We start from the raw sequence: 138,211 nt of genomic DNA, 5'->3' as shown, positions 1-138,211 counted from the left end.
AGCAAGCATTGCTCAACTTCAGCACGTCATGCCTGGAAATCTTTAGAATTAAATACTAAAATTTCCCATATGAGTTGAATGGTTCACCTTTAACATTCCATGAGCACTGATGCCCTCCAAGTCTTGTACAAGCAAAATACATTCGTTTGGCACACGGATCAAAGGAGAACGTTGTCACCAACATAGATTTAACAAAAGACAAAGGTGTGTATTTGTAATAAAATCTCTCATCCTATCCAGACCACCAGCTCATAAGAACTGCATGTGACCATATTGTCCCTTTAGACCACCAACTTAAAAACTTTAGAAAATGTGTCCATCCCAACTGGCAGCAGTGAAACAAATACATCAGCACAGCACAGTCATCAATATTCGCTTGTGTCATATGCCTGTTGGAGCCTTATTTATTGAAAAGACGTATAACCTTCATATATTGCTTGCAAGAGTTGTGACGTGGATCAGCGGGCCCGGTTTGGAGCACGCTAATCCTGGACCCTTGATTGGCCACTCCGACAGCCACTCCGGGAGCTGCAGAGATTATTAATGCGCCAGAAAATTGGCCAGGGAATTCAAAGGCAAAAGAGTGGGAAAGAAAGGACGGAAGAAAGAGATGGCGGTTAGCGGTGAAGGTTGTGTAGAGAGGATTATTGAATGAGGAAACTTGGCTCGAAGTTCGAGGAGATTCAAGAAGGGTGTGTGACGTGAGCACGGGCCTCTTGCCGAGATAATGAAAGAATAGACCTGTGGTGGAACGGAGCGGGATGAAGAGTGCACGTGAAGTGTCAAAGACTGTTGGACAATAAAGTATCTCCATTGGAACCTCATTTGCCAGTAAAAAATATGATAATTGTTTTTTTACCCTTTTATCTGGCAACAAAACTGACACCTTTTTTACAAGGAGTCATGTTTGCATAGACCACAATACCTGCAGTCATAATGCAAACAAAAAACATAACTCTGATAATATATGCACTGTCCTTGAAGTTGATTGGTCCACACCCGAGACAGCTTTCCTTAGAGCCTAGTCTCACATGGGTTGGACCAGATGACGCCAAAAGGCACACAACTCAAAGACAATGCACCATCAGAGTATGAGTGCTCGGGGTAAGCATTTACACCATTGGAACCTCATTTGCCATCTGGTCCAACCCATGTGAGACTAGGCTCTAAGGAAAGCTGTCTCGGGTGTGGACCAATCAACTTCAAGGACAGTGCATATATTATCAGAGTTATGTTTTTTTGTTTGCATTATGGCTCCAGGTATTGTGGTCTATGCAAACATGACTCCTTGTAAAAAAGGTGTAAGTTTTGTTGCCAGATAGAAGGGTAAAAAAACAATTATAATAAAGTATCTCTCGAAGAAAAAACGTGTGGACCTCATTTACACAATATTTAATCTAGCGTTGACCTAGATGTAATGTTTAACCTTGTATTCATTTCGTGGCGCAATATCTGGCCTAGCGTTTACAGACATGTCTCACCTAACGAGCGAGATATGTTCCGTAAAAATTGTTCAGTAAGCGAAAACTAATTAAATAATCATCCTTTTCCCATTGAATCCCATGTTAAAAACTGAGATACGTTTCAGTCCCAAAACTTTTTTAGTTGAGAAATACATATCATTTTTAAATAAAGCAATAAAATGTAATACTTACCATACATAGAGAACCATAGTGATTTCAGGTGCCTGGCATTTATATTATTTTAAGGATAGATGTTAGTGGGTGGAGGGAGCAGCAGAGGCCATGCAGGACCGCGGGTTCAAATATCACTCGCGCACTGATGTTAGCCATGGCTGGGAATCGGCCCAGGGTCGCTGGGTTCATAGTAACGTTCTCAGCGTCCGTAATTAGTGTCGCCACCCACCATTTCCCTCAACCCACCCATTATAGTGCTACCATGAGGCACCTTCCCCCACACGACGAAACACGCGGGCACACAGCACAGGATAGTTGTTAAACAAACAGTTGTGGGCCACAGCGCGCACCCTAACACCACGGGACACATTTATCAATCGGTCTCCACTCGATAAACTAACTTTTGCTCATTTTGCAAACAAATGTGTCTAAATCCACATTGCTTGTTATCGTGAACTATCACAGGAAGAACGCTCGTTCAGCGAGACACGACTGTAATTAGTGATACTGTGTTTTGGTTAAGCGTTTATTAGTACAGGGACAGGAAATGTGAATCAATAACACGTTCCTTCGGAGGGGGCAGATAGGAACTTGGTTGGACAGCGCATTCGTGCACGACAGCCAGACAACTCATAGCTGGTGGGCAGTGTGGAACCTGTTGTTCCTACCTGTATAAAAAAGATGACTTGAGGTAGCCAGGCAGCCAGCCAGGTAGCCAGCCCCCTTAACTATCGGCCCCTCCCCCTCGCTTAGGCCCCTCCCATTACCCCCCTCCCTTAGGCCCCTCCCCTGACCAACCCCCCATATCCTTAGGCCCCTCCCCTGACCCGCCTCCCTTAGGCCCCTCCTCTGAACCCCCCCCCCCTCAGGCCCCTTTCATGACTCCCCCCTTCCTTAGGCCCCTCCCCTGACCCTCCTCCCTTAGGCACCTCCCCTCTCAGTACCCGGCAGTAGGTCTCCACCAATCAAAGAGCGGTTTGTAAGGTCTCCACCAATCAAAGAGCTGTGTGTATTATATATTTATTTATGTACGACAGACAGTCAGACAGACAGACAATAAATCCCTGGTGGGCAGCGTGGAACATTGTTCCTACCTGTATCAGTACATGTGTAGGACTTGAGATAACACGCGTCACACGTTTGGTTGTGATACGGATGTGCGGCCGATAGTGAGGCAACCGGGGACACAGGGGGCGGGGCGTCATACAGTTGTTGTTGCGCCAATTAAGGGGGTGAGGTAATTAAGGGACGCCGCAGGTGTTAGGGGTAACTGAGGACGCAGGCCGGTGATTGGTCGAGAAGGTAAGTGTCTGGGACCGGCGTCGGGGTGTCTACAACAACAACATCACGTGAGGCTGGGGGCCTTGGGACGAAGGGAAGAGCGGGGGATGACATAATTAATTGGGGCTAATTGGTTCGGGGATAAAGGCAAAGAGTGTGGCGGAGAAACGGGAGTTGGTGTTGGAGTCGGAGTTGGTGCCTGGGACGGAGACGGAGCAGCAGAGTATAGATACGATAGCAGCAGACAAGAGAGTATAGATACGATAGCAGCAGACAAGAGAGTATAGATACGATAGCAGCATACAAGAGAATACAGTATCGGATAGCAGCGGAGTAACGGACCTTGATAGAGAATCTACGACGGAGTGAGACGGCAGGGGGATAAAGAGTGATCGAGCTGGAGAGAGAGAGAGCAGAGAGGGGGGTCGCTGGAGGAGAGGAACAGAGGGAGAGCGAGCGGGGCCAGCGGAGCGAGCGAACAGAGATACATGGAGTGATGTTGATGGGGAGTTGTGCATTGAGGATAACGGAGAAACATGGAGTGGTGATGACGGAGGAGATGTGAACTATATGCGTTAATAAAAGAGACTAAAAAGACAAAGAAGCTGTCGCGTCAGTAGAAGTTCTACACATGTGTAGTGACTGACTCAGAGACACTAAGAGTAGGAGGCACTGTTTATTAACACGGCCTAACAGTTAACACTTGGTAACTACGGTTCCCAGTCAAGCCAGCTGCATGGTAGACTGCCTGACTGGCGACGCCGAGATGGTGAAGACGGCGACAACAGTGAAGACTCCAGCAGCACGACGGGATCCCACTCCAAACGACAGCCTCGTGGTCCCCTCCCAGGGCCCCTCTTACACCGTCAGCGTGGCCTGGCTCCACCCCCGGCCACGTCCCCTTCTGGAACCTACTAGCGGGTTCTCGATGTGCCCTTTCCGTAACCTTTCCCCTAGATCCCTCTCTGGTAGATCACGTGGCCTGCTGTCAGTCAGGGCTGTTGTATTCTGCAGATCCCCTTCCCTGCCAGCAGCAAGCGCTATGCTGCTACGTGACCGATTCTATGTCACGACACGTGTTATAGTGCCAGTGGCTGGAAGTACCTGAGAATTAGTCTCAGTACAGTGTTACAGTGTCAGTGGCATAAGGTGACTGACAATAGATAGGCGCCAGTGTAATCAGACCCCGCAATGTGTATTCACAAACAATTGCCGGATCCCCCGCGGTGAGAATTGTACACTTCCAGAAATAGCGCTGTGGCGGGGGACGGAGCGGGAGGGCGTGGGCAGACACAATGATTAACAGATGCAGGTAAGCGCACGATTGGCTGCGCCGAAATCACTGGTTCAAGCCTTTGATGTTCGGGGATAAGAATCATGAGACAGAGGGAGGTGACGACGTGGAGGAGAGGGAAGAGGGGAGGATGGTGGCTCGCCCTCCCCGTGAGGGTGACGAGAACGACGTCGAGACTCGCAATAGATCACCTGGGAGCCTATCTTCAATGCAACTGTGCTGCCATGACCGCGGAGCAACTCTGCAAAAGGTAGGCTCACTATTGGCTGCGGAAGATGATGTAATGTAACCCTGGATTTTCGAAATCCCAGGGCCTAAAAAGGGGGAACCCGAAACGGTTCAGGACTCTTCTGATCTCCAGCCGCTCGGTGACCCAGACTGACTCCCTGCCTCTTCGAGCTGCTCACAGCGTCCGTGAGACGCCAGCGAATGCTGCCACGAGACAAGCGTGAGGCAAGGTTCTCTCCCATCTTCATCCCTCCGCCTCTCCTCGCGTCCATGCGACGCCGTGAGAACGGTTGCGAGGTACGTAACAGGGTGCAGTATGCCTTTTGGCGTCCTCTGGTCTAACACCGTTTGAGACGAGGCTCAAAAGAAAGCTGTCTCTGATGTGGAACAATCAGTTTCAAAGACAATGCATATATTATCAGAGTATGTTTTTTGTTTGCATTTTGACCACAAGTATTGTGATTAATGCAGACATGATTCCTTGTTAAAGGTTTCAGTTTGGTGATTGAACAACTTAACACCTGTTTTGTTGCCAGATAAAAGGGGAAAACCCTATTCTCAGCATAGAGTATCGGTGCGGTGTGATTTTTGTGTGTGTGGAGCAGCTGCGTGGGTGGACGAGCGGCGAGGGTAGAGCCGCAGCACGAGGGCTCATTAAATGAATCTCCTGCAGGTGCACGCGTGTTTGCGCTGCTGCTGTAGTGTTAACCGTGGGGCATGCGCGTATTAGAATACAAACGCCAGCAGGGGCGCGCGTGTTCACGCTACCGCTGTAGCATTAGTCATATAATAGTGCGTGCACGGGTTAGGAGATAAACCGGCCGCAGAAGCGCACGCGTTCGCGCTGCCACTTTAGAGCGCGTCTTAGCGCGGGTGCGGGGCAGCGATTAACCACCCGCCAACGCGCATATTCGCTCGGCCGTTTAACGCCAGTCTTTATGTGGAAGCGGATTAGCATATCACCACCCGAAGACGATTGTGTGCATTCACGCCGCCGTGTAGCATCAGGCTTAGTGCGGGTGCCTATTAATATTTGATCACTGGCAAGGGCGTATTAACGTTGGTGTACGGGCGCGTGTGGAGTAACCTCGTGTGGCGGTGAACCAGCGCTATAGCCACGTCTCTCCAAGAGGGCGCTAGCGCGAGAGAACCGATCACCCGATCAGCGGGGATCTGGTGGCAGCTGAGCAAAGCGGTGGAGGAGGGAGTGGAGGGGGCAAACGTAGCGCCCCACCTGCCCAGCGAGGGTGATGGAGCGGACGTCGGCCCCCACACAACTCAGCTTAGCAACCTCGAAACGTCTGCAACTCTGCTCAATCCGTGCAAAATACCTTCGAACCCTGAGAGCTGTCCAACGTTTTAGGTAAGTGCCCAAAACCTTAGTGCTCTATGAGCTTGCAAACCTCTATAGTTTGCTCTGCTTGTGTCGAGACCTGTAAGCTCATGACCCGTGCAGCCCTGCTCAGCCTGTCTGCGACCTCCGAGGTTATGACCTCCGCACTTGCTCGACTTGTGCTGACTGAAACCAGCGAATCTGCTCAACTCGTGTCTGAAACCTGAGCTTGCAACCTCAGCCGCCATGTGTTTAGGCCTGTGTCCAAGACTTGCTTCCTTGACAGGACACTCGAGTCTGGAGTTTCATCACGAGCTATTCGGACTGTGTTGACAAAGTACTGTCTTATGCCATCAACAGTGATCTCGTTCACATGACTTGCGTTAATTCATTGCCCTGTAACCTGTGAAACCTGTGGAAATCCTCGTGTTGTTCTTTGTAGAGGTCGTGCAGGGACATGCCAAGATTGAATGCAGGGGTCAAGAAAGGGACCACACCCAGAGAAAAAATGTAAGGCATGGATAGGGAATTGGGGGAAAACCCCACAAAACAAATATTGGCATAAAGAGGAGAGGAAGAGAGGCTATATAAATAGATATCAAAGGCTTAGAGGCTCCAGGAAGAAAAGGATGTAGTCAACAACAGTTTTATTAACTGCAAGGATCAGTGATGTCTGCCCTGCCCGACAAGTGTTTGTCTTGGTGTTGAAATGGAGGAAAACTCCCTTACCAGGTCGACTCGTTTCGATGCCATTTAATTTGCAAACGCCAGTTGTTTTATCTTTGCTTTGAATCATGCCTTGGAATTTGGCTAGCTAGATAGGTCCATGGATTGAGACAAAAACTTGTGTGGTTTATTTTACATTGGATCATGACAAATTCAGATGAGGCCTAGAATATATTTTGAGAACACCAAGTTGTGACTGGACTCCATTTCGTGTTCATAGATGCCTATTTAGGTTGTCTGGGCTCATGGTTTCGGCATGATCGGAGTTTATCCTTTTTCACTTTTGGGAGGCAATAATTCCCAACCCGATCGTCACAGTGTATACCTGAGTATATGTGTAGTGGCATCGGTGGGTGTCACTGTGTAATACTCCTTCTTGAGACGGCTTCGGAATCAGACCTTTTCATTTCCACTTCCACAAATACACTTTACTCACACACTCTCCGTTGCTGGCAGACAACGGAGAGAGGGCAGACTTCACACCAAGTCCCCACTGCGCACGTGGCACCCAGAGCCCCCGTACGCGCGTGACCCTGCTCTTGTCGTTCCCAAGTCTGCTCTCGATCATTCCCTCTCTCTCTCTCTCAATCCCTTCGTCACGTGGTACCCCCCAGCCAATCCTCCATGGACAGCCTTGACCGTTCTCGATGGTTCCCTGTCAATCCCGGGACCACACATCTGATCCGGCTCCCCATTAGCTGGGGCCCCGAATGGCCAGGCCAATCACCCCTGCTGACATGCCGTGATCACGCCGGGGCCATGCTCCCTGTCTCAACCCTTATTGGCTACAAAGCAGGACCGGCAAGCCAATCCCCACGTGAACCCTCTATGGCTGTTATTACACCCCCCCCCCCCCCCCCCCCGGTGAAAAATTTTTAGCCGTCTCGGCTGGGAAAAGGGTGATGAACCAATTCCGTAAAACATCTTATTAGGGCACCAAGGTGCGTTTAACAGTTGAGGGTGAAACGGCGTCCCCGCGCCTAACAACACTTAAAAACAGTCACCCATGAAAACCCCGACATACATTAGGGCGCCCCTGCAGCGCAGTAACGACAGGGAAAATAGCTAAACGATCAAACGTTGACGAAACGGAAGAGATTTCGACCGCGTATGCGACGCGGGATCCTTTCCGCTTCCAGCGCATGGTCGCTTTGCTTCCGGATGGACAGGAGGTAGTAGGCTCGAAGAAGAAGTAGGTTGTTGGTGCTTGGTCACGTCCAGGGCAGGCCCCGTTGGAGGGGGGGCAGCGGGGGCTTCCTCAGCCCTCAGAACCTGTTCATCTGTAGGAGGCACAACACAGTCCCCCTTGGGATCAACGGGTGTGGCAATCGGCGTAGTCGGCTCGGCAGAACCCGGCAGGTCAGCTAGTGGGGATGAAGGACCGACACGCGCGTCAACATAGGGTTTAAGTCGCGAGGAATGAACATACCACCGACGTTTTCCGTACTGAACACGGATACTTTGCGAGTTCCGAACATCTACCAACGTCACAGGCCCCCGCCACGGCATGTGCAGTTTGGGGGACGTGCCCGCCGGTACCTGGGGTCAGTGGAGCCACGCCAGGTCTCCCACAGACCAAGGCATGCGAGTATGCGATCGACGCGCATACCGTTCGTTCCTTGCCTGGGCACGGGCCGTCGCACACCGGGCAGCTTCTCTCGTGGTCAGGCAAGGTGCGGGACGGTCGTTCACTCGGCTTACCCAGTTGCACATCGATGGGTGGAACATTTTCACGGCCATACATCAAAAAGAATGGTGAGTATCCCGTGGACGTGTGCGGAACCATGCGGTATGCCGCTAAGACGCCTGGTATGTGCAGGTCCCAATCGGTTTGCTTTTCACTGACCGTGTGACAAAGCATAGCCGAGAGGGTACGGTTGAATCGTTCCACCATACCATCTGTTTGTGGATGGTATGGGGAGGTGCGAACTTTCTTCGTACCCAGCGCGTCACAAACGTCCCTAAGCAATTTAGAGGAGAAATTCCGCCCTTGATCTGTGAGCAGCCTCTCAGATGCCCCCTTGTCCATGACATACCCGTTCAAGAAAGCGTCGATGATGGATGCTGCCGTTTGGTCGGGCAGAGGCCAGGCCATCGGCCATCGAGAAAAATATTCCACCCCGACCAGAAGGTATTTATTGCCCCTAGCCGACGGGGGAAACGGCCCCAGAATGTCGAGAGCAACTAATTCGTTGATACGGGACACCTTAATGGAACGCAATGGTGGTACATAGTGGTTCCGAGGCGGCTTCCTCTTCGCACAATCATGGCATGAGCGGACAAAGTCATTGACGTCTGCCGTCATACCGGCCCAGAAAAAATCCTTTTGCATCGCGGCCAAAGTCTTTTGGACGCCGAGGTGCATCAACTTATCAGCGTGCAGAGCACGGAGCAGGTCGTAGCGAAGCGAAGAAGGCACTACCAAGCGTGGTCGGTCAGACAACCCGTCGGTACACATTAACAATCCCGACTTGCCTCGGAACATCTGCCACTTCCAGCCCGCCAATTGAGATTTTTGTTTCCCTACCAATTTCCGTAGCGGAGACAGCGAGGCATCGGCCTCCTGCTCACGTAACCAGACCGCGTGCGGCAGCCGTAAGGTATCATCGGTGTCCACCGACACCTGTTGGTCATCTTCCTTCGCTTTCGCCCCTGCGTCGTCCTCATTTGCTATCGCCCCCATAACCGGGCAGGGCGACGTGGGCGGTGCCGCACAGCGGTGCGTGCCCGTCAGGCAAGTGCACGGAGGAACGGGCGGCAGCCTTGAGAGCGCATCAGCGTTCACGTAACGGGCCCCCTTTCGGTATGTAATATCGAAGGAAAATTTCTGTAACGATTCCAACCACGGGGCCAATTGGCCTGATGGCTGATCCAATTTCAGGGAGTATTGCAAGGCCGCATGATCAGTGCGAACCAGGAATTTCCGTCCATACAGGTACGGCCGGTACAATCGAACAAAATGGACAATTGCCAAGAGTTCCCACCTTGTCACGCAATATCGCGTTTCCGCAGGGGATAGAACCCTGCTGCCGTACGCCACCATTCGCTCAACCCCGTCCTTACGTTGCGACAAAACGGCCCCAATGCCGATATCACTAGCATCCGTATCAAGGATGAACGGCTGCGAGAAGTCTGGGTAATCTAGCGTAGGCGCCGTGGCGAGGTGGTCCCGAAGTGCCCTAAAAGAACTTTCTTCCTCCGCTCCCCATTTAAACCTTTGATTTTTGCCAGTTAGAACATGTAATGGTTTTGCCAACGTCGCAAAGTTCTTAACGAAGCGGCGATAATAGGAAGCGAATCCAATAAACCGCCGAACATCACCCACTGAAGTGGGTGTGGGCCACTCACGTACACATTTGGTTTTCAGAGGGTCAGTGGATACACCGTCCGAACTGACAATATGACCCAAGTAACGGACGGAGTGTTGCAGAAGGTGGCATTTCTTAGGTTTAAACTTAAGGTCAGCCGCGCGCATTCTTTTAAAAACCGTCTCTAGGCGTTGGAGGTGTTCCTCGAACGTGCGGCTGAAGACAATTATATCGTCTAGATATATGAGGCACGTTTCCCACTGTAGTCCCGCCAACACCAATTCCATGAGCCGCTGAAACGTCGCCGGAGCCGCATTCAGGCCCATAGGCAACCGATTAAATTCAAAGAGACCTTGCGGCGTGCGGAATGCCGTTTTGGCTTTCGACTCATCATCGAGGGGAAGCTGCCAGAAGCCCGAGGACAGGTCGAGGGTGGAAAAGATTTTAGCACCCGATAAAGCATCCAATGAGTCATCCATCCTCGGTAAGGGGTACGCGTCCGCTACCGAAATTTTGTTCAACCGGCAGAAATCAACGCAAAACCTCGTACCACCATCTTTTTTCTTAACCAGAACGACGGGCGTGCCCCAAGGGCTGTTGGACGGCAAAATAATATCCGCCGCCAGCAATTCATCTACTGCCCCGCGCATGTGTTCCCTTTCCGCCGGGCTCATGCGGTGAGGGTGCATACAGATGGGAGGTGCCGCACCGGTGTCAATATGGTGTGACAAAAGCAACGTGCGGCCGAGGTCCAAATCATTTCTGCTGAAAACATCAGCGTATCGTAGCAATAGTGAACGCAGGGCGTTCCTATGTTCATTTGACAAGGAAGAATTCTCTCCGCATAAATCTGCGATCCAGTGTTCCTGTGAACGATCGTGCGGAGGTCCACCCGCGGGCATCCGAGCGCGCGGCGTTTGGTCACAAGAGGCAAAATCAGTAGTGGCGTGAGCCAGCACCGATCCCTCCGGAACAACAACGTGGTCAGGTCCCCCATTCAACACCTGTATGAAAGGTGCCTGACCTGGTCGCACGATCGTTTGTGCCGCCGCCAAAGAAAAAGATTTAGATACCGAATTCGATGGGGATAATAGCACGCCCTTCGCATCCCTTCCCATTTGAAGGGGTTTTCGGTAACGCAGCGGAATGAGCATTTGCGCTCCCGACGGAACCTCCACCGTAGCGCATTGGCCAGCAGGGAAGGCAGGAACGCCATCCTACGACCCCCCGGCATTTCCAAACAGTCCTGGTCGACCCGTATTCTCAGCGGCATCCGGCGCAGGAAATCAGTACCAAGCAAGCATGGAACAGCTAGCGAGCGAGAGATTAACACAGGTCCTGCGGCGGTAATATTTCCGATAGCGATGCTCACATCTACCTGACCACAGATACCCATGCTTCCCCCATTTGCGGCAACACACGCATCATTAACCCTGCGTATCCGCGACGTAGGAATGGACAACAAATTAAAAATAACATCTGAAATGATGGTAGCAGACGCGCCCGTGTCTACCAAGATACGGACGTCAACGCCGTCGATGGTACCCCGTACCGTCGACGAGCCCGACGCCGCAGCCACAACCCTGCGAGCCAATTTCTTCCACTGTGTAGCAGAACGTGTAAATGGAGCAGAAGTAAAATTATCCTTAGGAGTGTAAGAATGAGTGCGAGTCGATGAGTGATGTGACAAGACCTGCCGGGTGTCCGATTTGTGCCGACTCGCCCGAGGTTGTTGCAGCTCCGCAGCAGGTGGAGGAGATGGAGGTCCCCTTGGCGGAAGAGGCGACGGCAGAGGTCGGCAGCAGCAGTCACGGGCGAAATGGCCCCGTCTTCCGCACTTGAAACACGCGGCCGACGTCGGCCGGCGGTCGGACGACCCGGCCCTTGCGCGTGGACGGCCCGTGTAGTCGCCACGCTGGTCGCGCAGCCGCCGTCCCGGAATCCTATGCGGAACAGCAGCAGCCAGCATGTCGTCGTCGCCGGAGTCATCGGAGCAGTGTTCCTGCGGTGGTCGCATCTTCCCCCGGTCGACGCTGAGAGGCGTCGAGGACAGTATTATCAGCAGGCGGCATCGGGGCTGTAGCTCCCAACAGCTCATCTTCATCCGTCTCGACCTCTTCCTCCGATAGAGGCACAGGCAGGTTCTTTTTTCTGGGGTGTTTAGACATCTTGACGATCGTCCAAACAGTCGCAGAAGCACTTCTGACACCAGTGTAATAATCCTTCTTGAGACGGCTTCGGAATCAGTCCTTTTTATTTCCACTTCCACAAATACACTTTACTCACACACTCTCCGTTGCTGGCAGACAATGGAGAGAGGGCAGACTTCACACCAAGTCCCCACCGCGCACGTGGCACCCAGAGCCCCCGTACGCGCGTGACCCTGCTCTTGTCGTTCCCAAGTCTGCTCTCGATCATTCCCACTCTCTCTCTCTTAATCCCTTCGTCACGTGGTACTCCCCAGCCAATCCTCCATGGACAGCCTTGACCGTTCTCGATGGTTCCCTGTCAATCCCGGGACCACACCTCTGATCCGGCTCCCCATTAGCTGGGGCCCCGAATGGCCAGGCCAATCACGCCGGGGCCATGCTCCCGTGGCATGGCCCTTATTGGCTACAAAGCAGGACCGGCAAGCCAATCCCCACGTGAACCCTCTATGGCTGTTATTACAACTGCATGTCATGTGAAGCCGGCCTGTGTGAGGCACGACACACACCGCTCACACCATCTACAGCAGTGCAGTGGGAATGCAGTACCGGCCCTAGCAGTGGGCTGGCTAGGATTGCCAATCGAGTATGGATGGCACTGCACTCCACGTGCAGTGCCAGCCTTTGGAGGTTAGGGGGCGAGAGTGCCAGGAACAGTGCAAGGGTTCACAGGGGGCAATGGCACTCCGTATGAACCCGGAGGCCTAGTGACCGGAGGTACCGGCCGCGGGGCCCAAAAGAGGGGACTGGAGTACCACGGGACCAGGACCAGGTCCCTCTTGAAGGCTCTAGAACACTGTGGTGACAGAACAGATTCAGCAAAACGTGACGACCGTTCGCACCCAGCCTTACGAACACACCATTCTTAGGTGAAGAAACAACGTGGCAGAAGCCCAGGGTACGTAACGGCAGTCTCAGGACTTGGTTGGCGCTTTCAACAGGGCTCTGAACAACTCAATGCAGCTGCACTATCGGGACTTGGTTTTGGAGCTTCCAGCAGTGCTCTGAGCGACTCAACACTTCGGCAGGCCCGGGTCCCGGCTCGCACCCAAAACAGCGCTCACAGCGACTCGGTGCAACAGCTGTCCCAGCCACCGACGCGTCCACCCCGCAGCACTGCACAAAGCGACTCCGCGCACCAGCAGCACCGTGCACCGGCCAGTCCACACAACTGCAGCAGCACCGACAACAGTCTCAGCCACCGAGCCCCCCATACAACATCAGCGTGCTGCAGCAACTAAGTAATGCCGGCCCGGACAAATATACAAATTTAGTCCCGCCCTCACAGCCTCTGTCAATCAACTTGGTACGTGCAGTGCGGAACCACACAAGCCCTTCAACCAATCACGCACAATTCCAGATTTGAAGCTTTCGTGACTGCAAGGATTCATACCGAACACTCACGCACAGCCCCGTCGACTGCCCCTCGCCCCACACCAATTGGCCTGCCCTGACTGGCCAATTCGTGTCCCGCCCCCAGTCAAGGTCAGACTTTGTGGCGCCTTGGCTTCCGGAGACGGTGGGCTTAGGAGGATTTTCCCCTCCACAATAGCCCCCCCCCCACCCCGAGGCGACAGGATCCGTCCACACCGTTACACCTTGTCTATTTACATATGAAGTATTCGGAATGACGGCGGGAAACCACTTGACGGGTAGCACACTTTATTAAAACTTGTCTTTCCACAATAACACATGTGGTCACTATTTCTCACACTACACACTCCACTTGACACGTGTGGTCACTACAACTCACGCTGCACATTCCACTTGACACGTGTGGTTACTACGGCTCACGCTACACGCTCACAGTACACGCTCACGGGCACTCCAGCCCCGTAGCGTCCGTGGAGCCTACAGACCCACCCCAGCTTGGGCGTGGGTCACGACCTCTGGGTCCCGCGGGCCGGCCCTCACATGGACGTTCGGCCCCGGGTCCCAAGGTCCCGCCTCTGAGCCACACAGGGCCCCGGTCCCCACAAGGACAGCGGGACTAGGTGCCTCAGGGCCCTATCTCTTCCTCCTCCGTCTTCTGTCTTCACTGGTCACCAACTCCCCGTGCGCCTGTGCGCACCGCCTCATATAGCCTCCGCTCCCGGGAGATGGAGCGTATGCGGACCGCGACGTGAGCACCCCCTTAGTTGACCAATCCCCACGCGCTGCCACACGATCTCCTCGCTGTCAGCGCGTGTCACCGATACCCAGCCAATCACCGCCTCATAACCCATGACCCCGCGCTGACCCATGATCCTTCACCGTCAGCGCGCGTCACCAACACACACAGCCAATCACTACGCGCTGGCACACGATCCTTACCCCAGCGCGTATCACCACTACATCACCCCCTCCCACATAGCTCGCAGCCGGCCCGGCTGCTAAACAACACAACAACAACAATAATAGTAACAACAACAAAATCCCCACCCCCCAGTGTGCCCGTAACACAACAACAACAACACAACGACACAACACCAGACAAGAACCTATGTACAAACCGACGAACAACACAATAAAAAGTCAACAACAACATACAACACCAGACAACAAGCTATGTACAAACCGACGAACAACACAATAAAGTAATTCCAAGAAAAAAACGTGTCCAGTGTCTCTGTAACTATCGATCCCCCCCTCCGCTCGCTCCTCAACCGGGGTGATAGAGCGGTCGAGCGGATGGGGAACGCAGTGACGAGACGCTCCGACCGCATCGGCCCCTCATTCAGTTGGTCTGGAAAAGTTGCGCGACTTAGCGCGAGTCCGCCTGGCCGGTCCATCGTACGGGACGGGACGCTGACGACCTTCTGGTGGCTCCGGCAGCCCCGGAAGGCACGGATCGGGCCTGGAAGGACCGGCCGTGTCGCGGGGATCCGGCCGCCGGTGGTCGGCAGCTGTCAGTTCCGAGCCACCTGGGAGCGGATCAGGCGGAGACATGTGAGGATCAGGCGGAGACATTTCCCTCCTCGGGTCGTCGGTCACTTCACATGCTCGGTCCTCACGACACAAAGGGAGGCCATACGGAGGCGAGAACGGTTTCAGCCGGGAGGGGTGGACGTACCAACGGCGCTTTCCCCATTTTATCTGAACACACTGGGGGCGTGCAACCCGCACGACCTCCACGGGTCCCCGCCATGGCCTCAACAATTTAGGCGACGTAGCCAAAGGTGCCTGAGGGCAGTTCAGCCAGGCCCTATCGCCCGGTTTCCAGTCGTGCATGGACACCTTCCGTGCACGCAAGCGCTCGTTGGCGATTTGGCGAGACCTCGAATTAAGCCGTGCGGCCTCCCGTGCCTCGGTCAGCTTAGCAATGTTAAATTTAATTTGTTCGGCCAATTTTGAATTCGTTCGTGGCGCGGAAAGACCCAGCTGAGTTTCCATGGGTGGGTCGGCCTCCCGACCATACATCAGATAAAATGGGGAAAATCCCGTTGCTGCATGGGGGGCCATTCTATACGCGGCGAGGACCCCCGGGACCTGCAGGTCCCAGTCAACATGTGCCTCGCACACCTGCTGGCACAGCATAGAAGTCAAAGTCCTGTGGAGTCGCTCCACCATCCCGTCCGTCTGTGGGTGGTACGGGGAGGTACGCACCTTCTTAGTACCCAAAAGGTCGCACACCTCCTGCAGCAATTTACTCAAAATTATTTCCCTGGTCGGTCAGCAAGCGTTCGGGAGCCCCCTTGTCCAGAACGTAGCCCTGGACAAAGGCGTCCGTCACAGCCGCCGCCGACTGGTTGGCGAGTGGCCACGCCATAGGCCACCGGGTAAAGTATTCCACACCAACCAACAGGTACTTGTTACCCCTAGGCGTGACTGGAAAAGGCCCCAAAATATCGAGCGCAACGAGCTCGTTAGTGCGCGAGACCTGAATAGATTGCAGCGGTGGATTTGACGCCACGGGCGGTGGTTTCCGCCTGGCGCAGTCTACACACCCCTTTAGTATATTTACCACATCGCTCCCCATCCCCGGCCAATAATAGTCACGCTGAAGCAGAGCAAGCGTTTTGTTTACCCCCAAATGCAAGAGGCGTTCGTGTGCGGCCAGGACAACTTTTCCCCGCATAGCGGAAGGCACCACGAGTGCGTGCCGCCGGGACAAATTGTCCCATCTCATTAGCAGGCCCTGCTTGAGCAGCCAGGAGCCAGTTCGCATCCGGCCCTTCTCGGGACCCCCCGCCCTGCGACGCAACGCTAGCAGGGAGCTGTCAGCCATTTGGAGACGGCCCCACTCAATCAGAGACAGTGAGAACAGCGAGTCCCCTCCCTCAGGGGTAGCGGGAACGTCACCAATTGGCGCATTCGCGGTCGCAGCCAACGCACCCATGCTTACAGCAGCTGGCGGTTTACAGCGCGCCGACCCCATTAAGCACGCACATTTGGGACAAGGCGACAATCGCGACAGGGCATCCGCGTTAGTGTGGCGCAACCCCTTACGGTAAGTGGTCGTAAACTGATAGTTCTGGAGGACTTCCAACCACCGTGACAATTGGCCCGAGGGTTGGGCGACTCTCAATGAATACTGAAGCGCCGCGTGGTCCGTCCGGACCGTAAAATGATGGCCATAGAGATACGGTCTAAATTGCTGTACAAAAAAAACAATAGCCAGCAACTCGCGACAGGTGACGCAGTAGCGCTGTTCCGCCGGCGACAAAACCCTGCTACCATAGGCGACCACCTGTTCGACTCCCCCAACGACCTGTGAGAGCACCCCCCCAATGCCCGTGTTGCTAGCATCCGTATCTAGCAAGAAGGGACTTGTAAAGTCAGGATAACGTAAGGGTGGGGCACCCACCAAGGCGTCCCGGAGGGAGCAGAACGCGGCCTCCTCCTCCGGTCCCCATCGGAACTTGACTCCTTTTGCCGTTAGAGCGTGCAAGGGTTTTGCAATGGTGGCGAAATGCTCAACGAATCGGCGGTAGTAGGAAGCAAAACCAATGAAACTGCGTACGTCAGAAACCGACGTGGGCGTTGGCCATGAACTGACACAGTTCGTCTTCGCGGGATCGGTAGAGATCCCCGAAGAATCGACAATGTGGCCCAAGTATCTCACGGACTTTCGAAGGTGGCATTTGGCCAGTTTAAACTTTATTTTAGCCGATCGCATCCGCAAGAACACCCCTCTCAACCGCTGGAGGTGTTCCTCAAACGTTTTACTGAAAACAATGACATCGTCTAGGTAAATCAAGCAAGTATCCCATTGCAGACCCGACAAAACCAACTCCATAAGGCGCTGAAACGTTGCGGGAGCGGAGTGAAGTCCCATGGGTAACCGGTTAAACTGGAACAGGCCCCCTGGAGTCCGAAATGCTGTCTTAGGTTTAGACTCGTCGTCGAGTGGCAGCTGCCAGAATCCCGATAATAAATCAAGAGTAGAAAAATATCGCGCACCAGACAATGCATCGAGGGACTTGTCCATTCTGGGGAGCGGATACGCGTCAGCCACGGAGATTTTATTCAGGCGACGGAAATCTACACAAAATCGCAAGGACCCGTCTTGCTTTTTAACCAGCACGATAGGTGCTCCCCAAGGACTGGAAGAAGGCGAAATGATGTCGGCCGCCAGCATATCGTTGACGGCCGACTGAACGTGTTCCTTCTCAGCAGGACTCAGCCGGAAGGGATTCTGCCTGACCGGTGCCGCATCGCCTGTTTCAATATGGTGGCGCAACAGGTCCGTGCACCCAATGTCATATTTGTGCTTACTGAACACATCAGAGAATTCTATCAGCAAAGCACGCAGCGCACCCAACTGTACCCTTGACAAATCCTTTGAGTCCGCACACAGCGAATCGACCCATTCAAGGTCCTCCCCGGATCGAATTTTCTGCGCCGGGACTGGATCAACATGCGCAACAAGGCGCTCTTCCGCAGGGACCCGTGCCGCGTGAGCAAGCACAGTGCCCTGCTGAATAACGGCCGGCCGCGAACCAGCGTTTAGAACCATAACGAACGGGTCCTTGTCAGCCCGAACCAACATGTGAGCCACCGACAAATCCAGACCTCCGACAGCCCTATTTGATGGACCCAAAAGCACGCCCTGTTCCGAGGTCTCCCCATCCAATGGCTTCCTCAACCGGAGGGGAATCAACATCTGCAAACCCGGGGGCACGTGCACGGTCTGTGTCGCCAGCGCTTGTATCGTAGCGCACGCCGTCCGAATTTCCGTAGGATTCGACAAAAAAGAAATACGGCGACCCGATGGTAGCTCAATGCAACGTTGATCGATGAGAATTTTAATGGGCATTTTAGCCAAAAAAATCTGTGCCCAACAGACAAGGAACCGCCAAGGAAGAGGAGACGAAAACAGGTCCCGACAATTTAATATCCCCTATGCAAATGGACGCCCGAATCTGCCCGACAATGCCCAAAGAGCCCCCATTTGCCGCGTAAAATGGCACGTCCACCGGAAGCAGAGGTCGACATTGGACGGGGAGAATGTTGTAAATGAGGTCTGAAATTATAGTCGCCGACGCCCCCGTGTCCACTAACACCCTGACCTCGACCCCCTCTATGAATCCCGTAACGACCGATGAACCCGCCGACGCAGCCACTATTCTGTGACCCAACTCAGACCATTTAATGTCCCCTCGGTCCCGCACGAACCCCCCTCTCCAAACCGAATCCCCGACCCCTAATTGGCCCTCCTCTGCCGCAAAGCGACGGCCCATGTGTGTCGTGCATGTAGGCCGAGCATGTGAAGTGCCGCGACTTGCCGGGGGTAGTAGGGACGACTTGGGGCCTTGGTCGTCGTCCAGCCGAGGTCCCATGGCGCGCTGACGTGGAGCGCGGCAACCGGACGCCACGTGGCCCCGGAGGCCGCAGTTGTAACACGTGATGAGGGACGTCGGAGGTCTCGGTTGCTCCAGCTTGCGGGCCGATCGCAGAGGCGAACGACCCCCCGACCTCCAGTCCCCCGGTCGTCCAGCGGTGAACGCCTCCTCCCGTGGGCAGACGACTTGGGGCTCGGTGACCACCTGGCCCGGAGCTGAGGCCACGGCAGCAGTGCAGACGACCCCCTGTTTACGCTTGAGGACCTCGTACGCCTGTATACTTGTTGCGACCCGCAATGAAGATATGTCGACTTCGTCGGCCGTGTTGATGGGGACCCCCAGGTCCTGCGCCAACTTGAGCAGTTGCTCCAAGACCATCGCATCCTGGCCCTCCTCGTCCATATGAGGGAACGCGGCGTCGGCGAGAGCCAACAACGCCGTGCGGTAGGCGAGCGCGGTCTCCGTGTCCGCCTTCCGTCGCTCGTAAAACTGATGGCGACAAGCCGAAGGAGGTCCATAGACCTTGGCCATGAGGCCCAACGCAGCCTTAAGCGTGGAGCGGTCCGACCTCTGTGCGGACCTGAAGGCCGCGAGCGCGTCGTCGACCAACTTGGCAGGCAGTGCCCGCAGCGCCGTAGCGTCGGACCAGGCCGACATTTCTTGATGCGCCAGAAACCTGCGTTGGAATGCGCCCCAGTCCCCGCCTTCCGCCTTGAAGGCTGTCAACGTGGGACGGCGCTGCTGGAAGATGAAGTCGTCCTCTGCCACGTGGTTCCTCTCCGCCGCACCGTCGGTCTGCAAGATGGCGGCCCCTATGGCGGGTGGCTGATGGCGGTCCATAGCGCGCGCTGATGACGTAAGCGGGCGCGCTTGGAGAACTCCCGCCACGTGTTGCTCGCCGTTCCCGCCAAAAGATGTCCGCATGGTTGAAATGGCGGGAACTGCCAAGTCATTTTGGCGGGAATATGCGAAGCGAGCCTGTTGAATGTCCGCCGACGTCCCCGCTCCTCCCGACGTGGTGATGGTGATCTCCGCCAGGATGGACGCCGCGGCGAGTAGCAGCTCTGCCAGACGGGAGTGCGCCTCGCGGAGTCCGGCATCAGCCCCCAGCCGCTCGTTGGGCGCCCCCGGTGGGTCCTGCGGCGTCGGCATCTCCTCGTCCTCTCCCCCTGATGCCAGCTGGCCCGAGTCGTCGAGGTTATCCTCGCGGTCAATCCCGTGAGTCCGACGAGTCTTCCTTGTATCCATGCCTGGAAGACTGTTTCACTTCTGACGCCAGTTGAAGTATTCGGAATGACGGCGGGAAACCACTTGACGGGTAGCACACTTTATTAAAACTTGTCTTTCCACAATAACACGTGTGGTCACTATTTCTCACACTACACACTCCACTTGACACGTGTGGTCACTACAACTCACACTGCACATTCCACTTGACACGTGTGGTTACTACGGCTCACGCTACACGCTCACGGTACACGCTCACGGTACACGCTCACGGGCACTCCAGCCCTGTAGCGTCCGTAGAACCTACAGACCCACCCCAGCTTGGGCGTGGGTCACGACCTCTGGGTCCCGCGGGCCGGCCCTCACACGGACGTTCGGCCCCGGGTCCCAAGGTCCCGCCTCTGAGCCACACAGGGCCCCGGTCCCCACAAGGACAGCGGGACTAGGTGCCTCAGGGCCCTATTTCTTCCTCCTCCCCGTCTTCTGTCTTCACTGGTCACCAACTCCCCGTGCGCCTGTGCGCACCGCCTTATATAGCCTCCGCTCCCGGGAGACGGAGCGTATGCGGACCGCGACGTGAGCACCCCCTTAGTTGACCAATCCCCACGCGCTGCCACACGATCCCCTCGCTGTCAGCGCGCGTCACCGATACCCAGCCAATCACCACCTCATAACCCATGACCCCGCGCTGACCCATGATCCTTCACCGTCAGCGCGCGTCACCAACACACACAGCCAATCACTACGCGCTGGCACACGATCCTTACCCCAGCGCGTATCACCACTACACATACAAGTGCAATAATAAACATTAATCCATGTTGACGTTTCTGTAACTTAATGTCACCAAGACATTTTCACGACGAAGAAGTGACTTGTCCTTACAAACTTTTGTTTCAGGAAATGTTATTTCATGTTTATTTAGGGGCCGTCCATAAATGACATCACGCATTTGGGGGGGGGGGGGGTGTCAGACATTTGTGACGATGCATGACGAGGGGGGGGTGAGAAATGTGACGTGACATTAAAATGCGCAACTTTAAGCAAATGTAGACAACACGTTCTACTTAATTAAATAGATTTTTAAAATAAAATTTTCTCCTACAACATCAGAGTGCAGCGCCACATTAAATACGCACTACAATGACAATAGTTTAAAGCGAATTGAAGCATGTTTTATTTTCAAAATGGAAATATGGTTTGGGGGGGGGCAGAGCTTTGTGACTTTTTGTGACGCCGTGTGACGAGAGGGGGGTCAAAAATCGTCCAAAATCGCGTGACGTCATTTATGGACGGCCCCTTATATTTGTGCACTGTTTTTAATGTATTTTGTATCGCGGTTGTTTTTGCCCTGGTTTTTATTTATCTGATTTTTATGCATTTAAGAAATGATGTATAATTTTAAAAAGTATAAGCAAAGCATATGCTGATGTACATTGAGGGTAACGGTGCAATATTAAAAAAATGTCTGAGTCCATTAGGACACATACCTCATTAATTAAGAGCCTAACAGCATCGTTAGCTGTCAGCGGTATTAGCTCTGCGGAGCTGAGCATAGTCTTCCCGCTCATGCCCAGCTGCAGCTGCTGTACAACAGTCAACGCTATGTCACTACACATATATGGGGATGCATTGCCGATGTTATTTCTTTTGTATGAGCAATATATCAGGGGTTCATTGGGGTATCAGTAATCGCACTAATAATACAAATGGTAACATTATTTAATAAATACAAATTCTAAATTATATCAACAGTATGTACTGTACTCATGAGTGGATTCTAACGTACTCCTCCTAAAAGACAGCAGTGGGAGATGAGGTTGGAGGAGCTGCTGCGCTCACAATCCGGGGTCTTTCTCAGAGAACTCCAGGACCTCCGTGATCTTAGTGATGCCCTCAGTCCTAATTTCTGTGAAGATTCTTTTGGGGGGAGTCCGAGACTCTCTACTCTGCCCTCGTGAATTCTCACTTGGCTAAAGGTAATTTAGAACAGTCATCGACTTACGACCACAATTAGGTCCTGATGCCCGTTCGAATGTCGGATGGTTCGTAAGTCAGAACACAATACAGTAATGTGTTATATATAAATGTCCATATGGTCAGTGTTATGAAACATGTTAAGGTTCAACAAAAAAGGGAAGCATTATTAATCTCATAAATAAGAAATATTGTAGATTTGCATGTAACATTGTAAAAAAGTACTGTATAGAAAATAAAACATAAAGTAACAAATAAAATAAAACTTTCATTTTCACTTACTTTGAGTCCTGATGTTGGCTTGCTTGTCAAAAGGGCGCAATGAGTAACCACAATTGTACACACGGGGGCACGCGTGCACACACACAAAGACAAAACACAAAGATATCCCATATAGCCTTAACAGATCTTTGGGGCAAGTGCTATTGGCGAGCACCTATGAAGGCCGGAACGGTACACGAGGGGGTGGGTGATCAGCACCTCGCCTGACCTCCTGTCTCCCCAGTGGCAATGTGTATATACCACACCAGGTACTCATTTGATGATGAGTCGACCAAGGGGGAGGCCCAGGACAGCTTCAGATAATCTTCACTGGTGTTCGCCGTGAGCGGGAATCGAACTGGGGTCGCCGCTTTCGTAGCGCAGAGCGCTAATCGCTGCACTACCACTCCCCACACACTTTCTCACACACACACGTGTGCATGCGCACACACAAACAATTATTCCCAGTGCGAGGCTGACTCATTACATCTCGTGGGAAATTGCTCCACTGTACAAAATAGTTCCTCGGTTCAATTTGCAGGTGCGAGTCTGCGTTTCAAGTCAGTGTGAAAATATATATTCCATGTAAGCTGCTTCGTAATTGCGGGCGTTCATAAATCGCGTGTTCGTAAGTCGAGGAATGGCTGTGTAGTGGCGTTAATGATGGCACTAGACAGCACCAGCTACTACCCCAGGAGTGCGGCTGTGCGCCTGCAACCTCTCTCGTGGGGCCGGACCGAGTGCGGCATGCGAGCAGGCCCTAGGGGGCGTAGTCCTGGAGACAGGGTAGCAAGGGGGCCCGGAAAGGGGCTCGAGCGCTCGTGAGGGGGAGCCGGGAGCCTGCTGGATGAATCCTGGGGTCCTGCGCCTCGTCGTCTCCGAGTCTTCGGTCTTCGCTCGGCATCGTGGGTCAGGCAGCGTATTAGGCTCAGTGACCCGTTTGTGTAGTTAACTCGCTATTCACATAGTTAACAGTATAGTTTAGAGTTATCTCATGAGGGAAAGTTGTTAATAAACGTGTTGCCTCAAACTCCAGTGTGTCTCCAAGTACACCACTACACCTGTAATATCAAAAATATATACGTAATCGTGACTATTAATCGTAATGAATTGCGGGGGGTGGGGTCTGGTTAGCTAAGAGCGTGCGTCACTCTCATTGGCTGAGACAATGATTGGGGCGGGTACATTTCCTCAGCCAGCACTCTTGCGTGTTATCACTCCTGAGCATTGTTTCGATTTTTGAATTTTCTTAATTTTTTGGTAAAAATGTTCTCCAGGACAAAGAGAGCTATAATGAATCAGTGTTCTATGGGGTCGTGCTAATTGAGGTATGCCTGTATTACTATTATACAACTGACAAAAATCGGGAATTCGAATGTCCCTAGAAGACTTAGGTCTTAGGAAAACCTCGGTGCACAATTCTGGTTCTCAAGAGCTGCAACTCGAAATCTTCAACTGCTTAGTGTACAGCTGAAAACGGTATGAAAACTGGGTCTGGTTAAGATAATTATTCAAGAGATTCAATAATTGAGATCTCAGACAGAATGAAGACCGGAAAGCCTCTGCGGCCTTTAAGGACCGAGTCAGTGGCACTGCTGCTTAGACACTCAAGAGTAAAAAAACATGACAGCACAACTCCTTGGACACACCGAATCCGTATATTTTGAGAAATAGACTACATAAATCAGCAATCCAAAGTGTTCTGTAATAAATAACAACCCGGAGATAATTTCAACAATGAAATGGATCCATTGCATGAGAAGGTAAAAGCTGCCTTTGAAAGCATTCAACCAAGAAGTCTCGTTTCGTCTCTAACCGTACCGCATGGCGGCTCTGGGAGAGGGGAAGTTACACGGATCAGCTTTGCGAACCATGCCACCCCTGCACCGACTCCTTATCCTCCTGTGTCCTTGCAAGCAGACCACAATTATTGCCTATGGCACATGCAGCCACGTTTAAACAGACCACCAATTAAGTGTATGGATTTGCATTGATGGGGCACTTGCTTAAATACCTCGGGAACTCAGACCGCCTTACTTCACATCTCATCTCCACCATTCCAAAGCCCTGCCGCAGTCTAACTCAAGGGATCCCGCTGGCAGCTGTCCTCGTGCGGCGGCGTTAGGTGCCCAGAGCACAGGCCTACAAATGGGCATTAGCATCTGACAAGTCGGGGGGGGGGGCGATGTTGCTATAGTCTCTTTCCAATTAAGACATTTGCCAATAGTTTATCAAATATTATGATCTTGTACCGTGGCGCCAGCACACATGGCCTACCACTACTATGACAACGAGGTGTACTCCATTGTTCAGTTACAAGAGGAGGGCTCATTCTCTTGTGTGCCCACGTTGGAAAGTCGCCTCAGAAGGCCAAACGTGACTTGTCCAATTCAAGTAGGAGCTCACTCTCCGCGGGACCATGCAAAACACACGCGAGCTCATGCGCGGCGGGGTCGGGGTCACAATTGGGGTCGGGGGGTTCCGCGCGGCCAGGCTCAGTCAACCTTGTGCTCCTGCGCGACTCTCAGCACCAGCCGCCTCTCCCGCAACAGATGCGCGTAGAGCTGAATGAAGCCTGCGGATCAACACACACCAGGGGAAGGGACCGGGCAGGGGATGAAGCAGACGACATCAGAGAGGTGGAAGCAGCTGGAAACATAGCCACCGAATGACAGACTAAGCATGGCATCAGTCTACCCTCCTCGTATGTTTTGTCACATTTAGTCAGTTTACTGAGATAAAAACACATAATAGAGGCATGAGTCCAAATAATTGCATTTTAATATACTCTTTGGTTCTTTCGGTAAAGTCACGTAGGTATAAAATGAAATAAATTAAATCAAGACATTTCAGGCGCAACACAAGCGTCCGTCATTCGATGGGACAACCACAACAAGAAACAATTGCTGAAGTGGGCAAAAGGGGTGCTTGTGTCGAGAGGCTATATACAGGGAGGGAAAAACGTATTTGATCCTCTGATGATTTTGTACGCTTGCCCACTGACAAAGAAACGATCAGTCTATAATTTTAATGGTAGGTTTATTTGAACAGTGAGAGACAGAATAACAACAACAAGATCCAGAAAAACGCATGGCAAAAATGTTATAAATTGATTTGCATTTTAATAAAGGAAATAAGTATTTGACCCCTCTGCAAAACATGACTTAGTACTTGGTGGCAAAACCCTTGTTGGCAATCACAGAGGTCAGACGTTTCTTGTAGTTGGCCATCAGGTCATTAAGGGTTCAAGGCTGACGTTTGGCAACTCGAACCTTCAGCTCCCTCCATAGATTTTCTATGGGATTAAGGTCTGGAGACTGGCTAGGCCACTCCAGGACCTTAATTTGCTTCTTCTTGAGCCACTCCTTTGTTGCCTTGGCCGTGTGTTTTGGGTCATTGTCATGCTTGAATACCCATCCACGACCCATTTTCAATGCCCTGGCTAAGGGAAGGAGGTTCTCACCCAAGATTTGACGGTACATGGCCCCGTCCATCGTCCCTTTGATGCGGTGAAGTTGTCCTGTCCCCTTAGCAGAAACCCCCCCCCCAAAGCATAATGTTTCCACCTCCATGTTTGGCGGCGGAGATTATGTTCTTGGGGTCATAGGAAGCATTCCTCCTCCAAACACGGCGAGTTGAGTTGATGTCAAAGAGCTCCATTTTGGTCTCATCTGACCACAACACTTTCACCCAGTTGTCCTCTGAATTATTCAGATGTTCATTGGCAAACATCAGACGGGCATGTATGTGTGCTTTCTTGAGCAGGGGAACCTTGCGGGCGCTGCAGGATTTCAGTCCTTCACGGCGTAGTGTGTTACCAACTGTTTTCTTGGTGATTGTGGTCCCAGCTGCCTTGAGATCATTGACAAGATCCTGCCGTGTAGTTCTGGGCTGATTCCTCACCGTTCTCATGACCATTGGAACTCCACGAGGTGAGATCTTGCCTGGAGCCCCACGCCGAGGGAGATTGACAGTTATTTTGTGTTTCTTCCATTTGCGAATAATCGCACAAACAGTTGTCACCTTTTCACCAAGCTGCTTGGCGATGGTCTTGTAGCCCATTCCAACCTTGTCTAGGTCTACAATCTTGTCCCTGACATCCTTGGAGAGCTCTTTGGTCTTGGCCATGGTAGAAAGTTTGGAATCGGATTGATTGATTGCTTCTGTGAACAGGTGTCTTTTATACAGGTAACAAGCTGAGATTAGGAGCACTCCCTTTAAGAGTGTGCTCCTAATCTCAGCTCGTTACCTGTATAAAAGACACCTGGGAGCCAGAAATCTTTCTGATTGAGGGATCAAATACTTATTTCCCTCATTAAAATGCAAATCAATTTATAACATTTTTGACATGCGTTTTTCTGGATTTTGTTGTTGTTATTCTGTCTCTCACTGTTCAAATAAACCTACCATTAAAATTATAGACTGATCATTTCTTTGTCAGTGGGCAAACGTACAAAATCAGCAGGGGATCAAATACTTTTTTCCCTCACTGTAATTGAAGATTTAGTTCAACATGGACTGAACGCTGATGTTCCTACTCTGGTTAGGTACTGCCTTACCAACACTTACTTCACCTGGAATGGTACTTTCTACAAACAAAATGAAGGTACCCCTATGGGTTTCCCCTTATCACCAGTGATAGCGAATGTTTTCATGGAGAAATTTGAAACAGATACCATCCAGACATCCACCCTACGTCCTTCCTTGTGGAAGAGATATGTGGATGACACTTTTGTCATTTCGCCACATGGCCTGCCAGCACTGAACCAATTTCTCAACCACATCAATTCCATACACCCATCTATCAAATTCACCATGGAAGTGGAGAAGGATGATAAGCTACCATTCCTGATGTTTTGTTCGAGAAGAGACCTGATGGCTCGTTGGGACACTTTGTCTACAGGAAAGCCACCCACACAGATTCCTATCTGAAACCTGATTCCCACCACCATCCGGCACAGAAGAATTCCCTCATCAAAACACTACACCATAGGGTCCACTGCATTTTTGACCAACACCACCTAGCCAGTGAACTGGAACACGCACACCAGGCCCTCAAGATGAATGGGTACTCGGACCGCATTATTCGCAAACCTGTTTCTCCTCTACAAACTAAGTTGCTCCTGTGGTGATTCTTACATTGGGGAAACGAAACGGCATGTATTGGACCGTGTTCGCGAGCACAAGGCAGATCTGAAACACGGCAGGACTAATACCTCCGCTGTGGCTGACCATTGCTATAACGCTGTGGGCTCTCATGATATCGTTTTTTTCCGAGACCAAGGTGCTCTGCAAACCTTCCGGCTACTATCAAAGGTTTGTTCATGAAGCCATCCAGATATATAAACATAGATATAACTTAAACCACGAAGATGGATACAAATTGAGCAATCATTGGAATGATGTTATTAACCAGGTAAAACCTTAACTGCTTTATAGTTTGCCTTCATATCTGCATCTCCAGTTTTCTTCAGCCTCCTACCCACAGCCCCGCTTACTTCCCAGCCCCAGGATTTTACCGTGCTAGTTTCCTACCCCCAGCCCTGCTTACTTCCCAGCCCCGGCATTTTGCCGTGCTTATTTTCCTCCTACCCCCAGCCCCGCTTACTTCCTAGCCCCGGAATTTTGCCGCACTTGCAGCACCCCATCCTCCCTACCCCACACCCCCACCCTCTCTATCTCTCCTCCCTGGCTCCGCCCCCCCTCTCTTACCTATATAGCCTCTTGACACAAGCACCCCTTTTGCCCACTTCAGCAATTGTTTCTTGCTATGGGTGTCCCACCTGATGACGGATGCTTGTGTTGCGCCCGAAACGTCGTGATTTATTTTATACCTACGTGACTTTACCGAAAGAACAAAACAGTATGGATCCCTGCAGTGACGAAAACTTCAAATCTAGATTTAATTTTAATACGTACAATTTCATGCATATTAATCGATTTTAACTAATTGTATTCTTATGATGCTTGTTTATCCAGGAAAGCCTCACTGAGTCTCAAGTTTTTCATTGTAAGTGGGCAATATTGGCACTGCTACTGCTGTGCGTAATCCCAATTGAAGTAATTTGCAGGTACAGTACTTTTTCAGCATTGAGACACTTTGGCCAATACCAGTGACATGTTGTGTATGGGATTAGCAATGAGAGGAGACCGCAGAACCCAGATGAAACCCATGCAGAACAGAGGAAGAAAAGCACAAACTCCTCAGAGAGTGGCCCATTTCTGGTGGAATCAACCCCAGGGGCTTCTTGCTGAGGCACAGGGGTCACTACTGGAGTGCACGGCAATATTTAACATTGGAGGGAATGCGGTCACGTGAGAGGCACTCGTGTGCGGGATGACCTGATTGATTTGACCTTGTCGGTATAGCACCCCTTCCATGCCCCCACTGCTATCCACCAGCCCCAGCTGTGATGGCCAAGCGCACCAGGCACGTAGACGATCATGATGGCAATGAGGAAGGTGTGGTAGTCGAAGGAGAAGTTGTGCGCGTTGGGCATCGTGATGGAGTAGAGCCCCTTGCGCTGCACGTGGGGCAGCGCCGCGTGGATCGTCAGCAGCTCGCCCAGCACACCCAACGGGTAGAGCACAATGAAGAACGAGTATCTGCACACACGGGGGCTCATCAGCACTTGTGCAGCCGCGAGATGCCGCGGGCGTCAGGCGCTGCCCCCGGTGTCGTGCATGAATTCGCTTGTTGTTCACCACCGTTACCCGTAATGCTCTATCGCAACACACAACGAGTTTTTGTACAATATGGTGAACATTGCGCTCATCGGGAGTTCCATAGTTTATATGGAGTCGTCTTGCTAATCCAGCAGCATTTGTTAACAAGCCTGACTGCTGATGAGACGAATAATGTTGAATACGGTTCGTTTTTTTTATAGTTGCTGGACACTGATCAATACTGTAAAGCGGCCAGCAATAACCAGCGCGATTATTGTTGTAAGAGTTAAGAGGTTCGTTGAATACAGCATGGTTTTACGAGCTCGAGAAATGCGATAGTGGGAGAGAATTCCAGTCAAGCAGTGCTCTTCATTTACAAATGCAATGTATAGATTTGGCAACATAATGATGATCTGATATTATAACTTCCTGGATAGCGCACATGTAATACAACAACCCAATGGGTTAACAAACTCAAATCAAATCAAGAGGTGACAGACTCCACAACTCTCACAGTCTCCTCAAACTGGCTCGCGGTGACCTGTGACAAGCCACGCTGGAGGAGGCTCAGGAGAGTGTGGCGCACACCTCGCCCACTTGACGCAGTACGGGATGTACTGCAGAAGCGTGAACGTATAGAAGGAGTAGCGCACGATCTCCGTCACCATCCACGTCACGATGAACAGCAGCGTGCTCTCCTCGTTCTGCACCTACAGTGGCAGCAGTAGCAGATGTCACCAGCAGCAGCAACAGCGCACCAGGGAGCGGGACTCGACGGGGGGGGGGGGATCCCACAATGGTGAAAACAATCTCCGTGCAACAGTCAAGCACAACAGCCAGGCGGCCAGGTTGTATACACGTGTGCTAGACTGCACGCGTATGCTATTCACAATAGATTTTTCGTTTAGGCCATTCAAGGGTGATGTGATATTCTGACTTTCTGTATTGTTCATCTGGATCTTGTCTTGATGATGCAAGACGAAGTTTCAAGTGAAACGTTTTTCATCGAATTGCTCTCTAACTTTAATGGTATTAGCCAGAGGAAAAAATAATCGGCACCCTGTTAAACGCGAGTACACATTACTTTTTCTTTGGATATATCAGGTGGTGGAGGGTTTTCAAGACACAAATTGGTCAAATCCATTGTGGCCTAACCCGTGCCACTAATTTATGAATCGTATGATGTCTGCACTTCAGGTTCACATGCTGCATCCTCAGCCAATGTGGCCATCAGAGATCATTGGCCAATGATCACTGCCAGTGAGGCTGACAACACGGACCCCTGGGCAGAATTCGTCTCGCGTAACGCCCACAGGGGGGCTACGCGGGCAATCAAAATGTGCCTTCCCATATCAACCAAAATCGTCCGAGCAGGGTTTGAGGCTGGTATGTATCAAACGTGCAGGTGACTGCCTCCGAGGCTGGGGAGGTGCTGAGTTGTGTCTGTGGAGCTGCGAGGTGAAGCATCATCTCCGGTTTCCTCCCACAAGCTGCTCGTCAATGGTCATTATAAAGAGAACAAATATCGCAATGCAGGCCTCTGCCTACATTGCCTTGAGGTTCATGTAAAAAAAAAGTTATATTTAAAAAAACTTTTATGAAATGTACTAGTAATGGCAGAACTCCACGACTCCAGGAAGTGGCCCCGAAGCTTGCCATAGCGTAAGGAACCATGGCCAATTACAGGCAATGTCAGTTGACCATGGACAATTAGACCCAAGCCGAAACATAACATATAAAAAATGTTTAAAAATATATATTTTTATTTTTTTATGATAGAATATAGTATTGTCATTAGTATGACATAAGTATACCAAGTTTGCAGTCGATACCACATTGGGAAGTGGGTTAAAATTGAGTTACAAGATTTGAGGATACAACAACGACAACAACAACAGACAGAGTGAGTTAAAAGAAAGCGTGTAATAATTGTTTTTTTTTACAAATCCCATCAGGCGCATGGCCTTCAGGGAGATAAAACTTCAGCAGCGTTGGTTCAACACAATAAAAAACGGCTTCAATATTCAGTCAGGCTCTGCTTGAACCAATGCTGGTGAACTTCCAGATGTTTTTAGGCAGGGACCCTCTTTTAAAGCTCAATGCAAAATCATTTGATATACAACACAGAGTAATCACAAGCATCTTTGCTGAGAACATAAGCAACAGAATAAGTCGGCACTTTCCCTCCTTCCTATTATATGTCACCCCACGCATTTTTGTACACAACCTGTCAGCTACACGGCCTTCTGGGAGTTCACAAGTTCAGCAACATAATTTATATGCATTCATACTTTTCGATTTAAAGCTTTCGTGACTGCAGGGATTCATCTTCTTGGTTCTTTCGGTAAAGTCACGTAGAAGGAAAATAATAAAATAAAAAATATTAAAATAATTCTCACGACGTTTCGGCCACAACGCAAGCAGCCGTCTTCAGGTGGAGAACAGGTCTGTCAAGGAGAGCATTCAGACTCTGTCTCCTTGACAGACCTGTTCTCCACCTGAAGACGGCTGCTTGCATTGTGGCCGAAACGTCGTGAGAATTATTTTATTATGTTTTATTTTATTATTTTCCTTCTACGTGACTTTACCGAAAGAACCAAGAAGATGCATTCATACTCTTTGGTTATTTCGGTAAAGTCACGTAGGTAGAAAAATAATAGATCACGACGTTTTGATGGCAACACAAGCAACCGTCATCAGGTGAGACCAACACAGCAGGAGAACTGCTGACGAAGGAGAAAGAGCTGCTGCAACAAGAGGTTATATAAGGTAGGAGGCAAGCTGCTGATGCAAGCTGCTTCTAAAGGGTAGAAATGGGCGTCGCCCAAGAGTCATAAACGATTGCTGCGCATGAGACAAGGGGGAGATCGGCGGCGGGAGGATAGAGAGGGGGTGGGGCATAGATAAGAAAGGGGCTGCGCGTGCGACAAGGGGAAGATCAGCGGTGGCAGGACGAGAGAGAGGGGGTGGGGTATAGATAAGAAAGGGGCTGCGTGTGAGACAAGGGGGAGATCGGAGGCATGAGGAGAGAGAGAGGGGGTGGGGCATAGATAATCGGTGGAAGGGAGAGAGAGAAGCTGTGACTCAGAGAGTCGAGAATAGCTGCTAACATCAGCAGGCAGAAAGGGGAGCATAATCGCCAGTTATGACCTAAACCGGTTAATAACGTCCTTCCAATGATTGGTCAGTTTGTACCCATCTTCTCGGTTGAAATTGTGTTTGTGTTTATATATCTGGATGGCTTCATGGACAAATCTTTGATGGTAGCCTGAAGGTTTGCAGAGTACCTTGGTCTCGGAAAAACAATATCGTGTGAACCCACCGCGTTAAAACAGTAAACAGCTACGGCAGAGGTATTGGTTCTGCCGTGTTTCAAATCTGCCTTGTGTTCGCGAACACGGTCCGAGGCATATCGTTTCGTTTCCCCGATGTAACTGCTGCCGCAGACATAACTTAGTTTGAAGACACCAGGGTATTGCATGTCAGGAATCACATCCTTCACAGATGGGATCAAATCACAGATTTTGTCTACTGCATTGAATCGAACCTGGATCTTGTGTTATGTTCAAGATTTTGGAAATCTTTTTGGTAACACCTGCTATGTATGGCAGGGTGATGTTTTTTTGTTGGGTTCTCAGATGGTTCTCTCCCCATGGTTGGGGATACAGCTTTGCGGATTGTGCGTTCTGAATATTCATTCATCTTGAGGGTTTGGTGTACGTGCCCAAGCTCACTGGCTAGGTGGTGCTGGTCAGAAATACAATGGGCCCTATGGTGTAGTGTTTTGATGAAGGAGTTCTTCTGGGCTGGATGGTGGTGGGAATCAGGCTTTAGATAGGAATCAGTGTAGACAGAATGTCCCAACGAGCCATCAGGTCTCTTCTCAATCAAAACATCCAGGAATGGTAGCTTGCCATCATTTTCCACGTCCATGGTGAATTTGATAGATGGGTTCATCCTCTTATTTCTTTCGGTAAAGTCACGTAGGTAAAAAATGAAATCAAAATTAATAAAATAAAATAAAAATCACGACGTTTCGGAGGCAACACAAGTCTCCGTCATCAGGTGGGACCGTCACAGCCAGATTTGCTGCATCAAGTGAGGCAGGAATACAAGATGTAAGCCCGTAAATACAAGTTGAGGGGGGAGGAGAGGGGGGGGGAGCTTATCAAAATGTGGTAGCCAATGAATGGAACGTATCGGGAGGGGGGGGGGCTAAAAAAAGGTACGAAGTGATCGTAGGCGTGTATAGAATTGATGTGGTTGAGAAATTGGTTCAGTGCTGGCAGGCCATGTGGCCAGATGATGAACGTGTCATCTACGTATCTCTTCCACAAGGAAGGACGTAGGGTGGATGTCAGGATGGCATCTGTTTCAAATTTCTCCATGAAAACATTCGCGACCACTGGCGATAAGAGAGAACGCATAGGGGTACCTACATTTTGTTTGTAGAATGTACCATTCCAGGTGAAGTAAGTGTTGGTAAGGCAGTGCCTCACCAAACTTGGTACATCAAGATTCAGTCCCTGTTGGACCAAGTCTTCAATGATTGCAATGGTGTCAGGCACAGGTACCTTGGTGAACAAAGAGACTATATCGAAACTGACAAGCAAATCATCTGGAGACAGTGAGATGTCCTTGATTAGAGAGACCAAGCGAGCTGAGTTAAGTACAGCTGAGGTGGTCTTGCCCGTGAATGGAAGCAGGGTCTCAGACAGAAATCGGGCCAGTTTGTAGGTGGATGAGTTAATGGTGGATACGATAGGACGAAGTGGAGTACCTTCTTTATGGATTTTTGGAAGGCCATAAAATCTGGGTGGTCTAGCAGCCGAAATTTTAGAGAGAGCTGATTGGTCGGTTCGATTAGAGAAGTCGAATTAGTGTTGATATTGTAAGTTTTCGTGGCCAGGCGGTTGGTAGGATCTCTGTTGATATTGGTATAACTGCCATCATTAAGAAGGTCCTGCATTTTCTTGTATGTGGTTTTATCCATGATGATAGTGGCATTGCCCTTGTCGGCTGAGAGGATAACAATATCATCTCTTTCTCAATTGAGCGAGTTAAAAATGCTCATCCTTGCTGATGTTACTAATAGGATTTTTAGCGTTTTAAGATATTGCCACGTCTGCCGGAATGTGTCCCAAACCTTTGAGGGCTATGTCGACCTGGAAAATGATATCATTCACTGGGAAGTGTTTAGGGGTGACTGCGAAATTCAACCCTTTAGCCAGTACCGATTTTAGGCTGCCAGAAATTGGGCTGTTACTCTGATTGATAACAATCTTGTTAACATCTAACTTTTTTACGTGTGGCTCTGGATTCTTTTTTGACAAGAAGTTTAATTTAGGAATCAGATTAACTTTACATTTGATTGACATTGTAGCGGCTGAAGAAACAGTCATGTTATCTACTTGATCCCAATCCGATGTGGACATTTTATCTGTTAATGCTAAGTATGATTGTAAGAGAATCTTGTCTAAATGATCAAGTTCAAATTGGAGCAGTCTTATTCTCTCTGAGATTAGAGCTAGGCTGGCCCTGAACAAGATCCGTTTAGCGTTAGGAGAAGTGACAGCAGCAGATGTGAGTGTAAAGGCGATTGGTATTATCTTGTTGTCGAGGCATCTCTTCAGAAAGGTGAGCGACTCGATCAGGTGAGCCTTCTTGTCTCACAGTCTGTTAAAATATCTAACAGTTGTGTGGAAACCCTCCCCGTAGAGGCGGTTCAATCTTGATTTGAAGCTTTCGTGACTGCAGGAATCTATACTCTTTGGTTCTTTCGGTAAAGTCACGTCGGTAGAAAAATAATAGATCACGACGTTTCGATCGCAACACAAGAAACCGTCATCAGGTGAGACCAACACAGCAGGGGAACTGCTGACAAAGGAGAAAAAGCTGCTGCAACAAGAGGTTATATAAGGTAGGAGGCAAGCTGCTGATGCAGGCTGCTTCTCAAGGGTAGAAATGGGCGTAGCCCAAGAGTCATAAACGACTGCTGCGCAGGGGGAGATCGGCGGCGGGAGAATAGAGAGGGGGTGGGGCATAGATAAGAAAAGGGCTGCGCATGCGACAAGGGGGAGATCGGCGGCGGGAGGATAGAGAGGGGGTGGGGCATAGATAAGATTCATTAATCCCTCTCTTCACACGTGAAGGGCTCACAAGTGACGCCATCACATCTATCCCTCTATTTAAGGAACGAAACAGGATTCTCCACAAATCTGGCAGTCCGCCTGATGATGCTAGTTGTAATTACTAGCGAAACATCGTACTAAAATTATAATTTTTGTGGATTTGCTTACCAACACACCAGTGTGCTGGACTAGAAACGAATTGGCATGTTCTGTTTATATGACAAACCTTACTAATTAGCTGTGGCAGGTGATGCCGGTTTAACGATACACTTATATTTACGCGATCTAACCCAAAAAACATATATTATGGATTTAGCAACATTGGTTCAACACAAGCCTCTGTGAGGCGCTCCTGGGTGGATAACGTGCATCACCAGGCGTGGGATTGAAGGCGGGGCTTAGTCACCGGGGGGTGAATATAAGCCAGGGGCGCAGCAGCATGTGGAGTTGGCGTGTGAAGATCAAGAGGAGCTCCCCGTCGCTGCTACCCCGCCACCTCCACCTGCCACATGGCGGCTCGACTTTCAGCCGCTCAGCCGCTCCCAGCGCGCCGTCAGCTAGCGGCGTGTTGGTGAGCGCCACGTGGCACGGGGCAGCGCAGCCACCCGAGTGGATAACATCTGCAGCGAGAGAGAGAATCTGAAGCTGTACCGAATAATTGATTAGTAAATAACTTGAAGTTCTACCGTGTCGGAGCCACTCATTACATGTGTATCAGTCTATGTGTGTGCGACTCGATGTGTGTGTATGGATCGGCCTCGGGTACCGTTGCTAAGAGGTGGCCGGCTTCGCAGACACAATGGAGGAAATTGGCTTGTAGGGTTGTTGCTGCGGCGATGGGATCATCGACAGTCGCTGCCACCATTCAGGGTGTTGATGTACGCGTTTTGGTTGACACGGGGGCATTAGCTACGATCATTTCCGATGTTATCTTTCAATTGTTGTTGATTCCTGCGTCGAATGTTCGCCCGGTATATGATGTTTGTGTTGCGGCTAACGGGGGTAGTATTGGCATCATTGGCAAGGTTGACGTGTGTATCGCCATTGGGGATATTCGTGCGTCGGGGACCATATTGATTTCGCTGGCTCGCTCGCGGGTGAGTCAGGATCTGGCAAGGAGGGTCGAGTTTTTGCCCATGAGGGGTTATTAATCTGACAAGATAGTATATACCCTTCAGAGGGATTACTATTGGCCGGGTATGACATCTGACATCATTAGTGCACTTCGAGCGTGCACCGAGTGTGCCCGGCAGCATTACATTCCACCTTTACATACCATCTCTGTCATGCGCGTCAATGAATTGGTTGCCCTAAATGGGTTGGGCCCGTTCCCTTTGACGCCTCGTGGGAATAAATATCTTCTCATCGGCGTGGAATATTTTTCACGCTGGCCTGTGGTGTGGCCCTTGCCAGATCAATCCGCTTTATCCATCGTTGACGCCTTTGTGAACGGCTATGTGATGGATAAAGGGGCGCCGGAAAAGTTGCTGTGATGCCACCGCCACGAAGCCGTTCGGCAGGCGCCCCATCTGCGACCTCGCCACCACCAAGCGACGGAGCCGACCCCGCGTCCCCCTCACCTCACCTCACATGAACACACCCGCACGCATTTCCCCCCACCCATAGAGCTGAAAGGGGAGGTCACCTGATCGACCGGTTTTAATCCGAGAAGCCCTTATCGGGATTGACTTTTACGGTTTCTGGCGACCAGGGAATTGGACGACCTCCCCCCGACGCTACTTTGCACCACGGCGCTGCGACCGGCCTCAAGATGGTATGGTCGCGGCGAAGGGCATTCAGCCACCGCGGTTGAAACGCATCCCCCCACACACACCCCCACGGGTCGACGAGACAGGCAGAGGAGGGATGGGGCGGCATAGTTTAGGGTGCGCAATTGATAGGGCAGGTGGTGGGGACATGCGGAGGCTCCGCGCTTAACTTCCACAGCGGGCCGTGGTGATGGACGCCGCTGCATGGTGCGCAGGAGCACGGCGCCATGCATGAGAAGGGGATCAATTGGAATCGCCGCCGCAGCACATCCGATTAGCATATCAAAGGCGCCCGGAACCGCCGGGCGCGTGCCAGCGGGCGCGAGCCAATTGTTAAGGAAAAACTGAGGGCCGCCACCCCGCTCGGAGCCGCATCCCTTTGATGTAGGGAGGATAAAAAGGGGGCGCAAAGGGGAAATCGCTCTCACTCCAGCGCCAGGCGACAGGACGCTCTCCAGTCCAGCGACCCGAACGTCCGTGAGACGCATCGAGGTGCGCTGCGAGTACGGGATCAACGAACCGCCGTGGGCACCTAACAGTGAGTAAGAAGGTGAAGTAGGATCATAGCCGATAAATAGAGAATAGGTTCAGGGGTGGTAGAATAGGCCAGCCTCGTCGACCCATACTGACTCCACAACCAGTCCCAGGTAGCAAGCAATAAATCCTTAATAGCTGACCGGGTCTCCGTGTGATCTCGCTGAGAGGTGGGAACGCGTGTGGTGCTGTGTACACAGCGGCTTGCCACGCGGGAGCGTTGCGTAGATCGGCGCACGAGTGGGTGTCGCGTGTGTGCAGGTGTGTGCGCTCGTAGTGTGGGGGAAGGGGTCGGTGCGTCCGCAGGTCCCCGCTCCGTCTATCGCCGCAGGGACTCGCGCAGTGTGAGGGCAGCATCATTCGCCCTCCGACCCCTGACCCCCGTTTAATAGCGCATGATTCGTGGAGAGACAACGCAGCGTTTGCAGGTGAACGAGAGCGTGCGGCGAGCTATGCCTCTCACACGAGCTCGCGGAGGGACGGACCTGGGAGGGGAGCCGTTGGGCGATGAGCCCAGCGACGGCAGCAGCTGCTCGCAGAGTAGCGAGGGGTCGACGAACGGCAGAGCCCCTGCCATAGGCACGGAGCAGGGAGGGACTTCGGGGACCAGCGGCCCCAACAATTTGGTGTCAGAAGTCGTACGAACCCTCACATCTTCACGGGAAGGTAGCGCGCTACTCCACGCAAAGGTAAGGCATGTGTTCACCGGCCAGGGGACCCCCACATGGAAAGCGTTCTCCCGCAATATCATAGGGGCTAAACAGCTTAATGGCTGGTCGGACGCGCAGGCGTTACCACAACTTATGTTGAACTTCGATGGGCGGGCAGCCGACTTTGTAGAGGCACTACCCGAAAGCGTGCAAACCCAACTAGAAGAACTAATGCGTAGATTAGACCTGCGTTTAGGCACGCGCAACGCGATGCGGGCAAAGACGGCCTTAGAGGTGCGCCGACGCCAACCTGGTGAGAACTTCCAAGACTACGCCGAGGACGTGCGATCACTTACCCGGATCGCCCGTTCAGAGTTTGCGAAGGAGGTCATTGACGCGCTAGCTGCAGACAAGCTACTCAGGTACATAGCTCGCACCGCGTGGTGGCAGCCGAAAAGGGGTAGTGCAGGCCTCCCCTTCGATACCCTAGTCGAGCAAGCACTGGAGTGTGAGGAGCTCTCCAGCGAACGCGCGCAGCTCCGAGGGTCGGGACAGGAGTACACCGTGGCGAGCCTTATCCCTGACGAGGAGGAGGATGAGGAGGAGCCCGCCAGCCCAATAAGGAGATGAGCAAGAGAGCCCCAGAGACCCCGCGAGACAACCCCGGGGTGGGTAGCCGGGTTACAGACCAGCATGGGAGATATTGACGGTAAGATAACCCAAGTACGCGAGGAAGCAAATAAAAATATGAAGACCCTCCAGTATGAGATGGGTGAACTACGTTCCACAGTAGGGGGGCTAGCCGGGAGGGTGTCCCAATTAGAGTCCGATTTGGGACAACTGCGTACTGGGGGAGGGAGAGGGAGCGGACAGGGGACCCGCTACGGAGACCCCCCCCTCCCCGGGCATGTTATATGTGCGACCGCCGAGGGCATCTAGTGAGAGACTGTCCTGAAATCACCCGAGCTAGGCAGACGCGGGGGTTAAACTCCAACGCCCCCTAGAAAGCGGACCAACTAGGGGTGCAATCGATGCGGTCCTGATACAAATAGACGATAATGAGAATAATGGCGAGCGAGTGATCTCCACACAGGTTCCAGCAACAATGCCCACGGAAACGGTGACTCCTGGCGACGGGCTGCGGGAGCTGGTGGCGGGGATCACGGGGGCCACGTCGCTGGTGGAAGGGGAGGTAAACGGAATGCGTACCTGAATCCTGCTGGACACGGGGGCGGTGGCCTCGCTCGTGAGCGCAGCGCACTGCAGCGCGATCGGGGTCGACGTGCGTCACCTGCAGGCACCGGACCGCGCGCTGCACACGGCGAGCGGAGCCGGAATGGGGCTGCTGGGGAGAGCCACCCTAGAGGTCTGCATAGGCAGTCAGGTGTGCACCCAGGAGTTCTACGTGTCGAGTGCGTTGTGTCACGAGTGTATCGCAGGTACCGACCTCTTAGAACAGCTGGGACTCAACGTGCAACCCCGCCAGCGATGCGCCACCATGGAGAGCAACGGCGAGCGGATACCATTCCTGGGACGAGAACCGACGCGCCCCCACTTCGCACCTGTGGCCGCTATCCTGGCGACGGCAGTCACCATCGGGCCGCTCACCGAGATGCTGGTGCCAGTGGCAACATCCCCCACCGACCCCGCGCTCCGACCATCAGCTGAGGTAATGCTAACTCCTCACCCGGAGTTGGCAAAACGGTATGGGATCGTGGGATCCGCCACGTTGGTAAACGCAGATGGGGACCGATTGTTTATGCAGATGTTTAACCCCCACAGTACCCCAGCGATACTGCGACGGCGCACCCCGATAGCCACCGTACAACCCCTGCACGCACGCCACTCTAACGACTCGGTGTTCGCACTCTGGGCTGAGGACACCGGTCATCCTGAGGGTGACCAGGACCTGGCCTGGCGAGTCGACCCGACTCCCCGAGCCGAGGTCGTTCCCCTGCTCGACGCGTTACATGTACCATGGGCGGATTTACCTAAGGGAGAGGCCGATCGGCTGCGCGAGTTACTGTGGGAGTATGCCGACGTGTTCAGCGAACACGACTCAGACGTGGGTCGGACCGACCTTGTTAAGCACCAAATTGACACTGGTGCAGCCCGACCCATCAAACTCCCTGCGTACCGAGTGGGCGCACCCAAACGCACCCAGATCAAAGAGTCGGTTGGGGACATGCTTCGCGATAACATAATTCAGCCCTCGGCGAGCCCCTGGTCAGCCCCGGTGGTACTAGTAACGAAAAAGGATGGGTCAACCCGGTTCTGCGTCGATTACCGTAAATTGAACGCAGTCACACTCGGCGACGCCTTCCCCATACCCCGCATCGACGACACTTTTGACAGCCTCGCCGGAGCGCGATATTTTTCCACCCTCGATCTTGCGTCCGGGTACTGGCAGGTGGAGATGGCGGAGGAGGATCGGCCGAAAACCGCCTTCACCACCCCGAAGGGACTATTCGAGTTTCGAGTACTCCCGTTCGGACTCACCAATGCGCCCGCGACGTTCCAGCGGCTGATGGAGTTGGTGATGCGGGGCTTGCAATGGGAACAGTGCATGATTTACCTGGATGACGTGATAGTGTTCAGTAGATCTTTGTCTGAGCATTGGTCCAGGTTACGAGAGGTATTCCAGCGACTGCGAGCGGCTCATCTCAAGCTCAAGCCACGTAAGTGTTACATCGCACAACGCGAGGTGGGGTACCTCGGGCACCGCGTCAGCGAGGCAGGCGTGCACACCGATCGGGAGAAGGTACGCGCCGTAGTGGAGTGGCCACGGCCAAGGAATCTGACGGAGATCAGATCATTTTTAGGGCTCGCCAACTATTATCGTCGATTTGTAAAGGGATTCAGCGAGATTGCATGCCCCCTCACCCAACTCACCTCCCCTAAACACCCCTATCAGTGGACGGGGGCCTGCCAGACGGCCTTCACCACTCTCAAAGACCACCTCACCCACGCCCCCACCCTCGCTTTCCCCGATTTTACCACCGTTTTATTTTGGACACCGATGCCTGCAGCAGCGGGCTGGGCGCGGTGTTGTCACAGGTACAGGATGGGACGGAACGAGTCATCGCGTACGCCAGCCAGACCTTGAGTGGGGCCGAACTGAACTATTGCGTGACCCGCCAAGAGTTGTACGCCGTGATTTTCGCATGTAAGCAGTTCCGGCCGTATTTGTACGGCAGGAAATGTCGCGTACGCACTGACCATTATGCTCTGCAGTTTCTTCTTACATTCAAGGAGCCGCGGGGGCAGATGGCCCGGTGGTTGGCGCAGTTGCAGGAGTACAACCTGCAAATCGAGTATCGGGCTGGCCGGACGCATGCAAACGCGGACGCCTTGTCGAGGCGGCCCACGGTGTACGCCGAGACAAGGGCGGAGGAGGCCTGCCCATGTTTCACGGGGGGACGCTGCCGGCAGGCAACGGACCCCCGAGGGGCCGCGGCCACTGACCCCCCCCCAGCGAGAGAGAGTGCAGTGTGCGCCACAGAGACCCTCACAGGTGGCACCGAGGATCCCGTCGACCGCCCGGCAAGCGTGGGACCCACGGCTCGGGACCCGGCGGATCACACCGCCCCGATCGGACGGATCCAGGAGGACGTCGGCTGCGCCTTCCCGGGCCTGAACGACGAGCAGCTGAGACAGACCCAGCAGCAGGATCCCGATCTGGCGGCAGTGGAGGCGTCACTGCGGGAGGAAAAGAGCGCCCTACCAGGACCCTGGAGCGGTTTGTATGCCCGGTTGTGTGTGCAGAACAGAGTGGTACGGGAGTTAACCGAGGCCGGCCAGCCGGGGTGCATCTGTGTTCCTGCCTAGGTGCGACCCCAGCTGCTACGGCTGGTGCATGACCACCCACTCGGGGGCCACGATAGGGAACGACGCACTCGAGAGACCCTGCGTCGCCAGGATCTCTGGCCCAAATTGGCACAAGATGTGGCGGCCTGGGTACAGGGCTGCCGCGCCTGTCAGCAGTGCGGGCCGAAACCGGCACGATACCAGGTACCCCTAAGGCCGTTGCGCGTCAGCCGCACGAATCAGCTGGTCGGGATCGACCTACAGGGGCCATTCCCGCGATCCCATCGAGGCAACCAGTATATCCTAGTCACAGTAGAGTATTTCACCCGCTACCCCGTGGCAGTGGCCATCCCTGATAAAACGGCCTTGGTGGTGGCCCGGGTATTTGTGGAACATTACGTACTTAAGCACGGGATCCCAGAACGAGTCCTCACCGACCAGGGTAGCGAGTTCGAGGCCGAGCTGTTCCAGGCACTGTGCCGAGAATTCGGAATCCAGAAGGACCGAACCACAGCGTACCACCCCCAAGCGAACGGTATGGTAGAGCGCATGAATCAGACCCTAGCGGGGAAACTCAAACGTATGGCGGCCGCAAATCAACGGGATTGGGACGAACACCTCCCCTATGCCCTTTTCGCCTACGCCACCACTGTACACACGTCGACGGGACAAACCCCGTTTTTAATGATGTTCGGCCGTGAGTCTCGTTTACCCGCAGATCTGCTATTCGGCGTTCCTTCCCCCCAGCCGGAGGAGGGAAGCCGCCCCGTGGAACACCTGTTGGAGACCCTGCGAGAAGCCCGAGGCCGAGCATACCCACAAGGGGAAGCCGCGCATCGGCGGCAGGAACAGGGCACCCGACCCCGCATGGAACCCCCCTTATTCCTGACAGGCGCTAAGGTATGGCTACACACCCCTTGTGTCAGGGCCGGGCAGGTGGGGAAACTGACGACCTACTGGCAGGGACCCTGGACCGTGGTGCGGCAGATCTCCCCCTGGACGGTACTAATTTATGGCGGGGAGAGGGGTCGAGAGACGGTGGTCAACGTCCGCCGCTTAAAACCGTGGAAAGCGGCCCCTGCGAGAGAGAACCCCGTCACCCGAAGGCCCCGAAATCCTGGAGTACCCGCACCCCTCGTGTTGGTGGGCCTCGCACACTACATGGGCCCCGCCGGGCCCCCGAGACGCCCCTAAACCCTTCCGCTGCTGAGTTTGTGCCCCAGCCCACAGGTGCCGGAGGACGGGGAGAGCCGCTGGAGTGGAGGAGGAGGCCGCCGCAGGAGCTACAGAGGACGGAACCACCCGCCCCGAAACCAGCCACAAGGTCCGGACGGATCCCCCGGACCCCGCAACGTTTCCTCGTGGGCGCGGCCCAAGCAAGGTGCTCCAGTCAACCCAGGACGGGGACTGGCACCTAGGGGGGCTGTGTGATGCCACCGCCACGAAGCCGTTCGGCAGGCGCCCCATCTGCGACCTCGCCACCACCAAGCGACGGAGCCGACCCCGCGTCCCCCTCACCTCACCTCACATGAACACACCCGCACGCATTTCCTCCCACCCATAGAGCTGGAGGGGGAGGTCACCTGATCGACCGGTTTTTATCCGAGAAGCCCTTATAGGGATTGACTTTCACGGTTTCCGGCGACCAGGGAATTGGACGACCTCCCCCCGACGCTACTTTGCACCACGGCGCTGCGACCGGCCTTAAGATGGTATGGTCGCGGCAAAGGGCATTCGGCCACCGCGGTTGAAACGCATCCCCCCACACACACCCCCACGGGTCGACGAGACAGGCAGAGGAGGGATGGGGCGGCATAGTTTAGGGTGCGCAAATGATAGGGCAGATGGTGGGGACATGCGGAGGCTCCGCGCTTAACTTCCGCAGCGGGCCGTGGTGATGGACGCCGCTGCATGGTGCGCAGGAGCACGGCGCCATGCATGAGAAGGGGATCAATTGGAATCGGCGCCGCAGCACATCCGATTAGCATATCAAAGGCGCCCGGAATCACCGGGCGCGTGCCAGCGGGCACGAGCCAATTGTTAAGGAAAAACTGAGGGCCGCCATCCCGCTCGGAGCCGCATCCCTTTGATGTAGGGAGGATAGAAAGGGGGCGCAAAGGGGAAATCGCTCTCACTCCAGCGCCAGGCGACAGGACGCTCTCCAGTCCAGCGACATGAACGTCCGTGAGATGCATCGAGGTGCGCTGCAAGTACGGGATCAACGAACCGCCGTGGGCACCTAACAGTGAGTAAGAAGGTGTAGTAGGATCATAGCCGATAAATAGAGAATAGGTTCAGGGGTGGTAGAATAGGCCAGCCTCGTCGACGCATACTGACTCCACAACCAGTCCCAGGTAGCAAGCAATAAATCCTTAATAGCTGACTGGGTCTCCGTGTGATCTCGCTGAGAGGTGGGAACGCGTGTGGTGCTGTGTACACAGCGGCTCGCCACGCGGGAGCATTGCGTAGATCGGTGCACGAGTGGGTGTCGCGTGTGTGCAGGTGTGTGCGCTCGTAGTGTGGGGGAAGGGGTCGGTGCATCCGCAGGTCCCCGCTCCGTCTATCGCCGCAGGGACTCGCGCAGTGTGAGGGCAGCGTCATTCGCCCTCCGACCCCTGACCCCCGTTTAATAGCGCGTGATTCGTGGAGAGACAACGCAGCGTTTGCAGGTGAACGAGAGCGTGCGGCGAGCTATGCCTCTCACACGAGCTCGCGGAGGGACGGACCTGGGAGGGGAGCCGTCAGGCGATGAGCCCAGCGACGGCAGCAGCTGCTCGCAGAGTAGCGAGGGGTCGACGAATGGCAGAGCCCCTGCCATAGGCACGGAGCAGGGAGGGACTTCGGGGACCAGCGGCATCTGCTACGATCATTTCCGATGTTATTTTTCAATTGTTGTTGATTCCTGCGTCGAATGTTCGCCCGGTGCTAGTGTTGCGGCTAACGGGGGTAGTATTGGCATCATTGGCAAGGTTGACGTGTGTATCGCCATCGGGGATATTCGTGCGTCGGGGCCCATATTGATTTCGCTGGCTCGCTCGCGGGTGAGTCAGGATCTGGCAAGGAGGGTCGGGTTTTTACCCATGAGGGATTATTAATGTGACAAGATAGTATATACCCTTCAGAGGGATTACTATTGGCCGGGTATGACATCTGACATCATTAGTGCACTTCGAGCGTGCACTGAGTGTGCCCGGCAGCATTACATTCCACCTTTACATACCATCTCTGTCATGCGCGTCAATGAATTGGTTGCCCTAGATGGGTTGGGCCCGTTCCCTTTGACGCCTCGTGGGAATAAATATCTTCTCATCGGCGTGGAATATTTTTCACGCTGGCCTGTGGTGTGGCCCCTGCCAGATCAATCCGCTTTAACCATCGTTGACGCCTTTGTGAACGGCTATGTGATGGATAAAGGGGCGCCGGAAAAGTTGCTCACCTATCAGGGAAGGAATTTCACTTCGAAGCTGTTGTGTGACGTGTGTACTGCTTTGGTTACACGTAAGATCTCTACGTCTCCATACTACCCTCAGACGGATGGTATGGTTGAGCAGTTGCCATACATAGCAGGCGTGACCAAAAAGATCTCCAAAATTCTAAACAAACATAAGATCCAAGTCCGATTCAGTACAGTGCATAAAATCCGTGATTTGATTCCATCTGTGAAGGATGTCGTTCCTGACTTACAGTATCCTGGAGTCTACAAATTGAGTTGCATTTGTGGTGATTGCTACATTGGAGAAACGAAACGTCATGTTTCTGATCGTGTCCGCGAGCACAAATCAGATCTGAAACACGGCAGAACTGATTCTTCGGCCGTTGCCGATCATTGCTACAACTCGGTGGGCTCTCATGAAATTGTATTTTCCGAGACCAAGGTTATCTGCAAACCTCCTGGCTACCATCAAAGGTTTGTACACGAAGCCATACAAATATACAAACACAGACATAATTTCAACCGTGATGACGGTTACAAACTGAGTAATCATTGGAAAGATGTGATTAACCATGCAAAAAAGATTTAACTACACTTATTTGCCAATCTTATTTGACAGACAACCATTACTGTTTTACCATGTTTAGTGGTCTCCCTGTTACAGGTTGAGTCACAAACCGCACCTCTCCATAACAAAGGCTCAGCCTTTGTTATGCAGTCTATTCTTAGTCTCAAGCCTCACCTTACCATATTAATAATAAGTATGCGGCCCTTGCCCCACCACCTTCTCCAACCATTATATAAACGCAGTGGTAACTCCTGAAATCTCTCATTTACTTGATACAGCTGTCGTGGCTGTGATGGTACCACCTGAAGACGGAAGCTTGTGTTGCCTCCGAAACGTCGTGATTTTTATTTTTATTTTATTTAACTTTTTAATGTTTTTACCTACGTGACTTTACCGAAAAAACCTAAGAATATAAATCGTACCTTGTCCGCAATGTTGTGCCAGACGGTTAATGAGCGGCAGGTTGACTGGGATCTGCAGATACTGCGTCCTCTCGGCCTACCGCATGGCGCCTCACGCTTCGACGGGATATTCACCATTCTTCTTCATGTATGGGAGGGAGAACGTGCTGCCTGTTGATGTTCAATTGGGTTCCCCGGTCGGACCTCCTACGTCGACTCTCTGACCACATCCAAGAGACCCTTCGGCACCTTTCGGAGGCGTGGGAGGCTGCCAGACTGAATACTTCTAAGACCCAGGCTCGGAATGAGCATTGTACGCGGAGATCTAAATCCGACATGCCATGGTCGGTTGGGGATACGACATGGCTCCATTGCCCCCAGGTGTCCATGGGCACCTCTCCCAAACTCCACAAACCATGGCAGGGCCCTGTGACGATTGTCGAGGTTTTGCGTCCTCAGTGTGTCCACGTTCGCCACGGTCGCCGGCGTTGGTTCGTTCACCCGTAGCGAATGAAACTTTTTGTTGCTCCCGTTGGGCCATCGTCATCTCAAAATCCTAGAACCCCGGTGCCTGACGTGGCCAACAGGTCTGCTGCCCCTGTGCAAGGTGATCTTCCAAAGTCTGTTTCTTTGCCGCCCACATCGCCCTTAATTGAGACAGAAGGACTGGAGGTTTCTGTCCCGCTGTGCCCACCTGCGCCGAATCCGGCTGTCCTGCCCTCTCCTGGCCCACCCCTTCCACCGGCCGGTGTCTCTGGGCTTGTTCTGCCACTGGCGGATGGGCCGGCTATGCGGACATGGTCCAGAACGTCGCAGTTTTCTTGAGTAGTCCTGGGTTCTGAATTGTGTGATATTTTAAATTTCCGAGGCGTTGTTGCCATGCATATAGTGTTTGCCATTTTGTTCCTTCTTCTACTTCCAGTTGTTCCATACTTGGTGTTGATGGCGCTATATATTACGTTTTACCCTTCCTTAGCCAGGACGGCAAGATTTTTCATCACGGGGGTGGGTGATGTAATGTGAGCACCATCTCCCGTAATATTGTGGGGCATACATTGGTTATACAGCTACGGCTTATCTACAGTAGAGATTATATCTGGGGTAAAGTTGATGGGGCGGATCCTCCAGGGAAGCCTCGGGAACGTTCCCGAAGGTTCCAAGAGGGGCGTGGCCGGAGGCGGGGCTTAGTCACCGGGGGGTGAATATAAGCCAGGGGTGCTGCAGCGTGCGGGGTCGGTGTGTGAAGATCAAGAGGAGCTCCCCGTCGCTGCTGCCCCGCATCTCCACCTGCCACGTGGCGGCTCGACTTTCAGCCGCTCAGCCGCTCCCAGCACGTCATCAGCCAGCGGCGTGTTGGTGAGCGGGTGAGCGCCACGTGGCGCGGGGCAGCGCAGCCACCCGAGTGGATAACATCCGCAGCGACAAAGAGAGAGCCTGAAGCTGTACCGAAGAATTTATTAAAAAATAACTTGAAGTTCTACTGTGTCGGAGCCACTCATTACATGTGTATCAGTCGATGTGTGTGCGACTCGATGTGTGTACATGTGTTTATATCTCTGTGTGTCAGTCGCTGTGTGTGTGTTAGTCAATGTGTGTGCGTGCTGTGTGTGTGTACACAACTAATATTTTACAATTAGGTTACTTCTATTTTAAATTATCATGTGTGTGTCTGCATCGATATGTGCGCGTGTGTGAGTCGACGTGTCTGTGTGTGTGAGTCCATGAGTGTGTTTTAGTCGATGTGTGGGTGTGTGAGTCCATGTGAATGTGCGTGAGTCGATGTGTGCGTGTTTTGTGTATGCGTAGACAACTAAGATTTTACAACTAAAATAGTACATTTCTTAATTGGTTATGTCTGTCTAAGTACATGTGTGCGTGTGAGTCGATGTGTCTGTTTGTGTGAGTCGATGTGTGTGTGTGTCAGTCGATATGTGTCTGAGAGTCTATGTGTGTGTGCGTGAGTCGATGTGTGTGTGAGGGTCCATGTGTGTTTGTGAGAGTCAATGTTTGTGTGTGTCAGTCTATGTGTGTGTGTGTGCCTCCATGTGAGTGTGTAAGGCCATTTCTTTGTGTGTGTGTGTAGGCGCATGTGTGTGTGTGTTAGAAACAACAAAAAGCCACTACCGGATGGCCACGTGGAATGTTCGAATGCTCACTGCGGATGAGAGGCTGCCACTCCTCTGTCGGGACCTGGAACAGTACCGCCTGGATCTCTGTGGTATTCATGAGGTCCGATTGACCGGCTCTGGCTCCTGCCACCATGAGGGGTGGACAGTCCTCTACTCGGGGCAGGAGAATACCAAACAACAGGGAGTGGCTTTTCTTCTGAACAAAAGAATGAAGGGGGCGTGGGAGCATGGCGGTGAGGTGTGGGAAGCTGTAAGCCCCAGGCTACTTTTCCCATCAACCGGAGGCGAGGAGTGGTGATCGTGGTTACTTATGCCCCCACCGAAGACGAACATCCATGGAGGGATGCAGGCAAGGCCGATTAGTCAGATGCCTTCTATGACCGCCTGTCACAGGTGCAAGCTAAGGTGGCCCCTCGGGATAGAGTCATCTTGTTGTTTGACTTCAATGCCCAAGTTGGTCATGATGCTGGCACTTGGTCTGAAGCGATTGGAAGGCATGGGCCAGATCAGCCCAATAACAACGGCAGGAGGCTGCTAGATTGTTGTGCAGCCCATGGGCTTGTAATTACCAACACACTGTTCCGGCACCGGCACATCCACACAACATCATGGATGCATGTCGGGTCCAAGCAAGAACTCCTGCTGGACGACATAGTGATGGAACAGCAGATGTGGGCCCATGTCCTTGATACCAGGACCTACCAGAGAGCTGATCTTCCCTCTGACCATCGACTTGTCATCTGTAAGATGCGCCTGCCATTCTTCCACTCCGGTGGTGGGTGTAGACCCAGGACCCCATTCAAACCTAAGGTGGCCTGGTCTCAGCTAGGTGATGAAAGTTGCGAGAATTTCATCATCGCTTGCGGCTGGGGTTGGCATCGTCCCCCACCCCTCCAGATGTCGAGGGTAAATGGGCGAGGTTTAGGACTGTGACTCAGGCAGCTGCAATAGCTGCTTTGGGTACGTGGTCCAGACCTCCCCAGAGACCCTGGCTGACAGAGGAGGTGTTCAGGATGACCGAGAAAAAGTCACAGGCCCACTCTAATCGTCTACAGCATCCCATGTCAGAGAATGAGGAGGCTTACCACAGCCTTCGCACGGAGGTTCGGAGAGCCGTAAGATGCTGCAAGGATGGGTGGTGGTCGCAGGTTGCTGAGATGGAGTCTGCCTCAATGGCCCGCGATCACAAATCCCTATTTAACTCCATCAAAAAATTAACCTGCAGCGCCACACCAATTACCATCATTAGGGGAAAAAACGGTGATCTCCGACCACCAGGAACAGGTTTGCAGATTTGCTGAGCATTTCTGTGAAGTCCTGGGGGAGGGGAAATCCCTCGACATGGAAAACATCGTGGGACAAAGTGGGGATGACCCTGCTGAAGCTGCGGTGCCTCAAATATTGGAGGAAGAAGTCGCCCCCTGTGAGTGGCTGGCTGATGTGCCATCTGTTGAGGAAGTACTAAAGGCGATCCAGAGTCTGAGACCAGGAAAAGCACCGGGCAGAGATGATCTCCCAAGCGAAATGCTGACGGGAGGGTGGCGTTTATGCACAGACTGCCCTACATGACATCATAACAACAGTCTGGAACACTGGACGGGTTCTCAAGGATTGGAAGGATGTCCTTGTGGTCCCCCTCTTTAAGAAAGGGGACCGCACAGACTGTGACAACTACAGGGGCATCTCACTCCTCAGTGTGCCGGGAAAGGTCCTGGCAAGGATTATTCTACATCGCCTTGCCAGGCACGCTGAGGAGAGGATTGCGGAGCCCCAATGTGGTTTCAGGAAAGGGTGGTTCTGCACAGATGCCATATTTTCTGTCCATTTGCTACAGCAGAGGTGTAGGGAATTCCAACAAGACCTACATCTCTGCTTTATTGACCTGGTCAAGGCCTATGATACCATCAGTACGCCTGGGCTCTGGGTTGTTCTTCGTGCTTTCAGAGTCCCTGACCCTCTGCTCACAATCATTAAGGACCTTCATGATGGTGAGCGGGCCCGGGTAAAACTACATGGCCGGGGTGCGACAGGGATGTCCTCTGGCTCCCACATTATTTAACATATTTTTCGACCATGTAGTTCGTGAAGCCTTTGATGGTTGTACCAGATAATTTTACATCTGGTACAGATACAATGGGAGGCTGATCGATGCCCGGGTGCGGTCAAGGGATGGCTCCCTATTGGTCAACCACGTTATGTATGCCGATGATTTGGTAATTGCTGGTCATTCAGAGGAGGAGTTGGTGGCGCTGCTGCTGAAACTGGAGCGTGCCACTAAGAGGTGGAGTCTTACCATCAGCCCCACCAAAACTAAGCACCTGCCTGGGTATTTTGTACTATCGTGTACTCCACCCCCACAACTCCCAATCGGTGATGGGGCAGTTGTGGCGAGAGTGGAGAGTTTCCCATACCTGGGCACTGAGCTCATGACCGGCTCCGGTTTGACAGCAGAGGTCTCACTCAGAATCAGTCAAGCGGCATTATCTTTTCATCAGTTGCGCAACGCTGTGTGGAAGCTACCTAGTCTGTCGCTCTGCACGAAGCTTCAGGTCTTCTCGGCGATGGTCATTCCCTCCGTTCTCTACGCTTGCGAAACATGGACCCCCCTCATGGAGCATCTTCGCCAATTAGAAACATTTAGGCTGGCCTGCCGACGATCCATCCTGGGTTTAACCTGGCTGGATTGTGTGAGGAGCTCACAAATCCTTGAAAGATCTGGGCAAAGTCCCATTAGTGAGCTCCTCCGGCAGGCAAGGTTGCGTTGGCTGGGTCATGTAGCCCGCATGCCCAGCCTCCGCATGCCTAAACAGCTTTTGTTCGGCCGGATCGAGGGGGCTAAACAGGCGCGGCACAGGCTAGAGAAGAGATGGAGTGATGAGGTACAGGAGGATGTGGAGCTGAGTGGACTTGCCGATAACTGGTACCAGCGGTGTCAAGATCGGCCTCTGTGGAGGAGGCTCATGAAAGACGTTACTGGGCAGTTGGAGGCAGTTGCCCTCCGACAACAACGGAGGGCGGAGGAGCAACGCTCACAACAATGAGCGGAGCTAGTTGGCACAGTAGGGGTCACAGGTGGTGCATCAGCCAGTCGTCTCAGTCGACCTGTGGCATCTGGATCTGCCCCGTGACCTCCTGCCAGTGGGCGTTCCACACTTCACGTGGCCTCAAGGTGCACATAGCCTGGCACAAGCGTCGTGGTGACGTCACTGCCACTAAGTGGCGAATGGCGGTTGTTGTTGTCCATGTGTGTGTGTAACTCCGTGTATGTGTATCTAAAGTCGATGTCTGTGAGTCTATATGTATGTGTGTGTAAGTCGATGTCTTTGTGTGTGTGGGTCAATGTCTGTAAGTGTGTGTAGGTCGATGTGTGTGTCTGTCTTTTTCGCCCGAGCAACGCCGGGTACTTCCCACTAGTAATTTATATTCTTTGGGTCTTTCGGTAAAGTCACGTAGATAGGTTCAAGGAAATTAACAAAACCTACGTTTCGATCGCAACACAAGCAGTCGCAACACAAGTGGACGACCGCTTGTGCTGCAATCGAAACTTCGTAGTTTGTGTTCATTTCTTTGAACCTATCTACGTGACTTTACTGAAAGACCAAAAGAATATGAATTCCTGCAGTCACGAAAGCTTTAAGTCAAGATTATAATGTATATTTCTCACATTTAACGTTGTTCAAGAGTGGAAAAAGTTGGGGCTGAAACTTATCTCAGCTTTTAACATGGGGGTCAATGGGAAAATGACGATCGTTTCATGAGTTTTCACTTACCGAGCAATTTTCGTGGAATGCATCTCGCTCGTTAAGCGAGACACGCTTGGAAACTGAAATATATCCCAGTACGTCAACCAAAGATGCGTTCCTAAGAAAATATGTTCTGATTCAAAGCCTACTAAAATAACACTTTTCAACATATACTAAGATATTTTCATACTTAAATATGGAGAATAACTAGACAGGGATTAATAACACACTGCATTATAACTTGAAACTGCCATACACGTGGTTGTGAGGTGTTGAGGTTGGGGGCTGACAGGGAGGGTGGGGGAGGGGCAGGAGGAGCGTCTTCCTCCCCCTGTTGGGGAGGGGCAGGAGGAGCGTCTTCCTCCCCCTGTTGGGGAGTACTGTACCTACAGTACGTGCAGTTCAAAGCATGGTGGTACAGTAGTTTGCACTACCCGGCTTGTAAACAACACGTGGTGAAGCTACAAATGGTGGCGGCCAGAATGGCCTGGAACGGTATTAAATGCACGAACGGACAAACGACAAAACGCGCATTTAGTTTTAAAAAATTTCACCCCACCAAAATTGTACAGAAAACCCTCACAATTACGTTTTTGAAAACGCTCGCGAATGCAGAATTCACGAATGCAGAAACCTCGTTCCAATGGGGAAAAATGGGGTGACGTGCCTAGTACGAGCGATAATTTGGAGGGCGGGGGGGGAATGGTAAATGTTTAATAAGAATAAGAATAATAAGTAAATAATACATTATAAAAGAACAATGTGTTTTTATTACGTTTGATCATCATTTGACAACGATGGAGGTGGTGGTGAGGAATTCAGGAGGATGACTCCCTCGGGAGATGCAGGTGTTTGGGGAGCACTCGCCGCATACACTTTATCCAATTGCATTCGCCTTATTTTTAATGGACCTCACAGTCGACTCATTTACACCAATATGTATAAACGAATAGATTAAGTACGTATAAAGTCAAAATGCACAATAGCGAGTATAGAGCGGGATTGCTGCAAGTGCTGAGGACTAAGCGGGCAGCCGATGAGGCGTGCCAAATGTTCGCAGTTTCCAATGTACCATTCTGCGCATACCTCCCCGGTGTCGCGAATAGGGAATCGGTAAACATTTAGTAACTCACGGATATGCGAAACTCGCGAATCGAGAATGCGCGCATAGCGAGGGTTTACTATATAATTGACAAAAAAACTTAATATCTAAACAAACGAGAAATAAAAATGTGTTAATTTATGACGAACATAATGAATCACCATAAATTAAATTAACGTGTATCGAGGTACATCTGTATCTCTCCATCTAAATCAGTTCAAGCCTCTCGTATCTCACGTGACTTCTATGTTGCCACCTCAGAAAGTAAAATAGTTTAGAAAAGTAGGATGAGCAACGGTGATCGCAATATGATGATCGTTAGAAAAACAGACAAACGATTATTGTGGATCTAATATGTGACATATCGTTATATCGCAGCACCCGAGTATGTGTGTTGATGAGACACTGAATGTCGAAACCAGTCCAGAGCGTGCATGTATTTTACTAATTCTGCTGATAATGAGCACTCCCAAAAGTCCATGAGACCAAAAAGTTGGAGAAAAAATATTTTTGTATATGGAGAGAAAAATTTGGGGACATGTATTTCTATTGTATTTTATTGATTGTATTTCGCAGGGCCCATATCCCACAGAGAGGGTACACATGGCAGCTCACAAGCATTGGCTCACTATAGCCTAACTATTCTGATGATGAGACTGTAAAAATTGGCTCAGCGTGTTCATCTATAGAATTAGTCAAGCTAAGATGCACTCCATCAAGGACAATGGGTCATGTAAAACAACACCGTGGAGAGACAAATGGTAGAAAGGCGGCGTTCATATTCTTGGGTCTTTCGGTAAAGTCACATAGATAGGTTCAACGAAAATAACAAAAAATAAACAAAACTACGTTTCAATCGCAAAACAAGCAATCGTCATCAGGAGAAAAAATATCGGGAAAGCTGCTGAGGCAGGATGATTTAAAACATCCTGCCTCAGCAGCTTTCCTGCTATTTTTTCTCCTGATGACGATTGCTTGTGTTGCGATGTGACTTTACCGAAAGACCCAAGAACATGAATTCCTGCAGTCACGAAAGCTTTAAGTTCAAAGGAGGCGTTTATAATTTCGGTACCTCTCTCACACTGTGCACCACGGCCCACAGTAGGAAGATTCGCGAGGACACGTGGAACGCCTTGAGCGTCACACTCGACGGCACGATGCCTGGGGGCAGAGAGCGATAACAACAAGCTGGCAGGCCGATCTGTTCAGGGAGCCTCCGTGTTATTCAGGAACAACTGAACGCACAAACTCGTGCTCTAACCGGCAAGAACACGCTTGGCGGTGGTTAAAGCAGCATAACATTCCCTTTAAAAAAACTCCCGACCTCTGTGAAAGTGTTTCATTGTCAATCTCACCCGAAATTATACAGATGTGGTTCTTGGCGTTGGTTAGCCATGCTAGGTTTTCCTTGTGATTGGTTCAGAAGTGTGCATCGAGTCCCTCGAAACAGAAGAACACGAATTGTCAGTGAGTGCATTACTCACCGAAAAAGGAGTAGAGGACCTGCCAAGGACAGCAAAATTCCAAATTAGAGACGTCTACTGGGACCGCGAGTTGCGCGCTGTGGTGGTGCTGTGCAGCGCCCCCTTGTGCATTCGGGCTGTCACCGCGTGCGTTTCCGCACAACGTCCGACGTTACGCTTCAGTTGCTGAGAAAGCTCCCAGCACGTGGAGCAAAACTCAGAATAATCACGACAAACCCACACGCTGTAAATCCGATAACACGTGGGAGCGCGATGAGAGATTGGTTTGATTAGGGTTGTTAAAATCAATGTTTGCATAACCGTGACCACGTGAAAAAAGTGGTAAAAACCGGGTACCGGTTTCTATCACACACGTAAAATTGTCCAGCATTAAATGTAAACTAATTAACTTTTAACCTGGGTAACAAGGGGAGCTGCCATAGCCGTGTAATGGCTACACGGCTATGGCAAGTTTAATCAGTGCATTCATGGCTAAAAAACCACTGGAATTGGTTACCGGTGCGTGACTTTCAGAACCGGTAGGCAGTTCTCGAAACGGTTATCGGTTTGCGTTCAACATCCCTAGTTCAAACGAAGGATGAGCGCATGGCCGCTGCTCCTGCTGTTGCAGTTGCTGCTGTGAGCGTCGCAGACCGGCACCTCGAGGACAGACGCGGTCTGGAAGAGCTTGAGCGGCTTCTCGACACTGCGGTAGACGCCGCGCACGGTGCCCTGCAGCAGCGCGTGCTTCAGCATCACCCCCGACATCACGATCCATCTACACCACCACGTGCACACAATGCAGCAGGGCTGACGATCAAGACAGATTCTGAACCACCACCATGCACGGCGATCATGACCCATCTACAGCAGTGCGAGCACCGGGCTACGGTGGGCTGTGGTATTTTCAGAAATTCTAGGAAAGACCCTTACTGTTCGTTTAACACGTAGCAGGATTTTCGCGATTAATGTCATCCACAACACATGTATTTTTTTGGGTTAGATCGCGTAAATATATAAATGTGTCGTTACACCCGCCACCACCCGACAGCCAACTAGTAAGGTTTGTCACGTAAACAAAACAGGCCAATTCGTCACGAGTACAGCACACCGATTTGCTGGAGAGCCAAGCCACAACATTTACAATCTGAGTACGACGTTTCGCCAGAAATTACAACTCGCCTGATGAAGCAAGTTGTAATTACTGGCGAAACGTCGTACTGAGATTATAAATGTGGCTTGGCTCTCCAACACACAACCGGTGTGCTGGACTAGTGACGAATTGACACGTTCTGTTTACGTGACAACCAACCCTCACTAGTTGGCTGTGTCTGGTGGTGGCGGGTTTAACGACACATTTATATATTTACGCGATCTAACCCAAAAAAACCCTTACTGTTCATCAGCTAGGATAGACGAACTCGCCATGCCGTTCAGTGGCCGATTCAGCCCCCCCGCCTCTCCCACCTGACCTCTCCATTAGTGACTGCGCAGTCCGGCAGGCAGCGTGCCAGCTCCCCACCCCGGCACGGCACACGGGGGGGGTGGGGGGGGGCCAGCACCACGCCCCACCGCCTTCGTCTCCCCAGTGGCGATGTTTACACACCAAACCAGGTACTCATTTTAGGCTGGGTCGATCTAGGGGAGGCCCAGAACCGGTTCAGATAATCGTCACTGGTGTTGGTCGTGAGCGTGAATTGAACTTGAGTTGCCCGGTTCATAGCACAGTGCGTTAACCATCACGAACACACATTCGCTTTGAATCATCATTTGGAAGTACGGTATTTATTAAGTATTTATATTATTTATTCTCCAGGAATGTGTCTTGTATAGGGTATTATACGTGTTTATTTCAATAATTTTGTTTAAAATTTGTGGCATACAGTACAGTGCTTATTTAAATTGTGTTGCGTCTATTTCGTTGCCGTGTAGCCCGCCCCATTATTTAGGTAAGGCCGAAGTATTGAATATCGCGTTTTTTCCAAGAACGTGACCCACCGCCATATTCAAGGGGCTCCTCCTGTACGTTCCGATTCTTCGACCGGTGGATCTCTCGCAGAATAGCGTGCCACGTGGTATTCAAAGGAAGCCTTCGGTTGGAGGCACCGCAGAACTTCTGTGATCCATTCGTAGATGTTGTGGCCGTGTGTCCGTGTTGTGAGTCTGTGTTGTGGTCGTCTGTCCGTGGTGTGAGTCAGTGTTGGTTCCATGTGTCCGTGGTATGAGTCAGCGTTGGGACTGTGTGTCCGTGGTGTGAGTCAGTGTTGTGGTCGTGTGTCCGTGGTGTGAGTCAGTGTTGTGGTCGTGTGTCCGTGGTGTGAGTCAGTGTTGTGGCCGTGTGTCCGTGGTGTGAGTCAGTGTTGTGGTCGTGTGTCCGTGGTGTGAGTCAGTGTTGTGGCCGTGTGTCCGTGTTGTGAGTCGGTGTTGTGGTCGTGTGTCCGTGGTGTGAGTCAGTGTTGGTTCCATGTGTCCGTGGTATGAGTCAGCGTTGGGACTGTGTGTCCGTGGTGTGAGTCAGTGTTGTGGTCGTGTGTCCGTGGTGTGAGTCAGTGTTGTGGTCGTGTGTCCGTGGTGTGAGTCGGTGTTGTGGTCGTGTGTCCGTGGTGTGAGTCAGTGTTGGTTCCATGTGTCCGTGGTATGAGTCAGCGTTGGGACTGTGTGTCCGTGGTGTGAGTCAGTGTTGTGGTCGTGTGTCCGTGGTGTGAGTCAGTGTTGTGGTCGTGTGTCCGTGGTGTGAGTCAGTGTTGTGGTCGTGTGTCCGTGGTGTGAGTCAGTGTTGTGGTCGTGTGTCCGTGGTTTGAGTCAGTGTTGTGGTCGTGTGTCCGTGGTGTGAGTCAGTGTTGGAGCCGTGTGTCCGTGGTTTGAGTCAGTGCTGTGGGCGTGTGTCCGTGGGTTGAGTCAGTGTTGTGGTCGTGTGTCCGTAGTGTGAGTCAGTGTTGTGGTCGTGTGTCCGTGGTGTGAGTCAGTGTTGTGGTCGTGTGTCCGTGGTTTGAGTCAGTGTTGTGGTCGTGTGTCCGTGGTGTGAGTCAGTGTTGGAGCCGTGTGTCCGTGGTGTGAGTCAGTGTTGGAGCCGTGTGTCCGTGGTGAGTAAGCGTTGGGACTGTGTGTAAGAATGGAGAGGGACCCTGCACCCAATCCCCCCGATGAGATGACCATGCCCGCGGGCACCTGTCCGGCTGTCCCTCCTTCCGCCCTTCCCCCCAGCAGCTCCTCCTCCTCTCGATGGGAGCAGCTGTCTTGAACTCGGCTCCCGTGTCGCTATTTTTGGCCGCGCAATTCGCCCGTCAGCAGGAGCCCAGGCGGTGCGGGCGGGGGGCCCGGACCCCCCCTTCCGCGCAGGGGACCAGGTCCCCGATCCCACCGAGGTCCCGCGGTTAATTTTAACGGGACCCGCCAGGTTCTCCCGCGAAGTTCCACGCACTGAAGGGAGGTTGGGGGAGAGGGGTGCACCGTGCGTACGCCGCAGCGGCTCTGTCGAGAGGGGAGCGCGCCGAGGGGACCCACCCTGCCGTCATGGCCACGTTGTAGAAGATGAGCCACGCGGTCGCCACGCCGGTGCTCCCCGCCGGGGCCACGGGCGCCACCGCGGCCGCGGCCGCCGTTGCCCCCCTCTTGTTGTCGCCATTCGCTAGCGACGCCGCCTCAACGGCAGCGCCCGCCTCGCCCGGAACCATAGCCCCGAGTAGCCGCAGCAGCAGCAGCGAGTCCGGCGAGACGAGGGCACGCGGAGTGCGGGGAGAGGGCAGAGTTAGAGGAGGAAGGGGGGAGGCGAGGAAGGAGAAGATGAGCGGGCAATGGGAGAAAAAGGAGAGGAGGGAGAGAGGTGAGGGAAGGACGACGGGAGGGGAGGAAAGGGGAGATGAAGGGGGAGGGAGGAGAGGACGAGATGAGGGAGGAGGTGGTGACTGCCTCCAGCTGCCCCAGCAGTGTCCTTGACGAGGTCGGTTGCCACCTGTCCCGTAATTGGCATCTGTGTTCGGGTGTCGGGAAAAGATTTGTACCGACATTTGGTGCCGATAAAAACATTTGCAATACGTTTATCTCGGACCATATTTCCTCTACAACAACGGCTGCCCACCACAAGCGCCACCACCCTGCGCTTCACGCATTCCACCTCGCAAGGTTGTCAATGTGCCGTGACCATCAGTGGACGGGTGTAGAGTTCGCGACGTGACGCGATCCCCACGGTGCTGTTCCTGAGCGTTCATTTCGCCACGCCACGTGTACTCCCTGCACGTGAACAGCATTGGCACAGCTTACAGACTTCCATACACACGTGCACACAACGGCGACCCCTCCGCCAATAAGTGATCTCATCACGGTGCTTTTGCGCCACACTTCGGGTGCAACTTCGAAGCAACGTGGAGTGTTGAAGGCTTGCTTATTGGCTCCTTCGCTTTGTTGTTGATGTAAACTCCTCACCATCAAAGCCTCGTTCAACTCAAACTGAGACTGTAGGCAGGTCGGCTTGAATGTGTAAAGCCAGCATCGTGTGCTGGCTGTAAAGGGTCCACGTTTAGGAAGCGTAGACAAAAAGGACAATGATTGTGTATGAGAATCCTCGGCGCTTCGTGTGGAGCAACAGGACAGGTCACACATTATAAGGTCGCGCGCATTACACACAATACCTTGCTGATCATCTCAATGAGCGTAAACCATCACGCGAATTGCGGTCGTCCTCGCAGCAGCGACTTTTGGCTGGCCATCAAAAAAGACGGCCACTGCATCGCGCGCTTTCAGATGCGCTTCTGTGACCGTCTGGAACGCTCTTCCGATATTAGGAAGCCACTCGAGCTATGCACTTTTAAATCTAGATTGGATACTTCTTTCTTTAGAACTGCTTTGTGTTTAGTTTGTTGTCCTTCCCCACACCTCTCAGCACGATTGACTACGTACTTTTTCGAAAGAAGTTCAACGTACATAGATGACAGACATTCGATGCTGCATTATGCAGCCTGGGTTGAGCTAGCAATTAAAAGTTGTACGAATTTGATCATCGCTCGCAGCTGGGGTTGGCATCTTCCTCCATCACAGCTCAATGCCGAGGGGAAGTTGAAGTTCTGCACTGCAGCTAATACGGCTGTGGATGTATATCAGGGAGACCTCCACGAGTCTCCGAATTCTCAGTGAGCAGCAATTACAAAGTCATCAGCACAGCGAGCAGGGTTGACCAGTCGACAACAATCCCTTGGCCACCTGCAGCCAATGGACCTCTCACTGTGTCTGCACCAACATCCGACTGGTACAGCTACAGAATGTTTCTAGATGCCTGCTCAAGACTTCAAATAGTTTAGGAACCAGCCGACATCACGACCACACCAAGGTAGACAGGAAATAGCCCTTCCATTGACTTTACCCAACTCTACCATCATCGTGAAAGTCCTTAACTATTGTGTGCAGACGGTCAGTCCCCAAAACCCAAAGTATGTTTTGGTAGCATTGGCATTGACCAGGCCTGTACAGAAGTGTAGGTCCTGTTAAAAAAAAAAACCCCACAACTGCTAGACCAGACAATATAGTCTTTGCAAGACCACATTGGGGGGTTCGCAAGCCTAGCAAGACGATGTCAAATTATCATTGCCAAGACCTTTCCTAGCAGAGGAAGATTCCCTTCTTCATTCATCATGCATAGTTAGCGAAGGACCGTTGCACCAAACGTGACCTCTTGCGACAGCGTTTGCATAAACTGCTTTTGCTGCCATACACCGGTGACTTTACCGAAAAATACTAAGAGTATGAATCCTGGCAGTCACAAAAGCTTCAAATCTAGAATACACCGGTATCTCGAGAGATGTTTGATCAACGTATCACGGGGACGACCATGGGGGCGGCGCGATTCTTTAGAGCTGTGGTTCTCAGTGTGGTCCGCAAGCTGCTGATATAAATGCAGGTTGATCCGGAAATAATGACAGTTTTCCTTTCGTTTCAAACACTCTATTTTACTTATATTTCATTTAAAATAAAGTTAGATAAATGACCCCGATATAAACTACCCAAACCCTAATATCTAAGTGTCCCAGACACCCCTCTTAAAAAACCTTATGGCTGCTTTTTAAAAAATATGTTTCAGTAATATAAATTATTTTGTATTGCTGCTATTTAAAGAGAAGTTAATGCGTTTTATCATGGGTAGTCCACGGGGCAAACCATTTTTGAGAAACACCGCTTTGGAGGGTCGCAGTCCACTTATAACGCCAGCCACCAACTGAAGTGCGCAATTTTCTGGAGTTTGCAGATGAAGAGTGCCCTTGGTGGTTGTTAAAAAGTGCAGCCCCCCTCCCCCCCTGTTCTTAAAGAGGGGGGGGGGGGACCAGGGCATCCTTCTAATCCTGCAGGAACCCCCCTAAGCTCTCTGGTCCAAGTAGCTGTGCTGTTGTGTAAGGCAGCAGGAGCAGCCTGCACAAACCAGCACTCTTCACAGCACCCCCTCTCCCACGCACACAATCAAAACGAAAAACTTAATAGGACTTTTATTTTTTCACATAACTGAAAGGGTCCACACTTTTAGTCTAAACCATAGCAGTGAAGAATAACCATAGCCTAAACCATAGTGATGAGTAATCCACCTTTTAAATTTCACTTAAGTGATCTTTTTTCTTTCATAAGCAATAGGCAAAATATCCAAAAAGCAGCTGCGGGGCAGCAGTGGCCGGGCCGGATTTTAACGCGGGAACGTCGCCTCGGCACGAGGGCCCACAAGGCCTGCATTGCACGAGCCTCCACTGCCACGGCACTGCATCCTGCATCTCCCTGCCCATTCACATCAGTGAAGCACATTCTTTAAAAAAAAGGTACACCTTTAAATGTGAACGGTTAAATCAACAACCAACGTAAAATGTCACATTGCAAATAACATAAAGCGCTTTTCAGAAAAGCCTGACCCTGTTTGCAAGCCCACCCCCAACCCCCCCTTTATATGATTGGGGCACAGTTTTGAATGGTGCTGCAATGCGTGCAATGAAAGCAACCATTTCCCCATTTAGTTTCTGATTCCCAGAGTCGGTACGAAACCCAGCTGAGTGCAGGTGCATTAGTCATGCCCATACTGGCCAATGAGGCAGTTTCCATTGATTTATAAATTAAGCCAAATGCCATGATTCCTTAGGGTCCCAAACACTGTAAGGTATCTGTAAGAATATTGATCTGGACATGTAAAGATGAATTCAACTCACACTAATCTACTCACCTAACCACCTAGGTCAGTACACACTGCAATGTGCACTCCGGAGGTTCCCGGAGTTGCGATGGGACATAATTCTGGGGATCGATTTGGAACCCGAGACGACACTAAATCTCTTACCGTCTATCACTCCTCTGAGCCTACCGCTCTGTGTCAAAGTGCAACCGCTCGGGCTCCGCTCGTGTCAGAAATGGGAACGGTCTCAGCAGCGGAGCACCATCCGTAAGCCCTCCAAGCAATGCTGCTCCGTGGATTATCGCGAGCGTTCCGATAGCGGCGAGACAAAAGGCGCTGTCGAGTGTGGGAAGGCCACCGCGCAAAGGGAGGAGCCACTCATGCGAGCCGCGCTGCAACGAGCACCACGCTTGCCCCCTTAAACACAACCTGGGATACAAATTTGCGTCGACGCAAGCTGTTCAACACGAACATTGCTTTAGTTTCCACAAGTGCTAGAGTAACGCGTCTCATGGTATTCGTTTTGAGCCTAGTATCATCCAATACAGGTGACAAATTGCATAAATACACACGGTGTTTGCTTGAACAATATTTTTTCAACTTGAAATTAACGATCTCAATGAACAAGACTGCAGTGTTCTCCGTGATCCCTTAAATAAGATGTAACATCCAATGTTGTAGAGCAAACGTATGTTTTATTATTGTGGAAACCAGCGGGAATTGACACGTATTGTTCAATAACACACACGCAGAGACGGCACGTCTAGAGTAAAGCGAGTCTCCGAGGGGCCACGCTGCCATCAGCCCCAGCTCACGCACTCGCACGATGAGGGATGCTCACTTCTCCGGCCTAGCGGACAGCGGCGCTTGGCAGCCTGCACCTCTAAAGCGATCCTCCCTCCGTGCGCGCCGTCACAATTCGCGCCGTCCGGTGCCACCCGCCCCACCAAGATTCACCCGAATCCACAATCTTGCCATCGCACCTCCACTAACCCCGTTAGTGTAATTAATTATACGTGTTCACGTTTCTTTTAGTGTTGTACTCTCATGCCGACTTGTTATTAATACGTTCTATAAAAGCAGAGGGTTCTAAGTACTATGTTGCCCACACCTAAAGGTGCTTCTTCCCAACACGGCGGGGCCTGGGCGACGGCGGCCTTGCCAGCTCGATGATCGTAGCCGCCCGGGGTGATCCGGGCTGTGGCCGGCTGGGACAGGGGCTATCCACGTAGGCAGCAAAAGCTGCCTCGCAAGCAGGGAAGGGGTCAGATCAAGAGTATTGCAGTTTGCTGGGTGAAGGTCGTGGCTAATTGTTTTGGTTAATCACAGATAGAAAGGATACGGTTAGGGGGCATGGGTGGGATTACAGTTAGCTGGGTAAGAGCTATGGCTAAGGTATGCATTGCGGCTAGCTGGCTAGCTTCGCAGTTCGGGTTGGGATGACGGCTATGGGGATATAGCTTAACTAGCCCGTTGAGTTGGCAGGCTCATGTTGCTCGTAAAGGATGGAGTGTCTTCATTCTCATATTTGTGTCTCCCCACGAAAAGCTGTGCACTGTTGGTCAACAATACTTACATTATTTTAATTCTCCTTTAAATTGGTTTAACATTTTATATACTATGCATAGTCTAAAAATCTTATGGCATATCTGTTGCCCTTGCCTCTGGGGGAGATTGAAAAGTGAAGATGCCGAGGGAGTTCATGCGAAGCCTTATAAAGACTAACACCGTGTCGCCGCAGCAGCCATGTGCAGCGCACCTATGAGTTTGCACGTCGTGGACAAAATGTCATCGTTAAATGATTAGTTTTTTATATTTACAATGAGCCCAATGTTACTCAAATAAAACTGTGGCCATCCGGAGAAAATCAATGATAAAAAATGAAAGGAGAGAAGAGCGGTGTTCGGGTCGTGCTGCTGGCGCGGGAGACACCCGTGGAGGTGCCATCGCTGCGCTCCTAGCTGATGCTGAGCTGCGCGAAGCCGATGAGTTTCACGTCGTCCGGGATCTCGGAGCCCTCGCAGCCCGACGCCTAAAACACGTGACAGAAACAAATATTCCCCGTATAGCTTTAACAGACTGTTGGGGCACCTATGAAGGCCAGCACGGCATGCGAGGGGGTGGGTGGCCAACACCACGCCCGACTGCATGTGTCTCCCCAGTGGCGATGTTTTTACACACTGCACCAGGTACTCACGAGGCTGAGTCGACCTAGGAAGAGGCCCAGGACCGGTTCAGATAATCGTTACTGGTGTTAGCCGTGAGCAGGAATCGCACTCGGCAAGCTGGGTTCGTAGCGCAGCGCATTAACCGCGACACTACCGCTCCCCACAACTTACACACACACAAGCACGCGTGCGACACAGGTTACACACATGTTTTAAACAAGAATTTTACACACACACAAACCACCCATGCGCAGGTCACACATCACCATATAATTCTAGTTTGTTGAGCGATTATGGTGATATTTAAACCAGCCAGCGCCGCCAATAGCGACGTCGCTCACAACACTCACCAGCTTGAACGTCAGCGACTTGTTCGTCTGCGGGTCGTCAACAATCTTCTGCAGGTTGGCAGCAACTAAACACGGCGCACGCACAGACGCATGCAGCGATGGTGTGCACCACAGACACTGGTCGGTACGAAACTTGTTTGGCAGCGCGGGCCGTGCAAGCCAGTGGGGGTTGGTGACGAGGAAGCAGTTCTTAATGTTTTGGGTGCACCATTCCTCAGTCCACCTCGATATCACCGACGAGTGACATGGGATGACTACACATTCAATGTAGTCATCACCATGGATCTGCACGGGCATCAGCAATGTACCAAGAGCTGTGCGCGATACTGCGAGTAAGTGCCACGAATGATGACTCCCCATTAAACACGTAGTCAACTCTTGAGACTATGGGCTAGTCTCGTTTAACGAGCATTCTTTCTTCGAGACTTCACTATAAAGAGTAATTTGAATTGACTCATTTGTTCGCAAAATTAACAAAATGTTTGTTTCTCGAGTGGAGACCGATTGATAAATGTGTCCTGTGGCGGCAGAGGGCGTGTGGCACACAGCTGTTTTTTTAAAAACTATCCTGTGGTGTATGCCCGCATTTCGTCGCGTGGGGGAGGGTGCCTCGTGGTGGCACTGTAATGGGTGGCGACGCAAATTGCAGCTACGGAGGATCGGAAGTTGCGCTTCATCTGTATCCCTGCATCGTGGCTACGAACCCAGTCACCCTGGTTCGATTCCCAGCCACGGCTAACATCAGTGGCGAGTGATATTTAAACCAGCGGTCCTGCATGGTCCCTGCTGCTTCCTCCAACCACTAACATCTACCCTTCAAACAACAAATTCCAGGCACCTGCAAGCACTGTGGTTTTCCATGTGTGGTGTTATATTTGATGTTGTACTACGTTATTCAACAATTTGAATTTGTATTTCTCATGTGAAAAAAGTTCTTCAAGAGCGGAGAATTTTGGGGCCGAAACGTTTCTCAGCTGTTAAGAATGGGAGTGAGTCAATAGGAAAACGACAATCGTTTAATGAGTCTTCATTTAACCAATAAATGTTTGCGGAAACGTATCTCACTCATTAAGCCGAGACGAGCCTGTATACCGATCTCTTGACTGTGTAACAGTCGGGGTAAGGAAGGGTAAGTCATTTGCTACAGGTCGCAGTGAAAAGCAACTACATAAGATCACTGTACATTCATGAGTGGTTATAATGAATCATGCACATTCAGCAATACTCTGTATTCCAATAATCCGCAAATTTCTGTAATCCGTGGATGACTCGTAGCTGCCCCAGAAATCCACGGGACTGTTGATCCTGAAATCTGCGAGCAGGCCCGTCATATTCGCGGTGTCCTAGGATTATATTACCTACTATAATCACTCAGGAATGTCTGTCCTTAATGCTTGTGACGTCACTCCACATCGACCAGCCCCCCTCATTAATATTCATGAGCAGGTGACATGCTCCAAATGGACACCCCCCCCATTATTATTACCTATGAGCCAAGAATGTCTGTGTGCAACGCTCGTGACGTCACTCCACGTCGACCAGCCCCCCTCATTAATAATCATGAACAGGTTATGTCCTCCACATGGACCCTCCCCCCTCATTAATAATCATGAGCAGGTGACGTCACTCCACATCGAACAGCCCCCCTCATTAATAATAATCAAAGATGACGTCCTCCAAATGGACAACCCCCCCCCCCACTCATTCTTGACTATGCAAGCTCAGCTATTTATACATTTACACCTCGCATTGCAAAGACACCCCCGTGGATGCAGCGACATGACAAGTGGGATGGTTTCATCTCCTGGGTAAATGAAGGCCGAAACTGTCTGCTTTGACTGAACTAATGAGACATTTTATCTCGTGATTAATAATTTTTTCACATTTTCGTTTGCATTACTAAAGAAACGTTGCAGTCTGTGATAAGAAACCAACAACTCGGGCCAATTACTCACCGACAATAACGTCCCGGCCGTCCACCAGCCCCGCAGACACGAGCTCCTGAGACACCCCATCAGCGGTGTCTGCGACACACCATCACCACACAATCACACACCATGCCATTCACATGCAATCACACACCAAGACAAAGATCCCCAGTGTAGCCTTAACAGACTGTTGGGGCAAGTGCTGTTAAGAGAGCACCTATGAAGGCCGGCATGGCACACACCACATGCAATCGCACACTACCACACCATTACATCTATAGAACACTACCAAATGCAATCAAACACCATTCAATAACATTACACAATATTCAACACCATCAAGTGACAAAAAAACCCACTCAATTCCACCATACACCATGAAGCAGCATCTAATCAGCACAGTCTGCAAGTAAAGGTGTGCTCCCCAACTCTGTCGCTCAAGACATGGGCGGCGCTGTGAGATGCCAAAGCTTTAAACGCCAGATCATCATGATTATTATTACACCACGGCCCTGATTATGCATCACACTGTCGGGTCCATGACTGATGCCAGGCCGTGCCAATCTGCTACACAATGGACGGTGCTTGCCGTGTAAATGCTAACACAACACAAGTTACGAATGATGCCGCTCATTCGAAGCACCCATCCCATACAAGGAGCACAGGTACACACATACACGCATGCATACTTACACAAAGACAATATCCCCTGAACTGCCTTGGGGCAAGTACTCATAATGAACACCTATTTAAGGTGGGTGGCCAACACCATGCCCTTTCGTCTCCCAAATGCTGTTGTTTACACAGCATTTGAGGCAGAGTTAACCTAGGGGGAACTCAGGATCGGTTCAAATATTCGCCATTGTTATTTTATCACGAGGGGGAATTGAGCTCAGGTCACAGGGTTTTAAATGCAGTGCACAAACTATATACAGTGAGGGAAAAAAGTATTTGATCCCCTGCTGATTTTGTACGTTTGCCCACTAACAAATACATGATCAGTCTATAATTTTAATGGTAGGTTTATTTGAACAGTGAGAGACAGAATAACAACAACAAAATCCAGAAAAACGCATGTCAAAAATGTTAGAAATTGATTTGCATTTTAATGAGGGAAATAAGTATTTGACCCCTCTGCAAAACATGACTTAGTACTTGGTGGCAAAACCCTTGTTGGCAATCACAGAGGTCAGATGTTTCTTGTAGTTGGCCACCAGGTTTGCACACATCTCAGGAGGGATTTTGTTCCACTCCTCTTTGCAGATATTCTCCAAGTCATTAAGGTTTCGAGGCTGACGTTTGGCAACTCGAACCTTCAGCTCCCTCCATAGATTTTCTATGGAAATAAGGTCTGGAGACTGGCTAGGCCACTCCAGGACCTTAATGTGCTTCTTCTTGAGCCACTCCTTTGTTGCCTTGGCTGTGTGTTTTGGGTCATTGTCATGCTGGAATACCCATCCACGACCCATTTTCAATGCCCTGGCTGAGGGAAGGAGGTTCTCACCCAAGATTTGACGGTACATGGCCCCGTCCATAGTCCCTTTGATGCGGTGAAGTTGTCCTGTCCCCTTAGCAGAAAAACACCCCCAAAGCATAATGTTTTCACCTCCATGTTTGACGGTGGGAATGGTGTTCTTGGGGTCATATGCAGCATTCCTCCTCCTCCAAACACGGCGAGTTGCACTGATGCCAAAGAGCTCCATTTTGGTCTCATCTGACCACAACACTTTCACCCAGTTGTCCTCTGAATCATTCAGATGTTCATTGGTAAACTTCAGACGGGCATGTATATGTGCTTTCTTGAGCAGGGGGACCTTGCGGGCGCTGCAGGATTTCAGTCCTTCACGGCGTAGTGTGTTACCAACTGTTTTCTTGGTGACTATGGTCCCAGCTGCCTTGAGATCATTGACAAAATCCTCCCGTGTAGTTCTGGGCTGATTCCTCACCGTTCTCATGATCATTGCAACTCCACGAGGTGATATCTTGCCTGGAGCCCCACGCCGAGGGAGATTGACAGTTCTTTTGTGTTTCTTCCATTTGCGAATAATCGCACCAACTGCTGTCACCTTCTCACCAAGCTACTTGGCGATGGTCTTGTAGCCCATTCCAGCCTTGTGTAGGTCTACAATCTTGTCCCCGACATCCTTGGAGAGCTCTTTGGCCTTAGCCATGGTGGAGAGTTTGGAATCTGATTGATTCCTTCTGTGAACAGGTGTCTTTTATACAGGTAACAAGCTGAGATTAGGAGCACTCCCTTTAAGAGTGTGCTCCTAATATCAGCTCGTTACCTGTATAAAAGACACCTGGGAGCCAGAAATCTTTCTGATTGAGAGGGGGACAAATACTTATTTCCCTCATTAAAATGCAAATCAATTTATAACATTTTTGAAATGCGTTTTTCTGGATTTTGTTGTTATTCTGTCTCTCACTGTTCAAATAAACCTACCATTAATATTATAGACTGATCATTTCTTTGTCAGTGGGCAAACGTACAAAATCAGCAGGGGATCAAATACTTTTTTCCCTCACTGTATAGATACATCCGTTAAGATGTTCAAACACCAAATATATAGCTTTTGCAAGGTATAAAGTCTGCATTAACCACACATACTTTTGTAAAAACATGGAAATAAACATGCTCTGATAATATATGCATTGTCTTTAAAACTAATTGGCCTACACCAGCCAGCCTTCTTTATGGCCTTGTCTCACCGGTGTTGGACTAGAGAACGCCAAAAGGCAAACAGTACAAAGACAATGCAAGTATCAGAATACTTATAGCTTGGGTCGAGCTATAAGGTTATTTTATTTTGTGTGTGAACATTTTAACACCTGTTTTATTGCCAGAAAGGGTAAAACCTATTATTTTTTCTGATCCTGGCAAAAAGGTCCCATAGATATAACACGTCCACGCACGTGTGAACTTCGCAGAACCGCTCCACAGGTGTGCGAAGTCAGTAGCCGCAGTGCATGGGGGTGAGGGACACGAGCTACAACAGTAACTCGTGCGTCGGTGTGCGTTTCAACGTCAAGAGCTCCTCTTGCACAAATGCTGCTGTTGTGACCACAATCCCCACCCCCCCTCCGATCGCTTCCTTCCGTCTGCCAAACCCCATGATCGTTGCACAGATTCTGCTGTAACGCGAGACGCAGAAGCGGGCGACTCACCTTTACCACGAGTGAATTCAAAGCGGATGTCGTTCAACTCTCTCTTGGAATTTCTGCGGCAACATAACAGCACACACCGATTGCTGTTACCCATCGATACAACACAGCAAGGCGTCGTTTGTCATGTGACAAGCACTCAGTGTTCAGTCTGCATACGTGCGACTCGAGCAGGCCTTACCGGAGCCTCAGCACCAAGGAGACAGGCTTGCTCTCGCTCCCAGGCAAAGGCTCCGTGCTGTGCACCGACAACTGCACAACACACACCACCACTCACATTACTGCACCACACATGCCCTGCCCTGGACACGACTTCATCTGTACATGCTACCTTTGCCACAATTATCTAAAAAATCCAGCATTCAAACCATCTTAGTTTTCATATCTGTCTTATCCTCAATTCCTAATAACTTTCTTGGCACATCACATTGGCAATCACTGCATCAACATATCTTCACAATATATTGTTGCTACGGTAACATTTATTTTGCGTTATATATTATGTAGTCTGATGTCGAGCTAGAACCCATATCCACCAGAAAGGAACGTTGCTCATAAACATCTAGTAGTGGTTCAAGCAAACGAAGCCTGATGAAACAATGAATTGTACTGAGCGAATGCTGCTGAAATTAAGCACTCCCCAGAAGGCCGATGTGTAAAAAATACTTACATTTCTTTTTTCCGGAGAGGCAGATATGGGGATGAGGCATTTTGCTTACCTGATTATTTATTTACCCTTACAATGGGGATTTAAACTTAGCACCAAAGCAATTATAATGCTTGCTTCACAAAAATAATTACCGGTCCAAAGGTTGATTGTAATGAATCAATGCCACCGAAATAATGCACTCCCAGACGACTGTGTGACCGATTGGATCCGGTGTGAAAAACATCCTTTCATATTGTGCCAAAAGCCATATTTTGGAAAGGAGCCATACAGTCTGCTTAGTTTTAAAATAATTGGCCAAATATCCCCAGCGTAGGATTGCTCATGAATAATGTCTTGAGCCTCAGTGATGCCTTCCCAAGCGACACAAGACTTTACTATCGCTGCATTCGAAGCATACCGTTGACGTTCCCCCTGTGGCGTCTGCCGCGTTCGTGGCGGCAGGAGGGGCGGCCGTGCCGGGAGGGAGAGCTGTGGGGACGGTGAGGAGGGCGGCCGGGCCGTCGCTGCCCGGCTGGGAGGCCGGGGCGTGCTCCGCGACAGTGATGTTGTTCATCGTTCCCTGCAACAGAGCCTGCGTTGGTTGTCTCGCATCTCAAATCGCACTACGGTCATGGCTTCTGTTCCCATTAACTTCGCTCACCGATACCTCTATTCATGTTGAGGATTCTGGTTAACCAAACCATTTTATCTCATCCATACTGTGTTCAACTGTCACACTGAAGGTCACAACACTTCTCTTACAACATGCGTGTGCACATAAGCACACATACTAACGTAGACACCAGCGCATTTGCACACACGCAAGAACATGCATACATATAGGCAAAGGAATGCATGCAACACACACGTACCCATGTGTGTACCAGACAAGAGCCTCTGTGTATATGTAAAGAAACGTGTGCACATATGACACGTGCAAGTCGACACACTGGCACTGGCCGTGCAGCCCAGCGAACACAAGCGGCCCTTGTAAATGGCCCAAAGGGCTTTATGCACAAGGCAATTTGAGATTGCGTCCATCAGTGTTGGCCCAACACAAATTTTCCATGTGGAGCAAGGCTGTCTGGCTTTGGCAGGCTATCCATGGAAGCACAGTAATATATCTCACGGGGTTTCCATGGGCCACACTAAACATGTAAACATTTAAAACGGAGTCACATACCTCCAAACTCAACTCCGGTTCCTTTACTCGCGGGGACTGTAAATGTCAATTAAAAGAGAAGTCAGATATGTCATCAACATCAAGCGCACATTTGACACACTTTTTGATTTTAAATGTTTTTGTTTCTCCTTACTGCAGGGTGGGTGGCGTGCCCCAATGGAAACGCGTTCGCCGCTCATTGCAGAAGTTCGAGGTTCGAATCCAGTGGTCACCCTGGTTATTACGGCGGGTGTAAGAACCATAATATTACACTCCGTCTTTCTTCACAGTGGATGTTAAAGATGCCCCGATGTCATTCGCAAAAGAGTAGACCATCGTGTACCGGTGTCACGGTCCAAATTTGTCAAATGCGAAAATGACACCAATAAATACTCAATTTGGATTATAAATAGCAATCAGCACCCATACTGGCAGGCTCATACCCCAGGTGACTCTTGCAAAGTAAAATTATCCTGACCTCTTGAGTTATCACGTAGTTAGAAACAAATTACTTACATTTTAACAAGTAACAATGTTATTTATAAATCTAAAAACATATTTTACCAAAAGTAGAATATTTTTACATTTTTAAATAGCATCAACTCTCCTAATAAATGGGTCCATGTGTCAAGGCTGTATTGAACACAACAAATATTGTAACTAATTTCCTCCACATCACCGTGTAAACAAACCCCACCACATCAGTCATTAACGTAGCTGCTTGACAATAACATTCTTGGCCAAGGCTTGGGGAACGAGCCTAGCTCAGAACAGCACAGCAGAGCATCTTTCAAGTTAGAGCGGTGTCTTGAACAAACACACGGGACAATGAAGGACCACATCAACAGCTCACTATCATAATCACAATCCAATGTCTCACCACTGCGGGAGAGCTGGCAGACTGCATCAGTTTCAGGCCAAATTTCAGTCGAAAACAAGACTGTATTTGTAGTGAAATTATACGAAGCTATAAAACGCACGTCGCACGCATAAAGCCACATGTGTATGAACCAGCGTTTTTGGAATCTCATGCATTATACTTTAGGAGTTCATATGATTGACAGCCACGAGAGGTGCTAAAATTCACCACAATTACAAGAAGGAATTTATTCTTGAATGGCGCTGCGAGACGAGTCACGTTTTGCCTCTGACACTTGGCGGATTAAAGCAGCGTGTGCCCCATCTGGCTCATAGGAGAGCGTCTGCACAGCAAAGTGGACCATGCAGCCTTGAGCAAGGTTAACAAAGATCAAATATAAATCATTATTGATTCATGGGTTATGGTACACAATCAATCTGACCACATCTGTGTCATAAGACCCTCCATTACCCGACAGCCAAATTCAATTGTCACATGTACAAAGTGTTTAACATGCTAAAATATCGAATAACCTTAACTCGTAGCTGCCAAAAATTAAGTTTTTTTTATTTTCATCTCATACTCAAATGCGTAAACAGAACACGTTTGTAACTCGCACCTTAAATGTAAAACCTAAATTTATCCTTTACTTCCAATTGGCTGGGAGGGAACCAAAAGCCTCCCTTTCGTGTTCAAACTTTGGCCGAGAAACCGATCTCGTGACACGAATCCCCGTGGATGTGACGTCGCTCCACGCCACGGCAGCATTTGCGCTGCACCATCCGTGTCAGCCCTCGTGTGGCAGTGAGATCAACTTCCAGGCACATGCACTACCACGACCCTCCCAGCAGAGGGGGTCACACACTGCTGCCACCAACCACGATCACGTTTGGAGCCCAAGTATGGTAACAGGCCCAATGAACGGTGCGGTAAAACGACATACACGTCAATAGAGACGGGTTAAAGGAGACGGAAAGTGGTGGGGTAGAGGGTTCAGGTTACCGATTGGCTGCAGCAGTCATGGTGCTAGACCATTGGGGGCAACCCCTAAGCAGAATGTATTTTTGTGCCCCAACCCTTTCAATATATAAACTACGAGTGAGATGATTTAAATGGGATGAGATAGACAATAGACAAGATGCAGTCAGACAAGAGAAATGTGGACAAAAGATGTAGTTAGCCGAGAGAAGATAAAGTTAAGAGATGTAATTGTACGAGTGATAAGTAGACAAAGGCTATATGTCGTGAAATAAGATAAGAAAAATGCAGATAAGATAGGAATGAGAGAGGAATTCTCACTTATGCTCATTGGGATTGAAATCTCACTAATGTTTGGTTTACCACCGTTGTTCTATCAATGCAGGGCCCCTCATGCTGCTTGGGGCCCTACGCTCCGTCGCTATTCATGGGGCGATGGCAGGGCCCGGCAGTAGCGTGTTCGTTGCTTGCCGAGAAGGCTCGCGGTTTAAATCCGGCAGGCCGCCCTGGTCATTACTATGGTGTGTGTGTGTGAACAAACAAACGCCGCCTGCTTCACAGTGGCCATTAATGATCCCGTGACATCATTTGAGTAGGCCAACGTGTGCCAGCGTCGCTGTACAAATTAGAGAAAATAATTTATAATTGCACAAATGATCTTAATACACAGTAGCATCACCCACAACTGCACAACTACTGCAGAATCTCTTTAAACACAGCGCTATTAGCAAGGTGCAAATACCAAATTAACACAATTACTATTGCGTAACATCCGTTATGATTTGAAGCTTTCATGACTGCAGGAATCCATACACTTTGGTTCTTTCGGTAAAGTCACGCAAGTAGAAAAAATAATAATAATAGATCACGACGTTTCGATCGCCATCCTACCTGCCATTGTCAGCAGTTATTTCCGACTCTGAGTTACATTACCAAGTTAAATGTCTTTACTTTAACGGGCTAAATGTCTCACTAACAAGGCAAACGTTGTCCCCTTTCCCTCGATGTGGCTCTCGTTTTTTTTTATCAGACTAAAACTGTCTGTGATGTTGTTGTGTGTGTGTCTCTGTGTGTGTGTCTCTCTCTGTGTGGTTGTGTCTTTCTGAGTGTCTCTCCGTCTGTGTGTCTCTCTGTCTGTGTGTCTCTCCGTCTGTGTGTCTCTCCGTCTGTGTGTCTCCTGTTGCGCGCTCTATCCCCCTAGTCGCGGATATACCGTCATTACAATCGACCCTCAATCATTTCCGCGCCTTTCCTTCACCCTGTTCAGCGTTCTAGCCCCCTAGTGGCGGATATACCGTCACTACAAATTGACATGCTCATCTCTCACAAAACAATGGCCACCTCCTCAGCTCTTTGTCGTCGTGGAGGTGCATCAACCACAACTTACTCCCTTACCCCCCCCCCCCCATCTCGGTTCCCATCTTTGGATTTCCAACTCGCTTAGGCACAATCTCTAGCCCCTACCTTCTTGCCCGATGCGGCAACCGCCCCCCTCCCGGCTCTATAGAAAGAACTTGTTTCAGCAGCCTGTTTCTCTCTCCCACCTGAAGACAATTGCTTGTGCGGCGATCGAAACGTCGTGATCTATTATAAACATTTTTTATTATTTCTCTACCTACGTGACTTCACCGAAAGAATCCGTTAACTGCACAGCAAGGAGCTTCCTCCTCCTCTTAGCTCAGAGAAGGACCAAGCCTGTGCTGGGCTGTGGTGGCACCCACCCGCTCCTGGATGGTGGCCGCCTGCCCCTCCTCGCTCTCCTCGTCCAGCTCGTTGTCACTCCACTCCCAGCCGCCGTCCTCTGTCTTGTGAAGGTGTCCGCTGGAGCCCGGGACGCGGCGCACCTGACAGAGTGGGAAAGAGCACCGGCTACACCACACGTCTGGCAGAAGCAAGAAGCAGGATGGTCATACTCGTGCTGCCTCACAGCAACAAGCGCCTTGATATTTCCGGTTGAGGTGTCTTTCTGTGTGGGGATTATGTCTTCACCCCCTGTACTGTAGAGTGTGGAGTGCTCGGAGGGCTGGGAGCGGTGGCGCAGTAGTTATCCCACAGCGCGATGAACCCAGCAACCCAAGCCCGATTCCTGCTCATGGTCAACACCGGTGACAATTATCCGAACCAGTCCTGGACTTTCCTAAGGTTGTCTCGGCCTCAAATGAGTACCTCGTGTTGTGTGTAAACATTGCCACTAGGGAGACAAAGGCAGCTGGGTGTGATGCTGGCCACCCACGCCCTCATGTGCTGTGCCAGCCTTCATAAGTGCTCGGTAACAGCAGTTATTCTAACAGTCTTTTAAGGCTTCCATAACAGTTTTTTTTGGGTTAGATCGCGTAAATATATAAATGTGTCATTAAAACCCGCACCACCCAACACAGCCAACTAGTAAGGGTTGTCAGGTAAACAGAACATGCCAATTCGTCACGAGTACAGCACACTGGTGTGTTGGAGAGCCAAGCCACAACATTTACAATCTGAGACATTTCGCCAGTAATTATAACTAGCTTCACCTTTTAAGGCTATACAGAGGAACTTACCCAGTGTGTACATGCCCATTCTGCATTCATTTCCTCCGGGCTCTCTGGTTTCCTCCCACAGCTAAACCCACACACCCAATGGTGTAACCAGTATTGGCCAAATCATCCCACAACTGCAAAATTACCTGAAAAATATTCAATTTAGATCACATACACAGCAGAAACATTGCCCCCCTACTGCCAGACTTGGCAGGGGCCTCATGAAAAAGCGTCTTGAGACTCAGCGAGGCTTTCTGGGTTTGTGGTTTTACTCTGAAGACTGTGCACGTGTTGGTCTACAATAAGCACATGGGTGCATATGCTGGCCACCCACGCCCTGACCAAATAACCCAGAACATCCCATGTCATTAGACCTCAGAAGCTAAGCAGGTTTACTATTTACCCAGAAAAGCCTTGCAGAGTTGGAAACTCTTTTTTCTGGAGGAACATGCATTGGGATGTACGGCTAACATTAATGACAGTGGGTTTGGGTTTTATTTTTATCTTTGGAGGGAATTGGAGAACCCCGATAAAACTCACGCATAACAGGGAGAGAACATACACATTCCACAAATAAAGGTGCCCAGGTCAAGAATGGGTTGAATCTGGATAGTATTTGGGTTAACCTGTTGTTCCAGGTGATACAGGCTGGGGGGTTAGTTGGTGGGCAGCAGAGAACAGTGGAGCAAAATACTTGTTTTTGTACTTACTTCTATGCCACTCTTCAAACCCACACCGACTAGCCTAGTAAAGTACAGAGACAAAGATCCCTACCCCCCAATAGCCTTGGCAGACTGATGGGGAAAGAGCTATTCGCGAGTGCCTGTGAGGGCTGGTAAAGCACGAGGGCGTGGCGAACCTCACGCCCGGCAGCCTTTGACTCCCCAGTGGTGTTTAAACATCGCACCAGGTACTCCTTTGAGGTGGAGTTTATCTAGGGAGACCCAGGACCTGTTCAGATATCCGTCACTGTTATCGGTCAAGAGCTGCAACCGATCTGGAGTTTCCGGGTGAGTCAGCACAGCACGCCAACTACGGCACAACTGCCCCCCACAAAGTGAAAACCACCCCCACGACCTACAAGGTGTGGTGGGGGGGGCTCACAATAATAATTAAAATAAAAAATGCGCATTCCATCCTAGGATCTCAAAGCGCATCCAGAAATGGTCTGACAAAGGGTTGCACTTCTACAAATAACATTCAATGCCATTCCTTTGTTTCTATAGCCGGCTCAGAGCACGGAGCTCGGTTTCACATGGGGCAGCTTCTCCGTTTCAAGAAAGTGAGCTTGGGCACTGTGCAGCGCAGCGCCATTCATTCAAACCACCTCCACACTTCCATACTTGGGAGTTAATTCAGTCAACTTCAAATTCGGTGCCGACAACCGTAACGTGGCCTCCCCCAGCACTGATACGCAATGTGTATTGAACCAGCCTGATATGGGGCCCCCAGCCACACTGGCATGAAAGATCAGTGGTGCGGTTTTGGAAGGGGGAAATATAACAGCACTCGACAACTTAATGGGAGGTGGCCAAACATCCCAAGATAGGTCCACAGAGATTGAGCAGCGAATGCTAGCGGCAGCTCTGGCTGCCTTCCCAAGCGCTTGTCTGTGGTTTCCCTCGCCTCTGTGCAAAAATTGCACACGTCACAAATTCTACGGCATCTTGAGATGCAATTTGCATGAATGACGCCGCTATGTTAAAATGTAATTATTATAATTCCAGCAGCAGGAAAGGGCACGAATGGAGACCGTGATTAAGATACCTTCTTGGACCTCTGGGTGATTGTCGGAGCTTTGTGCAACAGCTTCTCCGCCAGGTATTCCTTGTTCTGAGAAGCACAACATTACAAATCGCAGTGAAAACAACGTCAATCCCTTTCCCCTGAGCTCAGTGCGATAGCAATTAAATATCCATTACGTAAGCAGGTGATGTCTCAGGTGAGCACACAGGTAAGGACTCAGTTGAGGATAAAGGCAAGCACACAGATGAGTGCACGGGTACATTTAGTGGTACATAAATATAACATGATTATTCTCATTATTATTATTATTATTCAGTAACAGCTCAAATAAAAGGTGGGAATGGAACTACGCAATAGCCTACGCTTGGACATGGGCACGTCGGGTTTTGTAATGTCCAAGAAAAATTCTGTTCCGCGTCTCCACATTAAGATAAAATGTATGTGTTTAGTCGGTCACCCTTTCACAGCCTTCTATGACAATATTATCCAGCAGCATTTGTTTAAGCAAGCAAACTCTGGAGCGGTTTCGACTTTCTGGATCTCATCAGCAGTCAGGCTTCTTATACAAATGCTGCAAGGTTTTACAGGTATTACTGGCGAGAGCACGCCATCTAAATGATGGGGCCCTGTTCAATGCAAAACTCAACACCGTGACACACATTCATTGCATCGCTGTGCAGCGTCCTGGGTAAAAGGATAAATGAGCAGTACTCCCGTCTGCGTCTCCACAAATACATACATCAACTGGCCCATCAGCTCCAGGCCAATAGTCAAGCCTCGACATCCATGAGGGTTAGGTTATTGAAAATCTGCGTGAAAGTAGAATTTGCGAATGTAGCTGCTATGTTTATATGCGGGGAAAGGGGGGGGGGGGGGATTCGGTTCCCGTGTCCGATTGAACAAATGGGAGAAAATAAAAATGTTTCATAACCATAATCTTGTACACATAAAAAACATCAATGTTTAAACAGAATAATCCAAATATATTTAATACATAGCACATCAATAAATTACACTCAATCTGGAAGTATTATTTGCCGAGGATGATGGGGACGTGACGATGATCATTCTACTTTGGCAGTCATCGTTACACTTGCCGCCACTCTTTCCTCCGATTGCCCTCGTGTCTCTCTACAAATCGCACTGTTGACTCGTCTACCACCACACAATGGCACCAACAGCAGACAACGGAACATCACCACGAGCAAGTCTATCCAACAACTCCATCTTTGAGCTAAACTCATCACCTTCTCTTTGTCTTTTACCTCTCGTTCTCACTTCTTCCACTCACTGAATACATAGACCACACGATGGAAAAAAAAAGATAGGGCAACTGTAGCAAAGGGCAACGGCACTTGAAGCGCAAAAACTTCGGCCATGTGGATGGCGGCACATGGGCCACATTTCGCTACTGTACTGCAAAAGTACAGGTATCCCTTCACCATGATGCGGATGCTGCTAAATCGCGAATAGCCAAAGGGAAAAGGCACAAAAGTGAAACCGGTATAGAAATGTGAAATAGCGAATAATCTAATTTCATGAAAGAAAAATCCGCAAAGACGTTTTACTGTATTTAAGGCCAATGAATTGATGTTTTATTGTTTATTTATATGTTGTGAGTTCATTCCTGGTTGGGGGTTGACTCAGACCATCATCCTTCCAGGGTTGATATGAACACCACTCTGTGGGGGAGGTGAAAAGTGGTTGTCCTCTGGATATACTCACCCTCATTTTAAGAATGCAGAAAGTTTCACAATTGGCTCAGCACGAATAGCACCAGCTTCGATGCTATTTGAGCGTGGAATCGCTCCGTTAAACCGAACAATATTACAACATGGCCCCTTATCGAACACCACTCATTCACAAGCTTGGTCACACGAACCAGGGCAGTTGAAGCTCACCTTTGCTTTCTGGAAGAACTTGCTCTTGAGTAGCTCAGCTGCCGTGGGTCTGCAGAAAGCACAAGGGTGGGAGCACACACACACACACACGTCACAGTGCGGCCTCCCCCAGTGCAGTGAATGCAGCCCGAACCACGTCGCCACGAGGCTGAGTTTCATTTGGCGGTCGAGAGCCTGCCTCGGTCAGAAGCCTTGTGCACGCGATACCTATGACTCAAGCAGGGGGAGAATGGAGTTTTGCAAGACAAGCACCGCACCACAACAATAATCACATTCATTATGTCAATCAAAGACAAAGATCACCCGTAGAGCCTTAACAGACTGTTGAGGCAAGTGCTGTTCACAAGCACCTATGAAAGCCAGCACACAGCACACAACGTGGTGGGTGGCCAGCACCATGCCTGACCGCCTTTGTCTTCCCAGTGGCGATGTTTACACCGCACCACCAAGTACTCATTTCTGGCCGAGTCGACCTAGGGGAGGCCCATGACTGGGTTCATAGCGCAGTGCGCTAACCGATACACTACCGCTCCCCACATTACTTAAAACAACCCACAATCAAACACGCACCCTCACAATCAGACAACTGGTGGCTCGGCAATCGAGCGAGTGGCTCGCAATTGGAAGGTCACGAGTTCAACTCCTGGTTGGGAGATGAATCAGCCCATCATCCCTATAGGGTTGATAAAATAACGACCACTTTGTGGGGAAATCAACGGCAGTTGTCCTACACAGACTCACCACTGCCATAGGAATGTGGAATTTCCACCACTTCCTCAAGCCTGTAAACAGGAAATGAGCACCAATGCCTCAATGCTCATTTGAGCAAGAAATGGCTTTGATATTAGCGTGTGGACTACGACCTCCACCAACTCACCTTTTAGCAGGGTCCTTCTGTAAGCACTGGGAAATCAGCTTTCTGAAGGACTTCCCATACTTTTTAACCATCTCCTTGTCCTCAACGCCAGTTTCCAGGGTGGGCGGATCATTCTGCAGAGTCAGCATCAGGACCTGGACATATATTACAGATTGTTGGTCCAGGATGCACACCATCAAAATGCCCATGGTAAACGCAGACTCTACGGCCATGCAATGCAATCATGTTGATTGACGATCGGGCACCGATTCACTCAGTTACTTGCTCAATGGCAGTCAGTCACCGCCTTATCACTCTGCTATGGCTACTTTCATGGTTACTGTTTGCGTGAACTTCACTCATCGATTCCTCCACCCAAGTTGAGGGCTCGGGTCAACCGGACAATGATAGTTTCATCTCACATATCACACTGTTTCACCACCACAGTGCAGGTCACAACAAAAATACACCCACCCACTCACCCGATCACTCAAAAATGAACCGCTCACTCACTTGCTCACCCACTCATTTGCCCACTCACCACACTGCAGGTCACCTCACTTTTATTTCCGCTTCTTCTCTTACACTGCTCCACTCTGGAATTATCTTCCATCGTCGTCTATTTCCCCCGCCCCAACTTCTAACAAAATTAGCCTTGCTCGATTCAATACACGTGTTACACTTATCCATTACAACTTTGACAGTGCTGTTTGTTGCTGGCTGCATTATGTTTTGTGGCTTTGTGCCCAAACGCAGCAATTGTGTAAAAACGAAACCCCACAATGGGCAACATCCGATGTCCTCAAGCAGCTGACAATGTGCAGACTCAGAACCTGGTCGGGCAGTTTCCACAGGCAGAGCTCCAAGTGCACAGCTCTTCGAGAGCCACATTTTGTTCTGGTGTCCTGCCAGTGAGAGTTACGATCCGAGGCTGGGCGTCAGGGTGGAGAAGTGGTAAAAAAACTCATGCCTCGCAGTAAACAAGGCCCTGGGTTTGATTGCCGACTTGGATGCGTTTACGCGTGTGTTCTCCCCCTGTTCTGTATGCATTTCCTCCACGTCCTCCTGTTTTCTCCCATAGCAAAAAATAAAACCCACACAATGTAACTGATATTCGCCAAACATCCCAATGCTGAAGATTTACCTGCAAATAACTCAATTTGGATCCCACACAATAATATTGCCCCCTATTGTGAACAACTGAAGGCCTATCCTGAAATAAGGTCTTGAGATTCAGCAAGGCATTCAGCAGGGTAAACAAGCGGTAGTAATAGGTGCCTGTTTACCTTCATAGGTGGGTACTTGTGGTATGGGGCAGCCCCGGATGCCAGCTCGATGGCGGTGATGCCAAAACTCCAGATGTCTGCCTTGAAATCATAGCCTCGCACCTATTCACAGGGCAGCAACACCACCCATAAACACAATGCGTCCCGTGCAAGCCATGGCATAACGCAATCGGAATCAGGTGTCGAACCACAGATAGCATCACACAAAGCTACACTCAAGCTCCAGGACCTCTCCTCATCTTAAAATGTTTATACAGGTCAATAAATTCTTCCCACTTGAGAATGACGATTATCAACTAGTAATTCAGAAAATGTGTAATGCAGTGGTGACGAATACACAAAGCACTGGGTACCATTCTAGTGAATCTGAATGCGCTCCGCGAACTGTCAGAAACACGACCAAAAATCACACATTTAACCCTGCAATATACTAGGGAGCATTAGCGCCATCTATTGGAAGAAGTTATTGTTTGTAATGCATTCATTCTTAAGTTAGGGTTTGTTAAATCTTTACTTAAAGCTTACATGACTGCAGGAATTCATATTCCTTGGGTAACCTATCAACGTGACTTTTCCGAAAGACCCAAAGAATTAAGGATTTATCTTTGTGGAAAGCAAGCAACGATAATTGTTGCCTGCTTTTCCTGTTTGTTCCGAATTGTCCTAAGATCCACAACAATAATATATTGTCATCCACCCGTGGCTCGGGATGCACACGTTAGCCACTGCTGCTGTAATGTATCTAGTTAGGTTTATCTGTCACACAACATGGTCCCCTACCAAAAGAGTTTACTCCCGACCAAAACCTTCAATATCTAAGTTCCCACAGCACGGCCGTGCATTGTGCCAAGGATAGAAAAACGCAAACAGTTTTCACTTCATTGTAAATGCCTAAAACGTCATGAATTTCAACGCTTCGCAAACGTCCTTGGTTACTCTACCATCCAAATCACAATACCGTCGATCCTCTACGATAACTTCACGTACAATTGTATGTGGCATATATCCTCGTCTATTTTACATATGAGTACAGGTCACCCAATATCTGTTAAAGGTTTCTGTAATTTAATTTGTAACGAGCTATGATCAGTCCAGGGATAATCTGCCCGAGGTGACATGCACTTCAGGGAGTTAACGATTTCACACCATTGCGAGCTGTACATTGCGGTACTTTATTTTATTTGTGTTTGTCATTTTGGTGACCCAGGGGTCACGCTTGCAAATTATATCCTATCCTGGTCTCAAAAACTTTTTCCCGTTGCACAAAATTAACCTTAGCCATAGCAGGGAAGTTGTAGAACCAGTGTAAAATAGCTCATCGGTTACTTTTGACAATTCATTAACACAAATAATTCATTTGTAATGGTGCCACGCCATCTTTTAAAAATATATATTTCAGTAGGAGCCCAATTCAGAGCACGAACCACGACGTAGGGGAGGGGGGTACAGAACTTCCACGGACATAAGTCTCAAACTCTATGCCCCAGAACTTCGAGAAGCGAGGAGATTGGGCTCACTGCCCCAATGAGCGTGGAATTTGTATTTGTGTAGTGAGGGGATGGTAGGGGAAAATAATTTAAGGCAGTAGAGGGCGCAGGGGGAAGAAGGTGGGAGGAGGGGGGAAATGGAAAAAGTTAAGGGAGGAGCACCTAGGAAGGAATAACTTCCACGCGCCGAGTGAACATATCAACCTCTATAATCCCGCAAGGCAGTAATTAACTTCCGTCCATTCCAAGGGATAGAGGGGGAGGGGAGCATTCCTTGCACCTATCCCCTCCCCCTGACCTGCAAGCATAGGCACCTCGCATGAGGCTCTACAAGAATGGGTATCATCTGACCTCGAATCTCGTCCCCTGCCTTTAAGTTTGTGGCTTAAGTGTTATGTTCCCGCGAGGGGGAGGAGGGTACCCAAGCCACCGTTTCCATGAAGAAGGGTTCATGGTCCCCTCCATTATGCCAGGACGGACTTGTGATCTTAAAGGTTTGCAGTAAAGCATGCTGGCGTCTTGACAGTATATTATTTCAGGACCCATAGAGTTGTTTCAATTGAGGGACTAAGTCTTGTTCAATTGAGGGACTGAGTTCATAATAGTCGAGAATTTCTTAATATCTGGGCATGACCAGAAGGCGTGCCTGAGGGGCATTTGGGCAATCCGGTTAAGTAGGTGCCATGCATTAATTTATATTGGTGCCACGCCATCTTAAAAATGTCTTGCAACCCTGCACTTCATATGCAGAAATATTAAGAGAGGCAATCATCATGAAAGCTGGAGCGGTGACGAAGCAGTTAGCGCCCCTGCGTTACGAATCCTGTAGTCCGTGTTGGATTCCCAGCCATGGTTAACATCAGTGGCGGGTGAAAGCTATCCTCAGCTACCTCACTTCACCGACCAGCACTGCACAGCGTGATAAAGTATAGATTAAACAAACCCAGTGGTTGGTAGAACCAGGGCCCAACACAACTATGGCAGCATGCGACACAGTGCGGATTATTCTTCGGTCTCAGGAATGTTCCTATTAGGGGTGTTAACCAATAAATAGTAAGCAGGGAAGCGTTTTCATCAAGTCAGGAACCAAGGGAATCTCAGCGATTGGCACGAGCGAACCATACAAAAGGCACGGCTCCGTAAGTCACGTGGTACAGTTGCCCGTGTTTCTCAGTTAAAAAAGTGCAACCAGAGCAATTGCTCACTTGCTCTCTCTAATGCTGGCAGAAGGGCCTGCACTAGAATTGACCTGCCATTCAACTCTGGTGTAACCAGGAACGGAGGCGGAGCGAGTGGATTGAAGAAGCTTGCCCCCATTGTTTTAACTGGAGCGCCTGGAGATGAAATCAAACCGGCAACCTCTGGATTGCAAAGCTCAACGCTGCTCACCGTCGCACCACCACGATGGCAGCTGCTGCGGCAAACTCGTATTTTTTTATCGGTTTTTGCAAAGTGGTTACCGGTTATGCGGCAATAACGATTGTAATGACTAGTTTCCATACAACAGCGCACGGAGAGGAGGGGGCACGAGGGGGGGCAGCAGGGATCACAACCGTACCTGCTCCATGACCTCGGGCGCCATCCAGCAGGGCGTGCCCACAAATGTCTTGCGCACCTTGTTCCTCGTCACGTCTCCACCGGTCGCCAGAAACGCACTCACCCCAAAGTCTGGCCAAAGTCAAGAGTTAGCAATAATATTAACTTCGTACATTTGGTATTTATGCTATTCTTAAAGCAGAGGACCATGACAACGGCATGCAAAGGCCCGCTCGTTTTCAATGACATCCAGGATTCTTTATCGTCCACAGTGAAGCAGACGACGCGTATTTTTGTTACGGTTAATACACCTACAGTAATAAACAAGGGCGGCCTGCCAGATTCGAAATGTGAAACTCTGTAACAAATGGCGAAAGTACCATTGCGGGGACCACATGACCACCCCGAAGGGTTCAGAGCGTGTGTCCGGTCTTTACTCTCATGTGAGAGCACGGACGTCACAGTCAGCGAGCTCGACGACAGAACAACACGGGGCCAATTCAACGACATCACTGGCAAGGCACCGTGGGTGCTGCCAACGCTGAGAAGCACACGCGATTAGCCAAGTTCTCTGCCCTTGCGTCAGTGCAGGCCACCTCAGACAACAAATCTTCAATGAAAAACACATGTGGGCTTTGATTTACAGTGCACATGCAGGCTTTGATTTATGGTGCACATGCAGCTCGTCTCGAGTTACTCATGTTTATGCCACAAAAGTGCCAGTTACTCACATGAAGCCATTTACCTGCAATTTGAATGGTGCCGTCCTCACCCAAAAGGATGTTTCCTGCCTTCACATCCCTGCTCCCAAAACACACAGGCTTAAGACTGTGTAGATCACATAAACAAGTCTTTCAATCACTTTAGAGAAGAGCGTGCAGGTGGCAGGTATCACAATACCTGTGGATCTGCCCATTGCGATGGAGGTAGTCCAAGCCTTCGAGAACCTCCTTCAAGATCGAGGCGATGACGGGTTCCTCCAACACTCCTGATTTATGTTCGCCCTTCTGAACAATGTGCTTTATCATGTCCAGCATGGAACCTGAAACAATCATTGAAACATTCATGCTCACATACAGCCCTCTTCAATCCACTGCTGGATGAGGGGCTCGCTATGCCGTGCAGTTCGTAGGGGTTATTAACCCATATTTCGCCATGCTGCTCAGTGTGGGTTGGTAGTGTCATGAGAACAGGATGTCCCAGCCATAACCACACACATACACAGCACAGCCAACTAAATAATGTACACAGGACAATTCTGTCTACCTCAGGTTCACTCCCTGCAATCAACACACCTCCTATATGACACACCCAGGATACACAAACACATCACACTAATTAACAACAGCTGGCATTCGCCACTAAATGGCAGTGACGTCGCTACAGCGCCAGTGTCAGGCTAGGTGCACATAACATCACACACAGAACACAACCCCATCACGCAGACACACCACATACCACACACAAACCATCACCCAGGACACACATTTCATCAAACACACACACACAGCAACCCTCATGTCCTGACAGCACACAGTAGCTACCTTATCACAGTACAGACTGGGAATGGGTGATCAGCATCCTCTTCACCCTTGATATGACGACTGTACAGAATGGGCGCAAGTATTTTTTATTATTAAGCTTGCTTGCAGAAGGAGGCTATGCTGCTTTGTATGTGATCCAAATCGAGTAATTTTCAAGAAATGTTTCAGCATTCAGATGTTTGGGCATTACCAGTTAGTGTTTTTCAGTTCTGGGAGGAAACTGGAAAACCAAGGAGAAAACCCATGTATAACAGGGGGAAACAAACTCTAAAACACAAAGATCCCCAATATAGTCTTAATAAAGTGCTTTGGAAAGTACCGTTAGCGGGCACCAATGGAAGCCGGCACGGCACACGAGGGGGTGGGGGTGGGTGGCCAGCACCACTCCACACACGAACTCACACACTCTCATGCTGCAGAAAAGGCGGAAAACATATAAACGCCACGCAGAAAGATGCGGAGTCGGGAATCGAATGCAAGCTGCACTGCGACCATCCTGCTGTAGAAAGTCCGAGGGAATACCAAGTGGATCTCAAGGTGCAGCGGTGGCCATACCTCCACTTAGCAGCCGCATCACCAGCCACAGCTCCTCTTTCACCACGAACGACGTGTAGTAGCTCACCACGTTGGGGTGGTTGCACTGGCTCATCGCCTGGATCTCTTTCTGAAATGGGAGGTCATGGGTTAGAATGGAAATCCGGACGCCGAGCAGCGACCATGAGAGCGCCGGACAGCAGGGGGTGAAGCGAGTGGCGAGGTAAGCGGCGAGGTGAGCAGACTCACCAGAAGCTCGTCCATGCTGGTCTGGCACTTCTCCAGGTTGATGCGTTTGATTGCGACTCTCTCTTTCCGCGGGACACACATGGCGGCCTGCACGACGGCAGTGGCGCCGCTGCCTGAACCGAGAAAAAATTTGGATAAATAATGCGTATGCACGGATACAAGTCAGGGAGAGTTCCCAGTCATCAGAGCATTGTAGCATTGGTGTTCATCCTCCTGTTTACAGCCCTGCCACATTACTATGGCAGGAGAAATGTATCCACAAAGCACACATTTTATAGACCCTGGGCAAAATACTCACATGCATTGTGTAACGCTCTCCAATCCCGATTTAGTCTTCAGTATTTAATGGCCAGTATGGAGCCAACAGGGATAAATGTGTTGACATATTTGCAAAGTGTTTTGTGCAAGCCTTTGATAAATGGTGCTCAATATGGTTAGTCCTGAATAGTTTAGTACGGTTAAAGTTTAGTTTGTGTTCTATCATGTGTGTGTTTTCGTGCTCTAAGTTAAAGACGGATAGCGCTACCGCATAAATGCATTAAATCTTAGTTGGAAAGCATTAACAAGGGACAGTGATCAATGGGAACGCATCCTAAACACACACACACACCAGGCACGTGCAACATTGAAAAGCATCAATCTGCACAACACAAGGCTGACTGACAATAACTTACAAGGGTTCTAGTTTCAGGTAAAAAAAATTTGTTTAACCAGGTGAGAACTGAAGGGACCAGGATACGCCTCATTTGCAAGTGACCTGGGTCACCAAAATGATGTGAAATGGAAAATATTGCAAACATAAATCAATGTTAAATAATAAATTCCCTGTTGCATAAATCAGCTCGGGCAGATTTTTATTTTACTGATCATAATAGACTTACAAATGTAGTTACGAAACATTAATAAGATCGTGGGTGACTACCGTACCAATGTGTAAACAGATGAGATGCAATTCCTTTACAGATGGTGCAAGAATCCGGCCAGGCGGCTCAGCAGCAAAGAGAGTTGGGCATAATCAGAAGGTTGCAAGTTCACATCCTGGTTGGGGGGGGGGGGTTAATTCGGACCATCAGCTCCCTAGGGTCGATAAAATAGGTAAAAAAAGACCAACGGTGGTTGTATGTATAGTAAACTTCTTTCGCACCCCAAGTAGCCAACCGTGCTAATCGGTGGACTATAGGTTCACTTGCTCCCACCATAGGAATGCGAAAATTTCCATCACCGGCTAGGGGCTATGAACGGCAGATGAGCACAGCCTCAAAGAAACCACTGGCCTTGTCACGTAGGCAGGGCAACTCGCACGAGCTGGATTTGATTCCCGTGATGGATCTGGGGCGGATGGTCGTGGAAGGACAGGGGTCATGGAGGAGCAGGAATTTTCATCACGGAGGAAGGGGGCTGGGCCGATTCCTCGCGGTGCAAGGGGAGGTGGGGGTTGTTAGATCTGCACGGGGGAAGGCAGAGTTGAGGGTCGTGGGAATTTGATCACCGAGGGGAGAGGGAGGGGTGTTGCACAATCGTTTTGACGGTGCCCTACGAGGAGAGCAGCGTGTAACCCTGAGCGCCCCCGTGGCTTCACGCCGGTAGGAACCGGGCTGGCTCGGAGCCGGCAACTGGCCAGCTGATCCCGCGGGGCGCCCGCCCTGACACGGGCCCCTTCTCACGGCGGGGGCGGTGACGCCATTCGCTTGCTTTAACGCGTTAGTACAAACACACGGCAGCAAACGGGACAATCACAATTTTAGCTTTTAAACAGCCGAAGCTAACCCATTCGTATACTCATATTTGCGTTAAAAAGGAAGTTAACATGGCTCTCCCCAGCCCATAGGCTTGAGTGAGCAGGGTAGGCGAGAGTCTAAACCCGGGACTGTGGTTCCCCATCAGTCCGGCCCGCGTCGCAGTGGCCGTGGGAACGAGGCACTCGGCCGGTCCCAGGCGAGGGCTCCTGGCAAGGGTGAGAGGTGATGGCTCAACTACTATCCACGTCTCCCCTCTCCTCTCTCCCCTTTGACATCTCCCCTCTACCGTATCTCCTATTTCACTTTCCTCTCTCCTATTTCCCCGCTCATCGCTTTCAAACCTCCGCTTATCTCTCTGCATCACCTCTCTTAACCCATCCCCCTCTCCCCAGTTTCACCTCTCTGCACCCCCGCCCTTCTCCTGTCTTACCTCGCCTGGGATACAGGAGGTCGTACCTCTTCACTCTCCCCGCTCTCAACACCTCACGCCCACTCATCCACCCGTCTCACCTCTCTAAACTCACCCCTCGACTCCCACTTCTCGCACTCTCTTGCTCCTTCCGTCTGCGCACCCCTCCCCAAGATCTCCCCTCGCACGCTCCCCCTCCTCCTCTCTCCCCTCACTTCTCGCACTCTCTCCCAGTCTCAGTCACACCAGGCCCAGGCCTCGCCCAAGCCACCAGCTTCAAGGACCCTGCAGCCGCAACAGCAGCGGCAATAACAACACAAACAGCGGCGGCAACAACAACACAAACAGCAGCAGCGGCGACAACAGAAGTATCGGCGAAAGGGCTCGTACCGATGACCTCCTGCAACTCGTAGTCATCCCGAGCGTTCGTCCACGCCGCGGCACCGCCACCGCCGCCGCCCTCTTCCGCCATGATGATGATGACGGGCTGAGACGGGGGGCGGGGCCCGCCCCTCTGCCTCCACCCGCGGCCCCGCCCTTTAATCAGCGGCCCTCAACACAAAGCCCCGCCCCCCTTCATCACCCCGCCCCTCCGTTGCTCCGCTCAACTGATGGCCCCGCCCCTCCACCCGCAGCCCCGCCCCTCAGATCCTAAGGCCTCGCGTCACGTGGTGCAGCGTTCCCACCATCGCAGGGGAGCCGTGTGTGTTGGACCAAGTTTAACACCAACCAGGCCAAAACTGTGAACTTCAGAGAACAACGCATCTTCTCTGAGAGATAGGGTCAAATTAATACTGGTAGGAACGAAGTGGACCAGACCACCAATAGATTATATCGTCCGTCCGCGTCCGTTTGTCCGTCCGTCCGTCCGACAAGATGGCCGCCCGCTCCCCCTGCGATCTGTGAATTAAACAAGATGGCCGTCGCTTCCGGCGCCTCACGGCGAAACTTTTTGATCGACTGACTATGGGCGAACTCATTTATTCTGGTGGGTGAACAGTGGCGGGGAGGGGTGGAGGAGGAATTGATGATAAAAACAAACTTGCACCATCGTTACAGCTGCCGCGACGAGAGATGTGGGAGGAGAAGCGGCGACCGCTGCCTTGCAGGTGAGAGGTGCGTGTGTGTGTGTGCGCGTGTGTGCGCGTGCGTGCGTGTGTGTATGTGTGTGCGTGTGTGCGCGTGTGTGTGTGTGTGTGCGTGTGTGTTTGCGTGCGTGTGTGTGCGTGTGTATGCGCGTGTGTGTGCGTGTCTGTGTGTGCGTGCGTGTGTGTATATGTGTGACTGTGTGCGTGTGTGTGCGTGCGTGTGTGCGTGTCCGGCCCACTCGAGCGGCGTGATGAATGGGCGCTATTGGGCTTCGGATCGTTATTCACGGCGAACTGGAAGCGTAGCAACACAACTTCATTACGTGTGCGTGTGCGTGCGTGCATGTGTGTGTACGTGTGTGTGTACGTGTGTGTGTGTGTGCGTGCGGTGTGTGTGCGTGTGTGTGTGCGGCAAAACAACCTACCTCCTCGCGGTGCCGGACGGGCAACACTGTCGTGGGCAGTGCTGTGGGGGGAGGGCCAATGCCCATTGGCCTCTCCCCTCATGGCGTCTGTGACCACCACAGTGGCTAAACGGGGGCTCTGGACGGGTGCGAGGGGCTGGTAACCCCTCCACCTTCAATTAACCACCACTAAACTACGAATTAAACATAAACCTGTAATTAATAAGCTTGTGCCGGAGGCCCCGGGGGGTCAGGCTTTTATGACGTCTCCTGGCCAAACCCCATTTGGCGGAGCCAGGAGATTGAATTTTAACCCTCGGGGCTCCTCCAGAAAAAACGAAAAACCATTGCGGATGGCCACGTGGAATGTTCGAACGCTCACTGCGGAGGAGAGGCTGCCACTCCTCTGCCGGGAGCTGGACCGGTACCGCCTGGATCTCTGTGGCATTCAGGAGGTCCGGTGGACCGGTTCTGGCTCCTGCCACCATGAGGGGTGGACAGTCCTCTACTCGGGGCAGGAGACTGCCAAACAACAGGGTGTGGCTCTTCTTCTGAACAAAAGAATGAAGGGGGCGTGGGAGCGTGGCGGTGAGGTGTGGGAAGCTGTAAGCCCCAGGATACTTTGGGCTCGCCTTCCCATCAACCAGAGGCGAGGAGTGGTGGTCGTGGTTACTTATGCCCCCACCGAAGACGAACATCCGTGGAGGGATGCAGGCAAAGCCGATGAGTCGGACGCTTTCTATGACCTCCTGTCACAGGTGCTGGCTAAAGTGGCCACTCGGGACAGAGTCATCTTGTTGGGTGACTTCAATGCCAGAGTTGGTCATGATGCTGGCACCTGGTCTGGAGTGATTGGAAGGCATGGGCCAGATCAGCTCAATAATAACGGTAGGAGGCTGCTAGATTTTTGTGCAACCCATGGGCTTGTAATTACCAACACGCTCTTCCGGCATCGGCGCATCCACACAACATCATGGATGCATGCCGGGTCCAAGCAAGAACATCTGCTGGACTACATAGTGACGGACCAGCGGATGCGAGCCCATGTCCTTGACACCAGGACCTACCGTGGAGCTGATCTGCCCTCTGACCATCGACTAGTCATCTGTAAGATGCGCCTGCCATTCTTCCACTCCGGTGGTGGGTGTACACCCAGGATCCCATTCCAACCAAAAGTGGCCTGGTCTAAGTTAGCTGATGAAAGTTGCAAGCGAGAATTTCATCATCGCTTGCAGCTGGGGTTGGCATCGTCCCCCACTCCACCTGATGTCGAGGGTAAATGGGCGAGGTTTAAGACTGTGACTCATGCAGCTGCAATGGCTGCTTTGGGTACGCGGTCCAGACCTCCCCGGGAACCCTGGCTGACGGAGGAGGTGTTCAGGTTAATTGAGAAAAAGCGACAGGCCCACTCTCATCGCCTACAGCATCCCACGTCAGAGAATGAGGAGGTTTACCGCAGTCTTCGCTCGGAGGTTCGGAGAGCCGTGAGGCACTGTAAGGATGGGTGGTGGTCGCGGGTTGCTGAGGAGATGGAGTCTGCCTCAGTAGCCCGCGATCACAAATCACTATTTAACTCCATCAAAAAAGTAACCTGTAGCGCCACACCTATTACCATCATTAGAGGAAAAAACGGTGATCCAATCTCCGACCCCCAGGAACAGGTTTGCAGATTTGCTGAGCATTTCTGTGAGGTCCTGGGGGAGGGAAAATCTCTCAGCCAGGAAAACATCATGGCACAAAGTGGGGATAACCCTGCTGAGGCTGCGGTGCCTCAAATATTGGAAGAGGTCACCCCCTGTGAGTGGCTGGCTGAGGTACCGGCTGTTGAGGAAGTACTGAGGGCGATCCGGAGTCTGAGACCAGGGAAGGCACCGGGCAGAGATGATCTCCCAGGCGAAATGCTGAGGGAGGGTGGCGTTTCTGCACAGACTGCCCTATATGACATCATAACAACAGTCTGGACCACTGGACGGGTTCCACAGGACTGGAAGGATGCCCTGGTGGTCCCCCTCTTTAAGAAGGGGGACCGTACCGACTGTAACAACTACAGGGGCATCTCACTCCTCAGTGTGCCAGGTAAGGTCCTGGCAAGGATTATTCAACATCGCCTTGCTAGGCATGCTGAGGAGAGGCTTGCGGAGCCCCAATGTGGTTTCAGGAAAGGGCGGTCCTGCACAGATGCCATATTTTCTGTCCGTCTGCTACAGCAGAGGTGTAGGGAATTCCAAAAAGACCTACATCTCTGCTTTATTGACCTGGTCAAGGCCTATGATACCATCAGTAGGACTGGGCTCTGGGTTGTTCTTCGTGCTTTCGGAGTCCCTGACCCTCTGCTCACGATCATTAAGGACCTTCATGATGGTGAGCGGGCCCGGGTAAAACTATGTGGCCGGGAGTCGGAGCCTTTCCCTGTACACCTTGGGGTGCGACAGGGATGTCCTCTGGCTCCCACATTATTTAACATCTATTTCGACTGCGTAGTTCGTGAAGTCTTCAATAGCTGTACCGGGGGAATTACCATTTGGTACAGATATAATGGGAGGCTGATCGACGCCCGGGTGCGATCAAGGGATGGCTCCCTATTGGTCAACCACGTTATGTATGCCGATGATTTGGTAATAGCTGCTCATTCAGAAGAGGAGTTGGAGACGCTGCTGCTGAGACTGGAGTGTGCCACTAAGAGGTGGGGCCTTACCATCAGCCCCACCAAAACTAAGCACCTGCCTGGGTATTTTGTACCATCGGGCACTCCGCCCCCACAACTCCCAATCGGTGATGGGGCAGTTGTGGAGAGAGTAGAGAGTTTCCCATACCTGGGCAGTGTGCTCATGACCGGCTCCAGTTTATCAGCAGAGGTCTCACTCCGAATCAGTCGAGCGGCAATATCTTTTCATCGGTTGCGTAACGCTGTGTGGAAGCTACCTGGTCTGTCGCTCCGCACGAAGCTTCAGGTCTTCTCGGCCACGGTCATTCCCTCCCTTCTCTACGCTTGCGAAACGTGGACCCCCCTAGTGGAGCATCTTCGCCGGTTGGAAACATTTAGGCTGGCCTGCCTACGATCCATCCTGGGTTTAACCAGGCTGGATTGTGTGAGGAGCTCACAAGTCCGTGAAAGATCTGGGCAAAGTCCCATCAGTGAGCTCCTCCGGCAGGCAAGGCTGCGTTGGCTGGGTCATGTAGCCCGCATGCCCAGCCACCGCATGCCTAAACAGCTTTTGTTCGGCCGGATCGAGGGGGCTAAACGGGCGCGGCACGGGCTAGAGAAGAGATGGAGTGATGTGGTACAGGAGGACGTGGAGCTGAGTGGACTTGCCGATGACTGGTACCAGCGGTGTCAAGATCGGCCTCAGTGGAGGAGGCTCGTGAAGGACGCTACTGGGCAGTTGGAGGCAGTCGCCCTCCAACAACAACGGAGGGCGGAGGAGCGACGCTCACAACAACGAGCGGAGCGCCGGGTGGCTAAAGCACAGCAAGTTGGCACAGTAGGGGGCACAGGTGGTGCATCAGCCAGTCATCTCGGTCATCTCGGTCATTCGACCCGTGGCACCTGGGTCTGCCCCGTGACCTCCTGCCAGCGGGCGTTCGACACTTCACGTGGCCTCAGGGTGCACATGGCCTGGCACAAGCGTCGTGGTGACGTCACCGCCACTTAGTGGCGAATGGCGGTTGTTGTTGTGTGTGCGTGCGGTGTGTGTGCGTGTGTGTGTGCGGCAAAACAACCTACCTCCTCGCGGTGCCGGACGGGCAACACTGTCGTGGGCAGTGCTGTGGGGGGAGGGGGCCAATGCCCATTGGCCCCCTCTCCCCTCATGGCGTCTGTGACCACCACAGTGGCTAAACGGGGGCTCTGGACGGGTGTGAGGGGCTGGTAACCCCTCCACCTTCAATTAACCACCACTAAACTACGAATTAAACATAAACCTGTAACAAATAAGCTTGTGCCGGAGGCCCCGGGGGGTCAGGCTTTTATGACGTCTCCTGGCCAAACCCCATTTGGCAGAGCCAGGAGATTGAATTTTCACCCTCGGGGCTCCTCCAGAAACAACGAAAAACCATTGCGGATGGCCACGTGGAATGTTCGAACGCTCACTGCGGAGGAGAGGCTGCCACTCCTCTGTCGGGAGCTGGACCGGTACCGCCTGGATCTCTGTGGCATTCAGGAGGTCCGGTGGACCGGTTCTGGATCCTGCCACCATGAGGGGTGGACAGTCCTCTACTCGGGGCAGGAGACTGCCAAACAACAGGGTGTGGCTCTTCTTCTGAACAAAAGAATGAAGGGGGCGTGGGAGCGTGGCGGTGAGGTGTGGGAAGCTGTAAGCCCCAGGATACTTTGGGCTCGCCTTCCCATCAATCAGAGGCGAGGAGTGGTGGTCGTGGTTACTTATGCCCCCACCGAAGACGAACATTCGTGGAGGGATGCAGGCAAAGCCGATGAGTCAGACGCTTTCTATGACCTCCTGTCACAGGTGCTGGCTAAAGTGGCCACTCGGGACAGAGTCATCTTGTTGGGTGACTTCAATGCCAGAGTTGGTCATGATGCTGGCACCTGGTCTGGAGTGATTGGAAGGCATGGGCCAGATCAGCTCAATAATAACGGTAGGAGGCTGCTAGATTTTTGTGCAGCCCATGGGCTTGTAATTACCAACACGCTCTTCCGGCATCGGCGCATCCACACAACATCATGGATACATGCCGGGTCCAAGCAAGAACATCTGCTGGACTACATAGTGACGGACCAGCGGATGCGAGCCCATGTCCTTGACACCAGGACCTACCGTGGAGCTGATCTGCCCTCTGACCATCGACTAGTCATCTGTAAGATGCGCCTGCCATTCTTCCACTCCGGTGGTGGGTGTACACCCAGGATCCCATTCCAACCAAAAGTGGCCTGGTTTCAGTTAGCTGATGAAAGTTGCAAGCGAGAATTTCATCATCGCTTGCAGCTGGGGTTGGCATCGTCCCCCACTCCACCTGATGTCGAGGGTAAATGGGCGAGGTTTAAGACTGTGACTCATGCAGCTGCAATGGCTGCTTTGGGTACGCGGTCCAGACCTCCCCAGAAACCCTGGCTGACAGAGGAGGTGTTCAGGTTAATTGAGAAAAAGCGACAGGCCCACTCTCATCGCCTACAGCATCCCACGTCAGAGAATGAGGAGCTTTACCGCAGCCTTCGCTCGGAGGTTCGGAGAGCCGTAAGGCGCTGTAAGGATGGGTGGTGGTCACGGGTTGCTCAGGAGATGGAGTCTGCCTCAGTGGCCCGCGATCACAAATCACTATTTAACTCCATCAAAAAAGTAACCTGCAGCGCCACACCTATTACCATCATTAGAGGAAAAAACGGTGATCCAATCTCCGACCCCCAGGAACAGGTTTGCAGATTTGCTGAGCATTTCTGTGAGGTCCTGGGGGAGGGAAAATCTCTCAGCCAGGAAAACATCATGGCACAAAGTGGGGATAACCCTGCTGAGGCTGCGGTGCCTCAAATATTGGAAGAGGTCACCCCCTGTGAGTGGCTGGCTGAGGTACCAGCTGTTGAGGAAGTACTGAGGGCGATCCGGAGTCTGAGACCAGGGAAGGCACCGGGCAGAGATGATCTCCCAAACGAAATGCTGAGGGAGGGTGGCGTTTGTGCACAGACTGCCCTATATGACATCATAACAACAGTCTGGACCACTGGACGGGTTCCGCAGGACTGGAAGGATGCCCTGGTGGTCCACCTCTTTAAGAAGGGGGACCGTACCGACTGTAACAACTACAGGGGCATCTCACTCCTCAGTGTGCCGGGTAAGGTCCTGGCAAGGATTATTCAACATCGCCTTGCTAGGCACGCTGAGGAGAGGCTTGCGGAGCCCCAATGCGGTTTCAGGAAAGGGCGGTCCTGCACAGATGCCATATTTTCTGTCCGTCTGGTGTAGGGAATTCCAAAAAGACCTACATCTCTGCTTTATTGACCTGGTCAAGGCCTATGATACCATCAGTAGGACTGGGCTCTGGGTTGTTCGTCGTGCTTTCGGAGTCCCTGACCCTCTGCTCACGATCATTAAGGACCTTCATGATGGTGAGCGGGCCCGGGTAAAACTATGTGGCCGGGAGTCGGAGCCTTTCCCTGTACACCTTGGGGTGCGACAGGGATGTCCTCTGGCTCCCACATTATTTAACATCTATTTCGACTGCGTAGTTCGTGAAGCCTTCAATAGCTGTACCGGGGGAATTACCATTTGGTACAGATATAATGGGAGGCTGATCGACGCCCGGGTGCGATCAAGGGATGGCTCCCTATTGGTCAACCACGTTATGTATGCCGATGATTTGGTAATAGCTGCTCATTCAGAAGAGGAGTTGGAGACGCTGCTGCTGAGACTGGAGCGTGCCACTAAGAGGTGGGGCCTTACCATCAGCCCCACCAAAACTAAGCACCTGCCTGGGTATTTTGTACCATCGGGCACTCCACCCCCACAACTCCCAATCGGTGATGGGGCAGTTGTGGAGAGAGTGGAGAGTTTCCCATACCTGGGCAGTGTGCTTATGACCGGCTCCAGTTTATCAGCAGAGGTCTCACTCCGAATCAGTCGAGCGGCAATATCTTTTCATCGGTTGCGTAACGCTGTGTGGAAGCTACCTGGTCTGTCGCTCCGCACGAAGCTTCAGGTCTTCTCGGCCATGGTCATTCCCTCCCTTCTCTACGCTTGCGAAACGTGGACCCCCCTAGTGGAGCATCTTCGCCGGTTGGAAACATTTAGGCTGGCCTGCCTACGATCCATCCTGGGTTTAACCAGGCTGGATTGTGTGAGGAGCTCACAAGTCCTTGAAAGATCTGGGCAAAGTCCCATCAGTGAGCTCCTCCGGCAGGCAAGGCTGCGTTGGCTGGGTCATGTAGCCCACATGCCCAGCCACCGCATGCCTAAACAGCTTTTGTTCGGCCGGATCGAGGGGGCTAAACGGGCGCGGCACGGGCTAGAGAAGAGATGGAGTGATGTGGTACAGGAGGACGTGGAGCTGAGTGGACTTGCCGATGACTGGTACCAGCGGTGTCAAGATCGGCCTCAGTGGAGGAGGCTCGTGAAGGAAGCTACTGGGCAGTTGGAGGCAGTCGCCCTCCAACAACAACGGAGGGCGGAGGAGCGACGCTCACAACAACGAGTGGAGCGCCGGGTGGCTAAAGCACAGCAAGTTGGCACAGTAGGGGGCACAGGTGGTGCATCAGCCAGTCATCTCGGTCAGTCGACCCGTGGCACCTGGGTCTGCCCCGTGACCTCCTGCCAGCGGGCGTTCGACACTTCACGTGGCCTCAGGGTGCACATGGCCTGGCACAAGCGTCGTGGTGACGTCACCGCCACTTAGTGGCGAATGGCGGTTGTTGTTGTTGTGTGTGCGTGTGTATGTGCGTGTGTGCGCGTATGTGCGTGTGTGTGCGCGTGTGTGTGCGGTCGATATCCCTGTACCGGTATTAGTATTATTCCTACCAGCCCACCCCGCAGGGTCCTGTTATATCAGTATCAATTCACAAAACCTAAGGGGTCACGAGCGGAGCCAGTGGGGGGGGGGCACGTGCCCCCCCAATGATCCGATCGAAATTAGGGATTTCGATCGGATCATTGGGGTTTATTAGTAACTCGCTTTACTACCAGGCTTCGCCCGAGACTTGGATTCTTGCCTTGGAACACATTCCTGCGGAGGGAGCTGGTAGGGTTGCTCGGTCAATGGCAAATATGCCCGACTGTGAGGGCGGGCACAAGCCGGCGTGAGTAGGTTAAACGTTGAGTTTTATAAGGGCACCACGGGGTGACCAGCCTCTCCCCACCCAGCCCCACCCCCCACCCAGCCCCTCCCCACCCTCCCCACCCAGCCCCTCCGGAGGGTGGGGGGATGCGTGACGTCAGCAGGCACACTGCGTGAGGCTGCCCCATGCGGGTGACATTACAGATGTGACGTCACCGCTCACTTGCTGTGAAAAATATATCCATTATTGCGCCCCCCCCCCTAAAATACAAGTCTATTTTTATACTTTTACACTGTGTACAGTCTGGAAGCTATCCACATTCCAAATTTCAAGTTTGTTGTATGTTGGGAAGTATGCTAAACATTTCTAACAGACACACTTTATTGTTCTCATCAACGGTTCATGAAACCCTAATTAATCCTGCAGTACAACACGAGTTTGGGAGTTTCTTCCTAGCTTTATTCATCTAGTTCTGCACAAATACCGACAGCGACAATGCTATGTGTGCTTGGTTTTACATGGAAAGACAAAAATAGGAACACATGGATTAGAGAACATACCCAGGTAAACATCTAAACTATTTTAAAAAGTCGGTGGACTTGGGCAGGACACAATTCGCCAGACAAGATGATGGATGATGGTCTGGAAGAATAATGGAGTGGCAGCCCAGGGCTGGAACGCCCACCGAGCTGGAGCGATGGAATAACTTAAATGAGCAGGTGCTGAGTGGACTGTTACATCGTAGGATCGTGAGGTGGCGGTAGCTTGGAGAGGGCCTTCAGCAGTGGATTGAGCACGGCTGATGATGCCGTGTTTACTCCTGAAATGAGTCTACCCATGGCCCACAGCCCCTCCCGCACAGAGCGAGAGGTCACCGTAGGCCCTCCATCACTGTGTTTCCATTTAACAGCATCACATTCCAATCCTTTTTTGTTACACGATCGCCGTAAAGTAAATTCAATTAGTAACTGCAAAAGTCAAGGTCAATGGCGTTGCCACTACCAAGCTTTACAATAATAGTGAATTTTTAACACATTTTTTTTTTCACTTGAAAAAATTATTCAAAGACGTGGGAGCTCCTGTCCCTGACTTTGCCTCTGGTCAATTTGCTTCTGGTCAACACTCTGAGAACCCATCTGCCAGTGTTGGGCTGAATATTGTCAGTCAATACTCAACTGTGATTGCACAAGCAATCATGCCCACTGACAGTCCAGATGTTGAGTCACTTTGTGCTGGAACAGCTGCCACTGGGGGTGCCCTTTCAAGTGTTCGCAATAATATGCAAGTCGTTTACTGCATCTATGAGGGCGCTCTATTAAATACGATGAATGTAACTCATGTGGATCCGTTGCAAAGGTCTCAGAAGTGTTTTGTTCAGGTAGTGGTCTTCTGCGATTCCAGCGTGAACTCTAATGACATGGGAGTTGTGGAAGTTGGAGACTCTGGATGATGGTCACACTCCTCGTGTCACTTCCTAACCATATGATGAGGCAGGATCAGAATCTATTTCACGTGTCATTAAGGATTTCATATTCAGGGCCACGTACATCCTTTTAAGATACATTTTGATCCTATGTTTCAGTAAATACAGTAACAAAAATTAAATAGACGGTGATAGATCAGAATGCATGAGGTTTTTTGGATTAGATCGCGTAAATGTGTCGTTAAAACCCGCCACCACCAACATTTACAGTCATGGCTCTCTAACACACCGGTGTGCTATACTAGTGACGAATTGGCATGTTATGTTTACGTGACAATCCTCACTAGTTGGCTGTGTCGGGTGATGGTGGGTATTAACGACACATTTATATATGTACGCGATCTAACCCAAAAAAGCCCTCTATTATGGATATTGGTCGCGACAGCCTACGTGTTAAACAGGTCAGAGTGCTTTTGGGAAACTGAACTTGACAGTGAAAATCAAAAGACCAATGTTCGTAGAGAAGAATATTTTCCATCAGTGCTCATTCATGTTATATGGATCAGAAACATGACAAATGATAAAGAAAAGTAAGAAAAAGCTGGAGAGTGTGCAAACGAGCAGAGAGGTGCATGCTTGGAATTACACAGAAAGAGGCACATGGATGAGTGTTTATCGACATTACTGTACATACACTAAAGTGGGTTTGGGAGGACATTGCTCGAGAGGATGGTGGTCGAGACGAAATAAATATTGGCAGCTAAAGGTGGAAACACGCCCGAGGACCTCGACTTTGGAAACGAAACGATAAGATCAGCTTGTGTGTAGGAAGGTGGATTGTTCCAATTCGTGAGTCACTGCCGTCCGCAAACACAGAAGTGGCACACTGAGCGATGGCAGTGTCCGTGTGCACGTCCACGCGCAGTGCGGCACCCACCCCCCTCCTCACTGTGATTGGCAGTTACATGAAAAAAACGTTACCGGTTTGCCACGCATAAAAAATTTCACCTCTGAAAACTGAAAGGAGCGGCCACAGCGGTGGTGACGGTGAGCAGCACACCGGACTTGCAAATCAGAGGTCGTCACCTTTTCCAAGATGTCTGGTCAGTGTCGAAGAGCGCCCTCTAGTGGCGGCCCTTCCACCAATGGCGTGAGCGAGCAATTTCAATAGGCTTGTAACTGAGAGACGAGGGCACGTGTAGCACAAGGTGACTTAGGCTGGCATGCGGTTTTTGCTCGTCCGCACATGCCAATCACGTTCCACCAGAATCGATGACCGATTCCTGACTTTCCTAGCCAGAAACCGATTCTGAAAACAGTTACCAGTTTTAGATTTGAAGCTTTCGTGACTGCAATGATTCATATTCTCAGGTTTTTTCGGTAAAGTCACGTAGGTAAAAACATTAAAATTAATGAAAGTAAAATAAAACAAAACAAAAATAAAATTCACGACGTTTCGGAGGCAACACAAGTCTCCGTCATCAGGTGGGACCGTCACAGCCGAATTAGCTGCATTAAGTGAAGCAATGATTCAAGATGTAATCCCTTATAAGCAAGTTGAAGGGAGGTGGAGAGGGGGGGGAGCTTATCAGGCTGTGGTAGCCAATGAATGGAAACGTATCGGGAGGGAGGAGGAGCGGTGATCAAAGACTGCACGCAGTGCTCAACACAATGAATGGAGACGTGTCGGGACGGAGGGCGAGCGGCGATCAAAGACTGCACGCAGTGCTCAACACAATGAATGGAGACGCGCCGGGACGGAGGGCGAGCGGTGATCAAAGACATCACGTAGTGCTCAACACAATGAATGGAAACGTGGCGAGCGGTGATCAAAGAACAATGAAGAGATTACTGTTAAACACTGTGGATGTTAACACTCGGTGAAGTAAATTAAAATAGTGCCTGTCAGATAAGATGGTCCAAAAAGTGTAATTAAGTCTTTTTTGCGTGGTTAATAACATCTTTCCAGTGATTACTGAGTTTGTACCCATCATCACGGTTGAAATGATGTCTGTGTTTGTATATTTGTATGGCTTCGTGTACAAACCTTTGATGGTAGCCCAGAGGTTTGTAGAGAACCTTGGTCTCGGAAAAGACAATTTCATGAGAGCCCGCCGAGTTGTAGCAATGATCGGCAACGGCCGAAGAATCAGTTCTGCCGTGTTTCAGATCTGACTTGTGCTCGCGGACACGATCAGCAACATGACGTTTTGTTTCACCAATGTAGCAATCACCACAAATGCAACTCAATTTGTAGACTCCAGGATACTGTAAGTCAGGAACGACATCCTTCACAGATGGAATCAGATCACGGATTTTATGCACTGTACTGAATCGGATTTGGATCTTATGTTTGTTTAGAATTTTGGAGATCTTTTTGGTCACGCCTGCTATGTATGGTAACGTGATAGTTTTGGTCGGAGTTTCATGTGGTTGTTTCTGTGTGGTGGGAGAGACAGCTTGGCGGATAGTGCGGTCAGAGTATCCGTTCATCCTGAGGGCCCGATGTACATGTCTTAATTCATCAGTCAGGTGGTGTTGGTCAGAAATGCCATGGGCTCTGTGGTATAGCGTTTTGATGAGAGAATTCTTTTGAGATGGGTGGTGGTGGGAATCTGGTTTCAAGTAGGAATTTGTGTGGGTGGCTTTCCTGTAGACAGAATGTCCCAAGGATCCGTCAAGCCTCCTCTTAAACAGAATATCCAAGAATGGTAGTTTACCGTCTTTCTCCACTTCCATGGTGAATCTGATAGATGGGTGTCTAGAATTGATGTGGTCCAAGAAGTGGTTCAATGCTGGGAGGCCATGTGGCCAGATGACGAAAGTGTCATCCACATATCTCTTCCACAGGGAAGGACGCAGGGTGGATGTCTGGATGGCGTCTGATTCAAACTTTTCCATGAACATGTTGGCTATAACTGGTGACAAGGGGGAGCCCATAGGGGTACCCTCATTCTGTTTGTAGAAGGTGCCATTCCAGGTAAAATAGGTGTTGGTGAGGCAATGCCTAACCAGCGCAGGTACATCAGAATTCAATCCATGTTGGACTAAGTCCTCAATTATTGTTAGGGTGTCCGGTACTGGGACTTTGGTAAACAAAGATACTACATCAAAGCTGACGAGGATGTCATCAGGAGATAGTACCATGTCCTTAACCATAGAGACTAATTGGGTTGAGTTGAGTACTGCCGAAGAGGTCTTGCCTGTGAAGGGGAGCAGAGTATCTGATAGAAAACGGGCTAGTTTGTACGGAGAGTTTATCGTCGACACGATGGGTCGTAGCGGGGTGCCTTCTTTATGGATTTTGGGAAGACCATAGAGTCTGGGAGGTCTTGCCGCCGATGGTTTTAGAGAGGGACGTTTGCTTGGTTCGATTAGGGAAGTCGAACTCGTGATGATACTGTTGGTTTTTGTCGTTAGGCTTTTAGTGGGATCGTTTTTAATTTTGGAGTAACTCCCATCATTAAGCAGGTCCAGGATTTTGTTGTATGAATCTTTATCCATGATGACCGTGGCATTGCCCTTGTCTGCCGAGAGGATGACTATATCATCTCTCTTTTTTAAATTCGCGAGAATATAGTTACCAGTTTCCCAGTTGTGGTTTGACAGCCCTAGTCAAAAGCTTTTCTAGTTCCAAGTGTGATTCGATGAAACTTACAAAAGCAATCGGCTGCGAGAGTAGTTTTCTAAATTTATTCGTCTCAAGTCTTTGTCAAAATGTTTCATGATGAAATTAGTCATGGATCTTAAGCGAGTTCTACATTTGTTTTCGCGAATACAAGTAAAATTATACATACAGAAGTCGGACACCCAAAAGTACACGGGCAGTCAATTCCTGGAGCTTCTTACAGAGGCGCAATTAAACACTGCACAGCGAGGTGTATGATATTCACCATCGGCTCGGACATTATGTATATACATTACATCTTTAAATACATCTCTTCAGTTGTATGCCAGTCGTTCCATCGGGATAGCTCAGGCTATGGATTAGCCCAACCGTTTCCCCACAAGGGCTTCCTGCAATTGTACAAGAGGCATTGAATTTCCACAGTATTACCAAGTTCAGATTTGGGTCACACCATCAGTGCCGGAATTAATATAGTTAGCAATGTCACCTTTCACAAATAATGGAAAAAAGCACATTCCACCAATACACATCGATGCAGCCAAAAGCTCGTCGAAATAAATGCGGTTGATAATTAAAACCTTAAAAGTCGCGATATTAATCAATGGTTATAGCTCAATTGGTAAGGCATTGTTAACTTTTGGGGGAATCTTACAAATAATAAAGGCAGAATACTACCGATACGGAGAGTGTCATGCGGTACATGGTTTGCAGGCTACGACCAGGCTGACACACGAATATTAAAAAGACCACTCAGGTTGCCAGGGGTCAACTCAAATCCCAACGCGACTTGAATCTCTTCATCTCAGCCAGGGTTTCGAGTGTCCCCATTGCTATGTCAGGGACGCGTGTCACGTAGATGCGCCACCACACAATGGACACTCGGTTGCTGTGCACCGAAGACCAAGAGACACAAACGGCTAGTGTGGCAGTGAAGCCTGTGAAAAATGTACCCACAAATCTCTCGTGGGTTTACACACAGCAGTAATCATCGCCCCTACTGGCAGACTAATGCCATAATGGGGCAGCTGCAACCTGGTGCGTCCTTTCGAATGTGTTCATGAGATGCGAGTCACTTATCATGTGTACAGCACTGCGGAGAGGCCCCGTAGTGAAGGAGGGCAGCTCTGCCAAATACAAACAAATATCATTCTCATGATTGGGACATCACCGGAATGCACCTAACCTCGTCGCATCTTAGAAGCCAAGCAGGAGCTGCGGGGTTGTGGGTGGCAGAAAGCAATGCAGCAACATCCATTGTACCGTCCTATGCCCACCTTCACCAAGCCGCACTGACCAGTGTGGTGAAATCTGGTAACATAACCCCCACGATCCCCATGGAGTAGAGAGGTCCTCGTCCAGCAGTGGTCCGCATGTGCGCATGTAGTGGTGAGCGCATATAGTGGTGAGCACACCTTCGCCAGCGCATTCACCGGCGCCCGCTGAGCAGCGTGTGCCAACACCGTGGCCACGTCACCGGCTCTTTAACGCGCCTCGTACTTTGGTAAAGCACCTTGCCGAGGTGCGGTTATGCTGCCACGCACTGAGCGCACGTGCACACTCGTCCGTGTAGAGTAGAAGCAGCGGTAGAGTTGTCAGCTTGAGCCACAACATTATCAGTGACCCAAGGTCCACAACGCAATCACAGTTTGGACAAAGCACCCAGGCGCAACTCGCGACGCTACACAAAAAACAGCGGGACGTGCAATACAGGGAAGAGGTGGAGGAGAGGAGATCGTATTCTTGAGAGCCCAGACTTGAGCAGGAGAATTGTCAGCATAGACAGCTGGGGGAATGGGAATTCAGAACTATGGAGGCAGCAGAGGAGAATAAACAACTTCCCACCGAGTGAAGTTTAACCTGCGCTCGTGATAGGAGGTCTTGGTTGCTCATGCATAGAGCGCATGAATGGGAGTAAGAGGAAGGCAAGGGGGAGGAGGTGGGGGGGTGCGGGATGAGAGAGAGAAGTAGGCAGTAACGAGGCTATAGAGAATCTTGAAGACGGCGAGTGGGAGCTGGTGAAGGGATCGGAGTATTGGGGTAACATGCTCTTGACAGCGGCATGTTGGGTCATCTGGAGGTTGCAGGCAATGGATTTACCTTGAAGATCTGCAGCTGTCAAGACGTGAAGACATGGATGAGGGACTCGGCAGGAAGCTTGAGCAGAGCAGTGGCGGACGTGGGAGATGTGGCGCAGATTGAGCAATGAGTTCAATAATTGGCATTGTGCACCAGCGGCCATGCAATGGCCATATGTGCCTCTGGCCGAACCCTGGCTGGAGCAACGTACATCAGCACTGGGAGGATAGAAGCGGGCAAGTGTGGTGCATGCACGTGGTGCTGGACAAACAGGTTGCTTGCTCGCGGCCCTACCCAACACGTTCTGTCCAAGTGAAAATGGGATTTACGAGTGGTGTGCGTGTACAGGAAACGAAGGCGCATGTTACACGGAGGTGGAGATGTGAGGCGGAGAAACTTTTACTGCAATCACATGCGAGAGGAGGAGCAGCGCAGGCTATCGTCATACTCCGAGGGCTGCATACTCGGCAGTCACTGCAGCAAGGGTCCCAACCGCTGCTCTGCAGCGCAGTGGCTATGTACAAGTTCCGTTTTAATCACAAATCGTCAATTTGCTTGCTTTTTAAAACACACCGATTCAAATCTGGCCTACAGTTTAATCAGGCATAGTGTTACTGATAGACAGGGTGCCCCGTGGTGCAGCATTCACCTGATGTGTCTTATTACACAACTGTATAACAGTGGCAACAGAGGGCTACACGCATGCACACACGCGCACCACAAACACACACATACGCACGCGTTCAGGGCATGATCAACATGGCAGCTTCAATACAAAGACTCCTTTCAAAGAAAGTGACTGCGGCTTATATACTCCCTACTTTCCGCTATCGCCATCAAACATCAACCGTCACCCTAAGGCATGCCACTCACTCGACTTGATTTCCGTGAAGACAACGAGAGGACAGAGAGAGATGTCTACACAGATGTTAACTTCTCTCCAGATATGGTGTTGCCTACAAAGAAAGCCGAGGTTCTCCCAGAGCGTGAGACAGGAGGGCTGCTGGGCCCCAGAGGGGGCTCTAGAGCAGGGGCTGCTGCTGCTGCGTATACAGGGCCTGCGGCGGGGGCTGCACCGGCTGCACGGCATGCGGTGCGTTGTGCAGGCTGCTGTAAGCGGGCCCTGGGAACGTGCCGGCCACGCCGCCGGCTGGGAGGCTCCCGGGAGGGAACCCCGTGGCCTCTACTCCGACAGGGCCCGGCTGCCCCATGTACACAACGTGGCCTGCGCCGGGCAGGGCACTGCAACAAGACGACAGCGGGACGCACACGCACACACACAGCACCCACATTCACCGTCGCCATGGGATACGCACAGCACATGAGACAAGGAACTGTGATAAAAATGTACAGAAGTCACCCGAAGCTCTCTCACACATACACCTGGGGCTTCAGGGTTGTAGAATCAAAGTGGTGCTGGTCACACAAAGCCTAGGTATTATTGACGATGATTGCTTTTGATAAGAGTGCCCTTTAAGCCAGGGTAGTCTTGGAGCGCTGTACACGTGGTAAGCGATTTATATCTCATCTCAAACATTTGAAAAGGCACACCCAGTGACAGTTGTCTCTCTGGGCATACGATGACAGCACCTGACTTGCAGATGGGCATGAGACGGCCAGTAGCGGTAGCGCATACATCGCTCATTGCAGTAATAATCAGGCAGCCCTGATTATTACTATGGGGTGTATTCGCCATAGAAATACAGTCTGCTTCACAGTGGATATTAAAGATCATTTAATGTTGTTTTAAAGAGTAGGCCATTGTGTGCTGGCGGCATGGTCCAAATTTGCCAAATATAACAAATTAGCTACAAATTACTCAACTGGAATTACACAGAGAAAAAAAATCACTCCCTACTGTCAAATTACTGCAGGCATTGTCTGTGAAACAAAGCGTCTTCGTAATAGCCTTGGGCGTTAGCAATGGCAAGAATACCAAAAGTACTAAATTATAAAAAAAAAATATTATAACAGTGCAAGGGCCAGAGTGGATATGGGTACCACCTAACATCTTAACATTTCAGTCACACCGATTACTTAGCTCGGACAAATAACTTTTGTGAACCATAATGAAATTATTTTTCATAAACTTCAAAAGCGATCCAAGGTGATTACTGAGTATGTAAACAGAGTCAAACACAACTGCAAGTGAGGTTATCGTAAAGAACCCACGGCTTAGAACTGCGATTTGCATGGGAAAGTAACCAAGGCCGTACAAAGCAATACAATTCCTGGTGTTTGGGTCATTCGCGGGGATTGAGTGAGAATCAGGTGAGTTTTGTGTCCTCGGTACGGCGCACTTTAGTGCTGTGGGGCATCTAAAATGTCGAGGTGATGTCAACAAGTCAAACAGAGGCCGAGCCAGAGCCGAGTCTCACTGAGAATATGGCCCAAGTGACGCATCCTGCACCCATGTTGAGGACTCAGTCTAGTAGACTGACTCTTCCGTCTCATCCATCACACCGTGTCCAACCATTGCCACACTGCAGGTCACAACATATTCCCTCACTCAAACACCCACCCATCCAATTACTCACACTCATTCACTCACTCCTCACCACACTGCAGTTCAATACACATCACTTGCAGCTTCTTCCCTTACACTGCTCCACTTTGGATTCCCTCCAATTATCTTTTTTCCCCAAGCTCAATTTGCTAAATGCATTACCCTTTTTGCTATTACACATATGATAGTGCTGTTTGTTACTGAACATTTGGCGTGTTGGACCATTGGACCTGTGCTCAGCAACTGTGTAAAAAAAGTGTGTGTGGTAGCCAACGCCGCCGGCGGTGCTTCACACTTACTTGGTGTAGGCGTGGCCGGGTTGGCTCCCGCCCGGGCCCAGGGTGGGAGGCAGTGAGGCAGCACTTGGACCCTGGCCGCCATCGGCAGGTCCAGGATAGTTATGAGCCGTGCCCGGCACCATGTATCCGCCACCACCGCCAGCGCCAGCAGCAGGGCCACTGTACGGCTGCTGCTGCTGCTGCTAGTGCCAAGTCACACACACACACATGGGGACAGGAACGTGGTGTCAAAAGTCAAAAGTGATTTCTCGCTCAAACGTGAGTTGAGGTGAGGCTGTGACGTGGCCCAGCGGTAGGGCGTTCGCCGCTTGTTGCAGAGGTTCGCAGTTCGAATCCAGCAGGTTGCCCTGGTTATTACTGCAGGTGAATTAACCAGAGAAAAATGCATGTCGTCTGTTTCAGTGGACCTTAAGAGATCCCCTGACATCGTTCTAAAGGAGAAGGCCATTGTGTGCCAACGCCAAGTATACAATTTGGCAAATTCGAAATATTATCCTCAAATTATTCAATTGGGATCACACACAGCAGTAATTATTGGCCGCCAGTGGCAGCGAATGAGCGTTTGGAGGCCAGGTGCCCACAGGGACAGCAAGTGACGTTTTGCATGTAAAGGGTTCTGAGACGCCCGGCCTGAAGGGCGCTCTATCAAAAACAAATCATTGTCATTTCCTCTCATGTGTACAGCCCTGAGCCAGTGGTGGAAATTCTACATTCATACGGTGGAGTGAGTCGATCCATAGGACAACCACTGTTGACAAAGTGGCACTGATTTTTCTACCCCGGAGGGATGATGGGCTGAGTCGATCCCCAATCAGAATTTGAACTTGCAACCTTCAGATTGCGAGCCGCTTGCTCTAGCGCAGAATCACGCGGCCCCTTCGAGTACGAGAGTGTTACAATAGACATGTGGATGCTATGTTCGCCCGGCCTTACGCCACAGAGCTCACAGTCAGCTCACGCGCACAATACGTGTTACTCAGCCGGAGGAACTTGACACCGACATTTTGAATGTAGCACGGAAGCTCAAAACACTTCGGAAGTGCTCTTGAACGAAACAACACAGCATCGCGAGCGAGGGGGCTGCCGTGGTGGATTCAATGGTGAGCGCACTGGACATTAATGTTGTACAGAAGCAACATTTATGAAACCCCGCCACCACCACCACCACCATCTCTACCCTCCCAGCGATATAAATGGGTACACTGTAGTCAGTTGATCTACAGGTTGCGTGTGGTGGTGGTAGAGTGTGGGTACTCTTGCAATACATCTGGGCCAGCGTGGAAGAGTAAGCCAAATACCCTCTATAAGGGCTCTCTACAGCTCCCTCTAGTGTAGGCCACTCCGCCAGCAGTGGTGTAGATAGGGAATTGCAGGGCTGCCCTCTCGTGCAGTAGAAGACACGGGCAGTGGGTGTGACACTCTGGTGGCCCTGATTGAAGCCAGTTTCCACAGCGATTCTCCCCGCCGCTCTTCCTGGCTCTGAACAATAACTCAGTACGTTTGGTTTTATTTCCATTCTTACAGCGTAATGAGATCATCGCAAAGGAGCTGCTGTGTTTCACACAGCCTGCAGTAATTTCACAGTAGGGGGTAATGTTGCTGTGTGTGATCCTAACTTAGCAATTTGCAGCTTATTCTTCAAAGTTTGTCAATTTTGACCGTGTTGCCGGCACACAATGGCCTACTCTTTATGAATGCGATCATAGGATATTTAACGGCCACTGTGAGTGAGTTTTACACACACCGCAGCAGTAACCACGGCGGTCAGAATCAGAATATCGAAATCAGAATATTTGTTTATACTGGATGAATCTGATGAGCAATGAAGCTCAGATGTTCGTCAGGAGCGAACGCACGACCGCTGCGACGTCAGAGTGACGCGAGTATGACGTCAGCATCTCCTGAATCAAGCGAGGGCCTCCACCCGTGCGCGGTGCCGAGCGCACGTGGGACCGGTGGCGAGGCCCGGTGTGTGCAGCCAGGGCCGCCCGTAAGGGTGGTGCGAGGCTCAGGGCAAATCCCACCGTGTGAGTCCCCGACGCCTTCAAACTAAACCAGAGGTATTCCATCTGGCACCACTGTGACGTGGATGTGCAGAGCTCACCAAAGCGCGGTGGATCGGGGCGGTCGCCCCGATTAGCTGCTACCCTCGGGATGCCTCTGAATGCAGCCTGCACCTCGAATTCTGCTCCTTGGGCTTTGCCCCCCCTCACCTGCGAGTAGTAGTGCTGCTGCTGCGGCTGCAGGGACGGCTGCACCTTCCCATAGACGCCATAGCCGGGGGCCTCATTCATGAGCTGGTTGTACAGCTCAAACGCTTCCATCACCTTCACGTTAATGTCCGACAGCTCAGAGTGTTTCCTGCGAACATCAAACAAAACAGTTTAACACATAGGCTTTCGCGACCAACATCATCCATAATACCTGCACAGGTATTATGGATCAAACATAACAGCGGCTCGGCTCCACGGCTCCACTGGCGGTTTTGGGGGTAGCGTTCGTGTTGCGATTGTGCCGGGTAATCGATCCGATGATTTAAATTGACTCTTGCACCCATGGCGCTTGCGCTGGATCGTCTGAAAAATAATCAATTGCTTTTTTAATTACACTGATCACGCTCACACTGTACGATAGTCAACCTCTAGACTTTGAGTGTGCTCAATACAGAACACGCGACACGGACGATAACAGTGAGACAGCACAAATGGGATGAAGCATTGATTCTGAAATTTATATTTCTACAGACCATGGAGGTGAGTGGGAGGGGAGACAGGTTAATCACTGCCATAGTTTTACAGTGAGAGGAGGAGCTGAGTTATCTGAGAAATCTCAACATCAGGCCTAGCCAGGGGAATTACAACATTTCCGAATTATACTTGTTTCAGATTGATAAAAAAACAGGACGTGACATTGATAACACAACATCAGTTTCTCCGTTCCCGACAAAAACAGTGTCATGTAATGTCTAATGACGTCACATGCATAGAGTATCTGTGTGGGTTTGTGTCTCGGTGCGAGTCTATGGGTTTCTATGCAAGTCTGTGCCTAGGTTTAAGTCTACTGGGCATCTGTGAAAAAGAGCTTTATAGAACATTGGATATACATTCCTCCAGTACAAATATATATTCTAAGTCTTCTAAATATTCTGATGTTTCTCTTTGTGAATCTATAGGTCTCTGTGTGAACTTGTGTCCACGGCTAACAATCTCTGAGGGCACAGGTGGTAGACCCTCGCTGGGATGTGATGCCAGCAGCTAGAATCCAGATATGGAATTACAGAATTAGTTGCTCCTCAATTCTATCCATGCAGGAGAGATTGATAAGAGATAGGGATTGTGCAAAGTGTATGCTTCAATCAAAAGGGGTACGCACCGGTCAATGTCCTCCAGCTTTTGGTCGATCAGAGGCCCCATGTGCTGGCATGACTCTAACGCAGAGCAGCACACAGGGAGAGCCAGTGAGAGCACGTGCGAGTCTCAGTCAGTGGTGTCAGGTCGCCATTTCATGAATATCCAAATCCACGTCACAGCTTAAGTTGACATGTAAAATTCAGCTGTCAATATCGTGGTCAATAATTGGTTTTGCCATGTGTAATTATTTGACCAAATTTGTGTCGCAAGAACCTGCCACCACCCGACCCGACCGTTACTGTTTCAGCTCACTTTCTCGCTCACCCACTCGCTCACCCACCCTCCCACCTACCCCACTCACCGATTCACTCACTCACTCATCGATAAAATTATAGAACACTTGTCACAACCACATTTAGTGATTAGATTAACGACCTTTCGCTTGAAACTGCGTCGAGCATCTCCAGAGATAAGATTCAGGAAGTAAAAAAAACAAGCCAGGAAGTCAGAACTGTGTCACCTGACCTCACAGGAATATACCAACCAATCAGATTTAATCTAGATATTAACCATTGCAAATTGATGTATTTTAATGCTATTTTGCTTTATCTGAGCTAACTGACTAGCATGGCATGCATTATTCATAGTGGATCATGTTGGCTGTGAAACCCTCCATGTCAAGGATGGTCTCACTGCACAAGTAACCTTGGAGTCTGCGTGTGGCCTCGGCGAAGGAGCTCATCACGACAGACAGACACACATCTCGGTGCCTCCCTCTCTAGAGCAGCAGCCTGAGGTGGTTCCTACTGCAGTCAGCAGCCTCAAGCTAGTGCTGGAAATTCCACATTCTTACGGCAGGGGACAGTATCTTCATTGGACAACTGCCGTTGACTGAAAGTTTGGGTAAGGTTGCCGTTTAGCTGCTGCTGCCGATGCTGTCGCTGTTTCTGCTGTAACTCAGTAGTGGTCAATACACCAAGCAATCGGATCATCCATTCAGATGACTCGCAACGGGCTCTGTGATCCACCAGCAATGCTCTGACCAACAATATGGATTTAACCCTGTAATATACGACAGACATACAGCAAAAGTGCCATCTATTGGAAGATGTTATGATGATTTAATGCATGAATTCTTAAGTCACAGATTGTTATTCGTCATTAGCCATCACGAAAATTGTTTCCTGTTTATGTTCGTGTTTGCTCTTATGAGTCTTGAGATGCACAACAAAATATTTTCTGATCAACCACCCATGGGTCGGGATCCACTGCTGCTGCTAGAGGAGTGTACTTTACCGAAAGAACCAAAGAATAATTCCTGCAGTCACGAAAGCTCCAAAATTAAGAGTGTGTGTATGGAGGAAGACTTGCGTACTGTGTAGAGCGAAGAGCACAGCCGTGATACAAAGCGTTTAAAAGCTGATGAGCGAAAATAAAGGACAGGCGCTGCAGTAGTAGCTAAAGACTACGGGCAGTGGAAGTGCTATTGGCCAAATATCCGAACGTTGCAAAATGCCCTCTCTTTACTCAATTGGGATATAACACAAGGCAACATCGCCATCCTGCGGAAATCTGGCAGGAACTTCCCGAAATAGAGAAGCTTGGTGGGGCTTTCCTAGGTAAATGAGCGTAACAACAATAATAATTAACAACAAGTGGCAGCACGGTGCCAGCGCCGTACCCTCCAAATAGAGCAGCTCAGGGGGGTCGGGGCGCTCGTCGGCCGGGTCGGCGCTCTGCAACATCCTCAGCAATGTGTCCATCTTCTCCTGAGCACACACACACAAAGGTTCCCCATGTAGCTGTTAACACGTTTTCTTGGTTCTTTCGTGACTTTACCGAAAGAACCAAGAACATGAATCCCTGCAGTCACGAAAGCTTTAAATCGAAATGTTAACACGTTGTTGGGGGGCAAGCGTGAGCAGCAATGAAGGTGGACATGGTGCACAAGGGGGTGGTGTGGTCGACACCACGCCCGGCCACCTTTTTCTGTGGACAGCAGAGTGGTGCAGTGGTAACACTCGGTGGTGAGAAGTTAACTACCTCGACTGCTTTACAGGAAGTCGTGGGTTCGATCCCAACCCTGATGCCTGTATATTTGGAGCTTGCGTGTTCTCCCTGCGGTCGCGTGGATTTTATCCGGGTCCTCTGGTTTTTCCCTCCACATTTAGAACCATTTATTCCGAGTATTTGGCTGCTATAAATTTCCACATGATAAGCTACATCGCTGAGTTGTCATTTGTGGCCAGGTCGCTTCTGGAAAAAAGAGCTATATAGCTCAGTGGGCATTAGCTGGTAAAATTAAAACAAAACATTTAGTTTAAAAAAAGTCATGGGTTCAATTCCTGACTAGGGCACCTCTCTGTGTGGAGTATGTATGGTCTCCCCATGTTCCACATGGATTTCCTCTGAGTTTTCCACTTTTCTCCAATAGCTAAACACATCCAGTGTAACTGGCATTGGACAAACATCCCAATGCTGAAAATTTACCTTGCAAATTACTCAATTGGGATCACACAACAAAAGCAACATCGCACCTACTGCAAAAAACTTGGCAGGACACGCCTGAAAGATAGTTGAGAATTAGCAAGGCTTTCTGGTAAACAATAATAATTAACCAGTACTGGCTGAGCATTTGCGTGGGATCCACGGTTGGGGTGGAGGGTGGGTGGGTAGAGGCATGACGTTCGCGCGACGCATGCACCCGGCTCAACGCTGTGGGATGCGGGTGACGACATCATGCAGATGTGTGCTGTGACGTCACCACCACGCACTTGCCTGCTCGCGTGCCAGCCAGCAATGTCTTTTTTACATATTTTACACAGTGCAGACAGGCCATCATCCATCAGTGGGCTGAGAATGGGCTGCACAAGTGCAACGCGTGTGGCAAGGTGAGCTGGCTCGGGAGAGGTGCTCACTTCATCGATGAACAAGGGCTCGGGCTCCGGCTCGATGGCTTCCACCTTCACCTCGTCGCTGAACTGTACCGTTTTCTTCTCGGTCTTTACGGCTGTTAAAACAACAATGCAGCCGCCTCACACCCTCTCACACTGAGTCACACTCACTCCATCACGATCTCACACTCACTCATCGTCTTACACTCACTCACATACTCTCACACTCAACTCATTCACGTAATTACACGATCGCTTCCGCTCAAGCTCTCACACTAACTCACTCAACAATAACCATTGTTTGCCACTAGTCGCGGTGATGTTACCATAGCGCTTGTGCCAGGCTAGGTGTACTTTGAGGGCACATGAAGTGTTGAGGATTCGCTGGCAGGTTTCAGAAAGGATCCAGGTGCCATGGGTTGACTGAGATTGTCAGTAGATGCACCACCTGTGCTCCCCACTGTGCCAACTTGCTGTGTTTTAGCCATTTGGTGCTTTGCTCTTTGTTGTGAATGTCGCTCCTCCATCCTCCATCATTGCTGGAGGGCGAGTGCCTCCAATTAGCCAGGAGGATCCTTCACGAACCTCTTACACAGAGCTCGATCTTGACACCACTGGTACCAGTCATCGGCAAGTCCAATCAGCTCCACATTATTTTGTATCACATCAGTCCATCTCTTCCTTAGCCCGTGCCATGCCCGTTTAGCCCCATCTATCCAGCCAACATGCGTGCTACAAGGGCAGCAAGGTGGCGACATGTTATCTCCTTTACCTGGTATGCAGAAAGGCGTGAGTCTGACACCTGTCTGTTTGGAGTTTGTGTGTTCTCCCCGTGGTCTCATGTATTTTTCTCTGGGTCCTACGTTTTTTCCCTCAACATGTAAAAACATGCGTTTTAGTTTATTTAGTTGCTATCAATCTCCACATGACACGCCACTTCATTGAGCTATCATTTGTGGCCAGTTTGCTTCTGAAAAAGAACTATTAGCTCAGTGGGCTTTACCTGGTAAACTAAAAATAGTTTAAAATAAATAGATAATTGTTTTGAGCTGACTTTGTTGAACTATCATTTGTGGCCAGGTTACTTCTGAAAAATACCTATCAAGTCAGTGAGCTTTACCAGGTGAATAACATAGTTTAGTTTTAGCTTAGTTCAAGACCCAGGCAATGCATCTTGCTTGCCGGAGGAACTCACCGATTGGACTGTGTCCAGATCTTTCAAGGATCCTTGAGTTCCTCACACAATCCAAGTTTGGTTAAACCCAGAATGGATCGTACGCAGACCAGTCTAAATGTTTCAAACTGGCGTAGATATTCCTTGAGGGCATAACTGTGCTGAGTAGACCCATAGTTTTTTATGAAGCAATCGACCAGTTGGCTTCCACACGGCATTAAAAAGCTGATGAAAAAATGCCTCTCGACTGATTCAGAGACCTCTACTGCCAAACTGGAGCCGGTTGTAAGCACGTTGCCCAGGTATGGAAACTTCTCCACTCTTTCCACAACTGCCCCATCACTCATGGGGAGTGGAGGGCGGGGATTATTCGATGAGATAAAATACCTAGGCAGGTGGTTTGTTTTTGTGGGGCTGATGGTAAGGCCCCTTCTCTTATAATAACATGCTTCACATTCATCAGCAGGGTCTGCCACTCCTACTTAGAAGGATTGGGGTTCTGCAAGCCTCTCCTCAGCATGTCTGACAAGGTTATGTTGAATAATCCTTGGCAGGACCGTTCCCGGCCTCACACTGAGCAGGGAGATGCTCTGGTAGTTGTTGCCATCAGTGCGATCCCCCTTTTTTCACTGAAAATCACTGACTGATTCTCACTCTCATGCTCAAACGCTTTCTCTGCAGAACAGGGGGAGAACATAAAAAAATCCTCTCACTCGGTCACTCACTCTCTCACTCACTCACTCTCTCACTCTCTCACTCTCTCACTCACTCACTCACTCTGTCACTCACTCGGTCACTCACTCTGCAGCATAAAAGGAAAACACACAAACTCCATGCAGAATTGAGTCAGGAATCAACCTCAGGCGCTTCTTGCTGTGAGGGATGAGTGTTGGGCCAGGTTACCAGCCTTGGTCTCGCAGTTTCTGGTGAGCACGTGAATTATAATCCACTGCCATTCACAGGAAGGGAGCGCGGTGACCCGTGCTGCCCCATGCTTTCCCATGCTGTCCCGTGCTGACCCGGGCTGACTCATGCTCTCCCGTGCTGATCCTTACTAACCTGCATTGATCCTTGGTAACCCGTTGCTGTCCCATACCAACCCGTGCTGTCCCGAGCCGACCCATGCTGTCCCGTACTGATCCTTTCTAACCCGTTGCTGTCCCATACCAACCCGTGCTGTCCCGTGCTGATCCTTTCTAACCCGTGCTGTCCCGTACTGACCCGTGCTGTCCCGTGGGATGGGAGAGGCGGACGCTCTCTACTCACGGGCTTCCGGCTCGGCCGTCAGGTCGGCTGAGACGAAGTTTGATGGGAACAGCCCCGATCCCTTGTGGGTCTCGCCCTTCCACCAGTTGGGGTCACTGCAGACACAGGCATGAACAATATAAAATTACTCGCCTTTTGCCCGTCCAAGGACGGGTGTATTGCAGTAAATCTGAAATTTGCAAGCGAAAAGCAGACCGCGACGTGATATTCATTGCATCCATTTGTGTACAATTTGTAAGGCCGCAGTGACACAGACTTATTTCATTTAAAGGTTATAATCCCTTGTTCATCATGACGTCCTTTTTACTTCTATGTCTTAAAAGCGTTAGGGAGATCGCATGACGTGAGGGTTCTGCCTTTGTAGTGAGGGTTATAAGTTGATGCTGAGGAGGGGGGGGGAGGCGCCTCGCTCCCCCCATGTGGAGTGACGTCACCTGCTAATTATTAATGGGGGGGTGGGGGGTGTCCATTTGGAGGACGTCACCCGTTAATGATTATTAATGAGGGGGGGGGGGGTCCATGTGGAGGACGTAACCGGTTCATGATTATTAATGAGGGGGGCTGGTGGACGTGGAGTGACGTCACGCGCGGGACACACAGACATTCTTGGCTCATTATAGTAGTAAATAATCACGTTGTGTTGTACATTTGGCATTCTCGCTATTGTTTTCATAGCGCATGGCTAGCATCACGAAGACAGGCGATGCTGGTGACCTTTTTAATAATGTATTGGGAGTAACCCCTGCTCAGCTCATACAATTTCCTACACGCCTGTCCAAACATTGAACAAATTTAGTTTCCAGCCTATCCACGAAAGTAATGTTCTGAAACAACTTTCCTATCTCAAAGGGTCCTCCTCTACCGGAGCAGATAGTATTCCCGTCTTTGCTTTGCTAACTGTTGGTCACCTAATATACAAACCTATAGCCCATATTTTCAACCTGTCCATCAAAGAAGCATCAGTACCTCTAGAATGGAAACATTCCTATGTTTGTCCACTTCACAAAGGGGGCCCTAAAGATGATCCAAATAACTACCAACCTATCTAAATTTTGTCCCCGTTAAATTATTGAACTACCAAATTAGCAGTTTCCTGTCCAACAACAATCTCTTACATCGAAACCAATCTGGGTTCCGAAAAAAATACAGCATCAAATCTGCTGCATTAGACTCTCTGAATCACATTTAATAAGCAGTAATGTGCCAGTCTATTTCTTGACTTGTCCAAAGCCTTTGATACAGTCGACCACAACATCCTGCTAAGTAAACTAAGTTGCCTCTGTTTCTCCAAACCCGCAGTGGAATGGTTAAAAAATTACCTCTCTTCTCGCACCCAAACTGTATTCATAGATGGCTGGAGGTCAAACAGTGTTTAGATAACAAAAGGGGTTCCCACAGGGTTCCATCATCGGCCCCCTCTTGTTCTCTCTTTATGTCAATGACTTGGGTACTGACCTTGATCATTCCAAGGTAAATTTTTTGCAGATGACACAATACTGATTACTGCTGGCCGCTCTCCAGATGACGTGATTGCTAAGCTCCAGGGTGATTTCAACAAACTACAACGTCTGCTAGTTGCTCTTAAACTAGTCCTGAATACCTCCAAAACCAAGGTGCTATGCTTCTCACCAGGACTAAAGCAGGAAGTATTTTTTTCCCCAATTACATTCCTTAAATAATTATCAAATAGAGCAAGTCAATATCTATAAGTATCTTGGGCTCATCCTTGAATCAAAACTGATTTTTCAAGATCACATTGATTATATTGGTAAAAATACAAAAAAAAATTCTGTATCGACACAAGCACTGCTTCCCCCCTATGTTCCGTTTGGAATTGATAAAAGCTACCATACTGTCTCTACTTGATTACTGTGACATCGTATATAAATCAGCCCCCAGTACTATACTGAAGAAGCTTGACTCAATTTATCACTCGGCCTTAAGATTTGCATTGAACTGCCCATATAGGACACACCACTGCGATCTCTACATTGGGTCAAACTTAACATCTCTTAATGATCGAAGGCTTGTGCATCAGATCTTATGTATTCACGATGTACTTACAAAAAAATCCGCAGACTACCTGCTGGATCTCCTCACTGTTTCGAAGAACAAACGTGACCTAAGGTCTTCGCTCATTTACCAGCTTCACATTCCTTATTGCCGTATAAATACTGGAGGAAGGGCTTTTGCTATTGATGCGCCCAGGGTCTGGAATGCTATCGCCAATAAACTGCAACTTGGATCACTACCTGTGAGATCTTCACTCAAAACTACTCTAGAGGAGTTGAACACCCCTAACTGTCACTGCTATTCAATGGCCTGAAATCAAATGTATCGCTGCAAAGTATGATCTTGAGTTTTGACTATAGTGTGCTTATCTTTAAAGGTAAATTGAATTTTTTTGATACTCCGACTGATGTTCCTGCTGTTGTGGAGTGACTCATGCAGCCAGCTATGGCTGCAGGGTTTGGTAGTATATGTTGTTTATGTCGTTTATTGTGAAAATTCGGTCACAGTTCCTATGATCACTGTCTCATTGCTTTCATGGCTTTATTTTGGTGATTTCGAAAAGGTTTTGGTTTAGCCATATTTGATTGTTGTAGTACAGAGTTAGACTGATAACTTTAATCTAAATTGTCGTATGGTTGTTATTGTTTGACTTGCATCCCACTGGGATTTTTGCACGCATCGTTGATATACGGTGCTTTTTCTGGAAGACTTTGCTGTTTTTTCCAGGATTTTTCTGTTGCGCGTAGTCACTTTAAGATGTTTCTTGTTCATGTTTTCGTTTGTTGCGGTTGCACCCGATTCAAGAGCCGAATGGCTCACAGGGCTATACCTAATAACTGAACTGATGTCACCAGCGACAAAGCAGAGAAAGAGCATTCACTATCGGATGATGTCGATTGAGGTGCATTTATTCATTGCGAGACTCGGCCAGCATCAGCATCAAATACAGGTGACAAAGACCTTGCTTGAGGTGTAGGGATTCTTACGGAGCTCCAAGTTGAGAAAAACACTTATTTTTATATTGTGGATACTACAATGGTTACTGCGGTAGGCGCCGTATTCATTATTGTAAAAAAATATAACAGGCTTTACACTTTCCGGCAATAATGCAGATGTTAAGATGTAGTAGTTACTGCAGTCTTGATTTAAAGCTTTCGTGACTGCAGGAATTCATATTCTTGGGTCTTTTGGTAGTCACATAGATAGGTTCAAAGAAAATAAAAATTCACAATAAACTACGACGTTTCGATCGCAACACAAGCTGTCGTCTTCAGGAAAAGGGGGGTTAGCTTCCAAGGCAAACTGTTTATACAGGTAGGAACTACAGTTCCACACTGCCCACCAGGTATTATTTGTCTGTCTGTCGTGCATGGCCCCGCCCCACCAGAGCCCTTCCATTGGCTCGGGGGCGCCGACCAATGGGAGCGGTGGGTTGGTAGAGGGGGGGGTTAGTGGTGGGGGGGGGCACCGCCGCGACTCGGGCCAATGAGGAGACGGGCGATGTTTAATTCACAAAATGGAACTGGGGGAGGGTGGATCCATTCATGAAATGGAAGCCTTGAAAAGAAAAAAGCAAATCTTTTTGCCTCGTGTTTCTTTCAACATTCCCAGCCTTAAGGTGATTCAGTTGGGGGTGGGAGGGGTGGGGCTGGGTGGAGAGGGGAGGGTGAGGAGGGGCTGGGTGGGGAGGGAGGGGCTGGGTGGGGAGGGGCTGGGTGGGGAGAGTGGGGCTGGGTGGGGAGGGAAAGGTGGGGAGGGGCTGGGTGGGGAGGGTGAGGCTGGGTGGGGGGTGGGAGGGGTGGGGGGTGGGAGGGGTGGAGCTGGGTGGGGAGGGGCTGGTCACCCCGTGGTGCCCTTATAAAACTCAACGTATAACCTACACACTACACTATACACGATACACTACACTTATACAGGTAGGAACAACAGCTTCCACACTGCCCAGCAGGGATTATTTGTCTGTCTGTCATGCATCAATGCGCTGTCCAACCAAGTTCCTACCTGCCCACTCCGAAGGAACGTGTTTAGGGTTTGTAGTGGGCGTAGCCCAAATGTCAGCAGCCAATGATAATGTAAGTGGTGGACAGCCAACCCGACGGTGGTTGGTTTTCCACCAATTAAAGGGCTGCCAGGTGAAAATTAGCATGTTAAAGAGAGATTAGCATGTTAATGGGATATCGCAGCGCCGCAACCAAGGGGTCGGCGCGCGAAGTGACTGTGAAAGCGCAAGTTTGAAATGGGCGTAAAGCACAACTAACATCGGAAGGTGGTAGGATGGGAACATCATAGCCAAATATGACTTAAACTGGTTGATAACGTCCTTCCAATGATTGCTCAGTTTGTACCAATCTTATCAGTTGAAATTGTGTCTGTTTGATCAAATTGATTTCTTTAAGACGAAGGTACTTTGCAAGCCCACTGGCTATCAACAAAGATTCGTTCATGAAGCCATCCATATATATAGACACAGACACAATTTCAACCGAGAAGATGGGTACAAACTGAGCAATAATTGGAAGGACGTTATCAACCAGTTTAAGTTATAATTGGCTATAATGTTCCCATCCGACCACCTTCCGATGTTGGTTGTGCTTTACGCCCATTTCAAACTTGCGCTTTCACAGTCACTTTGTGCGCCGACCCCTTGGTTGCTGCGCTCTCCCATTAACATGCTAATCTCTCTTTAACATGCTAATTTTCACCTGGCAGCCCTTTGATTGGTGGAAAACCAACCACCGTTGGGTTGGCTGCCCACCACTTACATTATCATTGGCTGCTGACATTTGGGCTATGCCCATTTTAAACCCTTATAAACAGTTTGCCTTGGAAGATAACCCCCCTTTTCCTGAAGACAACCGCTTGTGTTGTGATAGAAACGTCGTAGTCTTTTGTTATTTTTAGTTATTTTCTTTGAACCTATCTACGTGACTTTACCGAAAGACCCAAGAATATAGTTACTGCAGTGGTCACTGTAAAAGTGCCTTTAATAGTGTATATGTAGTTTGTCTCTTAACTGTGATTCTTAAATGTGCTATTGTTAGTTTTAATGTTATGTCAGAAAGACTTAGTCTGTGTGCTTTCCAATTGCGTGGGTGAAAAGTGGGCTACGTTTTTTTGCCCAATCCTGGCCAGCTGGCCCGACAAACTAAATAAACAAACATGATCGTTGAATGCTCGTTGTTGTAGGTGTTGTAGGCAGTCACCTGTCATCCAGCACGGAGATGACGTCGCCGGCGCGGAACGTCAGCTCGTTGTCCTCCGCCGCCTCGAAGTCGTACATGGCACGCACCTTGCGCGCGTCACCAGCGGCGCTGCGGGCCAGCGCGGCGCCACCCAGTGCCGTCGCCGTGGGGTACAGCGAGGCCCCCGCACTCACGGGGGTCCCCACTGCCAACCCCGTGGTCTCCTTCAACGACAGCTCGATGGCTGTGGGCGCAGAGCGTGGACATTGTTTGAGCCGTGGCTGCTGCTGCTGCTACTGATGTGACACTCGTAGCAGCTATAGCAACAAGCTACATTGGCTACAACAGTAGCATCAGTTAGAACAGCATCAGCTAGAACAGCAACCACAGTTACAGCAGCAAAAATTACATTGGCAGCAACTACAGGAGCAGCAGCTACAACAGCAGCAGCAGCTACAACAACATCAGCTACAACAGCATTGTTAAACGCTCACACACCAATATATTACGAGACTATCCTCATCTCTTGAGATCTCTCCTGGTTAAATAAAATACTCTCAAATCCATTCCACTGACAGAGCTGTGACCAACAACACCCGGATACAACGGAGAAGTTGAAAAGCCGGCAGTGGCGATCATCGCGCTCAGAGCCAAGCGAGTGGTGACCTCAGCAGTGTGGGACGGGAGAGAGGCCCCAGTCGCCCGTACTCACCCTTGGCGAGGTCGTCTTCCTCCTGCTTGGCCGTGACGGTGCCGGGGTCCTTAGGCACCAGCGCCGGACTCGCCTTCGCCTGCTCCGCAGCCTGGAGCACAGCAAACGGGCACGGCCACCACACGGATCACATGGACGCAAGGGCACGGGCATGGCGACCACATGTACACGCGGGCACTGTGACCACACAGGTCACGCGGACACACTGGTACGGCAACCACACGGGTCACCTGGACACACGGGCACCGCATGGGTCACACAGACAAACGGGCATGGCCACCACACGGTTGACCTGGATACACGGGCACGGTCACTACATGGGTCTTGCAGACACATGGGCATGGCCACCACACGGGTGACCTGGACACACGGGCACGGCCACCACACGGGACATGCGGACGCGACCACATGGATCACGCAGACACACGGGCTGCTGGCATGGCCCAGTAGTAGCATGCTCGCTACTTGCTGCAGGGGTTCATAATTCATATCCAGGAGGCTGCCCTGGTTAATACTATAGTGGATAATGGGAGTATAATGCTACGCGGCGCCGTCTGTTTCACAGTCAACGTTAAAAGATTCCGTGACGAAAAATAGGCTGTGGCTGGACCCTCTTAAAAAAGTCTTGAGACTCCGTGAGGCTTTTCTGTGCCAACAAGTGTTACAAATATAATATAATAATATCATGGGACCTTTTTTGCCAATATCAAAGTATGAAAAATAAGAATAGGGTTTCCCCTTTTCTGGCAATAAAACAGGAGGTATACTCTCCTCTTTAATTTTTTCTATCTATGTGACTTTACCAGAGAGTATGGATTCCTGCAGTCCCGATAGCTTCAAATCAAAACAGGAGGTGTTAAGATTTTCAAACACCAAATAGATTATATCTTTTTGCAAAGCATCAAGTCTGCATTGACCACACGTACTTGTGGTGAAGATGCAAACAAACATGCTCTGATAAGACATACATTGTCTTTGAAACTGATTGGCCTACACCAGAGACAGCCTTCTCGATTGCCTAGTCTCACCACCATCAGACCAGAGAATAGCTGCTCAACCTGAGCTATAAATGCTCTGATACTTGCATTGTCTCTGTACTGTTCGCCTAATCAATAAAATCCCAATGTAGCGTGGAATCGGCTCTTTGGATTTCCTCTCCACGAGCGTCTACTCTGTGCCTCGTCTCTAGTCACACCCTGTGTCCCCGTATCTCACTTCACCGCAGCCAAATATTGTAAATTTATGTTTCTAAATGTGGAGGGAAAAACCAGACATGGAGAAAAATCCACGCGACCACGAGGAGATCATGCAAACTCCAAATATACAGCAGGCGTCAAGGGTTGGGATCGAACCCACAACCTTCTGTATATACCAGGTGAGGGAGTTAACATCTTGCCACTCAATCTCGCCCTGCTCTCTGTGCCCCACGCCACTGGCCAGCGACCGTGCGTGGGGGGTGCATGGGGGACGCGTGTGGGACCTGTGAGCCAGGGGCAGGGAAGGCCACGCCCTGATCCTTCAGGTTCTTGATCATGGCGGCAATGAGGCTGAGCTGTGGGTCGTTTTTGAACTCCTCGGCCCACTCCATCATCAGGGCTTTCAGCTTCTCACCCACCTTGGGGTGAGCCTGTGCACACACACGCCGGTCCAAGCACTCAGTAGTACAAAATCCAACTGAGAACAGACGCAAACGTCATGCCGTGTCGACGGCCTTCATGGGCGAGTCGCAGACACGGTCCCTCGCTTGGGGAACATGAAGCAGGTGGTCACTTGGCCCAGAGGGAGTCCGGTCGAGATTCACAGTTCGAATCGGGCAGGCCGCTCTGGTTATTACTGCAGTATGTGCATATAAACCGTCAGACATTGCGTTATGGTCCAAATTTGCCAGATTTGAAAAATAATATGGCAAATGACTTAATTGTTATAGTTGAATGGGGTGCGTTTCTCTGAAATTAGGGGAATCAATCATGCCACAACATCACATCAACACAACACCATCACACCACCATATCATACATCACATCATCAAACCACATCACCAAACTACTATCACGGTGCACCATCACATACATCATCACGACATCGCGTCACACCACACCATCACGTCCCAGCGTATATTCACATGGGGGCCATCATGTCGGTGTTATCTATATGGTGATGGTTCTGTCTGGATGTCAGCTGTTGCTGTGTGACAGCACGCAGGGATTATTGTATTTTACGTTTACAACATGTGCACATACATACTCACATCGCACCTCTGATTAACATGTTTGGCTATGTACGGTGCGAAAGAAGTTCAACATACATGCACATACATAAGTGTGCTCACCTTGTTAAGGACGTTGTTTACTTCATTTGCAAATTCCCTTGAACAGACTTCCAAGTGAAAGATCTTCCCACAGTTGGACACACAGGCCCCCAGGAGCTGCAGAGGTGCAACACACACACACTCACTTACGGTGGGGCCATGGGAGCACGGCACGGCATACGCACACACATACTCACGGTGGGGCTATGGGAACCCATCACGGCACACATACACTCACGGAGGGGCCACGGAAGCCTGCCACGGAACACACACACTCACTCACGGTGGGGACACAGGAACCCATGGCATACTTCACACACTTGTGTCACTTACTCACCTGGGCAGGGGAAAAATATTATGCATTACGCGCTATGCATGCATCACACTCTGCAGGTATTCCAAGCAGAGAGGCCCCAGAGAACGTGTCACTATATCACCGCCTCCAGGCGGTGCACACGGTAGCCTCACACGACACAGGCAGAGAGTACTCACAGTCAACGCCTGCATGGCCACGTGAGGAACCTTGTTATTCACTCTCTTCATGGTCGCCCGGAGGCAGTCTTTGGGCCTGTAAAGCAAAGACAAAAACCCCCCCTATAGACTTTAACAGACTATGAGGGCAAATGCTGTTAGGGAGCAGCTATAAAGGCCAGCATGGCACATGAGGAGGTGGGTGGCCAACACCACGCCCGGCCACCTTTCTCCCCAGTGATAATATTTACACACCGCACCAGGTACTCATTTGTGGATGAGTCAACCTAGGGGAGGCCCAGCACTGGTTCAGATAATCATCACCGGTGTTGGCCGTGAGCGGGAATCGAACTCGGGTCACTGGGTTCGTAGCACGCAAACAGCTGCATTACTGCTCCCCTGTGTGTGCCTATAAAGCAAGCGCACACACACATACAATATCTTACAGCCTTAGAACATGTATAAGGTTAGTGCCAAATACATACACATTTGAAACTGTGTTTCAAAACTGTTAACCTTACCCATGTACCAATAGTTACAATTTAAGTGCAATGTCTTGGTGTGGTATTGGATTGTTGTTGTTTTTCTGCCGTGCCAAATCTTGAGTTTGGTGTTGACAAATCTGCAGGAATGTATGTACAGTAATCCCTCGCCACTTCGCGGTTCAAGTTTCGCGGCCTCAGTGCATCGCGGATTTTTCAAAAATATTCATCGAAAAATAAAAAAATACCGCCATATCGGCAGCCGTATTGCGGAAAGCAGCGTTGTTTCATCGTGATGCGCGAGAGAAACGGTTTCCCAGGATGCCAGACATTTTATTACTTCCCTTCTACGTGACTTTACCGAAAGAACCAAGAAGAGAAACTCTCTCAGAGGCTTTGTACATACTGTACCCACGGGCACTCAGACAAGGCACGTGATTAGTTCCCGGCGCGAGATCGACGAATGAGAGCACGAGTGCATGTACAGTATCCCGTGAGCTGATTGGCTGCGCATCATCGCATCCTCTCCCAGCTTCTTCCCTTGTTGTATCTCGCCACTCTCGTTCACGCTGTCAACTGTGTCTCGCGTATCTTAGTGTTGTGTTCGAAATTAACTGGTGAGTGTAGAACACCATAATACGTATCATATGAGAGAGAGAGTGAATGTATAATATTAAGGTTTTACAATTAAATAGATTTAAGTAAAATATATGTGAGTGAGTGAATGTATAATATTAAGGTTTTATAATTAAATAGATTTAAGTAAAATATATATATAAAATATAAATATACATATTTTAAACATTCTGGTACCCACACACACATATACGGAAATTCCTAGGGGGGCCAATCCTACTTCGCGGATTTTCACCTATCGCGAGGGGTTCCGGTCCCCATTAACCGCGATAAACGAGGGATCACTGTAGTAGTTTAAGTTTAACTTGAATGTTCTATTTATATGTAATTATTTACTTTTAGTGACTTGCTTGATTTTTCTCTCTCTTACTCTCATATTGCTTCTTGCATTGTTTATTGATGTAACTTGCTTACCCACCCCTACTGGACATCTGTAAAGGAGCGCTTCATAGCTCATTAGATTCCTTCAGTCTAAAGTAAAGATTGTGATTCTGATAAACACTCATTCAGGGGGTTGGCCAACATTCCATCATAAGACCACGGAGCTTTGGAAATTGTGCCATAGGTTCTGACTTCCTTCACCCGTTAAAAGTTCTACAGTTTTTGGTGATGCAAACGCATGACAGGGTTATATACAAGTTAAAATGGATATTATTATTAGAGGTTTGACATGACAGGTTTACGTAGCAATGATCTCCACTGTACCTCTGGAAATGTTATGCCACGGAACATGTGCACGTATGGGAATAGTAGCGACACCACCACCACAAAAGCAGCAGCTACACAGAAACTGCCACAATTCTTTGTCCAAGCGCTTTTCTAAATTAATCTCACTGTGCAAAACCAGCATGCGCTCCCAGACATTGGTGTTAAGCTGAATCAGCACACTCAGCAAGCAACACACATTATATGTGGTATGAACTCGGTAATGAAGCTCAAAGCAAAGAGGGCATTGCAGATGAAGATGCCATAGATGCCATCATGGTTCACAATCGCCCACTTCTGCAAGATCCCACTGCTCTGCCCACCCACCCCACTCCCCAGACATCCAGCAACCATCCCGGCAACCTCACCACCACCATCTGGCCGGCTTTAGGTCACACTAGCTTTACTACCCGGCTTCGCCCGAGACTTGGATTCTTGTCTTGGATTAATACATGGCCTACACGGAGGGTTGGGGGGGGGGATGCGTGATGTCAGCAGGGACACTGCGTAACACTTCCGCATGCGGGTGACATCACAGATGTGATGTCACCGTTCACTTGCCGTGCAAAATATATCCATTATTGCGCACCCCCCCCCCCTCCAAAATACAAAAGTCTATTTTTATACTTTTTGCATTGTGTACAGTCTGGAAGCTACCCACATGCCAAATTTAAAGTTTGTTGCATGTTGGGAAGTATGCGAAACATTTCGAACAGATACACATATTCACAAATTTCCCTTTTAATATATATAGACTAGCCTTACTACCCGGCTTCGCCCGGGACTTGGATTCACCATGCCCGGCCACGATGTTCACACACCACACCAGTTACTCGTTTGAGGCTGAGTCGACCTAGGGGAGACCCAGGACCGGTTAAAATAATCGTCACCGGTGGTGGCCGTGAGCAGGAATCGAACTCGGGTCGCCGGGTTCGTAGCGCAGCCCACTAGCCACTACACTACACTGTGTTACGCTTCCACATGCGCGAGTCACACGACAGATTTGACGTAACAGCTCACTTGCCGTGCAAAAAATATATGCATTATTGAGCTCACCCCCCCCCCCCCCCCAAAAGTGTATTTTTATCATTTTTGCATGGTGTACAGTCTGGAAAGTACCCACATGGCAAATTTCAAGTTTGTTGCATGTCGGAAAGCACGCTAAACATTTTGAACAGACACACATAATCACAACTTTGCCTTTTATATATATGGAGATAACTCTGGGTGCCACTCTACTAATGCCCATCTCAAAATACCCTCCCGCATCCTGCGAACCAACCTGACCCATAGCAACCTCCTCTCCCTGGTTATATCTACAGGGCTTTCACACCACAATCTATTCTCCACCCTCCAAGTTGTTTACTCTGCGATCCCCTCTGGGTCGATTTACATTTCTTCTGGAGGAATCCTATAGAAAATTAGCGCACGTTCTCTGGGTGGTGGAACGGACTGGAAAACAGTGGAATGTTAGAAGTACGCGTGTGTTTAAATGGATTCACATCCGCATCTCAGATACAGTACGATCACACTGAGGCACTCAATGTGCCACCGCCAATATGTCCTTGTCGAACAACACACATGCCCAGAAGATATGGCTCCGTCAGATCTCTGTCCCTCAATATAAATCAGAGGTATTAGTTACAGAACCCATCGGCCGCTCGGCCTTCTGGGAGTGCATAATTTCGGAAGCATTCATTCAATGCAAACAAACTCTGGACTGGTTTCGAAAGAGTTTCATCAGCAGTCAGGTTTACCTTGAATCAATGCTAGTTGACTGGCGATGTTACAGGCAACGACCCTTTCTTTCAGGTATGCTCCTAGTTTGATGCAAAATGATACAATACATTTGTCATTGCATAGATCACTGCATTGACCAGTGAGTGATGTGGGCGGTAGAATGTCGGTTACAATCCTCATGTGGAGCCCAAGGGGCCACGGTTCTCCCTCACCCTTGCGGAGAATGTCCAATCTTGTCACAGACGTCGAGAATCAGAGCCCAGTCCTCCGTTGTATTCAGTTCACTGGTCGCTTTTTCTGCACAGGCCAGAACCAGCAGCCCACACACAGTGAGACACGGTACCCATGAATGAGACAACACACACACATGCACAGCCCATTGTGCCAATCACCTGCTGGATGAGAGCATTCCCACACCACGTGGATCGTGGATTGTATTTGACCATACTTCACCACGCTGGTCATTACAGGCTTGTGAAAGTGAGGAACATAGACATTGGAGGATTGTACAGTACAACAATGGATTGTGCTGCCTACAACTTAGGCCTTTGATGAAATTTTCCTCATGTCCCCCCTGAGTGTCGTGGGTTCCAGTGGCGAAGCGGTGGTCGTGTTGGCACAGGAAGAGCGCGTTGATGGGTCTGGGTGTTTCCGTGACCCTCACAGCCCCGTGACCCTCACACCCCCTACACCCCCGTGACCCTCACACCCCTTACACCCCAGTGACCCTCACACCCCCTACACCCCCATGACCCTTACACCCCCTACACCCCCATGACCCTCACACCCCCTACACCCCCATGACCCTCATACCCCTTACATCCCCGTGACCCTCACACCCCCTACACCCCCATGACCCTCACACCCCCATGACCCTCATACCCCCCACACCCCCGTGACCCTCATACCCCCCACACCCCCATGACCCTCACACCCCCGTGACCCTCACACCCCCTACACCCCAGTGACCCTCACACCCCCCACACCCCCCACACCCCCGTGACCCTCACACCCCCTACACCCCCGTGACCCTCATACCCCCTACACCCCCGTGACCCTCACACCCCCCTACACCCCCATGACCCTCACACCCCCTACACCCCCATGACCCTCACACCCCCCACACCCCCATGATCCTCACACCCCCTACACCCCCATGACCCTAACACCTCCTACACCCCCGTGACTAGGCCTCGGCAAGGTAAGGTAAATTACATTTTTTACCGGGTAAAATGGTGAAGGTAAAGGTTTCGACATGCCAAGGGGTAAGGTAAAGGGTAGGGTAAGGTAGCTCAAAAGAATTACCTGGTAGGGTAAATGTAGCGCGAATAATTACCCGGTAAATACAGTAGCTTGTTTACCGATAACAGCTCCATGGCACAGTCCGTGGCCTCCATTATAAATTGCGATAATTGATGTCGGACCAGATGGAGACGGTCCACGTTCTTGAGATAGAGGTAATAGAGGACGATGATGCCAGCAACTGCATTTTTGGGGTTGCTGCGAACAGCAATCGAAAGAGGCAGCGGCATGCGTTCCCGTGGGAGCACACGCACCATTGGATGGAGGGTGATTCCAATGTACAGCACGCACTGCCGCAAGTGGTTTTCCACCCACACGAACGCGTCGGGGTGGAAAACCCACATCAAGAAGCACAACGTGCTCGCCCCAGGCAGCGAGGTCGGGACGTCGGCATCGGCTGCCTGAAGGTTCCGTCTAACTGGGCCGGAGCGGCGCAGAATCTTATTGCCTGTCGCTCGTCCGAGGACGATGGCAATGACGAACTTGATCAGGTTGTTGATGAGATCGCCATCGACCAAGACGACTGGGATGAGGAGGTTATGGAGGACGGTGTCGTCGACAGCCTCAACGCCTGATTCGAGAGTATTCAATATGTATAAAGCGCTCTACCTAGCATTTATCGTTATAAACCTTTTTCATGTGTTGTACCCCAGTAATTTCCCTGTAAACGGGTAATTTGTATGGGATAAAGGTAAAAGGTAGGGTAAAGGTAGGTTCGTTGCTTTTTACCTTTTACCTTACCTGCTAAAGGGTAAAAGGTAGGGTAGAGCGATTGTATTGTGGTAAGGTAAAAGGTAGGGTAAAGTTTGTCTTGTTTTTTTACCGTTGAACTTTTACCTTACCTTGCCGAGGGCTACCCGTGACCCTCACACCCCCGTGACCCTCACACCCCCTACACCCCCATGACCCTCACACCCCCTACACCCCCATGACCCTCACACCCCCCAGACCCCCATGATCCTCACACCCCCCAGACACTCACACCCCCTACACCCCCATGACCCTCACACCCCCCAGACCCTCACACCCCCTACACCCCCGTGACCCTCACACCCCCGTGACCCTCACACCCCCCACACCCCCGTGACGTGGGTCTGCCCCTGTGCATCAGAGGCTGTCACCGCATGCGTGATGCAGTGGCTGCTGTATCCTAAGCAAGGTCCGGGTGTCTACGAATCTGAGGGTCGGGGGTTCTGGAGACAAGGGAATGGTGGGGCCGATATGGAAGATTTATCCCATCCACAAGACGGTCAGCCCCTCGTAGACAACTGCCAGCACAGAAAGGCGCCGAGAAATGGAGAAACACAGAGACGTGGAGACAACCACACGGGGACACGGAAACATGACGAGGAGACATGGGGACACGGGAGAAATGAAGCGAAGACATGGATACTAGGGGATGCCGGGAACAAGGAGACATAGGGATACGGACACACGGGGACAAAGGGGACACGGGAGACGTGAAACGGAGACACGGAAACATGGCAAGGGGACCAGAGGACAGGGAGACACGGACACATGCTGCCACTATCGCACTGTGCATAACACAGCATTGTGCTAGGACTGTTATCAATATTGCCGTGGCTGTTGTTGTGGATGGCGTTGTTACAAACGCCACTGCAGTGGTGCGAGTGGAATCACCCTGATTATGAAGTGTGAGTGTACACGTATGGGGGTGGTTGTTGGTGTTGTTGCTGTACACGTATGGAGGTTGTTGGTGTTGTTGTTGCTGTACACGTATGGGGTTGTTGTTGCTGTACACGTATGGGGGTGGTTGTTGTTGCTGTACACGTATGGGTGGGTGGTGGTGGTGTTGTGCTGCTCTCCACCCCCTCCACTCGCCAGGATCCGGGCCCGTCTTGTTCTTACCCACGTCCGCGTCGAACGGGTTGGATGTGAACAGCGGCATCTTCTCCTCGTCTCCTCCTCCCCCCCCTCCTTGTCACCCCTCCTCGTCACCTCGTCTTCTCTCCTCCACGTCTCCCCTTCTCGTCCTCGTCGTCGTCGTCTCCCCTCTCGTCTCCTCCTCCTTGTCTCGCCAGCCCCGGGTCTCCAGGCGCGATCCGCGAATCGATGGCGAAACAAAGCCCCGACTCCACTGTCGATTCCCAAGCGAGTGCAGGTTCCCCATTGAAATCGTAACGATCCGGCCGCGCGCGTGAGCCAATCGTCCGATTCGAGAAGCGCGTTCGCGTGAGCCTCGGTTTTGTTTTCCCCCCCCCCCCGCAAAATCGATTCCCGATATGGTGTCGGATCGATTGCCGCCCACTGTAGGGTTTGTCGTTTAGTGTATCGATTCTGTTATTCCTTCAATCGATGCACATGTCATCGCGGTTTACGATTCGATTCGCACATTCTCTACTGCTGGACGTTACACTTGCATCGATTCCCATCACGATCCACCCGGTAGACCAAACACGCGAATCGATTCCCGACGGGTGGCGTAGCATCAGGGGGGCGTGGCATCCCCCACGGTTTCGATTCACTCCAACTCGATTCCATTCCTCGCGGGACTGCATTGCTCCCCTTTAAACTCGCTGATTCATCCCACTTCGTTAATCGACTGCGCGCCGAATTCCAGAATCGATTCCTCGCGTGGCGTTCCATAGTGCAGGGCTCCGAGCGGGCCCAGCAACAGAGACAGCAAACGGCTGAAGACGCCGGTCAATAACAATCACAGGACGATGGCCCTTGTACGTGCGATAGATTAGGGCCGTTGCCCACGAAACGTTGCCCAGTGTACGTGCTAAGGCCACTCGCTCGATGTTTTTTCAGACTGAGTCACTGACCACTCCTGGATATCACGCAGACGACCTCCAGCAAGTCTACCAAAACTGAAATACATGTACGTTAATTTCCTTCTCCCCTCCACCCTGTCCTACACCTCATTCCCTTCCCCCTCACTCCTCCTGTCTCCTCTGCCCGCGACCTCGGGCTCATCTTCAACTCTCCCTCTACAACTGGATCTCTGCCACTGTCCGCACTCGTCACTGGCACCGATTCAGCATTGGCAAATCCGTCCCCTCATCTCGCTCTCTGCTGCTAAACTCCCGGTTCACTCCCTCGTCTTCACTCACCTTGACTACTGCAACTCTTGATAATTGTTTTTTTACCCTTTTATCTGGCAACAAAATTGACACCTTTTTTTTTTACAAGGAGTCATGTTTGCATTGACCACAATACCTGCAGTCGGAATGCAAACAAAAAACACAACTCTGGTAATGTATGCACTGTCCTTTAAATTGATTGGTCCACACCCGAGACAGCTTTCCATAGAGCCCAGTCTCACATGGTGTTGGACCAGATGACGCCAAAAGGCGCACAACTCAAAGACTGCACCATCAGAGTATGAGAGCTCGGGGTTAGCATTTACACCATTGGAACCTCATTTGCCAGTAGCAAAATATGATCATTGTTTTTTACCCTTTTATCTGGCAAGTAACTATATACACTTGGAGGGGTGAACACCACAGGTGACTTTACATACTGGATGGGATAACTACTACAGTGAGGGAAAAAAGTATTTGATCCCCTGCTGATTTTGTACGTTTGCCCACTGACAAAGAAATGATGAGTCTATAATTTTAATGGTAGGTTTATTTGAACAGTGAGAGACAGAATAACAACAAAATCCAGAAAAACGCATTTCAAAAATGTTGTAAATTGATTTGCATAAATATCGATTTAAAGCTTTTGTGACTGCAGGGATTCATCTTCTTGGTTCTTTCGGTAAAGTCACGTAGAAGGGAAGTAATAAAATAATAAAAATAATAAAATCTCACGATGTTTCGGCCACAACGCAAGCAGCCGTCCTCAGGTGAAAACCAGGTCTGTCGAGGCGACAGCGTCTGAATGAAACAGCACACGTGCTTGGAGCATAAGCTGGGTTGGAAGGGGGGAAAAGGGCGCCTTGACAAAAGAATATGCATATCAAGAGGAATTTAGCATATTTATGGGAAATGCAGGTATGTGATTAGTACTACTTATGCCCGTGCATTATGCAGGATTAGCAGCATCAAAGGGAGGGGATATGGGAAATGAACTGCTCAACGATGGCAGCTATACAAAAATAAAAAGAGACCCCACCAACAGCCTCGTCTCTAAAACCAACCAAATAATTTCTGATTCAACCACATTAATTGATCAGACCAAACAGTTCTCGTTGAAACCTTCTGCAGCCAGGCCACCAAGATTATATGGCTTGCCAAAGATACATAAAGAAGATACAGCTCTTTGTCCCATTGTCTCTACGATCAACTCCCCCACATACAAACTGGATCGTTTTCTGTCTGAAATCCTACTGCCTTTCACTGGAAAAACCACCTCTGCGGTACTAAACTCTACTGACCTGGTATCGACAATCAAGGGGATTTCCCTGTCCCCAGACGACCTGCTTGTCAGTTTTGATGTGATTTCCTTATTCACCAAAGTTCCTGTACCTGACACCATCGCAATCATTGAAGACTTGGTTCATCAAAGACTGAATGCTGGGGTACCCCCCCTGGTGAGACACTGCTTAACCAATACATACTTCACCTTGAATGGAACTTTCTACAAGCAAACTGAGGGAACCCCAATGGGCTCCCCCCTATCTCCGGTTGTAGCCAACGTCTTCATGGAGAAATTTGAGACTGACGCCATCCAGACTGCCACTCTACGCCCGACCTTATAGAAGAGGTACATAGATGACACTTTTGTCATCTGGCCACATGGCCGGCCTGCTCTGGACCAATTTATCGACCACATCAATTCCATACACCCAGCCATCAGATTCACCATGGAAGTCGAAAAAGATGGCAAGCTACCCTTTTTGGATGTCCTAATTAAAAGGAGACCTGATGGTTCAATGAGCCACTCTGTCTACAGGAAAGCCACCCATACGGATGCTTACCTAAAACCGGATTCCCACCACCATCCATCCCAGAAGAATTCCCTCATCAAGACTCTATACCATAGAGCCCAATGCATTTCTGACCAGGAACACATTGCCAGTGAACTCAAACACGTACGCCAAGCTCTTAAGGCTAATGGTTACTCCGACTACACAATCCGCAAAGCCATCACTCCAACCATCAAGAAGGATCCTGTTGAGGAGCCTCTCAAGACCATCACCTTACTCTACATTGCTGGGGTCACAAAAAAGATCTCCAAAATCCTGATTAAACACAAGATCCAGGTCCGATTCAACACAGTACATAAAAACTGTGATCTGGTCCCATCAGTAAAATATGTGGTTCCAGACATACAATACCCTGGCGTCTACAAACTAAGTTGCCTCTGTGGTAGCAGTTACATTGGAGAAACCAAACGACATGTCTCGGACCGCATCCGTGAACATAAAGCAGACTTGAAACACGGTAAGACAAACACCTCAGCCGTGGCAGACCACTGTTACAATTCAGTGGGCTCACATGATATTGACTTCTCCAAGACAGAGGTTCTCTGCAAGCCATCTGGCTACCATGAGAGATTCGTTCATGAGGCGATCCACATATACAAACACAGAGACAATTTTAACCGAGAAGATGGATTCCGGCTTAGCAATCATTGAAAGTACGTAATAAACCATTTCGGATCTTAATTGATTGTGTTCACGTTTACGTTGACTTTCAGACCGCGTTCCACTCACTGGCATTGTATTCTCCGCAGGGAATGGATTCTTTGCTCCGCTGCAAGTTTCCCATCGATACTCACCCATTGACATATTTCGTTGCTTCCTCTTAGTATCTTTCACACGACGGTCAATGGTACAGTGTATAATAACAAATAGTATAACATTTATATGCTTAATACAATGTACAAAGTAATATATAGTATCGTAATTGTATAGTCAATATACAGCAGTGTGATATACATTAGGGGGGTAGAATAATACATAGTGTAATATTACAATGTATAAGGTATAGGGTGGTTTATAGCAATACAGTATATAATTTAACGTTGGGTTTATCTATGGCAGTATAGAGTACGGTGTAGACTCGTGTGATGTAAGAGAATAAAGTTTAGATGAAAGCATATTATATATTTATCACGACGCAGAATTGTAATGTATTACTTACTGTTAGTAACTCAGCTTATTGTAGAGTATATTTAGTATACTGATGATACTATGTAGTTTATACTTTAGTTGTTTACGTGGTGGTTTTAGTTACTGCAGCTACATACTATTAACACCCCTTCCCTTTATTAATGCTACCCCTATCCCCCTCCCTTTGATGCTGCTAATCCTGCATAATGCATGGGCATAAGTAGTGTAATACCGTTGAGGACTCTTGGACACCCGGGGTTGAGGCACACGTATTTATTCCGCAACAGTTGTCACAACCGCGGACATACAATACTGGAGGGGGTATCGGCCCCCTCACCCGGCTAGCTGGGAATACACTGCTAGCTATCTCTGACCTACCTCCTAGTCCTCCACTAACGGGCTAGGGGAGGCTGTCTGGCCCGACACTGGTAAGTCGGGCTACGGTACCCGGAGTCCCAGAGCACTAGCTCTGGTTCTCGGGACCACGCCGCTGGCTCGGTCCTGCGCGGCCCTGACAAGGGCGGCGTCCCAGGGGAGTCCAGGGCTCTAGCTAGACGATCTTCGGTCTTCACTGGTTTAGCTTTAACATTCTGCCCCGAGCCCTCTGATACATCCCCCTTTATACTCAACCCCCGCTGAGGGGTGGGGCCCCGGGCTGCCTGGTGCGGACGTCGTTGAGAGCACCCCCCCCCCGTGCACTCACGTAGCCCCGCCCACTGTGTTTGTTTCCCATAAGCTGCCATGCATAACGGCTCTCTCTCTAACACCCCTACATCACCCCCCCCCCCCCCCCCCCCGCATAGCTTGCAGCCGTCCCGGCTGCCAACATACAAAAAAAACGACAATAAAAGCGCATTTACCCCCTGACCGCGCGTGTGCCTCACTATTTTTCAACAATAACAAGAACAACACAACAAGAACGCAACAGCAAGAAGAGAAAACAACCCGACGCACCCCCCCGATTAAATACGAATTCCGTAAAAACAGTCTATACACAATTTGCAGGGAACCCACCACACACACAACACGCAATGAACACAACCTATGTACACATCTTCCAGCCTCACAACAGTCTGCGCATTTTAGCGCGTGTCCGTGCAGCGGGCCCCTCACACGGGGTAACCCCGGGTGGTGGACCGTCAGGTGGCAACTGTCCGTCTCGGAGTGAGTCCTCATCCGACGCCGCGTGACCCTTGGCATCCCCAGGAGGGGTGATCGGGCGTGAGCCCGTCATTCCTGATGCACCTGGAGGTGGCACAGCCGGCAAGGCATTAGGTGAGCGCGACGGAGACGGACCCAGTGAGTCGGTCGACCCCCCACATGTTTGGCCACGCGTGTGTGAAGTGGGGATGTGTACCGCAACGAAGGGTTTTAATCTAGAGGGGTGGACGAACCACCGCCGCTTCCCCCATTTGATGCGCACGCACTGCGGTCGCAAAACCTCGACCACCTCCACAGGGCCCCGCCACGGCCGCACCAGCTTAGAGGAGGTTGCGAGTGGCACCTGGGGACAGTGCAGCCATGCCTTGTCCCCCGGCTTCCACTACAGCATGTGCGCCCGACCCAGTCTGAGCCGCTCATTCGCTTTCTGACGGAGGTCAGAGTTTTGCATGGCAGCATCCCGTGCCTCTGTCAATTTGGCCAAATTAAATTTTACATGGTCAGCCAATTGAGTTTTTCCCTGAGGCGCGGGGATCTGCAGCTGGGCACGAACAGGCGGGTCAGGTTCGCGGCCGTACATGAGGTAGAAGGGTGAAAATCCCGTAGCTGCGTGGGGGGCCATCCGGTACGCCGCCAATACCCCTTGAATTTGCAAGTCCCAATCGGTCTGTGAGTCCGACACCTGCTGTGACAACATTGACGCGATGGTCCGATGCAGACGCTCGACCATCCCGTCAGTCTGCGGGTGATACGGGAAGGTACGAATTTTCTTCGTGCCCAGGAGCTCACAGACTTCTTTGAGCAATT

General features: G+C 50.4%; 3 protein-coding genes across 4 annotated transcripts; all 3 read right to left on the bottom strand.

The window, feature by feature from the left end:
• Window positions 1-23,879: 23,879 nt before the first annotated feature.
• On the bottom strand, window positions 23,880-58,723 carry LOC144729235 (very-long-chain (3R)-3-hydroxyacyl-CoA dehydratase 2-like). The gene is made up of 7 exons (XM_078609336.1): window positions 58,144-58,723; window positions 55,300-55,417; window positions 54,661-54,679; window positions 54,249-54,337; window positions 29,498-29,619; window positions 28,671-28,849; window positions 23,880-24,818 (listed from the first exon to the last, which is right to left on the bottom strand). Exons 1-7 carry the CDS (start codon window positions 58,644-58,646, stop codon window positions 24,739-24,741), a joined length of 1,110 nt encoding a protein of 369 aa, XP_078465462.1. The 5' UTR covers window positions 58,647-58,723; the 3' UTR covers window positions 23,880-24,738.
• Window positions 58,724-62,449: 3,726 nt separating this feature from the next.
• OXSR1 (oxidative stress responsive kinase 1) lies at window positions 62,450-89,362 on the bottom strand. The gene is made up of 18 exons (XM_078609335.1): window positions 89,227-89,362; window positions 86,689-86,801; window positions 86,461-86,569; window positions 85,262-85,403; window positions 85,107-85,162; window positions 84,384-84,493; window positions 81,339-81,440; window positions 80,074-80,207; window positions 79,197-79,245; window positions 77,317-77,382; window positions 74,755-74,877; window positions 71,218-71,253; window positions 70,453-70,614; window positions 69,567-69,637; window positions 69,389-69,441; window positions 66,248-66,316; window positions 64,293-64,357; window positions 62,450-63,806 (listed from the first exon to the last, which is right to left on the bottom strand). The coding sequence occupies exons 1-18, from the start codon at window positions 89,306-89,308 to the stop codon at window positions 63,732-63,734; spliced, it is 1,617 nt and encodes a 538-aa protein (XP_078465461.1). The 5' UTR covers window positions 89,309-89,362; the 3' UTR covers window positions 62,450-63,731.
• Window positions 89,363-103,150: 13,788 nt separating this feature from the next.
• Window positions 103,151-132,287, bottom strand: STAM (signal transducing adaptor molecule). Of its 2 annotated transcripts, none has more exons than XM_078609332.1 (14): window positions 132,085-132,287; window positions 129,126-129,210; window positions 125,372-125,447; window positions 124,901-124,996; window positions 124,052-124,198; window positions 122,572-122,662; window positions 121,881-122,103; window positions 116,665-116,759; window positions 114,249-114,340; window positions 113,012-113,099; window positions 111,353-111,407; window positions 110,194-110,341; window positions 107,981-108,162; window positions 103,151-106,417 (listed from the first exon to the last, which is right to left on the bottom strand). In XM_078609332.1, the coding sequence occupies exons 1-14, from the start codon at window positions 132,122-132,124 to the stop codon at window positions 106,198-106,200; spliced, it is 1,638 nt and encodes a 545-aa protein (XP_078465458.1). In that variant the 5' UTR covers window positions 132,125-132,287; the 3' UTR covers window positions 103,151-106,197. The 2 variants fall into 2 exon arrangements, with proteins under 2 accessions (XP_078465458.1, XP_078465460.1); XM_078609334.1 differs by having other exon boundaries at window positions 107,981-108,159.
• Window positions 132,288-138,211: the final 5,924 nt, after the last annotated feature.

Source organism: Lampetra planeri, chromosome 31, assembly GCF_965212315.1.
Source record: "Lampetra planeri chromosome 31, kcLamPlan1.2.h2, whole genome shotgun sequence".
Taxonomy (NCBI): Eukaryota; Metazoa; Chordata; class Hyperoartia; order Petromyzontiformes; family Petromyzontidae; genus Lampetra; species Lampetra planeri.
This window is presented reverse-complemented; position numbering and strand designations above follow the sequence as displayed.

Excerpts from the sequence above, each read along its gene's own strand:
- LOC144729235 (XM_078609336.1), bottom strand. The coding sequence starts at position 58,646 with ATGTCGGTACAAATCTTTTCCCGACACCCGAACACAGATGCCAATTAC. Across the intron at positions 29,620-54,248 it reads TGGTGCACAGTGTGAGAGAG|GTGCAGAACGAGGAGAGCAC; the intron begins GTACCGAAATTA and ends CTGCCACTGTAG. Across the intron at positions 24,819-28,670 it reads CATGATCGTCTACGTGCCTG|GCTTCATTCAGCTCTACGCG; the intron begins GTGCGCTTGGCC and ends GTTGATCCGCAG.
- OXSR1 (XM_078609335.1), bottom strand. The coding sequence starts at position 89,308 with ATGGCGGAAGAGGGCGGCGGCGGTGGCGGTGCCGCGGCGTGGACGAAC. Across the intron at positions 81,441-84,383 it reads CGCCCGAGGTCATGGAGCAG|GTGCGAGGCTATGATTTCAA; the intron begins GTACGGTTGTGA and ends CCCTGTGAATAG. Across the intron at positions 70,615-71,217 it reads AACCGGAGTTGAGTTTGGAG|GGAACGATGAACAACATCAC; the intron begins GTATGTGACTCC and ends GCTCTGTTGCAG.
- STAM (XM_078609332.1), bottom strand. The coding sequence starts at position 132,124 with ATGCCGCTGTTCACATCCAACCCGTTCGACGCGGACGTGG. Across the intron at positions 116,760-121,880 it reads ATCTCCGTGCTGGATGACAG|TGACCCCAACTGGTGGAAGG; the intron begins GTGACTGCCTAC and ends CTGTGTCTGCAG. Across the intron at positions 106,418-107,980 it reads CCCGGCCACGCCTACACCAA|TGCCCTGCCCGGCGCAGGCC; the intron begins GTAAGTGTGAAG and ends GTCTTGTTGCAG.